This window comes from Mangifera indica, chromosome 9 (genome assembly GCF_011075055.1).
Source record: "Mangifera indica cultivar Alphonso chromosome 9, CATAS_Mindica_2.1, whole genome shotgun sequence".
Lineage (NCBI taxonomy): Eukaryota > Viridiplantae > Streptophyta > Magnoliopsida > Sapindales > Anacardiaceae > Mangifera > Mangifera indica.
In genome coordinates, this window is record NC_058145.1 from 11,421,383 (window position 1) to 11,526,385 (window position 105,003).

General features: G+C 32.7%; 11 protein-coding genes and 1 non-coding gene across 31 annotated transcripts; 10 read left to right on the top strand and 2 right to left on the bottom strand.

Annotated features, from left to right (window-relative positions):
* Positions 1-7,195: 7,195 nt before the first annotated feature.
* LOC123226152 (heat stress transcription factor B-4-like) lies at positions 7,196-8,496 on the top strand. Its single transcript, XM_044650653.1, has 2 exons — positions 7,196-7,603; positions 7,825-8,496. Exons 1-2 carry the CDS (start codon positions 7,361-7,363, stop codon positions 8,329-8,331), a joined length of 750 nt encoding a protein of 249 aa, XP_044506588.1. The 5' UTR covers positions 7,196-7,360; the 3' UTR covers positions 8,332-8,496.
* Positions 8,497-19,027: 10,531 nt separating this feature from the next.
* On the top strand, positions 19,028-22,958 carry LOC123225003 (F-box protein At2g26850-like). The gene is made up of 6 exons (XM_044648825.1): positions 19,028-19,637; positions 19,723-20,664; positions 20,830-20,909; positions 20,998-21,176; positions 21,574-21,648; positions 22,474-22,958. Exons 2-6 carry the CDS (start codon positions 20,116-20,118, stop codon positions 22,659-22,661), a joined length of 1,071 nt encoding a protein of 356 aa, XP_044504760.1. The 5' UTR covers positions 19,028-19,637; positions 19,723-20,115; the 3' UTR covers positions 22,662-22,958.
* Positions 22,959-30,769: 7,811 nt separating this feature from the next.
* Positions 30,770-35,405, bottom strand: LOC123226201 (Holliday junction resolvase MOC1, chloroplastic-like). 9 transcript variants are annotated; one of them, XR_006504298.1, is made up of 8 exons: positions 35,008-35,405; positions 34,204-34,309; positions 33,512-33,564; positions 33,061-33,192; positions 32,534-32,606; positions 31,695-31,759; positions 31,356-31,548; positions 30,770-31,274 (listed from the first exon to the last, which is right to left on the bottom strand). XR_006504298.1 is itself a non-coding variant. In XM_044650731.1 (7 exons), exons 1-6 carry the CDS (start codon positions 35,347-35,349, stop codon positions 31,734-31,736), a joined length of 732 nt encoding a protein of 243 aa, XP_044506666.1. In that variant the 5' UTR covers positions 35,350-35,405; the 3' UTR covers positions 30,770-31,274; positions 31,695-31,733. The 9 variants fall into 9 exon arrangements, 4 of the variants coding, with proteins under 4 accessions (XP_044506666.1, XP_044506665.1, XP_044506669.1 ...); XR_006504297.1 differs by having other exon boundaries at positions 31,356-31,575; XR_006504300.1 differs by having other exon boundaries at positions 31,695-31,884.
* A 6,924-nt stretch (positions 35,406-42,329) lies between these two features.
* LOC123225548 (protection of telomeres protein 1b) lies at positions 42,330-49,756 on the top strand. 5 transcript variants are annotated; one of them, XM_044649566.1, is made up of 12 exons: positions 42,408-42,538; positions 42,633-42,748; positions 43,562-43,698; positions 44,329-44,518; positions 44,999-45,063; positions 45,229-45,317; positions 46,030-46,311; positions 46,420-46,496; positions 46,652-46,713; positions 47,745-47,897; positions 48,136-48,390; positions 49,273-49,755. In XM_044649566.1, exons 3-11 carry the CDS (start codon positions 43,639-43,641, stop codon positions 48,349-48,351), a joined length of 1,194 nt encoding a protein of 397 aa, XP_044505501.1. In that variant the 5' UTR covers positions 42,408-42,538; positions 42,633-42,748; positions 43,562-43,638; the 3' UTR covers positions 48,352-48,390; positions 49,273-49,755. The 5 variants fall into 5 exon arrangements, with proteins under 5 accessions (XP_044505498.1, XP_044505500.1, XP_044505499.1 ...); XM_044649563.1 differs by lacking the exon at positions 42,633-42,748 and having other exon boundaries at positions 42,330-42,569; positions 49,273-49,756; XM_044649565.1 differs by lacking the exon at positions 42,633-42,748 and having other exon boundaries at positions 42,330-42,569; positions 49,325-49,755.
* On the top strand, positions 42,672-42,766 carry LOC123226620. Its single transcript, XR_006504369.1, has one exon. It is a non-coding gene; the product is annotated as a small nucleolar RNA snoR113 (small nucleolar RNA).
* A 181-nt stretch (positions 49,757-49,937) lies between the features above and the next one.
* On the top strand, positions 49,938-52,240 carry LOC123225550. Of its 6 annotated transcripts, none has more exons than XM_044649569.1 (5): positions 49,944-50,118; positions 50,317-50,346; positions 50,474-50,534; positions 50,934-50,974; positions 51,224-52,240. In XM_044649569.1, exons 1-5 carry the CDS (start codon positions 49,966-49,968, stop codon positions 51,341-51,343), a joined length of 405 nt encoding a protein of 134 aa, XP_044505504.1. In that variant the 5' UTR covers positions 49,944-49,965; the 3' UTR covers positions 51,344-52,240. The 6 variants fall into 6 exon arrangements, 2 of the variants coding, with proteins under 2 accessions (XP_044505504.1, XP_044505505.1); XM_044649570.1 differs by having other exon boundaries at positions 49,951-50,118; positions 51,266-52,154; XR_006504152.1 differs by lacking the exon at positions 50,934-50,974 and having other exon boundaries at positions 49,938-50,118; positions 50,434-50,642; positions 51,266-52,240.
* Positions 52,241-52,756: 516 nt separating this feature from the next.
* Positions 52,757-56,812, top strand: LOC123225551. Of its 3 annotated transcripts, none has more exons than XM_044649572.1 (7): positions 52,757-52,916; positions 53,116-53,166; positions 53,302-53,353; positions 53,880-53,920; positions 54,216-54,275; positions 54,372-54,453; positions 56,397-56,812. In XM_044649572.1, exons 1-6 carry the CDS (start codon positions 52,851-52,853, stop codon positions 54,438-54,440), a joined length of 339 nt encoding a protein of 112 aa, XP_044505507.1. In that variant the 5' UTR covers positions 52,757-52,850; the 3' UTR covers positions 54,441-54,453; positions 56,397-56,812. The 3 variants fall into 3 exon arrangements, with proteins under 3 accessions (XP_044505507.1, XP_044505508.1, XP_044505506.1); XM_044649573.1 differs by having other exon boundaries at positions 54,372-54,449; XM_044649571.1 differs by lacking the exon at positions 56,397-56,812 and having other exon boundaries at positions 52,758-52,916; positions 54,372-54,612.
* Positions 56,813-60,459: 3,647 nt separating this feature from the next.
* On the top strand, positions 60,460-68,154 carry LOC123225500 (telomere repeat-binding protein 5-like). Its single transcript, XM_044649470.1, has 12 exons — positions 60,460-60,754; positions 62,759-62,935; positions 63,139-64,004; positions 64,232-64,677; positions 64,811-65,020; positions 65,129-65,191; positions 65,296-65,375; positions 65,644-65,885; positions 66,226-66,543; positions 66,651-66,714; positions 67,315-67,481; positions 67,766-68,154. The coding sequence occupies exons 2-12, from the start codon at positions 62,855-62,857 to the stop codon at positions 67,779-67,781; spliced, it is 2,553 nt and encodes an 850-aa protein (XP_044505405.1). The 5' UTR covers positions 60,460-60,754; positions 62,759-62,854; the 3' UTR covers positions 67,782-68,154.
* Positions 68,155-70,422: 2,268 nt separating this feature from the next.
* On the top strand, positions 70,423-73,602 carry LOC123225931 (scarecrow-like protein 14). Its single transcript, XM_044650301.1, has one exon. The coding sequence runs from the start codon at positions 70,788-70,790 to the stop codon at positions 73,203-73,205; it is 2,418 nt and encodes an 805-aa protein (XP_044506236.1). The 5' UTR covers positions 70,423-70,787; the 3' UTR covers positions 73,206-73,602.
* Positions 73,603-90,511: 16,909 nt separating this feature from the next.
* LOC123224962 (scarecrow-like protein 30) lies at positions 90,512-93,018 on the top strand. The gene has a single exon (XM_044648768.1). The coding sequence runs from the start codon at positions 90,847-90,849 to the stop codon at positions 92,866-92,868; it is 2,022 nt and encodes a 673-aa protein (XP_044504703.1). The 5' UTR covers positions 90,512-90,846; the 3' UTR covers positions 92,869-93,018.
* Positions 93,019-94,007: 989 nt separating this feature from the next.
* On the top strand, positions 94,008-97,240 carry LOC123225507 (scarecrow-like protein 30). The gene is given in 2 exon segments (XM_044649481.1): positions 94,008-95,603; positions 95,606-97,240. Coding segments are annotated over 2 exon segments (2,112 nt in total). The 5' UTR covers positions 94,008-94,727; the 3' UTR covers positions 96,842-97,240.
* A 2,311-nt stretch (positions 97,241-99,551) lies between these two features.
* LOC123225508 lies at positions 99,552-102,227 on the bottom strand. Its single transcript, XM_044649482.1, has 5 exons — positions 102,026-102,227; positions 101,767-101,867; positions 100,965-101,046; positions 100,793-100,878; positions 99,552-100,005 (listed from the first exon to the last, which is right to left on the bottom strand). Exons 1-5 carry the CDS (start codon positions 102,065-102,067, stop codon positions 99,750-99,752), a joined length of 567 nt encoding a protein of 188 aa, XP_044505417.1. The 5' UTR covers positions 102,068-102,227; the 3' UTR covers positions 99,552-99,749.
* Between the last annotated feature and the right edge of the window lie 2,776 nt (positions 102,228-105,003).

A 105,003-nucleotide genomic window follows, 5' to 3' on the forward strand; every position in this document is an offset into this window, starting at 1 on the left:
TGAGAGACACTGATCTTTGTTAGAAGACATCAATCTTCATTCGGGAGATGCTCCGAAGACGTCGATCCACGCTTTAGAGAAGTGGAAACAAGACCAAATATAATTTGATCGTTTTGAGCAAATCTAAAATCGGTGTAGATATAGCCAATCATTAGTTCCCAATCGTGGGGTGAAGGGAATCTGATATATAAATTAGTTACTAAAAGAATTAAAAAAGCTTTTATTGTGTCACTTAAATTATATAGGAATTCTTGAACCCAAGAGTTAAGAATAGGTAGGGTTGGACTCGAGTCGAGCCAGCTCGGCTCGGTTCGAGCCCGAAACGAGCTGGGCTCTGCTCGAGCCCGAAACGAGCTGGGCTCTGCTCGAGCCCGAAACAAGCTGGGCTCTGCTCGGCTCGATCGAGCTCGAGCTGGCTCGGGTTGGCTCGGTAGATTTTTTTTAAAAATTTTTTATACAAAACGATGTCGTTTTGATCCATATATATATACAAAATGATGTCGTTTTGATATAAAAAACTAGCCGAACTGAAAACGAGTCGAACTCGAGCCGAGTCGAGTTCAGCTCGAACCAAACTCGAGCCAGCCATAAATAAACCGAGCCGAGCCGAGCCCGAGCTGGCTGCGAGCCGAGCTCGGCTCGGCTCGAATCCAACCCTAAGAATAGGGTCACGGCGTCATCGACCACCAAAAGAGAGGTTGACGACGATGTGAATCAACTAAAATTAGGTCAAATCTCTGGCTTGATTTTGACCAATTTTGATGTGTTTTTTGTACCAAAAAGCCACCAGGGAGGGAGGGGGTGCCGGTGGTGGGGTTGACAACACACTGGAGTGAATTGCCGAGAAGAACGATTGTCGAAAAAAGAGAATACATTTTGTGGGGGTATAACTGTAATGTTTTAAACTTTGAAGGGGTTGACTATTAACCTTAAAATATGGAAACTCTAAATGGTAGGGGAGAAAGTAACTTTTTAAAACTAAACTATAAAAAAATTATCAGTTTTTAAAACTAAATGGAAAAAAGGGATAATTTTTTTAAATAAAATTATTAAATGATATTTTTACCTTTTACACTAATAACAAAATTTAATAGAAGTTGGATGATGGATGAACATTTAAATTTTTGAAAAGTTATTAGTATCAATTTGATAATAGACTAAACCTTAGGTGGGAATAAGTCTTTTGCCCCAAACACAATTTCTTTCCTTTTTCACTAACAACAGCAAACAGGATTTAACCCCGCTGTGTCTTTGGTGTTTCTAGGGCTAACATGAACAAACATATGTACTGTATATTCATGTTCTATGTTAGATCAACGGTGCATAAATCTAGGACTGTATTTTTCATCTGTTCATAACATTAATTTTCCTTTGGCAAAAGAAATCAGTGTGAACTCAGATCTGCTTTCTGAAAGTGATCTTTCCATATGACTTTAAAGTACACAACATCATTGATTTTTATAATGCTCTGCAGATCATCATCAGTTTGGCCTGGCCAATATAATTGTCTTCTGTATATCATATTTTGTCTTCCAGATCTCAGCCAAAAGAAGGGTATCTTTTTCCACCTTTATCTTTTTCAAATTACATAAAAAAAATGCTTCATAAAATTAACCCTATTCCCATTTCCAACAACTCTTGGAATTCTCAAGCATCTTCCAACCCACTTTCAGAAGGCTTTAAAAAACCTGGTGGACCAAATCACTGATAAGGAACAATGGCTTTATGATTAGAATTTCAATCAATAGTATATCAACTTCTCCTTTAGTCAAGCTTTTTTCAACAGGGACAAATGATGAGATGCCATGGTGGTAAAGTCCAAGATGCAAATCCTTATCTTTTAAAAGATACATACAAATACAGTAGCATCCTTTAAATCCTTTGCATGTGAAAATTTAATCATTCCTCCAAGATTAGATATTATTTCTTTTGCTCTATTCATAGTATGTGTTACAACCACAACAACCAGCCATATTGACAATGCTGCTTAGAATGCAGAGGTTTTGAATTTGAAACAATTGAATAATAATAAGGAAGTTTCAAAGGCAAAGATGAACCACCTCTGGTAAGTTTACATTATGCATTATTTCAAGGCCAAATGACTGACTATTTCTTACCCAAACTTTTCTTAAACCATGATTTCCCACCCTTTAAGTTTTGAGTTATTCACCTACTTGTCGTCCACTTCCTTTAGTAAAAACTATTACGTGAAAGGTTAAAAAGGTCATTTTATCCCAAAACTTTTTAATTAAGTTCAAATCCCTAATTTAACACCTCAAAATTACCAATTTTACAAAACTGCATGCATGGAAATTCTCTATTTAGCTACACCGAAAAAGCGCAAATATTCTTTCTTAAGATACCAAACTCTGCTACCGTATGGGGCTTCACTTTGGCCGCCCCCACTAACACCATCCCCATCATGTCACAGCACCCTGTAGGCCGCTCTGATCGTAGTTTTTGACACTGATGTGCTACCGTCTCAAAAATCCCAGAAACACACCTTTGATAGTCTCAACATCTCGCCGTTCTTTGCTACCTAAAACTAAGCCTTCACCACCGACAGCCTAATACATCAAGAACCCCCTTAGTTACCACCATACCCCTTAACTTTTTCTCGGGCTTACTATACCTCCCAGTCTAACCCCACACCTTCATTGCCAAAACCAAAATGGTGAATCGATCTTGGATAATTGTTTGATTTTTCATTGGTCTAGAAGATAGTTGTTAAGATTTGTCCGGAATATGAGTAGATAGCTATAAGTGGATGGTTGCAAGTATGGAAGTGTGGTGTGACAGCTTGAGGGTTCTTAAGGTGGGGCGGTGGGAGAGGGAAAAGAAGATGCGGTGAGACCAAGCATCTTGGCTTGACGAGATCGAGAAATCCAACCAAGCTGTGGTCTGTCCGATGCTTGCAAGTGAAGACGACTTAAGAAGAAGTCAACGTCTTTGTTCAACAACAATTGGCAAAGCCTAGCCTGTTGCTGCTGGAAAACCCGCAACAATAAGCCTAAAGTAAAATTGAAAAAATAAAGATAATGAAAAAAAATATAATTAATATTTAATTTAATTTAGAGTCTTGTTGTAATTTTAATAAAAATAAAAACAAATTGATATTTGATATTTGTATTAAGTTTTTAAGGTGGTTCGTAATTTTATTTTAAAAAATTAATAATATACTATAAAATCAGATAATTTTCATTTATGGAGATAGGTAGATGATGAGTGTATAAATAAATGTTCAAATTTAAATATTGAAAAATCTGACATTTCATCAAGGGTCATTGAAAAATAGTCATTCGATCTTATTTTAAAGAATAAAATTATATGTAGAAATAAATTTTATTAATTTATATATATAAATTAATATGAAAATATATGATTAGATGATTTTGAAATAAGAGAAAAAGTAAACAAACATATCAACTAATTACATATTGTTACATCAGTTTATATAAATAAATTAATAAGATTTTTTTTATATATATAAGGTCAAATGACTATTTCCCACCCAAGGTTTAGTGAAATGATAATTCTCACCCGTTAACTTTTAAAAACTCAAATATCTACTCATCTGTTTAAATTCACTGATATGGTTAAAGATAAAATTGTTATTTAGCTAAAAATATTTAAAAAACTAAAAAATTATCATATTTTCCCCTTTGATTTAAAAATCTAATAATTCCCCTACTCAAATTTTGAAAAGTTGTGTTTTCCCCTCTAGGGTTTGATTTATCCCAATAACCACTTTTTGGCAACCATTCCAGGAAGGTTGTTGGTTAACCTTTCTACCACCTTCCTCTTTAGTGATTTTTTGACTTGAAAACCATTGAAAATGTAGTCAAAATGGTAGACAACATTGCATAAATCAATGTGATGTTGCACAGATTTCATTTGGCTACGTCGACGTCAACTGAATGATACACATGTCAGTGCATCATCTAGTTGATGCCAAAGTGGTTGAACAATGCACAAATTTTTGTGATGTTGTTCGACCATTTCATTGAATTTTTTATGGTTTTCACATCGAGAAACCACCAAGGAGAGAGGTGGTGGAAAGGTCAGCCGACAACTTTCCTGAAATGGTCATCGAAAAGTGGTTATTAGAAAAAATCAAACCTTATAAGGGAAAATATAACTTTTTAAACCTTGGATGAAGGAAAATTATTAGATTTTTAAATATATGAGAAAATATGATAATTTTTTAAAAATATTCTTATCTAAATAATAATTTTACCCTTTAACTTTAATTGTAACTTTTAATAGATAAATAAATATTTAAGTTTTTCAAAATTGACAAGTGAAAATTTGTCTTTTTCCATAACCTTGGGTGGGACATAGTCCTTTGGCCTATATATAATTTTATGGCCAAAAGACTTATTCCCATCCAAAGTATAGTGAATTCCCAAATTCCCACCCACCAATTTTGAAAAACTCAAACATCCACCTATAATCAAATTTCCGTTAAAAATTTTAATTAACGTTAAGGGTAGAATCATCATTTAGCAAAAAATTAAAGTTTTATCAGATTTTTCTCACCCATATTTAAAAAATTACATTTTCCCCCCAACCCAAGGTTTGAAAAGTGACAAAAACCCCTCTAGGGTTTGTTTCTCTTTCTCCAGTGCTGATTTCTCCTTCTACGACCATCGACCGTCCTCCATTTCCCTTTACCTCTCCTCCAGTCTCTCTGCTTAGCCTCTCAGGCTATCTTTGACTGAAGATGCTGACGAAAACGAAATTGTCTTTGTTAGGACGAAAACGCGTCGTCTTCATCTCTCAGATGAAGATGATACATCTTCATTTCAGATGAAGACGGATTGTCTTCTTCTGAGATGAAGGCGATTTTGTCTTTGTCTCTGGTCGAAGACGGTCGGAGAGGCTATAGAGAGAGACCGGAGGAGAGATAAGAGGGGAAGGGAGGACGGCCAACGGCCGAGGAAGGAGAAATCGACGCCGAAGGAAGAGGAACAAACCCTAGGGGGGTTTTGTCACTTTTCACACCTTGGGTTGGGGGGAAATGTAAGTTTTTAAATTGAGGGAGAAAATGTGATAAAACTTTAATTTTTTGCTAAATGATGATTCTACCCATAACGTTAATTGAATTTTTAAACAGAAATTTGATTGTGGATGAGTGCTTGGGTTTTTCAAAGTTGGTGGGGGAAATTTAGGAATTCACTATACCTTGCATGGGAATAAGTCTTTTGGCCTAATTTTATTCTGCTGCAAAAGATGGTCATTCTATTACCATGTGATCCTCTCGTTGGTCTTTACTTCAAAGAGAGATAGAAAAGAAAAGAGGGGAGATTTGTCTCATATAGGCACAAATCTAGATGCTTAACACGTGAATATGAACAACAAACATTCACCTGCTACAATATTCTAAAGTTTAAGCAGCTAGGTTTTTCTACTCTTACCATTCCAACACCCTTGCATGGTCCGTCCTCTAACCAGCTTCGATGCAACATGACTTATTAATACAATAGATCATATCAAATTTGGTCTGATATGATTATAGACATGTTTGTATGTGTTACATACAAAATTTAATCTTCTAACCATTTACTCGCATTATCTAAAGGCATTAAAAATAGATTAAACTTATTGTTTCGCATCAAAGATCAATTTCATATTTTTATAATTCAAAATTATCATATAGAGTTCAAAATTAGAGTCTTCTGTCAATCCTTATAATTTATAGGAAGTAAGAAAATAATGGTTTTGGACCTAATAAATAGTTTAAAAAAGATCAAACCCTAGATCTTATGAGAGCATGTAACATATGTCCTATTGCTCAACTAATTAAGACTTCGTGGGTCCATTTGCATGAGATTTTATACATGTGTTTAGACAAAATATTCGGATGAATTTATTAGGCCAAAAGTATAGTTTATGGGTAACTCACTAGCAAAATTTTAACATCTTAAACTTCTATTTGTTAACAATTAAAATTAAAAAAATTATTAATATTAAAAATATAATTATCGTTTAACCAGTAATATTATGAAGAATTATCTTATTTTTTATTTTAATTTTAAAACTAATAATTTCTCACAGTTTAATTTTAAAATTTTACTTTTCTCTTCAACAGTTTTTTTTCTTTCTTCTATCCATTTTCTTTCTTTATTGCGGACGACAAAGGCTGAATTAGCTAAACCTTGTCATTTAACCAGATTAATTAAGGAACAAAACTTGTTTTCAACAGTAATCAGTATTAACTAGTTAATTCATAGTATAGAGAAAATTTAGGCGTGAATTAAGTTAGCAGTAGGAAGTGGAAAGGAACATTCCGGGCCTTTTGTTCCTTAATTGATTGATTGTGAATTCCAATGCACCCCCGTGACTTACACAGAAACTGGACTGGACTGGCTAATGAAGTGGAAGGAATCATGAATTAATTAATATATTATCCTCCGTTAATCAGTGAATAATCATATTCTAATTTTCATAACAAATTAAGAACAGAATGCATTCATTTTATAATCTGCAGCTTCACTACTGTCAGAATCATGCACGCCCTTTCATATCCCATAGCATAAAAAAGAAAGCATATGTTTTTTTTTATTATATTCTTCTCTCTCACATATGCTAATAATACTAACCATTTATTCGTCATACAGAGCAACCCCATATGAGTATCTTATTCTGTTTAAAGTGTTCTCACTTCTCAGCCTTTGAAAATTTTGTTTTTTAGTATTAACAGGAGAAGCAGGCGCAGAGGTACCCTGAGTGCCCTCTGTAGACAGCTTCAAAATTTTTGAATTTGTAAATAAAATATAATAAATTAGGTGAAAAAGACTGAAATGAAATGACCCATGTAACCTTCATTCATAATTTTTTAGCCTTGAAAATGAGAAAGTCATTTTGTAATTCTCACAAACTTAATAAAAGTGGAAACATGCAACATGATACATATTTCCATGAATAAAAATGCAATTCTCATAAACATAATAAAAATGAAAACAATGACATTAATTTGATACCCTAAAATTGGACTTTCCAAGCTCAGCCCTTGAAGAGAAGCAACAGCTGCTTTCTCCAAAACTCTTTGGCACAAAAGATTGGAATTCCCTGATCAAGGAAATGAAAATCAATCTTATTACTATTAAAATAATAAATTATACTTATTAATTAATTAATTACTGACATGGTCATATGCTTATTAAAAAGTTAGAAAAAACAGTAGCCAGCTCCAGGAAAAAGAAAGGGCTTTTTATTTAATTTAGTGACATGGTCATATGTTTCTGTTTCATAAAGTTGGAAAATTATAATGAGATAGTGAGTGGAGAAGAGAAAGAAAGAGAGAGTTAAATATATTTCAATTCAGAAGAAGAAGAAGCATTTATCAGTTTATGAATTAATGGTGATTATGGGGTGTGAAGAAATGGTGTTCTCAGTGGAGTCTCAGAAGACAGTTCCAGCTCCATTTCTCACAAAAACATACCAACTTGTTGATGATCCACTCACCAACCACATTGTGTCTTGGGGTGAAGATGAATCTACTTTTATTGTGTGGAGACCTCCTGAGTTTGCCAGGGATCTTCTTCCCAACTACTTCAAACACAACAATTTCTCAAGCTTTGTCAGGCAGCTTAACACCTATGTAAGCAGTATTTCATCTCCCTTCTCCACCTTTTTTTTTTTTTTAATAACAGGAACCTTCTTAACTTGATTGAACAAGTAAACCCCAATCACTATACTAGATAATTCAATGTTTCACTAATCATGGGTTTATGCAGTTCGAATCCAGACAATCCCGTAGAGAATCTTGCAGCTCTACCATATCTTTCTTTATATTGATGGTTTAACAATATATGTTTTCAGGGATTTAAGAAGATAGTGGCAGATAGATGGGAGTTTGCAAATGAATATTTTAGAAAAGGAGCTCAGCATTTATTATCAGAGATCCACAGAAGAAAAAATTCCCAGAATCATACTCATCAACAGGTAAACTTCCAAGAGCAACCGGCTCATTTTCTTCAAGCGGATCAGGAAAATTTCTGTTGGGTAGACTCTCCACTGCCATCACCAAATAACTGTTATAAATCTCCGACTGATGTTCTAACGGCTCTCACTGAAGACAATCAACGGTTGCGCAGAAGGAACTACATGCTTTTATCTGAACTCACTCACATGAAGAATCTCTACAATGAAATTATCTTCTTCATTCAGAATCATGTAAAACCAGCTGCTCCGTTTGACCATGAGCATGGACCGACGGTTCACAGTTACTCAGAGTCCAGGCTGAGTGAACTGGTTAAGTCATCTTCAGTGGCTGTGACTGAGGAGCCTAATAGTAGCGTGAAGCTCTTTGGGGTTGCTCTCAGTTGAAAGAAGAGATTACACTCGGGAAAGGTAGATTAAGAAGAACTTGAATAGTTGGTTTAGTTTTTGTAGGACTTGAATATTGAAGTTGAATTATTATTATTGTTATTATTATTATTAAGAAGGTTTAAGCTTTCTGATGGAACGATAATTTAACATATTTTCTTCGAATCTCTCGTCTACCACTTGGTATTATTAAGCAAATCAATCACTCATTCCAATCTGGGATCTAGTCGATTTCTCATGTTAAATGCTAGTAGGATTGTGGTTGTTTTAGCAAGTTTATTTTGATAGACAAGCTTAGTAGATAATTTTAAGGACTAAACAAGGTTAAACTAGCTACTTAATAATAGGGCTGGATTACAAGCTTCTGATTGAGCCTATTCGAGTTCAACTTGGCTTGACAGAAATTGACCTCATTAAGTTTGGCTCCCTTTAAGATGACCCAGTTCAACTACTATGTCAAGCCAGGCTTGACTTGGTATTATGGTTGTAAAAAAAATGACTAAAATAATATCATTTTAATATAATTAGTTAAAACAACATCATTTTAATTTATTCGTATAAACTTTTTTCAAATTTATAAGTTTAATGAATCGAACATCTCTTAAGTTCGAATTGAAATATTTAATTTTTAAACTCAAACTTAAATTTAAATATATTTAAACTAAACTCGTTTGAACTAAGTTAGTTTTTAAATTAAAAAAAAAAAATTAGTGGGAATCTAACTTTTTTTAATAATCAGCATCAAATCTGAGATATGTCTTGAAAATTATATTTACAAATTTCAATGACAACTAACAATTACATGACACATCGATTCTATTTTTCTTTGCCATGATTTCACTATTAGTGAATAATTATAACTTTTTGGGGAGGGTATTATTATTATTATTATTATTATTATTATTATTATTATTATTTTTGAATCAAAATTAACACCCTGTTTTGTATCATTAGGGGAAATTGGTATACTTTTATTGCTTTTTTTCCCACAAAAAGTAGAGAAAGTGCCAAGGAAAAGGGATCAAAATAATGGATCATACAGGCAATAAAGACAGCAAAAGGATAAAAAGGGAGATTTTGAGTAAGATTGTATTGGGATTAATGTCATATAATGTGCTTCTTTGTCATGTCTTGATTTTGTTCCCCATCTTTTTCGTGTAGTGGTGTAGCCTTTCTTTCTTACGAATTAGGGTGATATTTTTTTTAGCGGAAATTCTATCTAAATCATATTATCATATTAAATTAAAATTAATCATATTAAATAGAATAAATCTTTTAATTTTATAATTATTAAATCTGATAAATTAAAATTTTTATCTTAATATATTATCAAATAAGACTTAAATTTATATTTTTTTTTATATAAAATCTTTTATTTTACTATTTAAACCATTCTTGGGAATGTTTTATTAGTTACCGAAATCTTGTTTGCTCCATTTATTATGTAATTGTAATATCCCAATAAAAAAATCTTTGTAAATTACATTTTTCATACCGGAATAAAATTACAAAACTTCAAGACAATGAAGTTATAGGATTTTTACTAATCTTGACTTGATATCGAACTTCGAGAACATCAAAATTGTGAGAGATTTAATTATAGTTTTAAGGGTCAAAAAAACATAATGAGGCTTCAAAAGTTAAAGATTTTGTCGGAAATTAAGGAAGAAAGATATCCAGTCAAAATAAGAAAAATATTTCGTCAATCTAAAATTATAGCAAACAAAATCTAACCTAACATTTAGATTCTAACCCTGTGTTTTTTTCTTTTCTTTTTCCTTAATTAGTTAGGTTTATCTTGTATAAATACAAAATATAGTATTCTCTTCTTTCAAATATTATCATGATATTAGATACCCGAGAAAAATTTTTTAGTTTATATTTGAGAATTTTTTTTATTCCTTTGTTTTGTGATTATCATTTATATGGTATGTTATAACAGACGTGAGTTTTTTTTTTTTCCTACTATTTTTTCAACGATAATATTATATGTATAAAATTTATACATAAATTGATGTGACAGTAACATGACTGATGTCACATGTTAAAACTATGAGATCAGTACAATTAAATGAAATGAAATAATTGATTTTTCCAATCTGATTCAACAACATATCTCTCTACCATATGCCATGTATCTAATGTGTGCGGTTGTTAAAGCTCGTAGTCAAGAACAAAGTGATAGAAGATTCAAGAAGGAATTAAAGAATAAGAACACATACAGAGAGAATTCCAAATAGAGAAGAACTTGCCACCAGGTCAGTTCATTTCGTAACACTATCACCACCTTCATCATCTTCTATTTGACTATAGATTAAGAAAGAGTTATTATAAAACCAATTTCATTTCATTTGAACCCAAAGGTGCCCTATTGAGAACAGAAATTTGAGTCTCTTTAATCTTTGTTTGGAATTACGACAATGAGACTGAATTGAACTAGTGGCGAGAAATTACAACGTGTTCTTCTCTGTTTGGAATTCTCTCTCTATGTGTTTTCCTTCTTCAATTCCTTCTTGAATCTTTTGTCAGTTTGTTCTTGATTGTGATCTTTAGCAACTGCATGCATCAGATAGATAACATGTGATAGAGAGATGCGTTGAGAAGATGTAATGGTGGCAAAGAGATAGCTGGAGAAGAGACGTTCTTTTGCGAAGGCGAGATATTGTGGGAATCAAATTGGAAAGATCAATTATTTCATTTCATTTAATAGTGTTAATGTGTCAATTTTTACACGTAGCATTTGTCACGTTACTACTATATCAGTTTGTATATAAACTCTGTGCATAAATTTTATGTATATAGTATTACTGTTTTTTCAATCATATTAATATTGCTCTATCCATTGTGGTTGATTCGGTACTATAAAAATGATAATCCGGATCTGTATGAGTCCAAATCTGTCAAATTCAATGGCAAAATTTTTGCTTTTTGGGAATTTCATACTCAAATTTGTGTTGAAGTAAAGGACTCTGCAATTCTTGTTGGGTCTCAAACTGAGAAGGTGATGCGGTGGCAAAGAGCCAATGGAAAACAAAGAATGCTCAAATCATTACTCGGATATCGAATTCAACTGAGCCTCATATCGTACCAAGTCTTAGGTCTTTCAAAATTGCAACAGCCATGTGGAATAATCTTAAAGGAATTTATTCTCTGGCGAACCAATCAAGAAAATTTGAACTTGAATATGAGATGGCAAACATCATCCAAGAGTATAAAGATAAGAGACCGTGGAAGAGTAATGCAATTTCTTATGAAGCTTTGACCTAAATTTGAGAATGCAAGGGCCACATTCTGACTATGGAAACCCAAAATCCAGTTCTGTTGATGTTGTCTTTATTGCTTCACGTGGAAACTTTAAGTCAAAACAAAAGCATGGAGGCAAAACACATATTCGATGTGGGCATTGCAATGAACTTGAACAATTGCAGTTGCATTGTTGGAAGGACAATATATGCAACTATTGCAAAAAGCCAAGCCATATTATTATATTCTAGATTGCAGAATGTTAAAAATATAAAAATTCATTGCTTGCCAATTAGCTGATCACAATTGTTGGGTGTAGGACCTTCAAACGGGGCAAGTGATCATACAAGGGTTATAAACATGAACATTTGTTTCAGCTTGATTTAGATCACAAAAAGGATTCTTCTTTGTGTCTGACAGACTCGCCATTTGCATCTGTGTCACATGCCAATAATACTTGGGATTTATGGCATCGTCATCTTGGCCACACGAATGCTTGTAGGTTAAAGTATATATTCCAGCATACTTTTCTTCTAGACAAGTTGAATGTTAAGACTGATAATTTAAAATTTGCCAAACTTCTGTTCTTGGCAAATTTGCTCAGTTGCCTTTTGTTTGTAGTACTACTGAAGTTGATGCACCTTTAATTTTTAATCTTATAGATTGTGATTTATGGGGCTTTTCACCAGTTTTATCTAGACTTGATTATGAATATTTTGCCCTATTTATTGATCAATTTACACGTTTTACTTGGGAGCTAATTTTGAAGTAGCAAACATAGGCAAAATTTTTATTACTATGATTAAGACATAGTCCGGAAAAATAATAATATTTTTCCATTCAGATTCTATAAGAGAATTTTGTGCATCACGTCTCGTAAAGTTTTTTTATGAAAAATGGATTTTGACTTGATATAACACTCTCCTCCTAACGTACTATTCTAAAGAAGAAAATGCAACTAAGCTTGATATGATTAACATACACTTGGTGAAAAATTCAAAATTCAATATCCAAAATTACTAAAATGGCCATGCATTAACTGGCAAATGTCAAAAACATACAAAAAAATGTCAAAATAACAAATATCAAACATAAATGTGTGTAGCAACAAACCAAACAACAAAACACATAAAAATCTATGAGTACATCACAAATTGGACATAAATATAAAAAGACAATCATGATCACACTTTGGGACTTCAAACTTGGATGACGTAGAAGTCACATGTCTTATCTAATTTGTCTTGAGAACACCTTCGATCCTGTTTAATCATCTCAAGAAGCATTTTTGGTTCCTATATTATGATGACTTTTTATATGTAATGCATATGAAAATTACGTGAAAGCATTTTAAAAACATTTTAGCTTTTTGAAAACTTTTTTCTAAAAACATTTTTCTTTGTGTCAATTGGTTTAGGTCAAAATAGAGATTTAACATTTTGATCATATGAGTTGCATACTATATAGTTCATTTTCCCTACATATTATTGGACTATAATGCCATGACTATGCCCTACTATAGGCGAGTTGTATAAAGAATCTCATAGACATCCCCTCTTAACAACTCTCATGAAAACATATATAAAACTCATGAGAAATCATGTTTTCATGGTTGGTCTATGTTGAAAACGTGTCCTTGAATGATTATTCATGCTTTTATCATGAACATCCACCAATCTCGTGTCTCGTTATGAGGGTATTATTATCTTTTTTAAGTATGAATGGTTGTATACTATTCTATACAGACATTTATTGTATCTAATCTTATGTGTCACAAATAACTCTACATGTCCCTCATACAATCATATGACATTTGTCAGTGAATCTATCTCAATCCACAAATGATTACATAGATCGTATGCATATTTAATTATTCAATGCATACGAAACCCTAATTTTAGGTCTATCGCGATTAATTTCTATTCTTGGAATGACATTTCCTGCACATTTGGAACGACAAATCATGAGTGTTTTCTCGTGACTTTCAAAAAAAAACAATCAACAACCTTTGTCTATGTTTTCTAACACGTTCAGATTATCAAATAATTCAAAAACTTACACTCCAATAGCATACCGATATTTGCTGTCATTTATCTGGCCACACGTATATACATTGCATGAGTTTCCTACTCTAACCAATTTTCAGCCATTAAATTATGTTAAAAGCATTTTATTTTGCCTAACACATTATTTGGATACAGATCAAGTCCTTCTGTACGTTCTGATTCAAGTATAAATACGCATACACCAATATATATTACCACCAAACTCGCATTAAATCTACCATGAATCTTATACCTGCAGATCATATTATGAAACTTAAATGATCATGCCCATATCATTCCTATACATAACGGATCACATTTCCAATTGATTCTATCACAAACATTAAAAAGTAAAAAAAAAAAAAAAACCACAAGAAGTTCGTCCTTCTTTCTTGGTTGCCCACAAGCCAAGTTCGATGTCGTAAACAACCTTGACATTGTGAGATTCTTCCCTCTGCAACCAAAAAGTGTCACAGTCAATAAACTGAATTAGGATTGCATTATATGAAAATGGCATATGGTGGCTAACGTGCCACTTTATAATTTTTCAAACCATAACAGTTGGAATGGGCTTTCACCCAAGTGAACGGTCGTAATACTAAGTGGTACATTATCCATTTAATCTATGTGGCATGACATGCATGGACGTGCACCACTCATGAATGACCATTCACAAGCTTAATATTTCATATTTAACCTTAGCCATTTTCAACTTACAAAGTTTCAAAATTAACCCAAGATAAACATTAATGGACAAAGGCTGTTACATAATCACCTCAAGTTTTCCCGAATACAGTGAATTTGAGATCTCTGAAAATGTGTCTTAATGTTTGGAAATAAAGATTGGACACTTTGTTGGGTCTAATTGAGAGATATCAAAAGTTTAGGGGCTAAAGATATAACCCAAAAATAGTGTGAATTAAAGGTATAAATGTCTCATATAAATTATGACTTAGTGACACTTTAGACCTAGTCGTTCCATTCAAGGGAGAGGCAAAATTTCTCTCTTAATATTTGATATGCCTACACACAATTCATTCAATAAAAAATCACCCATGCTAGCACATGTGAGATCATCTAAAGTCTTCCCATGTTTAGTGACATCATAAAGCTCTTATGTGGATTAGTAGGACCTCGTTAAAGTGACAAAGGAAGTGAAAAATGGATTTTGGACAAAATGTGTGTGGTTAAGCCTCCAAATGTAGATATATCTCTCAATCTATTGCAAATTGTGTATATAAGGATCCATTGATCCAAGGAACGTTTTTGGCGATCCCTTTAATTGTAAAATACCAATATTTTTAAAACCAAATCGATGATTAAATCGGTTGTCTCACTAGTTCATAGTTTGACCGGTTCAACCGAAGAATAATAAAAAAAATAATCAAATTATTCAAAAATAATTAGAATTTAAAAAAATTCAAAAGTCAAGTTTTTGACCTGTTCATTTGGTCAAACCCATTTTTTGACTAGGTTTAATCGAGTCAATAATAAAATCGATTTTTTATATTAATCAGACTAGACTTGGGATCGGTTCCTGGTTCAACCGGTTGAATCGGTCGATTCGGTTTGATTTTTAAATCATTGTAAAATATTGTATTATACTACAAGTTTTATGTTTTATTGATCACCAAACCCTTACAATAAGGGAACCATTTTCCCTCTCGAATATTCCAAAAACAAGTAGGATGTTTGTTCATAGACTTATCTCCTTTAGAAAATGAGTTAGATTTTGTGATTCCCTTTTGGCCACGGACGGTTGAGCGCTGTGCAATGTCAACTCCCTTCCACTTGTAAAGATAAGAAGACAATAAAATAAAATAGAAAATGAAGATGTCTCACAGCTAGATAACTCACCATCTCATGAGTCGGTGAACTCCTTGATTGACCATCAAAAGTAGACACTCATATTCAAAGACTGTTAAGAACTCAAAAAGATAAAAAAAAAATCAAGTGCTTCTAGGATGTGAGAAAACTAGAACATGATGTATGTTCTCTTTCTATAGCCAAATGAAGGTAGAATGGCAAGCAATCTTGATTGTCCAGGTCAACTCTAAGCCACATTTCAACCATCTCATGATGCAAAGTGAAGCAACTTAATCTATGCACAATACGAAGCGTACTGAATATTAATTGCACCAATTGAGACATAACCATCACAAGATATCATCTAAGATATTAAATCTCCACATGCCATCGATTTGTCCAAAAAGACAATGAGTTTCCAAAGAGTTTCCAAACTCTTTGATTGAACTCACTAAACGATATATAAATAAGGACTAGTGACTCAACATATAGGTGATGTCCATTTCCCAAGCAAAACAACTTTCTAGTCTGCATTCCATTTGTATACCACACCCAGTGGAAAAAAGGACTTTATACCATTGTAAGACACAATTGTTGTCTTATCTTCACATAGTATAATAAGAATTTATTTTTTTAATTTAAATTTGAATTATAACTTATAAAAGTTATAAGTCTTATTTTTTATCATATAAATATGAATGATCACTTAGAGGAAAGGAAGAGGAAAAGGGAAAGGGAAAATACCCCTGTGAAAGAGTATGTGCATAACATAAACAAATTGTAAATTGGATGTTCAACTTCATATAATTAGCATTTGATGACACTTTAGTATCAATTAAGCATTGTAGTATTAATTAAGCATTCCTTAGGTCATTCTCCAAAATTGAGTCCTATCAACATGTTATCTCTAACACTTTATTTACGCTCTATCATAACACTTTTTTAAAGTCATCAATTACATAATCACGGATGTAAGTTTTTTATCAGAGGACTAAACCATATTAAAAAATATTTTTATCCAATCCATTCAAATACACAATCATTCGCATTAAATAGTACTATATGCATAAACAATGTCCACAATTTTATATATAAATAATAATATGTTACAATATGATTGAATAATTTTAAATTAAAGCTAAAACAATACACAATCACATAATGACATATTATTGTTTGTGCATATAGTTTTGTTGATTCTCATTATAGCGGATAATAGGGTTGTTAAGCCGATTATAATCGCTTTTATCATAGTCTCTCTTGTGTAAAATTCAAAATTGTATACGTTAGTTAATGAGAAGTAGCACCACCAGCATTTTACACAATTTGCACTATTAGGACTCTTGGTTACACAGGCCATACTCATAAAATCCATTTATTAAGGTTACACAGGCAATGCAGGAATTTGACAAACCAACAACCTCTTTTGTCACAATAGCATAATACACTTGTAGCCAGTAAGACCTCACGAAAAATATTGACGAAACTCAAACAAAATTACAATTTTTTCATTCTATTTTTGAAAAAAAAAAACCTATAATTGAAAAGTTTTTGTCGTTACATCCATAATATCATTATTTTTAGTGTAGACATAAGTAAATTTTTAATTATATCTTAAGTAATAAAAGATAAAAATGAACCATTTAGTAACCTATTTTCCCATATTTTTGTTAAAAACTGACGGAGTTATCAAGTTCGATAGCAAAAATATAGTATATGTGACGATACTAAGTCAAAAATTAATTACCTACATAATTGAGAGTTGAAAGGGAGATGAACAAAAGATAAGGACAGACGGATTATTTGTTAAATTATTTCTACATGATTTGAAAATTTATAGAAGCGAGCAAATTGATAAAAACTTTGATGAGAAGGGACGACTAAAATGCTTAAACTTTAGGAGACAAGCATGGAAAGATTATATAACTTTGAGCAATCTTTTTTGAAAAAAAAAAAAAACAGTAACCAAAAGGAGTATGCCTTAAGTGTGCCTTTTTAATTCATCAATTTTGCGCCCATTTGCTCCATAACCTATGGGGATAGAATCGATTCGATATGCATCAGGGAGAGTGTCGAAGAAATAAAATAAAATAAAGAAGTGTAGTGAATGGTGAGTAATAGTTCTTGTTCTCAATTGGGCTATTTATTGAACAAAAGCATATCCACTAAATAGATAAGATTCCTACTTGATCTACGTTGAAACAACTCAATCACACACTCTAATAATGTAAGGTCCATAATTCATTAAAAGAACTCTATGCACTTCATAGGAAATCAATGGATTCTACACTATGAGAATACAAAAAAATTATGTTTACATATTTTTTATACATAATTTAGGTATACAGATTATGTGTCATTATATACTTGGATAATTTTGAATTAAAGATAAAGTAACATCTAATAATATGATAACACATTATCTATGTATTTAAATTATATATAAAAAATGTGTACACATAACATTACTTATATAGATAAACGTTTCAATGAGTCAAATTTAGCCATAAATGTTTAGATGATACCCATCTTATTATATATATAGTCTTTTGCATGGATTTAATTATACAATAAAATTATGTATGTTTTATTTGAGCACATAAATAAATACATACATGATGAGTTATCATGTGATTGAATAATTTTAAATTAAAGATAAAATAATATTTAATCATATAATGATACACATAAATATATACATATTTATATAATTAAAATTGGCACACATTCTTTTAATTATATAATACTTTGTTACATTTCTTCGACCTCACATGGTAATGTAGCCAAGTTGGCATCGTGGCCCTACCGACCAATAAAAATGTAGCTTTCAGGGTGTCAATTAACATGAAAGAGGCTAAAGCCAGGTGGGTCTAACCGTACCCTATCATAGTCCTTCAAGAAAGGTCTATTTATTTGATTTGTGTCATTTTCACACAAAAAGTAACTCAATTATTATTGTCATTATTTACCTAAAATATGAGGCTACCATGTTACAAAATTTCCAAGCCTTTAATCATGGAATATACCATTATTCAACATTTCCACAAGTTGCAAAATGTAATGCATGAATAATGAGTTGACCTTAACTTGATTGAATTGGTGAATTATAGATTAAGAGGTTTTGGTTTATGATTATTTATGAAAATATAAAGCTAATTTGAGTTTGTGGAAGTGAAATCTCTCTGTCATCATCATTTTAATTAATAATATGGTACCACAACTTTCTTGTATTTGAGACCCATCAATTTTGCTATTTATATTTTGTTATTGAGTTGAAATCCAAATCAAACCCAGAATTTTATAATGGTGTAGCCATGGATGCTAGCTAGTGAGGATGTGAAATGCATGGAGACATTAGAGGAATATAGTGAATTGTGTGGTTTTCATTTTAGTATCCAAAAAAATAGATTGACAAATCTATAAATGCTTTTCAAATTCCTCATTCAACCTTTACCACTCGTTTCTTTATTAAGTAATATTATGTTTACACATTTTTAATATACAATTTGATATATAGATGATATATCTTTATGTAATTGAGTATTGTTGCATATGATCTGTATAAGTAGATATACTCAAAAGTGTATCCTCTTAGTTTTATTGTAATTTCTTTAGTGTTAATTTGTCTCAAAAAGAAAATTAACTAGTTATCATCATTTGAGATGTGGTGATGAAGATTTTAGTGAACAGAGTTGTGAATTGACTCCACAACCTTCTGCTTCACCATAACCATCATCTTCACCATCTCTCTCCCTTTGTGTTTGTTGAGTTTGTGTTTGTGTCTTGGTGAGTGCATGAATTGGTGGTGTGGCTAATTGTGCTTCAATTTCAATCTCACCCACCCAGATCTGTGACTCTCATTTTATTGTATTGTTCAAAGCATTTCTGTTCCTTAAACCAAAATTCAAAGATTTTTGGAGATATGGGTCTTTGTATCTACCCTTATTTTTCATCCTTTTTATTTCCTTGGAATTTCAAAGGTGTCAGATTGACCTTATCAGATTCCATTCTGCCCCACTTCTTCATGCTCTTTTCATTTGATTCATTCAATTTTACTCATTTTCTCATCTCCACTTTCTGTGAATGACCATTTTTTCTCCTTTTTAATTATTACTAAAACAAGAACAGGGAGCTCTTTGAGTAATTTTGCGTCCTTTCATGTTGTAGATTTGGTTTTTGCCATCAAAACTTGCTGGTTGATTATTCATTAAGGTTTGTACATGTACGTACATACGCTAATTTGTATTATTTCCATATGCAATTCATTTTTTATTCTGATTTAGACTTCTGCAAGCAGGAGGTCCACTGCTGGGTTTGGTAGGCTTTCTTTGAACCTATAAAAACCTGTAACTTTAAAGGTGTTTATGTGAAGATCCCACTTTGGTTTTTTTTCTTTAAGAGTGGATTGAAATTGATTATTAACGGGAGGAGGAGAAAACATGAAAGTCCTTTAGTTTCCTGAGTTTTCTCTTTTTAACCATTGTCTTTTCCACTGTTGGTTTCAGTAATCTTTCGGCCTCATCATTTCTGCCAAACTTGAATTTGACAGGCTGAAAAAAAAATATACCACTTTTGTAATGATACATCGTCGTTACTTGTTTGTCTTTCATTCTTTGTTTAGATTCCTTTCCTCTGAAGCCGCTTCCACTATGGGCAACTGAGATGAGATTAATCTCTCTCTGGTTTTGGAATGACTTTGTCAATCTTTTCCATTTTAGCGTCCGTAAAGAGTACAATCATATACTCAACAGTTCCTTCTCTGAACAACATGGCACTCACCTCTAAACTTGATCATTTTGAGGATGAAAGTTGTGGGGGCATGTCTGTGTTAGACTTGCCTGAGTTGGTCTTGGAATGTATTCTTGAAAAGTTACCTCCTTCGGGGCTTTGTAGCATGGCTGGTGTTTGTAGTTCGTTGAGAGAGAGGTGCATGAGTGATCATCTTTGGGAGAAACATATGAAGCAGAAATGGGGTAGAATTATTGGCCCTGCTGCTTGTAGACTGTGGCAGTGCCATATGGCTGTGAGAAAAGATTCTCCCAATCTCAAACAGAGTAAACAAAAGCTTTGGATGAAGCTTTTTTCTATAGTTCAATCTTTATCGTTGTTTAGACCAAAGGTTGAAGATAGTTACAATCAGAAGAGCTCTAGTTCTTTGCAAGTTGATTCAATCATGTCCTGGTATCTTGCTCTTGACAGTGGTCGCTTCTGGTTCCCAGCTCAGGTCTATAACCGTGAGGTACATACATAGCAACACTAACAACCCTTTTATCTCTACATAATTATCATCTATTTTGAAGCTTCAATACTGAATTTTTACTTCGTTAAATTGCAAAGAAAAAAAGTAACTTGGTGGGTTTGTTCCTTCTTTTTTTAACAAATTATGTTTTGGGGTGTTTTGCAGAATGGTCATGTTGGGTTTATGTTGTCATGCTATGATGCCGAGCTTAGCTATGATCCGCAAACTGACTCCTTTCAAGCAAGGTAATTTTAGAAAAGAAGATTAAGAGCTATGAGAAAAGAAATTTCTTATTGTGGTGGGTTTGATTTTTAGAGTTGGTTTGTGCTGCAGGTATCCACCTCATGGAAGGAGGGTAATCTCAATAGAGCATGGTGTGCCATGGGAAAGGCTTCGAGCACCACCAATTGATGCCAGTCCTCACGATCTTCACATTTCTGATCGCTTGAATGAGTTACACCCAGGTGATCACATTGAGATTCAGTGGAGAAGAAACAAAGAGTTTCCTTACGGTATGTTTCATGTACTATTTTCTTCTGCTAGCTGTCTTTCATTTTAGCCTATCAATGTAAATCAATTTAAGTAGCTTAAATTGTTTGTTTTCAAAGACTTTTTGTCTAGTTTTCTTCTGGGGTTTTTTCTTAGAATGTGGATTGGTTTCAGGATGGTTGAAAACAAAGGAACTGTTGCGAAGAAATTATGCAGAAAAAAGACCTCATCTACTAGAAAACAATAGATGGCCAGCTCATAATAGTGAACTAAAATTCCATAGGACAAACTGCACATTAGACTATAAGAGTCATAGCAGCGGACAACTAATCTGTTTTTAATTAATCAATCTTTATTTATCTTTGAAATATGTTTGAAATTATTTACTGCTTTCTCAGATTTGTTATACATACATTGCAGGCTGGTGGTATGGTGTTGTGGATCACTTAGAATCGTGTGATGCAAGTGAAAACTTCTGCTGTTGTCATAATAGTGGTAAGTTGATTTCCCCTTTTCCCTTTTAATTTGCACTTTATGCTCCATGTGATTGCATAGATAATAAAGTAGAAGGAAACAGAACTTTGGGAATTTAACAACACATTGTGGTTGGAGATGTTGCTGTGTTATTGGCATTACTGCTGCATCTTCCCTTTCTTGGTGACCTTAGAAATTAACTAAACCGGTGTAAGGTGATATAATTTTCTTCCTTTTCTTTGTGTATGAATATTAAGAGAAAGCACCACATTCATTATATAGATGAGACCAAGTTTTGGGTAGGTCTTTTTCTTGAATCCTATTTTTCAGTGTGGACAATTGTTGTGCCTATTTGAATGGTCCCTAGGACAAATCATTGTCATTGTGTCATAATTTCCACCAAAATGTCTCAGTGGAATATTTATGGCCAACTGCACTGAAGAGCTCATTGTTTCCTCAATGTGCTGTTGGTTGTGAAGTGGTCATCTTTCAGCTATGCGAGGCAGCACTGGCTATTGCCATCTCCCAATGTTTCATTTATTTTATGTCTGCCTTTGTAAACAATTAGAACCCAGTTGTTTTCAAGGAAAGCAATTTCAGGATGATCCTGTAGTGAAACTTTTCTACAACTTACCTCATCATAGAAGAAAAAGCTAAGGATCTCTTTTCGTTGCTTGCAACTTGACAAAACAGGGAAAGTATATATCTATGTCAACGTATTGCTTTTTCTGTGATTTATAGTGACATCAGCTGTGAAACTAAAACGATGGAGGTTATAAGCATTATATCACAGTCGAATTTTTGTGATAACAGCATGAATTTCTGACATTGCATTGGTTGTAACAGACACTGTGGTGCTGGAATTCAATCAATACACCCCTGGCTCACGGTGGAGAAAAACAACAATAAATAGGAAAGACCACAGGGAGGAGGGAAATGAGGCAGATGGATTCTACGGGGGTATCAGAAAGCTTAAAAGCGAAGAAGAAATCTCAACGTGGAAGCGGTTTTGGCCAGTGGAAGCCTTGGAATAGGCTTTTTCTTTCTGTCAAAAAGAACACTACACTTTGCCACCATTTGATCCCAAAATCTATTTTTCCTTGTGATTAAGTGGATGTTGAATTCAAGCTTTTCAAAAGCATCTTTAAGTAGCTGAAGACAGGCTTCTGATTCTGTTGCATATAATGTGGAGGTCATGTTCTTCACCTTTTTCTTTAGAATTTTCTTTATAGGAGATGCTTAAGATTTAATCCATGCGAATTGCCTGCCATTGATGCAAACTTCGATGTACCGTATTTTACCCCAAAATAAATGAAAGGTTTAGTTGGTTATCTCTTGATTCTCTACATTGCTTCTTTTGGTATAGAATTTAAGAACTTTGAATTATATAAAGCACTAATAATCTCAGAAAATGTTTCTGAAAAGAGAAAGTTGTTATCTTCTGATATCTCTCTTTCTGCACATGTAGACACATGCAGCTATTGCTAAAAGTTCTGATGGCTGTTCTTAAGAATGCATCAAGACACTTTTGTTTTAATTTATTGAGCAAAAAGGCTTCATCATCTCTTAGAAGGATAGAATACCAAAATAAAATCAAGTATTTTCACTCTGCTAAGCAAACCCATGTGCTAGTTTTTGCAATTTCATTACACACGAAATCTTGTCATTAGAGCATCAAGAAATTATGCTTCTACTCACAGGTTTGGGATCATTAACTTAAGGGATGGAATGCATTGTTACTAGATCCATAGCAATTAGTTGTGTTAGTGAAAATTTCGTATTATGTGATATAAATCAAGTGAAAATATATTGTAATGGTAATTGATTACCTTTGGACACTTTGTGATCACAATTTTAATATATTACATTTTCAATAGAACTATATATATACATTTTTTGTACACAAATTGTGTACATATTTTTGGAACACAAATTGCCTACATATTTTTGGAACACAAACTGTGTACATAGATAATGTGTTGTTATCTAATTGAATGATTTTGAATTAAAGAAAAAATAACAGTTGATCACATGATGACACATCATCTATGAAACATCTCTAATCTAATAGTTAGACCCACTATCAAGATATTGTCTACTTTGAACATACAGTTTATCCTGATTTTAGTTTTGGGTTTTGCAACCCAAAATACATATTGACAGTTTAAGGAGTTCACAAGTTATTTAACCAGTTTAATCTTCTCATCCCCAAGAGATATAGAATGTACAGAGATACTCAATATCTCTCTCCTTTTTTTGGCAAAATGGGATTTGCCTAAGGATGTCATATTCACCCCTTTTACGGGATTTAGTGTCCTCGCTGAGGTTTACCATATCATTGCTCAAGAGGACATTGAGTCCTGTAAGAAGGGGTGATTATAAGACCCCTTGACAAATCTCATATCAACAAAATATAAGAGATATGCTAGGTATGAATATGTATCTCACATCACTTAAAGATGAAAAAATTTGACTGGTTAAATACCTTATAAGATCCTTAAGTTATAAAGACATGTTTTTTATTGCAAAGTTTAGAAGCAAAACTATGATGGACTATGTCCAAAGTAGACAATATCTTAACAGTTAATCAAACTATTTGGATTAGGGATGTTATAAATAGTATCAGAGTCGTTTTGTCTATTCTCTTGAACGATAGTAAGACAAATCTAAGTTAAGACATTAAGTCCCATGAGGCGGTGATTGTGAGAATTTTAGACAAATCTCACGTTAGTAAAGTACAGGAGAAATGTTGGGTATGAATGTACATCCCACATTGTTAAAAAATGAGAAGATTTGATTGTTAAATAGTCGATGAGCCCCTTAAACTATCAAGACATGTTTTAGCTTATAAAACTCAGAAGTAAAATTATGATGGACTATATATTCAATATCTTGATTGTAAGCTAGACTATTTGGATCAAGAATGTTATAACCTATATATTAAAATTATATACAAAAATATATATATATACATAGAATACTGGTCCTATTTTTATGACATAGGGCAAAAACTAGTTATGTACTACACCTAATGCATATTGTCCCTTTTTCGATTCTAGTACAAATGGACAGATGGACCATAGTCTTGTTTTACGAGTTTTATCAACAAAGGGTAATTGGTTCATTATATAAACAATTTTTCTTCTTCATCTTTATCCAACTTGAATAGTATTCTCTTCACAGTTTATTTAATATATCGGGTTCTTTATATTTCAACTTTATGAATCTGATAATTTCTTGAGTTTTTCTTAACAGAAAATGTCCCTATATATACAGCGAAGGAGAGATGAAAATCTAACGTCGAAGGAATTTTAACTTCACTCAAGAAGGGATTCGGCTTGTTGTTCAAGCCGATTTTAAACATCTTCATCTAAAGTAGACTTGACCACTGGCCGGTTTGACCTGTGAATCGGACCGAAACTGATCCGGATAAAACTGAAACCAGAAGAACCGAAACCAAAACTGGATTTTGACAGTTCAGTTCCGGTTTATATAATTTTAAACGTAAAACCGCTGGTTCACATTCGGTTTATGAACCGGCGGTTTACATTCTTTTAAACCGGTATTTTTTTATTTTTTTAAATTTAAAAAAAAAAAGAACTAACGATTCCCTACAACGGTTCACCTGCATATTTTGCAGGGGATCAAAATCTTTTGTATGGGAGGTCCCCTGCATATTTTCTAAATTTCGTTTCACCCCCCCTCCCCCCTTTTTAAAATTTTTTTTTTTAAATTTTTCCTATATATATCCATTCAATCTCTCAATTCTCTCAAACTAAATCCTTCAAACTCTATTATTTACTCTCATTCTCATCCTTTCAATTCTTAATACTCTCTCAATCTTTCAATTAAATTCTCTCAAATTTAATTAAATTCCTTTTTTATTTTTTATTAATTTCAATTTCAATTTTTATTATACAATTCATAATTAATTATAAAATTTATTCCTATAATTAATTTGATTTATTATTTTTTATTTATTCCTATAATTAATTTTATTTATTATTTTTTATTATCTTTCATAATTAATCATATAATTTATTTATATAATTAAATTTATTTATTATATAAAAGTGGATAGTTTAAGAGTCGAATTACGCCAACAAGATATAAAAGTGGACTTCAATAAAGAATCGCTTGATTTAACTACGAATAGTTCGATAACGAGAAATAATAGTCAAGATAACGGAGGTGAATGATAAGATAAGGGGGTATTGTCGGCTATTAATTCTTCTAAACACCAAGAAGATACGTAGGAAGCTTAATTGAAAATTTAAGTCCAAGCTTTTCTTTTAATTTTCAATTATTATAATTAAAAATTTAAAAATAAAATCAAGATCATATATTATAATTGACGGTTCGATATCGGTTTCGAATCGAAACCGTGGGTTCAAAATCGAGATCATGAACTAGAACCGTCGATTCTGAATCGGTTACAAACCGTTTTATTACAGTTTCGATTTAAAGTCCTTATTTTTTCGAACCGTAAACCGGTGGTTTCGGTACCGTGGTCAGGACTAATCTAAAGTGAAGAGCTACAAAAACGTGTGAGATACTCATGTCTCCTTTAATATTTATATAATGTCTATCAATTAAATTTAATTTTCCAGTTTTGCTTGATTTGCTGTTGGAATTGTAAGTCAACCCCTAAAATTTGCATACAAGAAAAGTACGGAACGTATATATACAGATATAATGTGACACATCGTCAATAATATGTTTCTAAAAATACAACAATATCATAATAATTTTAATATTTTTCTCGAATTTCTTATTGAAAATCAATATAACAATTCAAATGTAAAATATTTAATTAATTATTAAACCTAATATAATATAATATATAATCAAAATTTTTTATACAAAAGTAACGTATCAATTAGTTGAGAAAAATAAACAAATTAATTCACTTGAATTTCAAACTTCACATCAAAGTGAATCTTTATATAAAGCACAAGGAGGAAAACGTAAAATTAGGATTGAGAATTAAAAATAGAAAAAATAATTTTGTATTTTAAATTTAACCAAAAATTTAAAAAAATAGCAAATATAATATATAGCGTATAATTCATATTTAATACGAGAAGGGTATAAAATACGTATTTAATATATTTTAAATTTAAAAATCCTTTTGAACATATTTAATATACGAATAATACATAGATTACTAACTAGGGCGAAAAGTGCATTAATAATTAATTATGTACCGAATGTGTTAATCCGCATACGTTGTTCTAAAACCCATGCAAGGAAAAATCTTAGGCCTGTCTTGGATTGTTGAAATTTTGGTCACTTCAGATACCCTCTTCTCTTCATTGTACTGGGCTAATTTCATGGACTTAAAGCTGAGGTTCCTTGAGTAACTTCTCTCAGAAAATCTATCACTTTCATCTTTTTTCTGTTCCTCATTACAAGTTCTCCCAGTACTCCTGAGTAGAAATTTCTTAATTTTTTGCCTCTTTGATCTCCTTCTATTTCTCCCTTCAGCTTCTTTAAGGCACTCTCCGGTCTCACCGGACTCCGGCTCTTTTCTTAAACTGGGCTTTTCCGGCTTTTCATGGCCCATTTTTGCAATCCTCGCACGTCTAGCATACAATATTCCTTTGGGCTCAGAAAGCCTTATGGGAATTCTCTGTTCATGACGACCCATATTCCCTTTCTGATTAGGTTCCCACATTGAACATGGCCCAGAGGCACTGAGCTCCGTGTGCCAATCTAAATCTGATCTTGATTGCTTGATGCCTTGATGATTTTTTAAGCTAATTGAGCCATTACCATGCTCTTCTGGGCTCCTGGCTAGTAGTGGTGACATAGAGCGAGCACGTCTCTGAGTTTTTTCTTTTTGCTCTTCCTTGACAATCTCCAACGCCGCCATGAATGGATCAAAATCATCATTCCACAAGCTCCTACGTTGAAATGAAAATTTCAGCCTCCCACTAGGGGACCTAGGTGAAGTCAAAGTTGAGCTACATCCAACACTATTACAATATTGAAGGCATGGAGGAGGCTTAAGCGGCATGACTTTCCCATCACAAAAAAGTTCATCAGCAAATGCCATGGCAGTAAGTGATGACCCTGTGCACTTCTGCTGCTGTTTTTGCTTCTGTTGCACTTGCACGCATGGTATCTCAAAAGTCGGGCTCGTTTCGAATTTGTTGTCATAAACTGCAAGATTAAAACGACTTGTATCGAATTCGAAGTCGATGAAACCAGAACTTGCATCTTCATGGGATAGTGGTGTAGTTGGCTCGCTTTCAGCATCATAAAAAGATTTCGAAGGCTTTCTAATCGGGCTAGTTGGAACACTATAGAAGCTCAAACCGTCAGGGCTGGTGGGTGCACTCATATAGAAAGAATCTTGATCAGTTGTCATAGTTTCCATAATTTGATTGAAACTTTGGCACTAAAAATATGATTGTGGAGAGAGTTTTTCTTCTGAATAAAAGGACAGCATTTGTTATAATAATTTAAGAAGGGCACTAGGCAGGGCTTTCATATGATTCCAAGGCATCGTTCAAATTAATAAGATTTATTCTAGCATGCCAAGTCAATAATGCATTCATGTGAGGAGTGGGACAAATGGGTCTGTATTCTAAAATATAATAGGTGATTATAAACAACGTATTCCCACTTTTGAATAATACATATATGATATATTATCATATGAATAAATATTATTTTATTTTTAATTTAAAATCATCTAACAATTTGATAACACATATTAAATATGTAACAATTTATATATTAAAAATGAGTATACATAATTTTATTAAAATATAAAACGGAGATCAAATCAGGGTTTTTACACTGTGTTTTTGACAGATAAGGAATATGCTGCCCTTTTGTACACAGTCGACCTTGTAATCCAATTTAGGTAAGTGAAGAAAATGGTCACAAACAGAATCAAACATCCCAAATGCCGTTGACTTATAATTTAACTGTTATTTTTTTGGGGTAGAAGGGACAAGATTATATGAATCACCAAGTTAAAAAATTACTGACCCGTGACATGTCCTAGTTATCTAATTAAGCACCTAAAGATTCCCTGCTTTTTGGTTTTATGCATGAGAAAGTTATTTTACAAGAGCATCAAGAAGTCTAATGGGTCATTTAGGCGTTAATTTGATTAAAAATAGTAAAGATTTGCAATGATGAAATTAAAAAAATACAATAAAATTATATACATATAAATTTGTGCATCAATGAGTATAAATTATACATAAATAATAATATATTATCATATAATTAAATAATTTTAAATTAAAAATAAAATAAAATTTAATTATATAACGATATATATATCTGTAAATAATACTATTTTTGACATCGAAGAGCACGTCAAAAAACCATCAGAGAGAAAAACAACGTTAAAAAGGAGAGAGAGCAAGGGAGAAACTGTTTTTCTCTAGAAAATACTCCCTTAACTTTTGAAACCTTAGGGGGTGAAGAGGGGGATGTAAGTTTTAGGATTAAAAAAATTATTAATTTTTTAAATTAAAAAAAAGAATAAATTTTATTATTTTTAATATATTATTGATTAAATAATAATTTTATCTTTAAAATTTAATTAATTTAATTAATTTTAATTCTCAATAAATAAGAATTAAGTTTTTAATAATTAACAAATCTTAAGTTGGGAATGGGAATAACCCCTTTTGCCTTATAAATAAGCAAGTTCTATTTTGTTGGGTTTTTTAATCATTTTATTAAAGAGTCTTTAAAATGTGTGGCGGTTACAAATTACACATTAATTATGAAAGTTTATTAATGTATTTGTTTAATTAATGAATGTACCGAATTAAGAAACAAAAAATTAAAAATGGGTCCTCTCTTCTTAAAAATACACACGAAAAATCACATCCAATACAAGTTCTTGAAATTAAGAAATAAGGGGTTAGAGAAAAACCCATTTTTTCTACTACAACATCACCATCTGCCTATCCGAGCACCTTTTTCATAATGTGTTCATTAAAATATTTGATCCAGAAAAGTCTTTTATCGGCTTTAAAATATTAATAGATGGATTAAGAGTTTGATTTTAAAATATTATTACATAAAATTTAAATTTATATTCTTTTATATGTAAATTTTTTTATCACTCAAACTATTCATTGAGATACCATTATCCTAAGGGGGCGTTTGGTTCTTGGATTTTAAGATTACTTTGATAATATATCTTTTATTTTTTTGTTTGGTTTGTCAGTAATAAAATATTACAGTAATTTTCTATTACCAATGCTGACGTGGCAGATAATATAGATGGTAATCTGATTTTATTATAATTATATTATTATTTATTAATTTTTTGAAACAAAAATAAATTTATTTTTAATTAATATGATAAATAATATAAAAAATATTTAAAAATAATTATATTAAAGGGTATTTAAGTAAAATAATTTATTAGTAATCTTTTATTACCTTTAATCAAACACAATAATTATTTATACTTATCAAATTTTATCAAACATAATAATCATTTATACCCAGTAATCTTCTGAGTAATCTATCTTCTGAGTAATCTATCTTCAAGGTAATCTTTCTGTTTTGATAATAAAACATTACTCAAACCAAATAACCCCTAAGAGTCTTGCAATGTAATTGTTTCTTTTCTGAAAGAGTAATGTTATATATATTTATTTTTTAGTACACAATTAATGAATTTTTATATGATTTGATAAAATTTTATCTTTAATTTAAAATTATCAAATCATATAAAAATATATCATTATTTATATACATGATTTATTATTTAATGTTATTTTATCTTTAATTCATAATTACCTAATGATACATCAATTATGTATTTAATTATGCACTCAATAATGTATACATAGTTTTATTATTTTTGGAATTTCATTATATAGAATCTATCCACTTGTCTCAACATATTATTCAAAATGAATACATATATCACTATTCATAAGTGAAAACCCCTTAAAGCAAGTCACCACACCGTGACCTTTTTTCGATTTCTCAAAACTTCTGTAACTTCATCCCCACAAGGGCAGAGAACCCGTCACTTTCTCGACTATGTTAGCAGAGGCTCTAGGGAAGTCAGGAATGGGAGAACACTCATAGAGCTATTGCTAAAAACAAATTTCAAGTCTATTTTCATATAGGTCACCCAGTACTCCTAACCCAAATAAATACTCCAACTTCATTTCACAGATTGCCGCTAGTTCAACAATTCCTTGATGTTCTATCTAGACTACACCTAAGGTTTCTGAGCTACAATGAAAGTAGTGATATTTTAACATAACCACTCCACAATTACAATACTGAGCTACAATGAAATGTATCAGTGATATTTTGTCGTAACTACTTGACAACAATAAGACTCCAGTGCAGACGGGTCATAATAAATAGCAATCTTCAAGAATCTGATCTTGTTACTTCATCTCCAGTGCTACTTCTCATACAATAATTTGTCATTCACACCCTTACAGATGTTCAGAACCCGGAAGAACATCGATATCTCTGTATTGAAGAGGCTAATTTTCTGTTAGCAGATCATTCTTCACAAGGTACCACATCGTTTGAAAGGACAACTTTCTCTTTTAAACCAACCAATTCTTTGGAGAAGCACGATGAGTCTGGCTTCAGACCTTTTCCATATGCAGCAATCAGAAGAGCCTCCGCCCTTCCTGCAGTTTGATAAAGAACAATCTATCTTGAAATGAAAGTTTACAAAATAAAAAGAAGATGTGGGATGGCTGGCATAGTACATGAACATTTCAAGGGAAGTCTCCTAGCTTTTTTGGTGGTTAGTTGGATTGCGACATGCAGACTGCGATAATCCTGAAAATGATTATGGCAGCTTATTTTTGTTATCTCTTGCCTTAGCTGTGTTTTTTTTGGAGCCATCGAACATTTGAGATGAGTCAACCCATTATAAGCTCGTCCGAAACGGACTGATCCCTGCCCCAATTGTGTTGATTTACTTTTCTGTGTCCAATTTTTAAAGGATTGAGCAAAAGTACCACATTCAAGCCAAAAGATGTTTCATAATCCTCAGGAATGATACATGCAAAACCAGAGACACTATCATATATAAATGAACTCACCATGGCAATTCCAGAGGCTTGACACAAGAATTTTGCTCCTCATTTCATTTGATCTATATGAAAACCTAGCAAGACATAACAACCAACATAATTTTACCGGTCTAATTGAAAAAACTCAAAGGGGCTACTCAAGCAAGCACTGGCTCCTTGAAGATCTGAAGAGATTAGGAATTGGCCCCAATAGATAATCCTTGAAAAGGGGTAACTCATCATTAGAAATGTTTGTTCGCTACAAATCAGGCAGTCAGCATGAAGAATAAGTACAATATGACTCTAATACGATCAGATAATAATAATAATAAAATTATTATCATTATTATAATTAATTACGAATATATTTTATTAAGACAATATTTGAATTTAAAGATTAGGATATTGGAAGAATAAATAGGGATGGTTGGCATAGAGAGAGAAGAGAAAAATTGTCTTTGGCAAGATGCTACAACCTTTAGGAGGAGTTGATACATCTTGTTGCCAACATTAGCATTATTCACATCGGAATAATTGTTCTTTCGTTTAGAGGTTCCTAACAGACTCATGTAACTTCGCAAAGAAAAATCTTGAGTGGTAGAAAGTCAGGGTGAACATAAATCATTTGTACAGGAGTTTTAGCTCACAAAATGATCTACACAACTAGCTTTGTGCCGTCATTCCTCTGCCAGAATATAACTTCCCACAATCTCAGCACTTACATGATTCTACTAATAAAAATTTGATTGAAAAGGTAATGTTGAAAAAAAAAAGCTGATGATATGCAGCGGTTACCAAGTTCACACTCCAATAAATGGAAGAAAAAATTTATAAAAGCATATTATAGCCAAGGGGAAAAAATGACATACCATGATCCTTTTTCCGTCTCAGTTGGGAACTCAAAGATGGAAATAATGTGGATGCAAGCCTCCTACTATCATCCTGCCAAAAAATTTATCAACTATACAAATAAATGAGGGGTATAAGATCCAATCAATTAAAAAGATGAGTTCAATAAAAAGTGAGCAACAAAGGGTTTCCCACAAAAAGAGTGTTGCAATCAAATATGAATTTTGGTTGAGAAATGTTGTCTCTCATGAATTGATCCACAGTGCCACCTTGTCTTCTAGCTAGTATGGTCTCTTCTTAAGACAATTTTCTATGGCTCACATAAAGTATGCAGCTCTTAGCAGATAGAATCCTAGCGACTTTGCTATTTATCCTCCAACTCTCTGCAGCTTTCTTGACTATTATTTTTGGAAACCCTTCCTCATGGATTACACTTAATGACAAATAAGATTTGCATGTCAAATATTGGTTTTAGGGATAATAATAGTCTCCATTTTATGACTCAATATACTCATAAGAGAGCTCAAATGTGAAAATATATACAAACCTTTGCAGCGGTACTTCCTGACAGTTCAAACTCATTCTTCCACGTCGCAGATGTTACTGGAACTACAGAAAAGCCAGAGGCAACTAATATCCCAATCCATAATCCATATCCAAATCCTCCAGACCACCAACCCTTCAGTAAAGAAAAAGCCAACACTATCAACCCCCCCAAAAAAAAAAGCAAAAAATGGAATATTTGTTTACTTCTTTAGATTTCAGAAAAAAGATGCCATAAAACTAAACGAATGCAAAACCACATGACATCTATGATAAGCCTATAACTAAAGAATTGTGTTCATGTAGAAAGCATAACTTCTGTTAAAATGCTGGCCATCAATACAAGGCCAGATGTGAAAGATACAAGAAATAGGTACAACAACGTGATACCATCATCCAAGAAAGAAATTGAACTGTCCAAATGAAATCTCCTAAAAAGAGGAACTGCCACAAACCTGTTTCCCATCTTTTGGATAAGGGGTTGATTGCTCTATATATGCAGTTGTTCCTAAAATAAGAACAGCATAAATCATTACACATGTACAAAGCTCAAGAAAGAAAAAAAATTGCTTCACAAGGAGACATAATCTTCATAACAGCAAAAACATATATATACTGCAGATAAGATAAGAAAAGTCATTATCTAGAAAGTACATCAAAGTATAGTGAAATTCAACTTAAAAAAAGGGATTAAACAATCAATTATACAAAGAAAAAAGAAACGATGTACCAGTATCAATACATCTTAAGCATAATTAAAACATCTTGGAATTCCAAATGATAGATTAAGGCCAACTGAAACAGCAAAGCTAATTAAACAGAAATCTCCCAACAAGCTGAGTTTGAAACTAGAGCCCCCACCAAACAATGAAGTATGAAAGCTTACAAAGCCAATAAGGCATACCTAAAATAATTTAAGTACTGCTTTCAGTAATAAGTAAGGTCTAAAAAAATGTTGGCAAATACTGCATTGCACTTAAATCAATATCTTACATTATTAGGCAACCTTTCATGTTAACAATGGAAGAAAAGATTATATTATGTGGCCATTATTGCATACTCATCCCACCTTCAAAAACAAACACAAACACTACAAGGGAAGAGGATAGAGGGGAAGGGATTGTGGAGAAACATAGTGAAGTCATACCAACTGGAGCATCTAAGCTCCGAAGCAACAGAACAATGGCCTTGGCATCTAAACGTTTTCGAACTCTTCCACCAACCAAAATTGGCAAGTGAGGAGAATCAAATACCTGTAAGATATCAATGAAAACGTCATATCACCTGACAGCTCAAACCACGTCTCACAAAACAAAACCATGGCATGGTCAAGAATATAATGTCAAATCCATCAAAAACATCTTAAACATGACAAAAACAAATTCACATTTTCTACCACCAAAGAAGAAGGGACTGAAACACATAAAATACAGCTAGCAAAAAATAAAAGAAGAGGTAATAAAGACAGTTCGACAAAAAAAAAAAAAAAAACCTCAGGATCACGTCCCTGGCAAAGTAACAGGATCTTTCTGCTTCCTAAAGATTGTAAACTCGAGCTTCTCAAGCGTACTAAAAGAGATTTAGTAAAAAAAAATAAAGAAACCAAAAGAAAGAAAGAAATAAATGTGGAATCCAGATGTAGCTCGACTAAACACTAAATGCAGATTATCAAGCAACGATGAACTCCTTTATTTTCTTTCCCAGCCATGTAAAGGTCCCTACCATACTTTATTGGTAGACACCTGGACCATGCCTGGTTGCCACTTACAATAAACCACCACCAAATACTACTTGAGCATGTCAACGGCATTTAACATTAAACTGCAAACAACAGGTTTATTAATAACTCGCAACAACAAATATTTAAAAACATTTATGGTGAAAGTCAATAATAGAAATCATAATAACATTTATAACTCAACTAAAGGTTAAAAGAAATGCAGTAAATCACCTGAGCCGACGAACCGGTTTGGTTGGTTTTCAAGACGGCAATAGCACCGGAAAGATCCGGGTCGATACCCAGAACCCAGTTGGAATCATCAATGGTTTGGGTTTTGATTTCAAGAGGAGGGATAGTGAGAGAATCGAGCCAGTTTTGTTTAAATCGGGTGGCATCGGAGACCTTAGTAGCCCTAATCTCTGATGGTCCACTTGAACTTATACGTCTGTTTGTAAATGTAGAGAATGTTTTTGCAAAAATAGGTCTGAGTTTGGAGGAGAAGGTGAGGATGTAATGGAAACCATAATGGGTTTGTAGGTTGGGATGGATCTGGGAATGTAGCAGTGTACCCATTAACAGAGTGGGATTCAATTTCAGAGTAATCTGATTTTGAATACTCACTTTATTATCATCACAGTTCTTCTGAACTCAGATTGCGGATTAAAAGGCCTAAATTATTTTTTGGGCTTTGGCCCATTTTATCAATATAATTAGATAATGAAAACTAAAAAGGTTTTTTGGGTCATTGGGCGAAATCCATTAGCTATCCTAGAGTTCGAGGATGATTTGTCTTTCTTGAATTTGTGATTATACAAAGTAGAGATTGAAATCACAGCCTTTTTTTTGCCCAGCCTGTTTAGACCAGCACAGAAAACCTAGGGTAGTGTCAAGCCCACAAGTCCTATGTCACGGGGTTAAGATTAAATTCAAACTGAATTAACTCATATGTGAAAGTCTATTCAATTTGATTCAAATTTATTTAGTTCAAATTTAAAATAATTTTGAGTTAAGAGGTTTGACTCATTTTGAAACTGAACTAAACTTAAATTAGAGAGAGTTCGATTCAGTTGAACCTACAAATTGAGTAGATGGTTTAATTTAGTTTGAACTTAATTTATAATTTGATTTAAATTATCTTAAGTAATTATTAAATGATATTATTTTTGTCAAAGAGTTATGAATTTATGCTATATATCGAGCCATTGATTTAAACTATAAATTCGAGTTAAACTCAAATTGAATATTTTCATTCAAATCAAACTCAAATTATCTTTAATTTTGATTTGACGAACTTAAATAAACCATTTTTCATTTAACTCAAACTCAAGATAAAAGATATTCAGACTTAATTTGATTCATATCTAATAAAGTCCCCGAGCATAAGGTAAGACGTGGGGAGACCAAGCACAAATCGGTACTGTTGGATTATTTTTTAAATATTTTTTTGAATGGGTCAATCCATCTCATACAACCGGCTATTATAACCATCCAAAATAATAATAATTTTTTATATAATTAAAAATAAAAATTTTATTTTCTAAGCCAACTGATTAAGCGCATCCAGTGACGGATCTTAACATAGCCCATCACATGAGAACGGTGGGCCGCATCTGGAGCGGCCGGCCGGAGCACTGCCACCTCTAATACAAAGTGTTGAAGACAACATGATGTTTTGTTTTCCAATTTTGTCTCTTAGCGTTTCACTCCAGCAATCAAGTATTCCTCCTATCTTTTTGACTTGAGTTAACTAAAACTAATTCTAATATTACAATTATGATCAGCATAAACAAACAAGCTAGCTTCTTGCAGAAGACACAACTCCATGATGGAAATTTCAATCGGTATTATGAATTTGTATCAACCATTTTTAGTAAACTAATGGTCTGGTTCAGTGACTGTAAATAACCCAGATCTCCAAAAGGAACAGCGACGCTCTGCCTTTTCTTACTACTGGTCCGTTATTTATTGTCGACTCAGCAGCCACCTAACTCTATATGCCTTGTTGACTCTCTTCGTTTTCAGAGCTCAAATTTCAAGGCCAGCCCTCACCCTTCGAAAAAGTAAATGAAAAAGAAAACTAGACATGCTGTAAGCTAACGCTTACAGTAAAAAAAAAAAGGACATATATCAGTGATAGCTACAAAGGGAAAGCACACACAGACAGACATATAATACTTCTTCTCCCTTCCCCACTTCAGCTATAGCTTTCCCTTTCTAGTTTCCTTCATATTTTTGAATATCAGATTTAACCCAAAAAGTTGCTTCTTATTTCTTGCCCTTCTAGGGTTTTGAGTTACAAGAAAATAATTTCTTCCCATGCATGCATGATCTGAATCTAAGCACAGATGGGCATAAGAAAAGAGTACGTTTGCTTCTTTCTACTGCTTCTGGTGCTGTTACTCATAGGTAAAACTTCATCAGCTGCCAAGGTTTCTGATAATCGTGAATATGGGAGCTTCAACTCTTTGTCAACTTGTGATCCGTTGCGTGCAACTTGTTTGGAAAGTAGTGAGGGGTTTGGAAGAGAGGAAAATGAAGATGATGATCCAAGTTTAAGTGATGAGAAGAGAAGAATACACACTGGTCCAAATCCCTTACATAATAGATAAGTATTAACATAGCTTCAATCTTCATCAATTTTCTTCTATTCATATCAATATGGGAGCTTTCCCGGCGAAATTTATAGCCCAGTAAATTTCAAACCCCACGAAAGGCACAATGATTCAGGCATTATATGTTGAAGAGAAGCATGGTTCCCCTTCCAACCCCCCTCCCTTTTTTTGGCCTTTTTTATATGAAAGTTGATGGATAAAACTTTGCTTTGTAGTTTTAATTTTCTCCTGCAGGATGTAGATTTTTTATTTGATTTATTGATTAGGTGTTCATGCTAAGAATTAACAGTGCATAAAATCTGTAACATGGTAAGAATAATGAATAAAAGTTTTTTGAGTATCATGATTTTGCTTAAAAAAAAAGACAAGTGGATTTGTTAACTTTGATCAAGAGGTTCGGAGAAATAACAATTAAGTGGGGTTATGTGACGACTGTAATTAACTTGGTAGGCACATAGATATTTGTGTGTGTGCGCGTGTGTTCAATTCTTTGTAAATTTATAATATAATCACCATATGGCTACAAGAACCAATACAAAATCAAAAGAAACATTAATGTATGTACGACCTCAAATAGAGGTGTTCATTGGGTTAGACCAGCCCACGATCTGGTAGTATAACATACAGGGCTTGGCTCATGGGCTTAGATACAAGGCTTGTGGAGTGGTCTGTTACTATTTATATAATATTAAAAATTAATTAATTAATAATTATAATATTAAAAATTAATTTTTTATTAAAATTAAGCCACCGAGCCAATGGACACCTGTAACGCAAAGAGTTAACAAAATTGATAGAGTATTAAAATTTAATTTTTTTTATACTTTTAAAATTTTAATTTATCTAGTGTAGTGGTAATAGATTCGGTCAAGCAGAGTCTTCGGTTATAAAAAAATAATAATACTATATATATACACTTTTGAGTATACACATAATGCGTTCTTATATAATTGAGTGTTACTTTTCCTTTAATTCAAAATCATTTAATTACTTTTGAGTACACACATGATACACCCTCATGTGATTGAGTGTTACTTTTTTCTAAATTCAAAATCACTTAATCACTTGATAACACGTATCAAATATGTATCTTTTTATATATTTAAAATGAGTACTCATAATTCAACTAGAAAAAGAAGCAAACAAAAAACATGTGAAAATAAAACTTTCATCCGCATGTTACGCCTAATAATAACGGGAATAGCAAAGTTTTAGTAATGTGCTGTATCATATGAAAAGATTTAAAATGATGACACATATGTAGTATTCAAGTTGACATATATGTTAAATTAATAATAATGTATGCAATGTTAACTTGTCTATAATATGACAATACCGATATAAATTTAAAATCTCTGAATGCATGTACGCCCTTTCTTTTATGTCTTGAAGTAAGATTCAACAAGAAAATAAATAAAAATAGGTTAATTTTCTTAATATATGCATTATTCAAAAAAACAAACAAAAAATTTAAAAATTATACGTTAAAATACTCTAATTTAAAAAATAACAAATATCCCAATGAAAAATATCAGAAGCCCGAAATTGGAAAATATAAAACAACTCTCAAATTGAAAAATACTGAAATACCGAATAAAACAAGTGTGACGAAAAATAAACAAAAACTCCCACCGTGTTTGTCCCACATGGTGGATTACAAACATGAGTCACACAAACCAATTTCATATTATATACCTCTCTCACAACGTACTTAAAAATAGCCAAAACACCCCACCATATGGGTCACACGTGGTTACAAAATATCAAGAAAATTCTTATTTTCAACTCTAACCACCATGTGTAACTTGTGTGATGACTGTGAATCATGCGTGGTGATTGAATCATCCTAAATATATCATTTTCAAACCTAATTTTAACATCAATCAATTTTACACTTATTTTAACACACATTTATTAACAAATTTCATCTAAATTGCAAAGGATTCAAGCAATTTTTAAAATAATAATAATAAATCAACAACACCGAGCTCTAGAACACCTTAAATCTATACTAAAATGTTTAAACTTCTATGCTATAAGCTATTAAACATGATTAAAAAAAACTATTTACTAACTTTTTTGCCATTTTTTGTTGAAAATTGAACGAAATCACCGGATTTGTGATCAGTGAATAATGCCTGAGTGTTGAGTTTTGAGTATGCAGGGTGAGAATGTAAGTTTCAAAATTAGAAATGAATTCAAGACTTGTTTATATATAGGTATTTTCATTAAATTGTAAAGTATTAGCTTAATCTATTTAATACCCAAAACGTTGGTCTATTCTATTTAAATCTGTTTAATGTTTTTTTTTTACGCCAAAAAACTTATTCCCACACAAGGGTAGTCCATTGATAAAATCTCATTCATTAATTTTAAAAAATTCAATTACCCACCCGTTAATCATTATTGTTAGTGAAATCTGTTAGCAATAAGGGAAATGCCCTTGCTATGGTTTCTTTTTTTTTCCTCAGTATAGCTAGTCCCTTATATTTAAAAAAATTATAGTTACATCCCTACAATTGCATTCTCTCTTTCCAATAACTATTCTTCTTGGTGATTAACTTTTACGTTATAATCTCCATCTTGTCAATGCCTTCTCCCTTTTCAGTGATATTGTCAACATCTCTCTTTTTTTTTTTTTAATTTGTGGTTGCGTGGGAGATCCTTTGCTCTTGCTCATTTTTCGACACCATCAACCCTTTCCTTTAGTGGTTGATCAAAATTTGATTTTTATTAGATATTGTCATTAAGACTTGTCAATCGTTCTTTTCTGTGGGTTAAATTAAGAGAGTTATGGGTAGGCTAATGATCTTATGTGGGCTTTATCATTGCTTAAGGATCCACTCTGAGAATCGATGCATTGATTAGAAAATTCAGTTTTTACCCATGACTCTAATGAATAGACATTTTGAAAGCTTTAACTATGAGATCTTTGTTTTGTAACTAACACTTTAAAGGTGGGAGGAGGATTTTGGAGGGGAGGAGGAGAAAAACCTTCATCTGTGAGATAGGAGGATCAGGTTATAGAGATACACGAAGGTTATTGGTCTTATTTTGTTAGTTTCATTGGTGAAGCACCTAGTATCTTGTTTAGAAAATCTTTTTGTGAAGAATTTCACTAAAAGTGATTGGATTCTAAGAAAATTTAGCTAAGTTTTAGATTTAAGACTTCAATTTCTTATGTTACGTGTCTATTTTGACTTCGATATTACAAAAATGTTGCCCTCGGACCAAATAGTCTGATGTGGTAGTCATCATTACACCAAGTGTATAAATGCAACATTAAAATGATGTTTTCCCAAGTTTAAAAAATACCCAAAATATGTTATCCTGAATATTTTCCTCTACATAATAAATAGTTTTGCTTGGATGTTTGGAATTGTGTCCTTGTGCCCTCAAATAGTCAATTGGACTTGAAATTGGTAGGCCTCACAAAATTTGTACACGTTTTTGCACTAATTGACACAAGATTTCTCTACAACAAAAAAAAACAATAAAAACCATTTTTATGTTAGTAAACAAAGCTAACAACTACTAATATTAGACCAAGTATAAATAAAAAAATAGGCCTTTTAATGAAAAAAATTGTCACTATTTCATTAACTTTAACGCAAAACCTAACGGAAACATAAATTTTTGTCACTATATTAGAATTTCTATTAATTCTAACACCTAACGTTAACTATATAGTATCATTTAACGAATTTGTAAATAACACCATGAATATTGTTGTGAATAGTAACTTTTGTTAATTAATGTTAATTTCGTCATCAGATGATAGATTGGGTTCCAGACACACTTTTATATAGCCTACCAATTTTATAACTAAATAGTGGTAGGTTAGGCCCTAGGCACTACCGACCTACCACTGGTCATGCCTGGGACTTAACATACCATTTTTACAACTAAGTAGTAGTAAATCGGGTTCTAGACACGTTTTGCCTACACCACCACTGATAGCATCGACCAAAAAACTCAAATTTCATCATTTTCAACCAACATCATTGAAATATACTACCTAAAATCTTTGTTTTTTCCGAATGCATAGTAACTATTTCTTACTAAAAAAAAACATAATTTTACTTAGCATATTTCAAATCTTAAAGCCTAAGTTGACAAAAAACTCCAACTTCTTCATTTTCTAGTGGCAAAAATTAGTTAACAAACTTAAATCAGGACCCAAACAAATGAACACACATTTTGCCTTAACTAAGAACAATTTTGAAACCGAAACACATGATTATGAAGTTGGAAATTGTAAACCCTAACAAAATCTAAAACAAACCCAAAAACTAAGAGAAAACAATACAACCACTAGTTGTGAAACCATTTTCAAGATGATTATGAGTAAAAATTGAATGAGATCGATGAATTGTAGTCAAAATAATTGAAATTAGGAGGAGAGAAAATTTTTGAGTAGGTGTGCAAGTTGTGAATGGTAGAAAAAGGGGTCTAGATACTATATATAATTTAGGGTATATTTAGTACTTTAGGTTTGCAAAAAATGCCTTAATAATTTATTTTTTATTATTTATATTATTTTTTTGTTTTATCAATAATAAAAAATTACGGTAATATTTTATTATTAATGTTAATATAACAAGTAATATATGTGATAATATGATTACCACCTTCATTTTAGATATTAAAAAATTACTAAAATAATTTTAATTTTATTATAATTATATTCTTATTTATTAATTTTTTAAGATAAAAATAATTATATTTTTATTAATATAACAAATAATATAAAAAAACATTTTAAAATAATTATATAAAAAATATTTAAATAAAATAATTTATTAATATTTTTTTATTATTCATAATTAAATATTATAATTATTTATTTTTATCAAATTTTATTAAATATAAAAATAATTTATATCCACAGTCAATTTTTTAAGATACTCCTTTAAATTTGGATACCCAAACCAAAATTTTTAATTCAAGTTATTCTTTCCCGGTACATTTATCATTCAAAATTTCGAATCCTGTTCATCCTTCCCCAAAACCTCTCCCCAAACCCTAGTTTTTCGTAGACGTAGTAACAGCGAGAGATGGACGATAAAGACGACTATAGGTATCTCAAGCTAAACGATGCCGTTTTTTGTATACACCAGAAAGTTAGCTTAATTGGCGTTATTCTGGAGGTTGGTTGCTATATGGAAAACCGAGGCTCTGGTAATCACTAATAACCTCTTAAAATTCTTCTAGTTATTCTTATTTTTTTTAATCCTTTTGTAGTTAACAATGAGTGTTTGGAAACTGATTGCTTATTATGGCTGGCGGTGATGACAAAAAGGCCGGACTTACGGCTGCCACTAATTGTTTGGCTGTAGAATGATGAATGCTTTTGTAAGGTGTAAATGCTGAGCCAGTTGATTCGATGTTACTTTATTCCTAATTCAAAATTGTCTAATTAATAATCATTGTTAGTGCATGTAGTTTTATTGTTGATTTATTTATGTTTTACACAGTTCACAAAGTTTTTAGTTCAAAAGAATAATTTGTTTTATTAGCTCTCCTGTCTTTAAATTAAAATTTAGCTGTTGAGAAGATAATGGATATATATTTAGTGATATTGGATTGGTATTCTTTGCTGGGGTGATGTCGGCTTTTCTTGAATTTGTTGAGTATTCATGATTTTTATTGTGTTATGAGAAAAAGAAAGGATATAAAAGCTACAAATATAACAACAATTGATGGGTAAGATCTTTTTCTCCCTAGAAATGAGCATTATGTCTGAGAAGAAGATATATTTTATTTAATAAGGATGTATGTTGATAGGCACCATGCTGAAGTTCTCACATGAAATGCATTTTATCTTATGTCAAAAGTGGTTTTTTTTTTTTAATAATTTTACATGCTGGAAGTTTAGTTGGGTCAATTTTGAGTTTTTATGATAAGCGAATATATCATTTGTTAAGAGAATTGCAAAATGTCCACAAGATTATATTCTATCTTTGATACCCGAGACAAACAACTTTTGTCGACAGTTCTACTCGTAAAATGTTTCATTAATAAAAACTTCACTTGCTAAGCTGTGTTTGAACTAATCTTACTGAACAAACTTATTATGCTTTAACTAAGTACTAGCTGCTATACTGCCAAGTTTGAAACTTTGGATAAATGTCATCTTAGTTTTTCACCAAGTGTATATGTATCATTTGCAGATAGCTTTTCTGCACTAACAATAATTGACGAATCATATAGTCAAGCTGGAATTCCAGTTAATTTTTCCGCTGACAGTATGGAAAAGCTACCTCGTATTGCTTCTATTGGGGACATTATTCTGCTTTCTCATGTCATGGTATAAACTTACACTGACTTACTTTCTATTACAATATAATTTTCATTGTGCTTTTCTAGGTTATGTCTTCTTTTAATGTTAGTAATCAGATGCATTTTTGTGACATGTCCTTGACATATTTTGAGTTTCTAGAGAACAAACAATACTTTCATGAAGTTCTTAGAACTTTTGTTGGTGAAAGATGAATAAAGAGAAGGTGACAAGGCAATAAAGCAATAGGAAAGTCCAGAGACTGAAAACTAACTTTAAATTGCTATTTATACCTGCCGTAAAACTTGCAGGGGAAGATGGTTTATGAAGATTATTCCCGAACTTTAGATTAAAACTGGTGTTAAATACTAGTTCATATGCTACATTGAAGACAGAGTGGATAATTTTAGGCTGGAAAGCTTTAAGGATTTTATGGGTTATGACATTCGCAAGATTCTGTTGTTCTTTGGGTAGTTCAATAGGATCGTTGTGAACATTGATAGTTAACTTCAACTTGCATTTTGCAGTATATTGCGCTTAGATTAAATATCATATTGGTTTGTGTGGTCACTCTCAATTCATACAGATTTTTTTTTTTATTTTTCTTGAAAAAATAAATTTTGGCTAGAATGCTTTAAATGGGCAGATATAATTCTGCAGATGAAAATTGATGATGGACAAGCATATGCTCTGTTCAACAAGAAGTTTTCTTCCTTTGCTTTGTATGAAAGGAAGGATGGTGAAGATATCCTCCCTTACCAAGCTTCTGTGAGATTTCATCGAAGAGAGCCCGATAAGAAGCTTATAATAGGCTTGAGAAAATGGTTTCACAGTTTTCAACTCAAGGAAGGTTTGCACAGTTATAAATTAATGGCAATGAATTCATTTTTAATCATATTGATATTTCCACCTGCAAGCCATAATGTTAAAGGCTATAATATGAAGATGCTAACGATAGTAAAGCTCTCAGTTGATTTGAATTAGAGAACTTATATGTGATTTTAGTTGAGGAATTCAGAATTGCACCTTGGTTGCCTTTTCAATTTAATTCTGTAAAAATAATGTTTTCCATGTAGTTAATTTTGCTTCATAAAATAAAAGAATCAGTACTTGCATTATTTATTGACTTAAAAAGTTCACGTGTATCTCTACCTCATACAACCAATGGCTATGGTGATTCATAATATTAACTAGAATTAGCACTTGCATTATTGATGTCTGATACTCATTTTCTAATGCCCTTGTTTACTTGGCATAGTGTCCTGTTGCTAAGTTTCAAATCATGCTTTGTAATTCTGATAACATGTTTCAAACTTTGTGTGCTTGATAGATTTTATAAATTTCACGTTGTTAAAAGAAATCAAGGAAGGTCAGAGCATTAATTTGGTTTGCAAGGTGGTTCAATTTATTTTTTTGTCCTTATGTCCAGTTAATCGTTTGTCAAGAATTTATCTTGATTTATTTGATTGGAAAACTTTCATGCTAAGCCTATTATATTTCATTTTTGTCTAATGCAAACTACTGATCAATTTTCTTCCAATTTCTTTTTGCTACACTAAGATACTCCATGTATGCGAAATACTGAATAGTGAATGGATGGCCTTTGTTTGGGATGGAACTGATACTCGACCAGCTTTTATTCATTCAAAGTGAGTTGTTATAGATTATTTTTCCAGTATTAATTGTCACTAATTTACCATCTTTTTAATGTACATGTGTAAAACTCAGATACTCTATTTTCTGGATAAACTTAAAGTTCAGTGCTTATTGAAAGAAGTTAAAAGGATAATATGAGGTAAAAAGGGGATTTAGGGTAGGGAAAAGTGCAATAGGAAGAAGAGAGAGATCAAACCTGAGTTGGTTTTCAGAAAAGAGAGGGATTGGAAAGAGGAGAGTGACTATTCTTGTAATTTAATTTCACCCAAATATTCACTTTTCTTACAATCCTTAGTTTTGGTTTATGCTGTTTTAATTTTGAACCCTTAAAAATGACCTCATCTTAGTGCCCTGTTAAGAAAACCTAAAATTAGGTTCACAAGTTACATTTTTTTAAAATCCACTCCTGAAAATATGTGAAATCCAATTGTGATTTGACTTGCATTGCATAAGTATGTAGCATAAGTATTATTTATTCTTTTTTTTTTCAATATTTTGGTGAATAGTTATCTTATTTGTAAAAGTGATACATTAATCCTTGTTCTTTCAAAATAAGTTGACTTCATCTGTGAAGTCTTTAAAAGGGTACTTCTTGACTACAAATGTAAGTTAGAATGGTAGTTGCTTTATAATTAATTTGCATATTTGTTATTAAATTGAAGATTTTCTGAAAGTTTATGTTATGTTGTTAAATATGAACCTTAGGCTAAAAAATGAAAGGGAGGACGAGCTTCCATTAAATTTGGAGCCCTTTCGTCTATCAAAAGATATATTGTGTTCATTTCCTGCTGTTGGAAGTATCCTGAGATTGATCATAGACAGAGACATTGAAAAGCATATCCTTCACTTCCTGAACGCTGGCAAATGGGTGAAAATGTTAAATGTACATGTCAAAGTGAATGCAGGATTATGGTGTGGTTTGTTGACACATTTCACAAGGCTACGGTATTTGCCAGATGAGGACTTCCTCATATTGGAGCGACAAAGGTTTATTGTTAGTTCACTCTTTGTTTCATAATGCACTTATTACTGATATGTATAAGTTTGATATATTAATTATTGTTTTACGGTTAGTATCATGATTATGTAACTCAGGTCTTTTGGTAACCGAATGTCAATGAAATATCCCCGGTTGCCATATTGGTGCTTTCCCTGGACTTCAGGAGTTACAGGTTTTAGATTTTTGGCTTATTAATGATTACATTCTCTCTCTATTTGAATTTCTTGGTTGTTTGTTGTCTGATTTGGTCTCATGGACACTAATATCTGTTCCCGAAACCTCTGTTATCATGTTGATGTTCAACCATGTCTTTCTTTGTTTTAACAGAGCTTGACTGCAATAATCGCGTGCCATTTGCTACATTGATGGATGTTCTCACATATTCAAAGGTATCCTATCTTATATAAAGGTTTTTTCCCCTCTTAATGTTTCCGAAATATTTTTCTTTATCTTTCTATTAATCTCCATGATTGACATAGAAGGTGTTTTCTTATCTTTGTTATATTGAACTTTGCTATGAAAGACATGTTCTTTGACAACCAAAATTTGAAGACAAACATGGTTATGCTATGTCTAAATGTTCTCTTTCCTAAACTACTTCTTTAGTCCTTTGGCTGTCAATTGACTTGTCTTCTACTGAGTATCTCTATGTTCTTATGTTTTTCTCAATGGTGGTTTCACAATTAGCTTTCATATTAGCTCAGTTAGCTCACCTTGCTAGTGCATTGTCAGCAAATCTTCATCTAAATTGTGAACTGTCATGGAAACATTTGATGATATTAATGCATTCCCACAAGTTAAAGCAATAAAATATTTTGCAAAGGTATGTACCTGGTGTGTTACCAACAGACATCCAGAATTTGCATTTCCCACTTTTTTGGAATTATGGTATTCAGCTGTTTGGGAAGTTTAAGGATGAGAAATTTGAGTTAGCAAAGTTGGGAGCAGCAGGGAGCCCCTTTTAATGTCAAAATAGTGTTATATGTACAAATAATGTGCACAAATAATGATATGTCACTATATGATTGGATAATTTTAAATTAAAGATAAAATAATATCTAATTACATGATGACATATCATTGTTTGTGTACAAAGTTGTACACATTGTTTGTGTACATAGTTTTATTATTTAATGTCCAATGTGAAATGATTTCCAAGAGGGCATAGAAGTCATTTCATGTTTGGTAAAAGACAAATAGTGTAGAAGGTAGAAAGGAAGAGAAAAAAAAGTCAAAGTTTGTGTCAAGAAATATTCAATTTAATGGAAAATCTCCGTCCCAAACAGAAGCATAAATCTTTTTTTCAAGGAGGCAGCAAGTTTTAGTTATAACAGATTTAAGCTATTCTTGTTCATTTCATCTGCATGGATTTTTGATGGCCCATGCATACAGCCTAATCGCACTTAATGCATGACAACAGGTGGCTGCTAAATACAGGTGTGTGGTTCGAGTTGTTGCTGCATTTCCCTGTCGGGCTGAGGATCTTCTCTGTAATTCTGGGAGGTACGGGCTGAGGCTTACCCTAGAGGATCCAACTGCACGAATCCATGCTTTTGTTTATGCCGAAGATGGGGTGAGCACATCTTTACCTCTTAAGTTCATATACATTCATAGTTTTTCCTTTATACTAGTTTCATCTTTGCTGAAGGGCTGTTCTCATAGCAACTCTCAGGTTCCTCTATCATGTTTCAAACCTACCTTATTGAATGACATCTATTAATTGAAATTCTTAGGATCTTTGCTTTGGAACCTCATATTTCACTGTCTTGTTCTGCTTTTCCATTAATTTTATAATTTTTAATCCTTAACAGGTGAAATTATTTGACGGTTATCCCCCCATCGATGCAGTGCAACAAAAGCTGAACAAACTGCTTGGAGTGGTAGTGACCAATGAGGGGATGGAAGATAAAAATGCTCCCAGAAATCCGCCATGGGTACAGTTTTGTCTGATGTCTTATTACCTGGATAAAAATGACCAATGGGGAAGCAGAAACTACAGAATCAGTATGACCAAAATTGTGGGTTAAGCTTTGATCACATCATTATTAGTGCTAGCGTTGGAAAAGGTATCATTTCACAACAAATTAATCTGTATAAAATCAATAGCTTTCTCTCTATAAATATACATCTTTTCACACTTGTTCTTATTCTTATTTTAGCTGCATGGTGACTTTGATATCAAATGATGATAATCTTGATAGAATTACAACCGAAAGCTAAATGTTGAGATTGAAAAGTCTAAAACATATAAATTTTACATTAGAAGTTCATTATTTATGATATATGATCTAAGTCCTATATATTGCATTTGGATCATAACACTATATTGCCATTGAAAAGAATGGTTATGACATTCCAGTTGAAGAAATTGTGGGATTAAGTTTCTTTAAGGTTTATTCTGCCAATGATTAAATGTTTCCGTCCTTGTCATTGTTGTATCATTTTACATGTGCTCTTTGCATTTTTGCAAGAATTTTGATTGGATCATGTTTATTCATATCTGAAAACTATCTGAATTCTTTGTTTTGTAGATTTCTTTTCAACAATTGGGCACATGATTATTTTTCCTACCTTGAGGAATTTATAAGATTTTTTTGACAATATTTATTGGATAATATATGTTGATAGTATAGTTTTTCCATGAAAATCTATACATATTTTAGTTTAAAAAAAAAATTTAATTTAAAATTATTCAATCATATAAAATATGTCAATTTATTTGTATCAGTTAGTTTATAACTATTTATGTATACGATATGAATAATTTTAGAAAGGCCAAAAATTTACATTTGATATAGCATAATTAACAAGAATAACCAGTCACAAGAAGTATCTTTGACAAGAGAAATTTGTCTATAATGTCAGATATTATATGTTTCAAATTTTCCCTGCTAAAAGAACTCTTCTTATTCCTCTTGCATAAGTCTCTCTTCTATGGTGCAATGTAGGAAGTTGCATTTCTGCCTAAAAAGCTATAAAAGGGAGTTTCTTTCTGTACAGTATGTGAAAGTTTCCATGGTTGGGAGGAAGGTCCAAAACCTTAACAGTTTTGAAATACTACCTCTGTCGTCGATTAATGGATTGTTGTTGGAGCTGCATGCTCATGGAGCTGGTTTGGCAACGCTACCATACCAGCAGCCTCAATTGCATTCCTACGTTGCCTATCGCGAAGATACAGGGCAGTAAGAAGGCAGAGGAAGAGGAAGAGAGCTTAGTATGGTTGCATTTCCCTCTTCAAAGATGACATTATCCACCCATCCCTATATTTTTGGATAGACTTCAGGCAATGAATCGATCAGGAAAACTTATTTAAGACAGCATATCTTCAATATATACTTTTATCAGATGATTGAATTATAATTAGAGTACTTTTTTTGAAAATAAAATATTTTTGTGTGATTCAATAACAATCATTAATTTTTATAAGAACAATAAGAGAGAGTAAAAGAGAAATCAAGTATAATGGTTAATATTACCAACCCTCAAAACTATATAGTAAGTTTAATTTAAAGTTTAGAGCTTAGAAAAAATATTTTTTAAAGAATTTTAAATCTCAGAAGACTTGGTAAAAATAATTATAATTTACATTGAAGTGATTAAATATTTCTAATTTTAATTAAAATTGTATTTTTGGTAAGTTGATGCTTGTTGCCCTAAATAGTGTGGGCCAAGGCCCAAGGTTGGAGATGATTACATTATTAATGTTTTATCCACGTGGCAGCAGAGCAGGGCAGCTATGGATGAAACTGAATTTCGAAGCCTTCTGGACTGTTGTTCGATCTCGCGATTATCAAGTAAATCAATCTATAAAATTTCTATTTATTATGATCAACAACTATTTATTCCCTTTTTTTCGCATAAAGTTTATCCTTTCCTTGCTTCCGCACTCGTCTGATCCTTCAGTAAATTGTGAAATTTTTGCTTTTGGGATTTTTTTCCTTTGCTGCTGCTTGTGTTTGTCGAGCTTTTGAAATTGCCTTCTTTAATTTCAGGCAGAGTTGGATTCTTCAAGCCAGGATGAGGTTTAATTGCTGAAACTGCTCCATATTGCTTTTATTATTATTATTATTATTATTATTATTTTGTTACAAGTAATTTCTTTTCTTCAGTGTACTATCCTGCTGAGTGTAGATTTTGAAATTTGGACAGAGACTAAATGAGTGGCAAGATGCTTCGAATGAAGAAGATAAAATGCAGATGGAGAGTCCAGATGTGTTGCTTCAACCTAATTATTTGAAGACATTATACTTCTGTAGATTCTCTGCCCAATCACCTGTTAGCGTGGCACCAAAATCCACCAACTTCTTTTATTAATGAGGTTACCCTCACAATGAATTTTGGAAGTCTTCACTTTATGGATATGTCACAGAAAAAATATGGTTTATGTTGTTTTTATGATATAATATGGAATATTGAAAATAAAGCCACCCCAGCTTGCCTGCTCTAGTTATTTGATTGCTTCATGTTCTTAAAAAAAAAAAAAAAATTAATTTTCACTTCAAAACTAATGGAAGTTAATAGAATATATATCTTTTAAGATGCCTTAGTGTTATGCTAATAATTGGTGAGACTATCAGATTGATTTTGCCCAAATGGATTTGTTGTGCAGATGCATTTGGGCAGAAGCTGAAACTGGCAGCTGGGAGGGAGGTATACCTTGCTAGTCATAACATCTTATTAAGTGCATTCCAATTACTTTTTTGATGTTTTATAACAATATAGCAGATTGAAGGCATTTTGGTTGATCATTACAGTTTTCCATCGTGGACTAAGACAATGTTTGCCTATTATTTCCATTCCCTGAATCTGAGATTACAGTTGAATGAGTGGTGGAAATGAGTTATTCATTTTTTTTACAATGGTTATAAATTTATAAGTGCATCTTCTTCTGTGGTACAGGCTTCTTTTAAGTTTGTAAGTGCATTTTCTTTTGTGATACAGACCCAGCTGCCTCCGGTGTATAGATTGCTGAGTGTGCATCAGCCTGCTAGATTTTCCGGCACAAGTGGCAGACAGTGACTCAATGCTGTAGAAACTATCATGTCCCTATTCACAATGATGGATGCTGAGAAGGTTAAGTGTGCTAGCTACCTTCTCAAGAGAGATGCCAGAGTGTGGTGGAGGACGACCACAGAGAGAGAAGATGGGGCTGGTGTGAGCTGGATGATTTCAAATGACTATTTGATGCAGAGTCTAAGATTGCAGATATGACATATATGAAAGTTTGTGAGTTTATTGATCTGCAACAGGGCTCTAGCACTGTATATGAGTATGCAACCAAACTAAAAGCTCTGGCAAGATACACTCGGTGCATGGCTAGTACAACGCAAGGAAAAATGAAGAAATTCATCCTTGGGTTGAATCCAAAGATAGCTAGAGATGTGATGAGAGGGGCACAATCTCCTCAGACATATAGTGAGGCATTAAACAGAGCTTTCAAATCGGAGGTGTGAACAGGATCAAACATGAGGTTAAGTGCAACAGTTACACCAGAAGGTTCCAGGCAAAGCTCTGAGCAGATGACAGAGAGAGCTGACAAGGGGAAGAGGAGATTCCAGTGTAAGAATATGAAGAATTGGAAGAGTAACAAGAAGCATAAGAAAGTTGATATACCCACTTGTCAGTCAGAAACATGAGAAGCAACACCAAGGAGAATGCCTGATAAGAGTATGTTTTAAGTATAGACAACCAGATCACATTGCCAGAAATTGCCCAGCAACCGACCAAAGCAGAGTAGACAATTTGTAAATCAATAACATGAAAAATCTGTAATGTATACTTTTTTTTTCACACAATCGAATTATAATCATAGAGTAATTCTTTGAAAATAAACTATTTTTGTTTAACCGATAACAATCATATAAGAGAGAAATCAAATATGGTGGTGAATTCTACCCACCAACCCTCATAACTATATCCCAACTTTAGTTCAAGTTTAGAGCTTAGAAATATATCGTTTAGAGCCTAGAAAATTATATTTTAAGGATTTTTAATCTCGTAAGATTTGATTAAAAAATAATTATAATTTACCTTGAACTTGTTAAAATATTATTAATTTTAATTAATTAGTTCAAATGTTATTAATTTTAATTAATTGTATTTTTTGTATGAGTTGTGTTACATGTACAAATAGCAATATATTATAATGTAATTGGATAGTTGAAAACTAAAGTTAAAATAATATCTAACACATGGTGATATATAGTTATTTGTATATAAAAGTTATGTATATAGTATTATTGTTTTGTTATATATATGTTTAGAATAGTGTTATGTGCACAATTTTTGTACATAATTTTGTATATAAATAATAACATGTTATCATATGATTGAATAATTAAAAATAAAAGATAAACCAACGCTTAATTATATATAATATATCATTATTTAGGTATAAAAATCGTATTTATAATCTTATGGATATGTTTATAATTCTAGACAGTATGGGCCAGGGCCAAGGCCCAAGGTTGGAGATAATTAATATTATTCAAGGTTTTTTTCCATGTGAGGGCAGGGCAGGGCAGTCATGGATGAAACGGAATTTCGACGCCTTCTGGATCTTTTCCCGGTTGTTCGGTCTCGCGATTATCAAGTAAATCAAACTATAAATTTCTGTTTATTTTGATCAATGAACTCTTCTTCTCCGTCATTTTTGCAAGAAGTTCATCCTTTTCATGCTTCTGCACCCATTTGATCCTTTAGTAAATTGAGCAAATTTTGCTTTTGCAATTTTTTTTCTTTGCTGCTGCTTGTGTTTGTCCAGATTTTGAAATACACTTCTTTGATTTCAGGCAGAGTTGGATTCTTCAAGAAATTTAACTTCACGTTCGGCCGAGGATGAGGTTCTATTGCTAAAACTGCTCCATAGTGCTTTTATTAATATTACTTTTTTGTTACTAGGAATTTCTTTTCTGCAGCATACTATCCTACTGAATGTATATTTTGTTGGGGCTTAAGTTATTTTGAAATTTGGACAGAGTTGGCAAGATGCTTCGAATGAAGAAGATAAAATGCAGCTGGAGAGTCAAGGTATGTTGGTTCAACCGAACTATTTCACGAGATAAATTTCCTGCATTTAGCTAGAGATTATAATGATTTTTAGACTTTCTTTTCATGCGGATGGCATATCATTCTGACAGTTTCTATTTGTTCTGATGAAGACTTTACACTTTTGTAGATTCTCTGCTCAATCAACTGTTAGTGTGCCACCAAAATTCACCTACTTATTTTATTAATAAGGCTACCCTCACAATGAATTTTAGAAGTCTTCACTTTATGGATGTGTTACAGAAAAATATGGTTTATGTTGTTTTTATGACATAATATGGAATATTTAAAATAAAGCCACCCCAATCTCCCTACTCTAGTTATTTTATTGCTTCATGTTCTTTTTTTAAAAAAAAAAAAAGTTAATTTTCACTTCAAAACTAATGGATGCTAACAGAATAGATGGACACAGGATTGATTTAATTCCATCTTTTAAGATGCCTTAGTGTTATGCTAATAAGTGGTGATAATATCAGATTGATTTTGTTCAAATGGATTTGTTCTGCAGATGCATTTTGGCAGAAGCTGAAACTGGCAGCTGGGAGGAAGGTATACGTGCTTGTTATAACATCTTAAGTGCATTTTAAGACATTTTGATGTTTTATGACAATATAGCAGATGGAAAGAATTTTAGTGCATCATTACAATTTGCCATCATAGACTAGGAAGTGTTTACCTACTATTTCCATTCCCTGAATCTGAGATTAGGATTGGATGAGTGGTGGAAGTGAATTATTCATATTTTTTACAATGATTATAAGTGCATCTTCTTCTATGATATAGAAATGGTGTAGTTAATTTATTACTTATGGTGAAACCTGATTGTTATTGATGTGTTCTATAGGTAAGTGCAGCTGATGCAGAAAAGTTTTGCCAGGCTTTTCAACAATTTCACAAGAAACTTGTATGTGTAATTTATTAGAGAATTCTTGCTTCATACAATAGCCTTCCATAGTGTTACTAAAGCAATACAATTCCTAATTTTTCCAACTGTTTCCAGGTCTATGAAGGACTAAATTTGGATGTGGCTAGGAGCTACATCAACTCATCAAATAGTTTGGAGGAATAACTTTTTCCTGTAGGTGTGGATTTTTTCAGACAGGGTTGCTGAATATTTTTGTTTTTTTAGTTATTCAATTGATATATTAATACATTGATATGCCTTTTGTCTTTTCTCCTTTCTGATTTTTAGTTGCTTAAGAATAATTATTTCATATCTATCTCCATAGGCAGGACTTCTCCATGTGCTCCCCTTATGTTATTCTTGTAGTTATTGAGTTGGTTTTAAATCTTATGCTTGAGATGAAATAACATTATAATCTTGTGAACTTCTACCAAAATCTACATAGGTTAAAAAATTTAGATGTTTACCTCTTAAGTGTAGTTGTATTATCATCTTTATATATATAGTTAGGTTTCCTTACGACGACTTCTTACATTAAATTTGATTGAAACTTAAATATAATAGGCAAATTGCAGAAATCCTTGGTCTTTGTATTTGAATTTCTTTTAGTGGGACAGGGTTAAATGCATACAGATAAGAAAACAAAGAGTCAAGAGCGCTCCATAATCTAGTGTGGCTGAAAGATAATCAAAGCTCTTAGAAACCTGCTCTAGCATGTTGTTCTCTCAAGAACATCAAAAACATCATTCTCAAGCTAAAACAAGTTTGAAATGCATCGTAGAGCACTAATTTTTAGTCACAAGAATGCCAGAGGCTTGATAACAATGGCAGTCTTGTATTAGCTCTGAACAAACATTAGTCGTAAAATGTACCCAGCATATCTTCATCTCTGTATAGGTGGTACCTGAACAGTAACCTAAACGTGACAATTTCGACCGAGCATTCACGATTCCTGATAATGCTGAAAATAGATGAAATATAGCGTAGAAGTGTGTCACGTTTTCTACATCAGCTTCTCTCTTTTCATGTGTAACAGTAAAGTTCCTCAAATGGTGTATGAGTTTGTCTTCCATTCAACTCTTTTAAGCTTAGGGGAATACCTCAGTCAAAATCTTACGTATGCATCCTGATCAATTAGCTGAAAAAGAAGAGGTTTCTCTCTCACACTCACTCACATGCACTAACATTTTGTCCAAATGGATAAACATGACAAGGGTCACTATTGACTTTGGCTTATACATTGGTCAAAAGATGCTACATTTTTCTTTAGCATAGGAGATTTGTTAGAGAAACATAACAATGAGCTTTCGATTTAGTTATACTTATTCAGTTATAAGAGTGTAACTGCTATCCAATCTTATATGTCTTTCTATTAGCCTTCTTTTTGTTATCACTACTTTTTCAATTGTTTTTTCATCACTGTGAGCTGAGGTGACACTATTCTCTTTAAAGACTGCCTTTTGATCGCTGACAATGGAAGAAGTCAGGGACACCATGAAACTTTCTGTTTAATTTTCCCCTTCTAATATGTGATCTGGAGAAAAGAAAGATATGTACCTTCTCCAACTAGATGGTTTGACTTAACCGAGGAATTTACACCATGGGGTGACTTGGAAATATACCAAATCAATAGAAAATATTCTGAACATCGGGCTGTAGAGAGTTGTGGTAGTCTTGATGAGATTGATGTTAAATCAATTAAAGTTAACCCACGGCAGTGTGATAATTTGCCTGCAGAATGGGGTATTCATGTTTGATAAAATATCAATGTTTTCATAGATGTTTGTTGGATTCTGCAGTTAGTGGATAAAACTCTTTGGTGTCATTTGGCAGCAATAGGTTGGTTGTTTGCGTCTGTGCATTGTATCCATTTCTTAAATATATCCTACCTACTATTTCATAAATCTTTCTCTTGTTTCTTTACTCCATTAGCTATCACTGGTGGTGAAAAAATAGTGTGGAGCAAAGAGTAGACGACTTAGAATATTGCCATTTACATTTTGCATCCAAGTTTTTGCACCCAAAGTTTGTTGTTCACTGTAAAAAACATCAACTTTATTTATCAAGCTTACAATTTTAGGGAGGTTGCCAACTACTAAATTGGCCAATCTTTATCCGCAGGTGGCAGAGGGTCTCTTAAAGAAGATAATAGAAGATTCTCCAAGTTATTTATTTGCATATATCTGTTTCGGCTGTGTCAATCCACCCAAAATACTGCACTCTATATTACGTGTATGAGATGACCGTTTACTAGGACCCTGCCAACTCCAAAATAGAAGAAACAACGTATAGAAAATGCTATCGAAAAGTTTCAGTTCAAAAGCAACTGCACTATCATGCAGCCAAGTCACATATCTACATGCAGATGCATCAAAAGAATGGCTTGGGCAAAATTAGATGCCACTACATAGCAACAAAATCGGCTGCATCAGACTTATATCAATGGCACATATCCTCAAACTGATCTGTATACATAGAGCTAAGCTCGAAACAAGTTTGAAACCCAAAATTTATTAATGAATCGAGCTTGAACAAAATCCTAAAGTTCAAATGGATAAACCCAAAATTTTACTTGAGTTAAATTATTATATTATATCGAAATCAATCACATTGATTATAATAAACTTTGAATTTAATAATTAGTCTTATAATTATTGAGTCAAGTTAAAAGTGTTTTTTATATATCATTTGATGAAGTCTTGCTTTTTTTTAATTCCAATGACCTCCTGAGGCCCAAGTTGGCAAAGTTGACCGGTGGTCATTTTTTAGACAATTGCAAAAATGGGTAGCATTCTTTGTTTTCAAAACATTAATGAGCAAGTCAGCAAGGCTAGCAGATTCAGTTCACGAAATCCGTACTCTTTGAATCAAAAGAAAAATATTTTGTTGAAATTAATTAGAAGTTTCAGATGTGAGGCAGCTCATTCCCACACACCATCTCCCATTTGTTGCTTCCACGTCAAGATATCTCACAGTTCCGTAAACTTCAAAGTTCAAACTCAAAAATAACTGCTCATAACATAAAAGTCTACTAATAACAAAGTGCCATGTGGTGGGTGAGCCCAGTTAGACCAGTCCAGTCAGCATCAGGAAATTAGCTTACTAATAAGACAAGCGTATGACTGTGAAATAGCCATCCCTTTGAACTGCAAAATTCATCTCAACAAGGCTGGCAGAGACGTCTTGATATAGAATCGAAATGCAGGCCTTTCCAGCCTTTGTGGGGACAAGAGAAACTTTCTTTGTTTTTTCTTTTTTGCCTTAAACAAATAATGCAACGTTCCTTCTCTCTTTGCAGGAACAGCTGTTAATTGCTTCCAAGGCAAAGAACATCTGAGTTGTGCTTGTTTGCTCCATAAAATAAAAATGGAAAATGTTGACAGATAATGAGAGAGAGAGAGAGAGAGAGAGAGGTAGAAGATGAGACTAACAAGTTACATATTTGTTGACATGGTCAGATGAGATGAGCTGTTGTTAAAATCTGATGTGCCTACTTTTGGAAAGTTCATGCATGTTGTTGAATTGCTAACAAAATTCCCCATCTAAATTAACATCACATATTCGGCTCAGCTCAATTCTACTGAAAATGGGATTGGGAATCAATTAGTTCAACCACAATGGAACAATAACAATGTTAGTTCACTTTCTGTTGGTGCATAGGTAGTTAGGTACAATACACAAGGGTAACACAATTTGAGTATACAGAAGATGTTTTTAATTCAAAATCATCCAATCATATGATGACACATCATTTATGTACTTAAATTACGTATCAAAAGTGTATACACATAATTTTATTGAATACATAAGTTATTCCATTTTCATACAGTATAATTGATCTTCTGTGATTAATAATATAAAAATCATCTTCGATGTGGATAGATTAAATGATAAAAGAGTGTGATTCCAAACATAAACCTTACAACAAATTTATAATTAAATTATTGACTTATCTAATATAATGATTATATGAATTAGTCAGAATAATTCAATCAAAATAAAATTTCTTCGTTAAAAAATATATATATATATATTAATAATATACGAACTCCCACCACTTGATCACGTTAGAATATTTTTATTTATGCCTTGAGGTGTTAGCTTTAGACAAGACCTTGCTTTCTTTTATATATTCCTTTCACAATTTATACATACAAAGAATGAACACAGAGTAATCTGATTAGATTGAATTACTTTTTATGATTATTGAGATTCGATATAATTTGTATAATTATTATATTTTAAAATTATTATATTAAAATACAATTTCAACCATTCAAACTTATGTAAAATAATATGGAGCTCCCAAATAAAATCTTTACATATATATATATATATATATATATATATATATATATATATAAGATTTCGAAAAATAATCATTAAATAAAAAATAAACCTCCGAAAAAGGGAAAATATATTAGAATTTACAACACTAGCATGAGAAGACAAAATATAAACGATTTTATTTGATAAATTGTATGATTTCATTGTTATTCAAATTTATCTATGTGAAGTGGATTACTTTTTATCTAAATTTTAATATAAAAATAAATATTTATTTATATTACTTTAAAAATTTAAATACTTATTTATTGATTAACTATTATTATAATTTTCTGTTATGGTTAATAATAAAATTATTATTTTATTAATATATTAAAAAATATATAATTTTATATATATATTTTTTTTAATTTTAAAAATTCGTATTTTACTTTAGTCTCAACTATAAAAAATAATTTTTTCTTTCTTAAATTCTTAGGATTTTTTTCTCTCTTTGGTAATAACAACAATGGTCGTTATTATTTTCATATTTAACCTGACTGTTTTCCTTGTTCATAGATTTTGAAGATAAAAAATTTTGTCTCTATCAATAAAAGTTTGACGAATCATCTCATTTCTTCATGATAAAGAGACAAAAAGAAGAAGTTCTTAATTCAAAAATTACGGGCTCACCCCTCTCTCTCAATTCAAAAATTTTTAAATCCACCAACCCACAAAATGTCAAAAAGCCACCAATAGCATTCCCTCCTTTTCCCACGTCATTTATAGTAATCCTACATGGCAAAAAGAAAATATTAAAACAAAATATGTCCACAAAATTTTGCGACACGGGTAAAAAATTGGTGACATACTTATCGGGATAACCACAAAACTTTAAATGACTATAATACCCTCCCCGACTTGAGTTTAAGACAAAAGATCTTACGGATCCAAGAATCTCAGCCATTTGATTATTGGAAGAAAAACATATTTAAATATTCTTGCAAGATGCGCTTGACACGTGACGGTTGTTAAGTTGTGTACGGTAACTTACTAAATTACACGTGGTCTAAATCGTAAAGGTTCAATCTTGTTTGAACCAGTAAAAATGAAGAATCTGTCAAATTTGGATTAAATAAATTATGTAATAATTACTATCATCGAATGCCCCAAATTTGGCCTTGCTTTATTCGTCCGAATACTTCCCTCCATTTCCCTTCTTAATAAATTTTGATTTATTATTTATCGAATTTGAATTTTACTTAATTTAAATATAAACTCATTTTAGTAAAGTTAATTTTAAGTTTGAGCTTAACTTTGGTTTAAAATTTAATATATATTAATAAAAATAATATTATTTTATTATTTATTAATTAAAATAATATAATTTTAATATATATTAATTAAAATAATACTATTTTAATTAATTTGTATATAATTTTTCAAACTCTTAAATTTTACAAACCAAATATTTTGAAAACTTTAGTTTAAGTTTGAATTCGAATAAATTTAGTTTGATTCTTACGGTATTTTAATATGAGATTGGATATCTTTCAATATTTTTTAATCATAAAAGCTTACGTGTTAATTATTCAAAAAAAAATTATACAAATAAAATTCAATTAGACATCCCTACATCCTACCAAAAACCACGGTAGAAAATAAAAATAATTACAAAATTTCGGTGTCTTAGTGACCCAACGTTTTTCTCGATCAAGCAAATTAGATACAGCCACATGATCTACTGTTTGGACCACGTGGCAGAATCATTGCTGATGCAGAACATCACTGGGTCACCAAATTAGGGAGAACCGGTCTTTTGGCTGGTTGAAGTACCGGCTACAGAAGGTAAATTTATGGGGGTTTACAGGTAGGTTCGGTGGCAAGCGGTCAATGGTATAAGAGCTGGGGTTTAAGCAGAGACTTGGATGGGTTTCAGGGGGTTTTGGCTATCAGAAAGAGAGAGGAAAGAGCTAATTTGATCAGGGTAAAATTAAACGGCTAGAATTTAAACCCAAAAGGATATGTTTGTTTCTTGGGAAAATATGGGATAGAGAATGAGAGAAAATTTAGTGTGATTTTGAAAATTAGAAAAAAAAAAGGGACAAGATAATTATTTTCTTACAATTATCCCTCCGATCTTCTCATTTCTGCTAATTTTGCTTTCTCTTCGGATAAAAGTTCTGTCTTCAACGATAATTCACTTTCAAGAGGTGAGAGTGTGAAATTGTTGTGTTTTGTTTGCTAAATTCCCCCAAATATTTCATTTTTCTTTTTCTCAAAAATGAGGTTCCTTTCAACTTGAAAGGTCTGGTTGGGCGGCCAGAAAGCACGGTAAATTTTGGTTTTGAAAGAAAATTGGACCGAAAAGGGTGATTTGATTCCAAGGTTTTGATTTTTTGCTCTTCCTATTTGTGCAAGGAAATGGGTCCACTATTTGCAACTTTTGGTTTGGATATATAAATTTTTTAATTTTAAAGAATTGATCAATTTTGTTGATATACTTTGATTTGCCTGGTTTGATGATGGGTTCGATCTGTGATTTGGTGGATAATTCGGACATTTGTAAAATAATCAATTATCAATATATGACCTTTCTTCTCAAATGATCACTTTTTGTTTTTTAATGTATTTTTTTTTCTGTTTTCTAAGATCGATCTTTGTTGAGGGTTTAAGATCTTTTAATTTAATCTAAGTATTTTTTTGAAATTTTCTATAATTTTACTCATACATGTCTGAGTAATTTCATAATATTTGTGCTTGGATTCTCCATTTTCAGGGTTTTGGTGTGGTTTAAGTCAATTTTTATTTCTAAAACATTTTTAATGGTTTTATGCACCTGATTGGGTGAGGCTGATCTGAAAATTAAGCCATCGGCTATCTATTTTGCAAAATCATACATGATTTAACTCAAATTTTTGTTTCGGTAGATGGCCTTATCGATTTTTTACTTGGGATTGGTATGATTCTTGTTCTTAACATCGGATCATGTGGATCTGACGTTAAAAACAATAATTGGGTTTCATGTGGAATTTGCACGTTGAATTTACAACATTTTTAAGTCTAATTGGATAATTTTGTGTGACTAGTAATTCCGCTAAAGTTTTCTAGTCTGTGTAGGGGGATTTGTGTTGGTATTTTTTGATTTCCATGGAATTGAAGATATATAATTGATATGATTCTCGAATATAGTTACCATTTCTTGGTTGTGATTCTGATTATTTTATGCCTTTTCATTGTTTCCAGTTATTTATTGGGAATTTATGAGATTGAAAGATTTGTCTCTTGATGATTATGGTGTATGGGTTCTATTTTGCCATTTGAAAATTGGTTTGCCTGGTTTGATGATGGGTTTGATCTGTGATTTGGTGGATAATTTGGACATTTGAAAATATTCAGTTATCGATATATGACCTTTCTTCTCAAATGATCAATTTTAAAAAAAATTTTTTTTTTTCTGTTTTCCAAGATTGATCTTTGTTGAGGGTTTAGGATTTTTAATTAAATCGAAGTTTTTTTTTCTTTCAAATTTTCCATAATTTAACTCCTGCATGTCTGAGTAATTTCATAAATTTTGTGGTTGGATTCTCCATTTTCAGGGTTTTAGTGTGGTTTAAGTCAATTTTTATTTCTCAAACTTTTTTAATAGTTTTATGCACCTGATTGGGTGAGGCTGATGTCTGAAAATTAAGCCATTGGCCATCTATTTTGCAAAGTCATACATAATTTAACTCAAATTTTTGTTTCGGTAGTTGGCCCTATTTATTTTTTACTTGGGATTGGTATGATTCTTGTTCTTAACATTAGATCATGTGGATCTGATGTTAAAAACAAGAATGGGGTTTCATATGGAATATGCAATATTAAAGTTAAAACAATTTAAAGTCTAATTGAAGACATAGACTGATATGATTCTCAAATATGGTTACTATTTCTTGGCTGTGATTATGATTGTTTTATACCTTTTCATTGTTTCTGGTTATTTATTGGGTATTTATGAGATTGAAAGATTTGTCTATTGATGATTATGGTGTGTGGGTTCTATTTTGCCATTTGAAATTTTGCTGGTGCTGCTTGATTTTATAAGTTGCTATTACAGTCTGGTTGACCCAACTTTTATTCACATGTTAAAGAGGGAATTTTGTTTGGTAGTTTAAATATGTTAGTACTTATAAAGTTTAAGGCATCAAATTCATTGCATAAGCTCATTTTTTCAGGGTTCTTATGAGACTTAAAAGGAGCACAGTTATTTTTTTAAAAAATGGATTGAGAATGGTTTGTTGATGTGTTGTTCTTGGTGTGATCTCTGAGATATGGTGTTGCAGAAGAGGTTAGATTACGGATTTAATGGCTATCAGGTGCCCTATACACCTAGAGCTACCAGATCGGCAAGGGTAATTTATTGATTTATAATTTTGTGGCCCATTATATATATATAGATACATATATACATATATACATACATATATATGTGTGTGTGTGTGTGTGTATGTATGTATGTATGTCTGTGTATATGTATATATATATGCATGTATGTTTATCTGTTCTTTGTCCAGAATATTGATCTTTGAAAATCACTTTTTGTTGGTTATTTTAGAGGAGGAGTTCTTTCAAGAAGCGAGGTGAAGACAATCAAATGTGTGCATTTGACTTACTGGCCACCATAGCTGGAAAATTATTGCTTGATAAGCAAACTCCTACTTCTAGTATTGTATCAACTAACGAAAATCAGTCTGCTGTTGTAAAAGATTCTGAAAAAAAAGAAATGCAGGATGAAAATAAACAATTGAGAGTAGAAACATCTGATCAAGGAAGCTGGGATAGAGGACTCTCTTTCGCTGAGCTTTTGTCACTAGCTAAAGATAAGAAATATGCTCTTAAGGAATCCACACGTAACCAGGAAGATGCCCCTTTGGGATTTGCCTCTGCAGTTGCAACTTCTGATTGCTCTGGGGGTTTTGGTGATCAGAAGTTGGTGGATGGCAAAGCCAAGAGTGAAATGGGAATCTTAGCTAGCAGAGTAGAAACATCTGATCAAGGAAGCTGGATTAGCGAACTCTCTTTCTCTGAGCTTTTGTCACTAGCTAAAGATAAGAAATATACTCTTAAGGAATCCACATGTAACCAGGAAGATGCCCCTTTGGGATTTGTCTCTGCAGTTGCAACTTCTGATTGCTCTGGGGGTTTTGGTGATCAGAAGTTGGTGGATGGCAAAGCCAAGAGTGAAATGGGAATCTTAGCTAGCAGAGTAGAAACATCTGATCAAGGAAGCTGGATTAGCGAACTCTCTTTCTCTGAGCTTTTGTCACTAGCTAAAGATAAGAAATATACTCTTAAGGAATCCACATGTAACCAGGAAGATGCCCCTTTGGGATTTGCCTCTGCAGTTGCAACTTCTGATTGCTCTGGGGGTTTTGGTGATCAGAAGTTGGTGGATGGCAAAGCCAAGAGTGAAATGGGAATCTTAGCTAGCAGAGTAGAAACATCTGATCAAGGAAGCTGGATTAGCGAACTCTCTTTCGCTGAGCTTTTGTCACTAGCTCAACATCAGAAATATACTCTTAAGGAATCCACATGTAACCAGGAAGATGCCTCTTTGGGATTTGCCCTGCAGTTGCAACTTCTGATAGCTCTGGGGGTTTTGGTGATCAGAAGTTGGTGGATGGCAAAGCCAAGAGTGAAATGGGAATCTTAGCTAGCAGAGTAGAGGTAGGCCCCTCTGGGTACAGGGAGTATGGGGTTTGTAAAATAGAGGATGAAAATAAAAAAATTATAAAAGATGAGTTACATAAAACTGAGAAGGTGCAATTTGGTACTAGGGCCAAAGGATGCAGATTAGATAATCCAGTGGTTTGGGATGAGAAACCTCCTGTATTAGTTAGTTCAGACAGTAGTACCAAGTTGCCTTTTTGTAGGGACCAAAGTCCCCATAGTTCTTTTCCTGCAAACCGGGATTATGTAAATGTAGTTAGTAGAGATGATGACGAAAATTCTTCTGGGTGTACTCACCCAAACACCATAAAAAAATCCTTTAGGCCTGTGCCACGTATTGGAGACAGGAGAATAAGGAAAATATTGGCTTCTAAATATTGGAAAGTTGGCCCAAAATTGAAGGATGTAACACATTCTAATGCCAGTGAGTGTCAGCTTTATGATATTAAGTGGTGCTTCATACTTTATTTACAACTTATTATGAGTTCATTGCAGCCTATTACATTGTTGTTAAATTCAATGACTTGTATAATAAAGGGGTATTTTGATGCTTTCAGATGGTGAACTGAGGACCGTTTACCGAAATAGGAATATCAGTTATGGAAGCGTAAGATCTGAAAAGAATTATCCTATTAAAAAGAGGAGGATTTTTAACTATAGCTCAGTATCAAATTTTAATGGAGGAATTAGTGGTGAGGACATTTGTGTTTCGCCTAAGAGGGTCATCAATGGAGATGTTTCTGGTTTGTGTTCAAAGATTCATGAAGGTATTTTCACTCGTGTTGTTTTTTTTTTTTTTTTTTTTGGTTCTTTTGTGTATTTGGTTTGGGGCCCATTGCTGTCTTAGTTTGATAATAAGTCATACATTGTTTTAGCCGCTGGAGCATCATCTTCAGCAGCAGGTCTGCATACAACCTTCCAATCTAGGGATTCTTATGGTATGAGAGCCTTTGATGGAATGACTAATTTATACTCCTTTGACTTGATTGGTGTCTGACAATCAAAGAGATTCTCATGTGAAGGTGTCTTTCTTTTTACTCAGTGAAGCTTAGGATCAAGTCTTTCAGGGTGCCAGAGCTTTTTATTGAAATGCCGGAAACTGCAACGGTTGGTTCATTGAAGGTATATGGTTTTAGATTATATCATTGTGGCCTGTGAATAATCATATATGTATCCTGTAATTGATGTACTTTATGAACTTTTGTATATATATACATATATGTATGCATGCATGCTTGCTTTGATTTTTCTATGTATGTATGTATATTTATGCTTGCTTTGATTTTTCTCTCTCTCTATATATGTATATGTATGTATATTTTGATGTGATTGGTGTGCCTCATCCATTGTTCACTCTTGTTTCTGATGATTTGCAATTTTTTTTTTTCAGAGGAGGGTTATGGAGGCGGTGAATGCCATACTTGGAGGTGGATTGCATGTTGGTGTACTTCTTCAGGGGAAGAAGGTTAGAGATGACAGCAAAACACTACTTCAGACTGGAATATCTCATGATAATCAACTTAATGCCTTGGGTTTTAGCCTGGAGCCCAACACTTCAAAGAAACCCCGACCTCTCTGCCCTGGAGATTCTCCATTTCTGCTTCCTTGCAATGCACCTCAGCCTCTTACCAGGTAATGGGAGAGTTTACCTTTTTATAACTTCATTTCATTATCAGAGTTTGTTATATAAATTTTCAGATAAATTGATTTCTTTGTGGTGATTCTTTTCTGTTATCGAAATGAAATGAGGAACAAATTAATTTAAATCAACAAATCATTAACTTTTATCTTCTAGAAAGTGTAATTTCTGCCTCCATATCATAATGATGCTCTGTAATTTTACATGGTACAAGGTACTCTACTGCAATATTTTGTGACAACAATACTTGATTTTATGCATTAACATTCCGAATTTGTTTGTCCTTTCTATTAGTAGGTGGGTACAATGTGACTGAGAATTTTTTTATATCAGGTATACATCCACTCCTAGTATCATTCATCAGGGCACTTGCGAAGTTGCACCTGAACTGCATGTGACTAGCATGGGCAACTTCATTGAAAGTGATCATGATTCAGCAACCTTTCCTACGGACATGTCCATTGACAAAAGCACAAAGGATTCTAAAGCACTGGTTACTGTTCCCGCAATGAGTGTGGAAGCTCTAGCCGTTGTTCCAGTGCACCAGAAATCTAAGCATTCTGAGATTGTACAACGCCGAATTCGCCGACCTTTCTCTGTTGCTGAAGTTGAAGCACTTGTTCAAGCAGTTGAGACACTTGGAACTGGAAGGTATTATAGCTTTTATACAATTGAAAAACTACGTGCTGGTGATGAAGTCTGAATTTGATAAGCGATGCTATCACATATGGGCTTATAAAGTCTGTATACATCTGCAGGTGGCGGGATGTTAAACTGCAAGCTTTTGACGATGCCAAACATAGAACATATGTGGATTTAAAGGTGAGTAGAGTATTTACCACTTTCCCCACACAAATTTGAAGTCTTTTTTTCTTCTTTTGGCTAACATTTGAGCTTTAGAAAGTTACCCCTTCCACTGTTCATATCTGTCTCGTCAGTTATTATTTTTAATGAAATATATTTGTAACTTCCATGAGGTTGTTTGATTACCGCCCGAGTCCCGACCATTGTATTCTGTAGCTCTTCTTAAAATTCAACAAAGTTTACTCAATGGCATGGAAAGTTAGGCCAGTAGCAGAGAGAGATAGGTCAACTAATTTATTGAAGCAAATAGTTACTTGTAAAAGAGGTAAGTGATTAGCTTTTTATTAATATCTGTTTATAACAACCGACCCACAAGGAATCTCAATCTCAGGAATTCCCATCAACACGTTTACTTTTTACTCAGCATCCTTCTCTTTTTATTAAATAATTTTGTCACCCAATTTTTCTCTGCTTGTTTTTGATGCCTGATTATTATATAATAGTAATATAACATCAGTTATGTGAGCCTTTTTTTTTTTTTTTTTTTTCTGCAGTGTTGTTAGTTTTGGTTAAAAAGTTTGGTGTAACTTGATTGGTTGTCGTTGTGGTTCTGTTCAGGACAAATGGAAAACGCTAGTACACACGGCAAAAATATCCCCTCAACAAAGGAGGGGAGAGCCTGTCCCTCAGGAACTTTTGGATAGGGTTCTAACTGCTCATGCTTATTGGTCTCAGCAACAGGCCAAACAACAACTCGAGCCACAGCCCGAGACTTGCCTTCTCCTGTGAGTCTTTTTTGTGGGTTTAGACAAGGATGGTCTAATTGGATTCTGTGTATTATTGTTTTGATTTATGTAAAAAGTCATGAAAAGGAATACAAGTATGAAGATATCTATGTTATATTCTCTCTCTGGGATTCTTTTCCTTCTTGGAGGGGCCTGGCGTCTGTAAATGACTGACAGAATAAGAGCTTGGTAACAGAAGGAATTCATTTGCGGACATGAATTGATCTGTTTAGCACTTAGCTTTATTTTTCAAAATTCTTACTGTTGCTTTTTCCTAATGGCAGGAAGATTGATATATGATATAACTCGGCCTTCATCTATAGGCACTCACATCTGTACTGCTTTTTAAGAATACCCATTAGAGTACCTAAATGTTGATGCATGTTCACTTGAGGAGGGAGGCACGTGGCTGCATGTGTTTAGAAAAGAAGAGAGTTATTTTTTTGATTTAAGAAATAGAGGGACCGTGGGAGTATTTTTATATAGAATTTAGAATTAAGAAACTTTATGGATTGATTCTGTTCCTGTTGAAATGATTTGTTTGGCGGTGGCACCACAAAAAGGGATAAGCCAATAGTGACAAAATTCTTAGTTGATTAAAGTTTCAATCTGTATCATGCTGACAAAAAGAAACATTTTAGTGGATAAGGAAATGAACGAATCTTGCTCACAATAGGGCCAAAAGACTTGAATCCCGTTCAAGGTTTGGTGTATTTTTAAACTTAAATCATTTGTCAAAGTTTAAAAATTTTAAATGTAAGTATTTTTGTTAAAATTTTTTGTTTTAATTAATGATAAAATCATAGTTATTAGTATTTTATGATATACGATATGTTTTTTATGATATGATACAGTAAATTTATAATATGATATGATACATATTATCGATACGGATTTATATATTTTATAAAAAAAAATGATAATATAGTAGGAGTATATGTGAAAATTTTTAATGTGTTTGTAATAATTTTCAAAATAATGACATGTTAATTATATATTTTTGTTATTTTATTTCTTAAAAAATGTATCATTCGATACAATAAGATACTCGATATATGATATATAAATTTAGGTTTTCAATTTATAATTAAACTATTATGGGTAAAACCGTTATTTATAAAAAAATATTAAAAAAACTAAACTATGATCTCATTTTCACATTTAGTTTTAAAAAACTAACAAGTTTTTCTTACCTGAAGTTTGAAAATTTAACATTTCCCCCTTATGGTTCTCTCTTTTCTCTGATCGCCTCCATTTCAATTGATAGCCAACTCTTCTCACTCATTTTCTCGTTTTGGCCCTTCCCATCCATCTCTTCTTCTCGGCCGTCTCCCAACAACGTTAATTTATTATCCAAGAGGTGAACGATTCGTTTGAAGATAAATCATTCATCTGGACAATAAAAGATTCGTCTAGATGAATTGTATTTGTTTAGACAACAATAAATCATCCAATAGTATTTTAGGTAATCTACTTTCAAGAATAATTATTTTATCACACATAGTAATAATATATATATCCAATAATATTTTAAATAATTTATTTTTAAGGTAATTTTTTTATTTTTATAATAAAATATTAGTAAAACCAAACACATTGTAATAGTAATAAAAAATTTCTTTTATTATTAATAAATTAAAATTAAATAATATAAATAACAAAATATAAATTCCTGTAATAATTTTCATATGGTTTAACCAACCACCCTCCTAAGGTACCCAACTTGACCCAAAAATATCACTGTATATTGGTCCCATGCTAAGGTTGACAATACATGTAAATATCTATATAAAAAGACTCTACATTTTATTTTTAATATGAAGGAAAAGACTTGCTTCTCCAGCTTCTGTATATATATATATATATTTAGTTTTTTATAAATAAAATCTCTTGACCCCCCATCATTTTGATCTTAATCACATATATATATATATATATATATATTTAAACATGAATATAGATAGTATTATTCATATATTAAATTAAAATTATTTACAATTTTTTAGTAAACTAAAAATAATTTATTTTATTACTAAAATTACAAGATTATACATAGGATTGTCGATTTTTAACACGTTTCGTTAATCAGACATTCCACTACATGACAAAAATTGAGTTAAAGTTGAGTGTTTTTTATACGAAATTTATTTTGGATCAATTTAATATGAGTTAAAACTAAATTAGGTAATGTTAGAGTTGACATGAAAATAATCTGAATTAACTCGAACTAACACAAATGTTTGCGTTTAGTATAATTTGTTAGTATAAATTATAGAAATATTGAAAGACAATATTTACCGCAGTTGAAATCTTTACTATATATCTAAATTGTATATAAAAGATGTATACATATAATATCGCTCATTTTTAGTCTACTTATAAATGAGACAAAATATTAATTTAGTGAAAAAATTAACACGTCAAAACACTTAGGAGAATTAAAATAATAGATAATTTATAGTGAATTTGAGCTGTATCAGATTAACTAAATATTAAAAGATTGGGTTAAGAGTAAAAATTTTAATATGATTTTCAATTCAAATCAAGGTAAAATTAAATATATTTATTCGAAACCTAACCTCATATTGATATGATACGAACACGTTTTGATAATACAAACTATTACGACCACCCAAACATAAAAGAATAAAAATAAATTAATATTATATTTTAATAAAATAAAATATATAAATAATTACTCTCTTTGACTTAAAAAATATAATTAAAGTATCATTTATATTATAAATAATATTATATATTTTTATTTTAAATATATAAATTATAAATATTTATATAAATTATTATATAATTAAATATTATTCTACTTTAATTAAACATCATTATCAAGTCACGGTGACATGCGACGGCGAGAGCACTTTAATGGTAAGGGTTGAAATGCATAGATACAATTTGCAGAGACAGAAAGCGAAACGCAGCCAATCATCAAACGGCGCTGTTGATAAACCGAACTGTTCTTACCTGTAGCCTGTTGATAGTGTCTTGGATATTTCTAGAGGCAAACACCCACTACAGTCTCTGTTGTTTTTTCCTTATTTGTAAGACCGCAGTTCTATTTCCTTTCTTTATTTCTGTGATATGCTTCTGCAGCGTTCTCTGCTTCAGTTGCTTGTAGTTTCTTGGTAAGACCTATCTTAATATCTTTCCAACTTTTAGTTTTTCTTCTCTTGCTTTTGTTTTACTTCCATCTGCCTCTGCTTAGCTTAGCTCTGTTTCTTTGATTGTGTCTGTACTTTGAACTTGATTTAGAGTTTGGATTTGTAATTGTTTACTCTTTGATTTTTGTTCATGGATCAAAATTCCCCTGAATTCCCTGATATTATTAATGATTTTCAATTCAATGATGCTTCCCCTGTATCTAATTCAATCCAATATCAAAATACTGAAAAAGCATCCAAGTTCACCATTCCTTCACCAGATCTCCAGTTTTTGGATATCCCTTTTGGTCCCCTTGATCCTGATCCGCCATTGTCAACCTCCAGCCTTGAAATAGCGTCTCTTGTTGATTCTAGTAGTTTGAGTCCTGATGGGAACTCCTTTGTTCCCTCAACCGGCTGGAGTCCTGAGGGGCAGGCTTCCTCTCCCTCGGATGATAGTGAGTCTTCAGACCCGGTTCTCAAATATATAAGCCAGATGCTTATGGAAGAAAACATGGAAGATAAGCCATCTATGTTTTATAACACTTTTGATCTACAAGCTACTGAGCAATCATTGTATGATGTACTTGGTCAACAGCAGCCACACTATCCTTCATCCTCTAATCAACCTCAACCTCTACTCCAATTGTCTGTTAACCTCGATATCGATAGTTTAGCAAGCAACAGTAATTTTTCTAATAGTAGCAATGATGTTAACAGTAATACTGGTGCCTTTACTAGCAGTAGTAGTGGTGCTAATGTTTCTGTTGATACTCTTTTGGTTGGTGATATTGGAGAGTATAATCCTCCTCTGTCAAAAGCCGCACCTTCTGGTGGTTACCATTTCCAGTCTTATTCGGGGCAGCCCAGTTTGCAGTTTTCAAGTTCGCAGTTTTCAGTCAATCCACCACACAGCATGACTAATTTTGGCCATGGGTTGAGGACTTCTGTGAATGAGCTACTTGCTCATAATATGTTTAGTGACAAAGAGTCTATACTGCAGTTTCAAAGGGGGATGGAGGAAGCTAGTAAATTCCTTCCAACTGGTAATCAGCTTATCATTGATTTAGAAAGCTACGGTTTCTCTAAGGAGCAAAAGCAAGAGACTGCCGAGGTGTTAGTCAATGAGGACAAAGATGAGAGGGAAAACTTGCCTGCAGGATCAAGGGGGAGAAAAAATCATGAGCGTGAGGATGTGGGCTTAGAAGAAGAGAGGAGAAATAAACTCTCGTCTGTTTATGTGGAAGAGGCTGAATTAGCAGAGATGTTCGACAAGGTGTTACTGTGTGAGCCTACAGAGTGCACCAATGAGGGTCTGGTTCAAGCTTTGCATACTGGATCAAGCAACAGCTTGCAGCAAAATGGACAATCCAATGGATCTAATGGCTCGAAATCTCGTTCTAGGAAGGAAAAGAAGAAGGATACAGCAGATTTGAGGACTCTATCGATTCTCTGCGCTCAAGCTGTTGCCACAAGTGATTTCAGAACTGCTAATGAGCTACTGAAGCAGATTAGGCAGCACTCTTCACCAGCAGGCGATGGGTCTCAGAGGCTAGCCCATTACTTTGCAAACGGCCTTGAAGCACGTTTGGCAGGCAGTGGAATGGGAAATAAAAATTTCTATAATTCCTTCGCTCCAAGGAAAACAGCTGCCGCTGTATTAAAAGCTTATAAAGTTTATCTTAATGCCTGCCCATTTAAGAAGTTTGCCATTTACTTTGCAAACCAAATGATTATGAATGTAGCCAAGAAAGCAACAACTCTTCACATTGTAGATTTTGGTATTGTGTATGGTTTTCAATGGCCAATACTCATTCAAAATCTTCCGCAGATATTCAATGGCCAGCCTTTTAAGCTCCGCATAACTGGGATAGAGCTTCCCCAACCTGGTTTCAAACCAGCAGAAAGAATTGAGGAGACAGGTCGTCGCTTGGCAAAGTATTGTGAGCGCTTTAAAGTTCCATTTGAGTACAATGGCATTGCGTCACAGAACTGGGAAACTATCAAATTTGAGGATCTCAAGATTAATGCCAACGAGGTGGTTGCTGTGAATTGTCTGTACCGGTTTGAGTACCTGCTTGATGAAACTGTTGAAGAAAACTGTCCAAGAGATGCTGTGTTGAACTTAATCAGGAAGATAAATCCAGCCATTTTTGTGAATTCTCTCACTAATGGGTCATATAATGCTCCCTTCTTCGCCACACGATTTCGGGAAGCAATCTTGCATTTCTCCTCGTTGTTTGATATGTTTGATTCAACTATGGCCCGTGAAAGTCAAGAGAGATTGTTATTAGAGGAAGAGTTTTATTCAAGAGATGCAATAAATGTCATAGCTTGTGAAGGTTTGGAGAGGATTGATAGGCCTGAGTCATACAAGCAGTGGCATACAAGAACCATGAGGGCTGGTTTTAAGCCATCGCCAGTGGACCAGCAGCTGATGGAGAAACTTAGTATTAAGTTGAAGCGCTTGTACCACAAAGACTTTGTAATTGATGAAGATGGCAACTGGATGCTGCAGGGATGGAAAGGAAGGATTATCTATGCTTCCTCCAGCTGGGTACCTGCATAGAAGTACTGATCAGCACAAACTTTAGAAGGAAACATTGAGAGCTATGGGATTCTTCCAGGAGCAGAAAGGCAAAGTTAACTTTGAAAATAAATGAAGGCATTGTTCCTAACAAGTTTCAGTTTGCTTTCCCTCACTTTAAGTGCAGATACCCATTAGTAATTCTAGCGTTGCTATTGTGGTAAATTTTGTATGGAAAACAAGAAAGAAGCTAACTTTATCCATTTCATGTTTTCAGAAAACTTAAAAGCTTCCTTCTTGCAGAAGTACTCGTATGTTAATGTTATGTATAAGAGTTGGGAGGTTTTCCAATTCTTAAGTTGAGCAGGCTGTTGCCTTCCTTGTCAAAACTCAATATTATGTGTAATGAATATATGCCCTTCTTCTTGATTTCCTGCCATGGTGCTGCTGGTAACCAGGAGAGTCTTGATCCTAGCTTCTTGTCTGTATTTATTTCCTATGTTGTTTTTGGCTGTGCCCGCAGCATTAATAAAAGTGAATTAGTTGTATAGGGGTTAGCAAAATTGATAAAATATTAAAATTTTTAAAATAAAATTTTGAGTTTTAAGTCTCTGTCATGCTTATAAAATTTCGATTTACCTAGTACAGTAGTTACAGAATTGATCATTGTATCTTGAATTTATCTGTTCAATAAATATAAATAGGGTCCTTGATTATTTAAAAAAAAAAGTGAATTTGTCCAAACAAAATTAAAAAAAAGCCAAAAGTTTTATTCCCACCAAAAGTTTAGTCTATTGCCAAAATGACATTTGTTAACTTTTGAAAAACTAAATATCTATCGCTCATCAAACTTCTGTTAAAATTTGTCATTAGTTATCGAGGTAAAAATGTTATTTAATTAATAATATTAAAAAAACTAAAATTTTATCATATTTTTTTATCTTAATTTTAAAAACTAACAATTCACTTCGGTTTAAGTTTGAAAAATTATCTTTTTCCATTATAATTTCATTCTTTTTCCTTTCTTTTCTAGTGACCATTCTCTGGCTAATCTCTTATACCTTCATCTTTGCTTGTGCTCCCTCCTGCCTCTGGACAAGACGAATTGAAGATGGTGGCCACAAACGTGGGATGAAGCAGCCACAAATATTGCAATCCGTCCCTGCATTCGATTTGTCTAGATTCATCTTCAATTCATCTAGACGAACTTAACAAAGCGGCTACGAAGTGCCCTTTCAATTTATCTAGATCCATTGTGCTTGAAGACGAATCATTTTTATTGATGAAGAGATTAAAATGAATCGTCTTTATCGAAGAAGAGATAAAAACAATTTGTTTTCATCTCTTTGTCAATGAAGACGATTTGTTTTTGTTTTTTGTTGACAAAAGCAATTTGTTTTCAGTTTCTTCTTTGAAAGTCGATGAAGAAAGAGTAAGTCAATGAAGAAGATGAGTGAGAAGACAAAGTAGATTAGAATTAAAACGATTTTTTTTAGTTTCTTCTTTGAACATTGATTGAGAAAAGTGAGTTGATGAAAGAGATGAGTGGGAAGATGAAGTCTGTCAGAACGAAAATGATCATTGGAGAAGGTGAAAATAAAAACCTTAGAGAGAAAAATATAACTTTTCAAACTTACATTAAGAAAAATTGTTAGTTTTTAAAACTAACATAAAAAATAAGATAAAATTTTAACTTTTTTAATATTATTAATTAACTAATATTTCTATTCTTATAATTAATAATAAATTTTAATCAAAATTAAATAATAAATAAGTATTTAAAATAAATTTAAAAATTTTAAAACTAAGAAAAGCCACATTGATAATAAACTATACTTTGGAGGTGATAATAATAATAATAAAAGCGTAATAAAAAAATGCTTTTATCCAAATTTAATATATTTGTAAATGTTCCATGAGCAACGTCACTCGTGATTTCGTTCGTCAAATTGAAGTTCAAACACGTGCAAGACGTATGGGCCCTCATTGACCAACTAGCCTTTAAAGGAAAAGAAAACAACAATATAAAACATAATCATAATTTTGGACCATTTTTCTTGTTTGGCAGGCAGCTGTCAATAAAACTTTCACATGTAAAATGTGGTCGGCAGTACATCATAACACAAGGGTCCAGTCCTTCTTTGCTTGAATTATGAGCTTCTTGAGGATGGCAACAGACTATTTTTCATTCAGTTTTAGTTTAATTTAAAAAATAATTTTTCTTTTTATAATTGAGGTTCTCGTTAAAAACTTAAATTTAAGTTTTTATTTTAAAAATTTTAAAACTATATTAATTTTATTATTTTTTAAGATAAAAAACTTAAATATTTACTTTTTCCTAAACTGCCTTTAAATATAAGAGTAAAATTTTTATTTAATAATAATATTAAAAATATAAAATTTTATTTTATTTCCTCCTTAAGTTTTCAAAATTAATATTTTACCCCTATATTTAAATTTTAAAAAGTGGTTTTTTTTTCTTCTAAATCTCTAAGTTTTTTTCTTTACCTTTTCTTTCAGCCATCAATGATTGATGCAACGTGCTGTTGGACGATAAAACGTTATTCAAATCTAAACGATAGTCGTTGTCCATAAGTCATCCTTTGGATGACTTTGTCTTATTCATATGTCGTTGGGTCATCATTCATTAGAGAAAATGATCGAATTTCAGGTTTGATATCCTATGAGAGAAAAGTTAATTTTTTAAAATTTAATTTAAGAAAAAATTATTAGTTTTCTAAATTAAGAAAAAAATAATTTTAATTATTTTAATATTACTAATAAAATGATGATATTATCCTTTAATTCTAACAAAAATTTATAAATATATTGTAACAAATTAAAATTTAAATGAATATTTAGATATTTTACCTACCCATTTCACCCAAACTTGGGTGGAAACCAGTCCTCTGGCCTTTTAATATTAGCTCTTTCTGTTTTCATGGTGCTTGTATCTGAGACATGGCAGCCCTTACGTAAAGGAAAATGTCTCCAGTGTAATATATTTCCCCTTGACTCTAAACTTTCTTCAATCTCTTAATCTCAAACTTTTTTGATCAAATTTTAATTATGTCTAACTTAGTTTCTATTTTATTTTCACAATTTTGTCTTTTTTTTTTTCCTTTTGAATACATTGATAATGAAGAAACTCAATATATTTGAAATGAAAAAAGATGATCAAACAATTAAAATGAATCCATTTTTTTGGCTCAATGGGAAAGAAATGGCTCAGTATAAACATTGTAAGAGAGATTTTATAAGAACAAGTAAAAGTAAAATCAAATATCTCATTTCACATATCATTTCAAATATGCTTTGATTTGAAAAATCCAAATGAATAACAGATAAAACAAAAGATAATTAATATCATTTCAAACACGAGTCAGGCTGAAAAAGAAGGTCTGGATCAGCCTAATACAAGCCCATTGCCATGTCTACGAACCAGTATAACCTAATGGTTGAGGTTGAGGATAACATTTGCATTAAACGTACATACAAGTAAATAATATTCTAAAGATGAAATGATAATTTGAAATCAATATGGTAACTTGGAGTACAAACTTACACTTCTTGTATAATCAATTCCTGGTTTTTGTTGACCTTTCATCTTCTTGAAAGTTTCAATATGTGCCATTAGAGAGACATGGCATAGTGGGTTTCAACTCTGCAACATTATTTTAATGCCATAAACGTCTCGTTCAAATTTTATGATTAAGCAAGAATCCAACACTATTTATCTTTGTGGTTGTTGAGCACATTAAGGTTAATATTATATAATTAGCAGAGTGCAGAAGAAACGCCCAGCGAAACTACGAGGAAACAGCACAAAGTTATTTGGGACAAACAGTCAACCTGAGTGAGAATAACATCTTGAATATTTAAAAAGGGGAACCCCACTATATTGTAGTTTAAGATAGTGCCAGTGAAAGATCCATTTCAAATAGAGATGAAATGAATCTGGTCATTTATTCAAACCCTCATTTGATTTTAATTTGTATTGGAAAGATTGGACTAATCCACATATATTATATATATACAAAAATGTCTAATCCTTTGTAGCTAATCTTTCTCCATCTACATCGCATAAATAAAATTATGTATACATATATTTGATATATAATTTGACTATATAAATGATATATCATTATGTTATTTGATACTTTTAAATTAGAAATAAAATATCACTTACCCATATAATAATACATTATCTGTATATCTAAATTATGTATCGAAAATACGCATATATAATATTGCTCTAAACATCATCCTTGTGGTTATTTTCCTTGTTTGGAGGCTTGCTTTATTTATTTGGACGTGGTCTCACCAACCCACATCAGAAGATAGTTTAATGAAAATTCTTTATTCTTATTATTTTTTTCATTATTCATTTATAACTTTATAGAAGGAATTGGACTATAGTATTTATTTAGTTTTTAACTTTTGAACTAGTATCACCTAGAGTTCCACATTCTTGTGCGACAAGATGTTTAACAAAGAAGCAACCCACAATTATTATATAATGATTCAAAGTGTACCTAAAATTCTTTCTCTCTAGAAACAATGAAATAGTGATACCTAACCATTTTAATTATTCTTATAATCTCCTTGATATGTCTTTCATTTTTCTTGTTTTTACGGGATCGCATTATACTTCTATTCTCTATTATTATAGGATGACATAATTATTTCTCATTTTAATGGGATAACACTATTATCACACTTCTTTAGATATTTAGGTTCACTATACTATGATCTAGGTTTTTTGTACTATGATATAAGGGTATACAATTGTGTAATTATAGAATAATTATTTCTTTTTATCCTATAGAAAACAAGATTGTATGGAGGCAAAGAGACAACAATTTATAATCACTTACTATTATTATGTCACATTTTCATCAGATACTTAATAACATAGAAGTGGACGTAGGCTTCTAAGTAGTGTAGTGAACCATTTTAAAAATATTATTGTTTCATTTATTTGTCCTTGATTACTTTTGTATCTCACTGCTAATTTTAAATACTTTTCATTGGTAGAATTTTAACCATTAACATTTGGCACTAAGAAAAGGTCACTCAAAAAACCTTTCCTACTTTCATTGGCAAAAAACTATTTATTTTAGTGAATTTCTAACAAAATATTCTTCCTATGGATCTTGTGAAAGAAGATAAAAAAAATGTCTTAACTATTTAGGTTACTGAAGACAATTAGAGTCTCTCTCTTGCAGAACCATTCGACCTTATTATTGACAACCAACTTGCCTCAACAGTTGGAGCATAACTAGTAGCACATGGTGCAGAGGCATGATTGAATGATGCAATGGGAGGCCTAAATAATGCCATTAATGCCTTGATCCAATAAATGGACAACATTGCCCTAATAGCTTTTTTTGGGACTCTAGTCCCTCCTAAATGGCAAGTCAATACTAGAACGTAAGCTTCTCACACAATTTCTTTTTATTTCTACCAGCAGAGACAAAAATGAGGTGTTGCCTAACAAAGGACCCAAGATTTATTTTTGATGTACATGCAATAACTTATGCTATAAAGACATAAACTCTTAATGTGAAGAGTAATTTACATTGAGTTGATCAATGTGTCAACATACATTGTGTAGGTCATTACTCATACCATGTTGGTGTTAATTATCGATGTGTAGAACATAACACATACTGAGTAGAACAAGACGTCAACATGTATTGCACAGATAATAACTGATACCATAAAGGTGTTGACCTTGGCTTGTAGAACATGACTCTCATCGAATAGGTCAAGGCATCACCATGCATTGTGTAGATTATAACTCACCTTATAAAGGTATCGGCTTTTAACACGTAGAACCTAATTCAAGTTAAGAAGCTCAAGATGTCAATATGCAAGGTGCATATAATAGGTCATGTCATAAGGATATCGTTTATTCACTACCTTTACAAGATGACACAATGAGCATCTTTGATATGTTGGCCAATCTTGGATGCCATGCCTAAACGTCCAACATGCGTGACCATTTGAATGTTCAACGCATGTAACCTATAAGACATTTAGAGATGAGGGCTCAAACAAGCTTTGACATCTTAGTTGCCAAATAGGATGAACCAGATGTCAGATTGGAGAATTTTTTTTCTCTATAATAGTACACCATACACCTCTACCTAATGACTTCAAGATGCCTTCCATAGTCACATGTGATAAAATAGGTGTCCCACAAGACCACTTTGATTCCTTCAATGAAGTAATGAAGCTCATTTATGTCTCTAACTAGCCAAATACCACTATCTAGTACTTATTCTCATTAGAGGAGCAAAAAGGTGGTTTAATAAGCTACGTATTGGTTTCATAACCTCTTGGAAGAAGTTATCAACAAAATTCTATAAACAATTAAGGAAACTAAGAGATTCTTTAAGCTAATCAACTGCCTAAGAAATGTGTGGCAAGATAAGGATGAAACCTTGAAGTCCTTTCTAGAGCACTTCAATGTTGAGTTCTCTTAGGTAGCTTATGATCTAAAAGAATCAATCTATTTAAGCATTGGTTATAGGATGAAGAATACATATCTCTAGCTTGCTTAAACAAAATGTTCAAATAACATTTGTGAGTAAAATTGTTCACAATTGTACAAATGGATGTTGGCTTGAAGGCATCGACTAATACCTCTTCAAAGAACAAGAACAATTAAGATGAGAAAATAATTGACAATGGAGATGCATAGAAAACCCTTAAGAATTAATCAGTAGAAAGAACAACCTATAAAGAATCCAACTTCGCTAATCCATTATAGTGACTACTCTCCTTTGTCACTTCAATCAATGATACATTTATGATATGTGAAAACAATTCTTTGTCACTTCAATCAACCACATCTTTATGATATGTGAAGACGTGGATATATTTAAGTGGTTTGGAGACCTAAAGGGAGATTGCACCAAGTGAGATCCCAAATTTTTTTTTTTAATTACCATAACAATGTTCAACATGACACAAACCAATGTCAAATAGGGATAGGAATAATAGGAAAAGAGATCTCAATCTCTGTCCCTGCCTCTATAGGGGATGTCAATCCTCATTCCCAGTCTGTTCCCATTAAGGGGATGAAAATAATTCTTTGTTCCTTTTTGGCAAAAAAAAATCTCTTGTCCGTCTCCACAGAAAAAATCCCCTCTCTATACTTGTAAGAAAAAAATCTCTTCTTTATACTTTCTAAACATAATATAAATATATTAAACAATAAAATTAAGTAAAATTAAAATCAAACCACTGTTTCAAATGTCATAAATATAATATATTAACCACTTTAATATACACAACAAAGACCTAAATAAATTTAAAAAATATAAATAATTTAAAACTATAAAGATATGTTAGCATTTTAAATAAATATATTAATATAAAAGGACGGAGACTCGGATGTGGGCGAGAATGGAACACATGTATCCATGTCCTCGATTGCTGAGATTTTTTTCATTTCTATCTCCGTCCCTTTCCTTGTTTCTATCAGGGAATCCTTTCCTTATTAGAGATAAGGGGGGTCGAGACCCCTAAAGTCGGACTGAAATTATCATCTCTATTATCAAACTTTAAAAGACATGGTTAAAAACCTCATTGAAAAGGATATCTAAAAGAGTTTGTAAATAAGCCACACTCTACCAGACAACAAAATTATTATATTAAACATTAGGAAGAACCTCAAAAAGAGGTTAATGTAATATATTAACCAAGGCAAGTTGTTGCAATAGCAAATAACTTCAACTCCTTTGGTGCCTCCTTATTCTTCTTTTTGTCCATGCTAGGATAAGGGGGAAATTTTCCCTCCCTTGTCATGGACTTAGTGTAGATTATTTGACATATGTGAGTTTTTTCCATTAGGGTGAGACCTAACTGGAATCCTTTTCGTTCCTGTACTTTTCTTTAACTTAAAAATGCAAGAACTAGACAACCTCATTTTTACATGAAAAACCACAATTAGTAACTTTATATAAAAGAATCTCACCATGAATAATTGAAACTTAGAATCCACATGAAGTGGTGGGTTGTTATTGTTGTCTTATTGACACACAAGAAGTAGCATGGCCAAAGGGATTAGGTCATGTAGTTGAAGCTTGGCAATCAAAAGCAATTCCATGGTGTCTCAAGCACTATTAGGCAACTTGTAGAACTTTTGTGCTCGTTTCTTTTAAGTTGTAGCCAAGTTTGGTTTATGATAGTTAACTATAAAACAAAGTGAACTAATTAGTCAACTACTCAAATAAAAGACACAAAGAGTAGATGAAAGTTAAACCTAACAATTGCAATTGCTTGAAATACTAAATTTTCCATTTCGCAAATAATGGGAGAAGAAGAAAATTTTTTTGAGCTAATCATCCACATTATCCTTTATATGGGTGTATCTACTTAGACATTAAGTGGAAACCCTCCCTTGTGGTACGCTTCTTTAATGTGTTGATATAGGCGAACTTTTTCATGGTGAGTTCACCTAGCCCTTACTCTTTTTAGACCATGTACATATCGAGGATGCAATGATACGTATTCAATGACAATTAGAATGAGGTGACTTTGAATTACTTGAGCACTTCCTATACAAGATGGTGTAAGGGAAGCACCACCTCATACTAGTTGATGGCTTTTAATATTACATCCCAAGCAAGATTTTCAAGAGTTGTAACAAAGAAACAACTACTTGCGCAACCAACAAGTAACAACCCAAAGTATGGGTATAATTTCTTTAATCCAAAAACAATGGGAAGAGTGGCCTTTGCAGTTTCAATTATTTTTACAATTTCCTTAATATATCATTCCTATTTATTGTTATCGTTGGATATTAGATTACATTTTTATCCTCAATCATCACAAGATAACATAATTATTTCTTATTTTAATGGAAAATCATAATTGTCAAACTTTTTTAGATATCTAAATTTATTGTGATAAGATTTAAGAGTATTCGATTATGTAATTACATAATAGTCATTTCCTTTTATTCTACAAATAAAAGTTTGTACAGAGACAAAAACACAAACAATTTGTAATATCTTACTGTCATTAATCTAGTTTCTATAAAAATATTTAATAATATAACTGTAAATATAGGTTTTTGAGTAACAAACTAGACCACTTTGAAACTTTATTGTTTTCATTGTTTGTTTCTGATTACTTGCGAAAATCACGCCACTGATCTTGCGTATTTTTCATGGGTAGAATTTTAACCTTTAACACACATACAAATGGTCAAACAAAAGGTTTTCCAAACACAGAGTAAATGACAAGAAAGCAAGGTTTGGTAACGAAGAAGTGGTCAAATGATTATTTTGTGAACATACGCTATTATAACACGTGTGTATATATATATTATATTATCCCTTGATCTATTAATTGACGTAAAGTTATGTCTGACCATTATAAAAAAAAGTTTCTATAGGAGAAAATCTGTAAATCAAGTTAATTAGGTGCCTTGAAGTGGAAGCAAGAGGTTTCCTAAAAGATGAGTTTCTTTTGATGAAGGTAGTTTGGGTTGCATTATGTAAACTCTTGTTAGAATGTAATATATGGTTTATAAATGTAAATATTTCCACCCCACCTATCAATTGATATTTATGAGATGACTGGTTTTTAAGGATGAAGTTTTGGTTTGAATCAAGAGACATGAATATAAGGTTTTTGACTTTTTTCCAAGGATTATCATTGGTTTTATGAGAACGATAATATTCATTTGCAGATGATGATGTTGGTGATCTTGCATGATGTTTGGTTAAAATTTGTTGCAGCATTCATTTAATGGATCAAGGGGAAGGAAAATTGATGATCAGCGAGGATAGTGATGAGCTTGAAGAAGGAAGAAGCAACAAGCATTCAGCTCTTTCTCTAACGGACAATTAAAAGGCTCTAATGGTAGGGCAACACGTACAAAGAAAAAGGTCTATAGAAGGGAGGCAGTAGATTTGTAGTGATGGACCTCCCGTGGTTCGCATCACTGGCATTGAGCTTCCCCAACCAGGTCTCCGGCCAGAAGAAAGAGTTGAAGAGACAGGGCATCGCTTAAAAAGTTATTGTGAAAGATTTAAGGTCCCATTTGAGTTCCATGTTATAGCACAGAAATGGGAAACCATCAAATTAGAGATCTTAAGATTGACAGAGATAAGGTAACAGTGGTTAACTGTTTGTATCGAAATAAAACCACCCAGATGACACAGTGATAGATAGCTGTCCGAGGGAAACCATCAAGGGCTATTGAGTTGACAACATTTGTTAGAAATAGCTGGATTGATAAGAAGCAACACCTGTAATTAACTATACAGAGCCCAGCACATGGCTCAATTATAGCAAAAATATCTAGTTTTGGTGTAAAATGGTTAACGTAAAATACATATACTAAGTTTAATAGATCCAAACCTTATAAGCTAATTCCCACACTCATTTAACAACCTGGGCCGTGACAGTGTAGTAAATCCACATGTTCTGTTGCTTCTAGTGCAGGACCCAAACCGGGCTGGCTCGGGTTCAATAACCGGCTTAATTTTGTTTGAATTCATTTATTTCAAATATAATTTGAGTTTGAGTTAAGAGATTTGATTCGTTTTAAAACAGAGTCAAACTCGAGCTAGAGAGAATTCGGTTCGGTTTGACTCGTGAACTGAATAGATAACTCAATTTGATTCGAATTTGACTCGTGACTAGATTCAAATTATGTTAAATAATTATTAAATAATATCATTTTGTTAATAAGTCATGAATTCAACCTAAGAATCTAAGTCACATATCTGAGTCATAAATTTGAACTATAAATTTAAGTCAAACTTGAATTGAACATTTTTATTCAAACGGAACTTAAACCATCTATAATGTTGACTCAATAAATTCAAATCAAATTATTTTTTATTCAAATTAAACTCAAGTTAAGGTATATTCAAACCTAATTCGATTCGTATCCACCTCTATCTACTTCCTTTTATATTTTTCGGTCCTAAGTGATTTTACTCTTGATGCAAAAATTTTTACTAACAAAAAGTAGGCTGAGTTGTCGGTGCAAAACAGTGGAAGCAATAAGAATAAGCACAGTAATGGTATGCAATTGTTAGCTTTGCCATTCAGAAACCTACGGTTCATCTTATGTTATTATTACTTTGGAGAAAAGATAGCAGAAAAACACTATGAATGTCTAAATTGTTGTGTGTCTCCTTTGCCTCTGTATAATATTTAATTTAGGGAAATTATAAAAAATGGCCAAAATACCCTCCCACTAAGCAAAAATGCCTAAAGTCACTATTTTCAAGCAAAAAAGCCCAAATTCACTATTCCTAAGCAAAAATGCCCATGACTTTTTCTAAAATACCAAAATTACCCTTCCCTTCATTTATATAAACCTCTTTACTCACTAGAAGGGTTAAATGAAATTTTATTAAAATTAGGGAGTATTATGATATTAAACATTATAAGAGCATTATAAATTTCTCAATGAAATTTTAGGAATAGATAATTGAGGGGTCAAACGAAATGTTATTAAAATTTGGGGGGCATTTTGATATATCAACTCTTATTTTTCAGATTTCAGAAGAATTTTTCGATTATTGTCATTCTAGGGTTTTTCAACTTTTAGAATTTGAATTTCAGTTCCGTTTTTTTGAATTTCACCGTTTTACGAGATATCGACTCGTATTTTTCAGATTTCTGAAGAATTTTTCGATTGTTGCCATTCTAGGGTATTTCAACTTTTAGAATTCGAATTTTAGTTCCGTTTTTTGAATTTCACCGTTTTACGATATATTGACTCGTATATTTCAGATTTCTGAAGATTTTTTTGATTATTGCCATTCTAGGGTATTTCAACTTTTAGAATTTGAATTTCAGTTTTTTTTTTTAAATTTCACCGTTTTACGATATATCGACTCGTATTTTTTGGATTTTCAAAGAATTTTTCGATTATTACCATTTTAGGGTATTTCAACTTTTAGAATTCGAATTTTACCGTTTTACGATACATCACTCAAATCACATATAGAATGAAATCAAATACATATCTATATATAATGACAGGTAAAGTACATCGTACACATACGTACATACAATAAATATATACATATGAAGATATGAAAAACGATAAACAAACAACGAGGTAACTAAATATACATTCGTGAGTTACTCGATACAGTGAAAATACAATTGCGACGCTAAACGTCGACGCATAGAGGTAGACGACTCTCGGGGATTCGCAGCTCGTCGTCAACCCGTTTTCTTTTGCGAGAATTATCCTACACAAATTTTAAAAATTCGTTAGACATTCAAAAAAACAAATATGTAAACAAATGTATTTGTAAAAAAAAAAACATAAAAAGAAGAAAAATACGAAATAATAAAAAAGAAAATGACAAAACTTAACAAATAAGATTGTTCGAATTTAGATGTTGAAATACCTTAAAATGTCAATAATAAAAAAATTGATCGAAATCTAGAAAATACGAGTCGATATAACCAAAAACGGTGAAATACAAAAAAACTGCAATGGAATGTGATTTCTATAAGTTAAAATACCATAAAATGTTAACAATAAAAAAATTGACCGAAAATAAGAAAATATGAGTTGATATATCCTGAAATGATGAAAATCGAAAAAACGAAACTGACATTTGAATTCTAAAAGTTGAAATACCTTAGAATGACAACAATCGAAAAATTCTTTGAAAATCTGAAAAATACGAGTCGATATATCGTAAAACGTTGAAATTCAAAAAAACGAAACTAAAATTCGAATTCTAAAAGTTGAAAAACCCTAAAATAACAACAATCAAAAAATTCTTTGAAAATCTGAAAAATATGAGTTGATATATCGTAAAATGGTGAAATTCAAAAAAACGAAACTGAAATTCGAATTCTAAAAGTTGAAAAATCCTAGAATGACAACAATCGAAAAATTCTTCAGAAATCTGAAAAATACAAGTTGATATATCGTAAAACGGTGAAATTCGAAAAAATAAAATTGAAATTCGAATTCTAAAAGTTGAAAAACCCTAGAATGGCAACAATCGAAAAATTTTCAGAAATCTGAAAAATACGAGTCGATGTATCGTAAAATGATAAAATTAAAAAAAAAGGAACTGAAATTTGAATTCTAAAAGTTGAAAAACCCTAAAATAGCAACAATTGAAAAATTCTTCGAAAATATGAAAAACACGAGTCGATTTATCGTAAAACGGTGAAAATCGAAAAAACGAAACTGAAATTCGAATTCTAAAAGTTGAAATACCCTAGAATGACAACAATCAAAAAATTCTTTGAAAATCTGAAAAATATGAGTCGATGTATCGTAAAACGATGAAATTCAAAAAAACAAAATGAAATTTGAATTCTAAAAGTTGGAAAACCCTAAAATGACAACAATCGAAAATTTTTTCTAAAATCTGAAAAATACGAGTCGATATATCGTAAAAAGATAAAATTCAAAAAAACGGAATTGAAATTCGAATTCTAAAAGTTGAAAAACCCTAAAATGGCAACAATTGAAAAATTCTTCAGAAATATGAAAAATACGAGTCGATCTATCGTAAAACTGTGAAATTCGAAAAAACGGAACTGAAATTCAAAAACACGAATCAATATATCTTATAAACGAAAAAATCGAAATATTGAGTTGAAATTACGTCATTACATCGTAAATTGTGCCAAAAAGCTCCAAAATTCGAAAAATCGAATCTCAAATTTGAAAGTTACATATGGAAAAACCCTAAAATAGAAAAAACGGATATAAAATTCGAAAACTACGCGATTAGAAACCCTAGATAACAAAATTCTCAATTTACCCCCTCATGAAATTTTTTTTTTAAAACAGGTCAACTGTTATATGACAAATTTCAGAAAAAACCTGTTGTGTTCTAAGGAATCTCCCCCGACTCCCCAATATTTTAAGAAAGATATTTTACCCCCTAACCCACGGTCAATGTCTGCTGACCGTGGGAGAAATCGTTTGACCGTGGGAAATACTGTTCCCACGGTCGGAATGCCGATCCTTCGACAACCATTTTCGGGCAAAATTTGGTTGTTTTGACCTCCGATTTTTTCATAAATCAAATCTACACGTTGTATAACATAAAACCCCTCAATCAATTCAACAAAAACAATCAAAAATCAAAACATTTTAAGCATTGTTCAAATTGAAATCCTAAAATTTTAAACCTAAAAATCTCAATAATATGAGCAATAACTTGATTCAAACAAGATTACGGGAGATATACTAACCTTCTTTATCATTTGCGGTTGCTGGAAAGCAAGAAAATTGACGAAAATCTGGTCGACCGTGGGATGACCGTGGGAAAGTGGGAAAATTTGAAATTTCTTTGAATTTGCACAGTGAAATGACCATGGGAAATAAAGAAGTTTGCTATGTTTATATATGGGGGCAGTTTCGTCATTTCACAAAACCTTGGTATTTTTGCTTAAACCTGGATATTTTGGACAATTTTCTTAGACCCCCTAAATTTTGTCTACTTTTGATAATTTCCCTTTATTTTACAAGACAAGAAACTGTATTACATGTAAGGACACATTTAGATGAAGTAAACCCTAACACAATAATTCTAGAGTCCTAATCCAGTTCTATTTGTATAAAAAAATGGATAGTTACAAGATCCTGATTTGGTGAAAAATGATTAATATCAAGACAAATAATTGACATGGGGTGTAACAGATGAGTTGACATATTGAAGGGATTGTGAGAATGATTGAAACTAAACTGCCAAGTCCTCATCTTCTTGGATAGAAGATCTTTTACCCGCAAATAGGGTTGCTTTATATATAGGTAACATGCGTGTTTAATCATTGATCGTATAACTGATCACTTATTTGATATCGGCTCTCTAAGTTTTGACCAAAGGACGAGCTTTTCTATGCATTTTGATTTCTCAGGGTATCACATGATGATATCTAATAATATAACATGATCCGTAGTCTGCCTGTATGAACAAGAGAAAAAATCTAATACATAGAACAATTATACCCAGAAGAGCAATGGTATAAGACAATATCTACGAAGACCTTATAATTTGCATTACAAGATTATTAAAATTAACATTACACGACCATGATCAGTATGACAATATCTTTATCACGATTCTGTAACATGTGAGGGAAGGAAAAAAAAAAAGGGAAATATGGAGTAGGCAGTAGGCAGGAGGTCACTAACACAAAGTAGTGGATGAGGTGTATAGTCTGCAAGCAGGTGCAGCGACAATCAGTTAAACTTCTCTATCTGCTTGAAAAGATAAACAACAGAACAAAGTAAGTTAATGATGCATGCGTTCTCATTATATATTAATTTAAAGGTGTAAGATAGTGCAAGGAAAAGTTCAGTTTGGAGTACAATGCAATGAATCTGTACATGATGACAACAGCAATCACCAAGGCTTTTCAATTTTTTATTACCATGATAGCAATGGGGTGGGGGCGGCGCGCTGCATTAGTGTAACCGGGAAAATCTACTTTCAGATTCAAAAGCAGAATCCTTTGGGATCATATTCTTGCTTGGCGGCTTTAAACAACTTTATTTTCATTTACTTTCGATTGATACAATCCAGTTTTCAGTTTGGTTGTGGGGTCTTCGTTCTGAGTACCTAATTATAATCACAATGGACCACATTAAAATGTTCACAAGGTGATATGTGGTTAAACCGAGCGCTTTGAAGTCAACCTTCAAAGTATAATTTTACACAACGAATAGCAGACAACTGCTAGTTATATCTTCAACCTTAAGTCCATTATGGATTCAAGAGTCAGATACCATGACAATCACCTAAGATCATACTATACCAAATTTGGAATTCATAAAAAGAGGATTATCTTGGTAGCAATGTAAACTGCTATATAAATATAAATGCCGTTAATATAAACTTTATCTATTTAAATTCAAAATAATAGGTCAAGACTTTAGGAATAATGAGGTCAAATGTGTTTTTTCTTCTAAAAATGAGTAGAATTTACTATTGGGTTACCCTTACAAGGATGACACGGTCTAAGGAAATATCAAACTTCTGAGAAGATACCCAGAAATCATATTAAGTAATTTCTTCAACCTCGATCTTACTTGAAACTCAATGGGGGCAATCAACTCTCTTTTGTTGTTTATTGAGAAGAGGCTAAACTAAGAACTGAAATGAGAATCAACATAGAAGCCCATATCAGGATTGTGAAAGTTTACACAAGAATGATGACATGCTCATGTAAAGAAAACCATTATGATGAATGACCCCACCGCCACTCTACGGGAGGTGCATAATAATACTACATACAATGACATACAAACATTACTGATTTACCAAAAGACAGAAATTATATGAAGATCAATTTGTACATCCTCTTCCTCCATAAAAGCTTTAGACTCCAAACTTTTCTCCTCCATCAGACTCAAAGAAAAACAATCAAAAATAACTTTTGAAGCCTTCAAATGCAAAACTCATGGAAACTTGCACTCTAGATGACTCCTTTTATAATGGAAGAACGTCCATCATGAACGTTGAAATGACTCTTGAACACATGTTGGCTATTTTGTGATGTAAGCATTGCATGTCCAATTATATTTTACAAAGATAGTAAAACAATAAGATTGATACACCACTTAAAAACAAACGAGATCATAATTTTACTAACTTATATTATTTAAAAAGATATGATGAGATCTACATATGATTGAAGACTCTCCAAGTTTTTAAAGTCTCCCTCGTACTCCAATAATTATGAGACAATTAATATTCGGTCAAATTGAACACTCTGAATCAACCTTTAAAGTATAATCAGACATAACAAATGATGAACAATAACTAATTAAATTTCCCATCCAAAGCTCACAATAGATTCAAAACTAAGAAACTACAAGCAGCAACTAACAACTAGATGATACCAAATCTATAATTTATTTTTAAAAAAAAATCTCTTGAGCTTGTCAAGAGAGGGGCCAACTAGATCATACAATACAACATGTTTATCATGGTCATCTAACAATAAGGCAGGTTAGAGCTTTTCTTGCAGTCAATTGCAGACGTTGCAGGATTATTCAAATATAAGAGGAGAACACTAACGGAATTTAAAGCCTTGCCCAGTTCTAATGGAATCCAAGTGATAAAAGGAGATGGGTACTAACATTACTAGCATATTTGTGATGACGCTCTCATCTATCATCTCATGTATAAAGTCAAAGTCAAGACTGCAACAGTTAAAGTACCATTAGCATTAGTTGGAAGGAAAACCAAATATTTATCCTTGTTAATCATATACATTCATTAATAGTATTATTAATATTAATATTAATTATGATCTAGTCAACAATGGCTTTTACATCATGGGAAAAATCAATATTCAAAGTCAAATATCTTCAGTTTTTCAATGATCTTAAATGGATGAATAATTGAATTACCACAATTATTTCTCTTTTAAACCGCCATACTTTTCATTTATCAGGATTCAGGAGCATATCTCTATTCTAATTCTAATTGCCATGTCTACATGCTTGCTTGTGAATTCTCTCTTATCTTCAATCCGGTGCTAAGCTTTCGTTGAGGTACTCATCTTTATCTGTTTTTCTTCCTTCTAGCTTGTTTTCCAGTGTTTTCAATAGAACTTTGTACAAATGTTTGGCCTTCCTTCTGTTTAGCTTTGATTCTTTTACATCCTAATCTGGAATCAACAGTGATTCAATTCGGTTGCTTAGTGTATGGACACACTTCTTGAAGGATATTATAGCCCAATGAATCATTGGCAATTTGATCATGGCTTAGTTGATGAATCTAAACTTAACCATGGCCTCAAAGATCCTGTTGATCCATGGTTCCTTCCAACCAATACAAATCCTCTTAGTGATTTTTCTCCATCTTCTAGTATGAACAAACATGGAGATCCTGCAGACATCGGTGAGCCCTTTCTGGCAACTCTCAGGTATATAAATTATATACTTATGGAAGAAGACCTGGGGGACAAGACATGCATGTTACAGGATTCTTTGGCTCTTCAAGCTGCTGAAAAATCCCTCTATGATGCCCTTGGCCAGAAATACCCCCCTTCATCAAATCATTATCCTTCATGTTTCAACTCAGAGACCCCGGATAATTATTGCAATTCTAGTAGCAGTGCTGATAGCAGTAACAGCAGTACTACTGCTAACAACTTGGTTCATCCCAACTGTATAAGTAATCAATCATCTTTTATAGACTCTCCCGAAAATACCTTTCTGGTACCAGATTTATATAGTGAGCTGCAACATTTTGGACTTTCCAGTGGAGGCAAAGTTAGTAATTCCCGTCCTAATGATGATACTGTTTTCTCAAACACTGGCTTATTATATTCTAGAGAAGAACTAGAGGATTCTAATTACTTCGTAGAAGAGAGAAGAAACAAGCATTTTGCTTATTCTCTTTCTGAACATGAGCCACTGGAAGTGTTTGATGAAGTATTGATATGTAAATGTGAGAATAAGTCGGAGCCATGTTTAATTCACGGATTGTTGAAAGATGGATCAAGTGAAAAGGTGCAGCAGATTGGCCAAGCGAAAGGGTCTAATAGTGGAACAACAGGCAAGAAGAAGAAAGGAAAAAAGAGAGAAGTGGTGGATTTGAGCACTCTTTTAACCACGTGTGCACAAGCTGTGGCTAGCTATGATCAAAGGACTGCAACTGAGCTCCTGAAGCAGATTAGGCAGAATTCTTCACCTTTTGGCGATGCAACTCAAAGATTGGCCTATTACTTCGCTAATGGTCTTGAAGCACGCCTGGCTGGCACCCAGACACCAATCTCTATACATCTAAATAGTAGGGCATCGGCTGCTGATATAATACAAGCTTACAAGGTATATGTTACAGCATGCCCCTTCAATACGATTTCATTTTCAGTGGCAAACCGGACGATTTGCAAACTTGCAGAAAAAGCACCAAGGCTTCACATTATTGATTTTGGCATTGGCTATGGTTTTCAGTGGCCTTGCCTTATTCAGCGTTCTTCGAAAAGGCCAGGTGGACCTCCCAAGATCCGTATTACAGGAATTGATTTTCCTCAACCAGGTTTCCGGCCAGCAGAAAGAGTTGAAGAGACAGGGCGCAGATTAGAAGCTTATTGTAAGAGGTTTAATGTCCCATTTGAATACAATGCCATAGCAGAGAAATGGCAGAATATTCAATTAGAGGATCTCAAGATTGACAGAGAAGAGATAACAGTTGTTAATTCTCTGTTCCGGATGAAACATCTACCAGATGACACAGTGGTTATTGACAGCCCCAGAGATGCTGTTTTAGAATTGATAAAGAAAATTAATCCAGAGATTTTCATCCATGGAGTTGTTAATGGCACCCATAATGCACCATTCTTTCTTGCACGCTTCCGAGAGGCACTATTCCATTTTTCTACATTCTTTGATATGTTTGAGGCTAATGTGCCTCGCGAAGATCAGGGGAGGCTGCTGTTCGAGAGAGAAATATTTGGAAAAGATTCAATGAATGTTATTGCCTGTGAAGATATAGAGAGGGTTGAAAGGCCAGAGACGTATAAGCACTGGCAATCGAGGAATCTGAGAATTGGGTTCGAGCAGCTGCCACTAGATAAAGATATATTAAAGAGAGTGAAGAGTTTGTTAAAGTTGAATTATCACAAGGACTTTGTCATCGATGAAGACGGCCAGTGGATGCTGCAGGGATGGAAGGGTAGAGTAACCCATGCTCTTTCTGTATGGAAATCTGTCCAGGATTGATGAAGACTTCTCAAGGCTTGTGCATCGTTAGATCCTGTGAACTATATTTCTTTAATTTTTCTGCTGATGTAAGGAAAAAGATGTTTTAACATCAAGTTATCATTGTTGTTGTGATGATGAATAAAATCAGGCCTCTTCTGAAACAAGTAACATCAAGTTTCGAGAATCTGTCCAGCAAAACAAAAACAAAAAGGTGTAAATTATTAATGGGTTTTTTTATATATTAGTTTAAAGGTCTAAGATAGTGCTAGAAGTTCATTTTCTGGTGCAATGAATCTGATACATAATCACAAGCTGCCATCACTGTGGCTTCTCAACTTTTCATTAATCAAGCTTTCCCTGATCACAGGTTCCCTCTGACTGCTGTTACAACATGGGTTAAACTACTCAGTCAAAAGCATAATCTTTTGCACTTTCTTCGTTGAAAGCTGCGAATAAACATCATATTCATTTAATACAATACAATTTATTGTTCAATTGCAGAAATTATGGAGCTTTTACTTTAATAAAATTAAAATATGAGATGAAGGAGGGTCTAATGTTCAACTTTAAACCATCACTCCTTTAGAGGTGGTTTCACTGGTTGAATTTGAGTCCTGTATATATTATAATAAGATAAAACTCTTAAATTACTCTATACAATAATAATAATAATAAATTATTATAATATTTTATTATTAATAAATTAAAAAAAAATAAAAATAGATTATTAAGATAATTTTAAAACCCTGTAATCAAACGCCGCTTATACTTATGGCCTCGGTTGAACGCGGTCCCAGTTACCCATAAAAAAAACCTTCACTATTTACAATCTGAGCCTGGTGAAAGTGTCCCGGGAGGAGAAAGATGAAGTTGAAAAGATTTTATCTACAATCACAGCAAATCACCGTGCTGTGAAATTAGTGGTGAAGATTTGTACAAGTTAACGCGGATTCAGATTTTCACAAGGTGACGACCATTTGAGGGTCCATTCAAGAGACAGACGTAGGGAAGAGATTAGCAGTCTTACAGTGGGAACAATAACAGTCAAAAGAGCAGTCATTGGAGCCTGCAATTTAAATATAGCTCGCAACCCAACAAAAATTTCTAGATTCGCACTTTTCTAGTCGTACCAGGAAGGTGAGACAAACAGGCAAATTTATGCCGCCAAGAGTTGGAAGCATCCAAGCAAGAGGCATAGGTTCGAAAGAGGAGAAGCAAGCAAAATAATATGTTTTCTCATTTTTTTGAAGAAACTTCAAGGTTACTTCCACATGATTAGTTGAATCCTACAGCTTATGAGTCTTCATCAGGGGCAAACACAGCCCACTACGCGTCGTGGTGCAAGAAATTGGGCTCACAGCTGGCCCTGGCCTACAGGTAGTCAATTGCTTCAACATAAAGACAAGTTGTTCGTCAGATTGTTTCATAGTAAAATCTGATAAATAGTATTAGTGATTACTGGTAAATATATGGCCATGGCGGCAATTTTGTCTCATTTAATCGAGCCTTTTATTGCTACGATATCCCATCTCACCGGGTGGTTTTCATATCCTCTTATCTAGACCAGAACCCAAAGCTAAGGTTTTAAAGGTGCTCTCCCTCCTTCAATTGCTCCACTTCTTATTTTTTATGATATGAATCTCTCCTATTCTGTTTTCTTACAGTGCTATGTCAGCTGATTTCCCGGTTGTTTAGATTTTTTTTATTCTTGGCAAGTAGAAAATATATTTGTCTGTTCAATCGGGACATGTGCAAAGATTTACTTTCCTTTTGTGAATCTTTGATTCTTTTAATTAAGCAATTTGACAGAACCATAAGCTCATAATTTTCATCTTCTTTCTTCAAAACCCTCTCTTGATATCCACAATCGATTCTTTATGAATGCGCTACTGGTAGGATTTTCTAGTTACATGAATCATCTGCACTTTGACCCTGGCTTAGTTTCAGTCTATTCAAATCAGAATCACGGCCTTATGGATCCATCTTTCCTTCCAACTAATCCCTCCCTCCCTGGTGATAACATTTCATCTTCTAGTACGGGCTCAAATGGAGATTCTCCAGACACCAGTGAGCTGTCTCAAACAACTCTCAAGTATATAAGCGAGCTGCTTATGGAAGAAGATCTGGGGGATAAGATGTGCATGTTGCAGGACTGTTTGGCCCTCCAAGCTGCTGAAAAATCCTTCTACGATGTTCTTGGCCAGAAATACCCCCCTTCACCAAAGCAATTCTCTGTAAATTTCAATCAAAAGTCACACAGTCCAGATGATTATTGCACCACTAGTAGCAGTGCTGATAGCAGTAATGACAGTTTTACTGCCAACAACTTGGTTCAACCCAAGTGGATAAGTGATAAGTCCTCTCTTACACAGACTTCTCTTATTGACTCTACCCAAAGTACCTTTCTTTTACCAAGTTCATATAGTGAGATACAGCCTGTTGGTCTCTTCAATGAATTAAGGGAAGTTAGTAATTTCCTTTCTAATGATGATGCTATCTCTTCAGAGAGTAGCCTATCAAAGTCCAGAGAAGATGTGGTAACCAGCGTAGCAACGGATAGGAAACACAGTTCACAAAAAGAATCAAGGGGAAGAAAAGGTTATGATCTGGAGGATGTTAATTGTCTTGAAGAAGGGTGGAGAAACAAGCATATAGCGCTTTCAGTTTCTGATTATGAGCCATCGGAGGAGTTCGATGAAGTGTTGCTATGTCAATGTGAAAATAGTGGTTTTGCATCATGTTTGATTCATGGATTGGGAAAACTGGAATAGGTGAAAAGATGCAGCAGACTGGGCAGTCACAAGGGTCTAATTGTGGAACAGCACGTACAAAGAAAAAAGGAAAAAAGAAGGAAGTGGTAGATTTATGGACTTTATTAACTCTTTCTGCACAAGCTGTGGCTAGCTATGACCAAACTTCTGCAACTGACCTCTTAATGCAGATTAGGCAGCACTCTTCTTCTTTTGGTGATGGAACTCAAAGATTGGCCTACTACTTTGCTAATGGTCTTGAAGCCCGTCTGGCTGGCACCCAGAAACCGATTTCTACACATCTCCATAGTAGGGCGTCGGCTGCTGATGTTTTACAAGCTTACAGGGCATATATTTCATCATGCCCCTTCAGTAGGATGTCCTATTACATGGCAAACAGAACAATATTAAAAGTATCTGAAAAGGCAACAAGGATTCACATAATTGATTTTGGCATTGGCTATGGTTTTCAGTGGCCTTGCCTTCTTCAGCATCTTTCAAAAAGGACAGGTGGTCCTCCCAAGATCCGTATGACAGGCGTTGAATTACCTCAGCCAGGGTTTCGACCTGCAGAAAGGGTTGAAGAGACTGGGCGACGACTAAAATCCTATTGTGAGAGGTTTAATGTCCCATTTGAGTACACATCTATAGCTGAGAAGTGGCAGAATATCCAGTTGGAGGATCTCAAGATTGACAGAGAAGAGATGACGATTGTTAATTCTATGTACAGGATGAAACACTTGCCTGATGACACAGTGGTCATTAGTAGCCCAAGAGATGCTGTTTTAGAATTGATCAAGAAAATTGATCCTGACATATTCATCCAAGGAGTTGTTAATGGTACCCATAGTGCACCTTTCTTTCTCCCACGTTTCCGTGAGGCACTATTCCATTTTTCTGCATTGTTTGATTTGTTTGAGGCTACTTTACCTCGAGAAGATCAAGGAAGGATGCTATTTGAGAGAGAAATATATGGGAAAGATTCTATGAATGTTATTGCATGTGAGGGTTTGGAGAGGGTTGATAGGCCAGAAACCTATAAGCAATGGCAGGCTAGGAATCTGAGAATTGGATTCAGGCAACTTGAGCTGGATAAATATTTGATGAACAAAGCAAAGTCTTTGGTGAAATCGAACTTTCATCCAGATTTTGTTATTGATGAAGTCAGCAATTGGATGCTGCAGGGATGGAAGGGGAGATTAATGTATGCTCTTTCTTTCTGGAAACCTGTCCACCCTTGATTAAGACCACACCCATGAATTCCTAAAGCTGTTGGTGGTGGCTCATGAGATGCTGTGAAGTATATTTCTTTTTGTTTACTAGCCTTGTGACTTACTAGTGTTTCCTATGTAAGAGAAAATTGAATGCTATATAGTCAGGTTTCTATGCTGTTGTGATGATTGAAGTACATAAAATTCTGGCACTAGTATGCTTAGCTCATAATTGTACTGAGTCATAAAGCAGATGAATGGAAAACCAAGTCTGGGGAGAATTTCAGATAGGAGTGTAGTGAATTGAAAAAGCTTCTAAAGAAAATTACACTAGTGTATAGATGGACTAAAGTCTGTTTGCTTATTGACATGTAAATAATGGAAAATTTTACTAGAATAATCAACAAAACTGCTCTCTTGTTTATGAAATTTTTTTATAATTGTTGATTGTCCTGCTTTTCATCTGGTCTTGCCACTTCTATTTCATAATTTCATTCTTTTCTGTGTTCTCTTGGTATTCTTTAATTATATTCAGTTCTGTTAGTGGCTCTCAGATCATCAATGTTTTAGTTTTTAACACTTCTGCCGTAAATTTCTGTTCAACAACCAAATAGAGGAATTCACTTGTATCCAGTTCTTTTGGTATTGGTGTTTGTGAATAGCTTTACATGGTTCTATGTATGGATTTCAATTTGAGAATGGTTCAATTTCATCAGTCTCTCAAATTCTGAATCATAATGGTGATTCCACATATCCTCACCCACCCTTTTCTCCCACTAGTTCAATAGGAAGCTCCATTTTCAGACCCTAAACCCAACACAGACTCTCTTAAAGATCCTTCTATGATGTCCTTGACCAATGATACCCTGTCCCTCCCAATTTCGACCAAAACATCTACAGTTGAGACGATTATTTCATTGCTGGATGCAGTAAATATAGCAGTAATAGACACGTGATCAATCCCTACTTCAAAGTTTTCTTATTAGCTCTGCGTTTGCTAGCTCCTTGGTACCACATTTGTATAGTCAGACACAACCTTTTGAATGGTTCCAGGGAGGAATAGGAGAAGCTTGTAAGAGATTTCTTAAAGGTGGTGTAAATGTTGCTGCCTAAAGCAACTAATCAAAGCCTTCGAAGCCAGAAGTAGTGGCAGTAACGGTGGCAGAGAAGACTATAAGTTATTCTCCTCCAGATGGGTTAGGAGCTCGGAAAAATTATCAGCGTCATGATAGTGATTTTCTGAAATATGGGAGGAGCAAGAAGCGTCCAGCGTTTTCTCTTGCAGACCCGGAAGAAACAGAGATGTACGAGGAAAAATTACTCTGCAAGGCTGAGAATATCCATTTAGAATTGTTTTCTTGTCATGGGCCACTCCTCAATAGATCTAAGGAGCCGTTGCAACATAACAGACCGGGAGGAATGCAACACGCCAAAAAGAAAAGGGGGAATAGAAGAGAAGTGGTGGATTTGTCTAATCTCCGGACTCAGTGTGCAGAAGCTGTAATTAGCTATGAACAAAAGACTGCAGATGAACTAACGAAACAAATCAAACAGCAATCTTCTGCATTTGGAGATGGAACTCAGTGAATGGCACATTATTTTGTTAATGGTTTTGAGGCACGCCTCGATTACACAGAAACTCCAGCCTATACCCCAATTGTAAGTTACAGTATCTAAAACTGGTATCCTAAAAGCTTACAGGTTATTTACTTCCTTTCAAACAAAACCATTATGAAACTGTCAGAGAAAGCAACAGGGTTCCAGGTTATTCATTTCGGCATCCTTTATGGTTTCCAATGGCGGCCTGGTGGACCTTCCAAGCTTCATATAACAGGAATTGAATTTTCTCAACCGGTATTTCGACCCACAGAGTTTAACAGATGCGGCAACCCTTGAAAAGATACTGTGAGAGTACAGGGATGAGATAGCTGTTGTTAACCGTTTGTACCGGATGACAAAGTGAACGTCATCAACAACCCAAGGGACATTGGTTTAAGACTAATCAGGAGAATTAATCCAGATATCTTCATCCAATGGGGCGGTTAACGGTACTTACAGTGCACCATGCTTTATCACAAGATTCCGAGAGGCTTTATTTCAATTCTCAGCATTGTTTGATAGGCTTGAGGCCACTATACCTGGAGAGATGGAACAGAGGGTTGAAAGGCCGATTGGAAATTTCAGGGCTGGGTTCAGGCAACTCCTGTTGAATAAGGAAATTTTGAGGGAAAGGAAGTTATAATTCACAATTTGTTACTGATGAGGATGGTGAGTGGATTCTTCAAGGCTGGAAACGGAGAGTGAGTCATGCTCTCTGGTGCTTCCTCCAATCCATATTATCATAATCTTTACTCTGTTTCAACTGCTGTTTTGTTGGGCTTAGAAGACTTTTGCTTAATAGTTTTTGGCATTAATATACCTTAAGATATGTTGGGGACTGTTTCTTCATTTTATTCTGTTTTAAAAGAAACCGTAGTCCTTTCAATTTCAACCAAACAGGTGCATCAAGTAAAAAAGTGTTTTTGGCAACAATCAAACTGTGGTTATAAGCAATGAATACAATTTTGTGTATAAACGATGATATCACTATGTGATTAGATTATTTGTTTACAAATGATGATATGTCACCATATAATATCACAATATCCAACCATATAATGACATGTTATCATTTGTACACAAATTTGTGTTTATTGTTTATATACAGGTTATTCTTTTCGCAATTCTAATAGTTCTGAAATCAAGCAGAACAAGATTTTTTTTTTTTATTTGGGTTTTTTTTCAGTACATATGGGAAATAAGAGTATGCAAGGGGTCAAATAAAATCAAATGCCAAATGAACAAAAAGGGAAATTCTAAGATCACAAAAAGCTTACAGTTTCAAATACTAAGACCTGAAATAAATAAAAGGAAATTAAATAAAAAATGCCAGTAAAACCTACTGATTATGCTCACTTTTTTTCCCTGGGAACTTTGGCGGTCTAAGAACACTCCAATCAACTTTTGGTTGCTTGTACGAGCTTTTATGGTTACTTGGTGATGATTGAATCCCAGCTTCAACAGATTTTGGTGATTTATTTGAATATTGCTTTTCAGACTCTACTTCAGACTGTTTTCTTTTAGGGTTCATATTTCCCTCACCAGGCAGTCTAACTTTCGAACACTCCGCTCCATCTTGTGAAGACCCATTTTCTCTATACCACAGAAAAGAAAGAAAATAACAATCTGTCAATGCAGGTAACAATTAAAAAATATCATCTGTATGTAAGCATACAAATTGTAATTCCAAATTTTCTATCCACCAATTCACCCATATCTGCACATCTTTCTACTATTTCTCCATAAATAATACTTATGAAGTAAGGGATTTATTGGTCATCCAAAATCAAAATAAGTTCTTCAAATATGCTTTGATCAGACATGCTTCACATGGATAGTGACAAATAAAAACCCCCATTCCTCTAACAAATTTATAGAGAATTGTGGGGAAAAAAAAAGTATATGGAAGCACAACCACATAACCAATTTCTCTCAAAATATGGAAGCATTTATTACAAATTTCTACAATTTCTTTGTTACCACACAAAAACCATTAACTCTTTTCAGAAGGAACCATCATCATACACAGGCAGTCTAATAAAGAAAAAGTCTGTCAATCAATGAACAAAGGCAAATGCTCATATTGTACTCATTTATTTCCTTTATTTTTTTGTGAATTAAGCCTTATGCCCGCAACCTGAAGCAACGGATTAGTCTAGTGACTTCAGGAACAGCCATAAATTTTAGAAATGGCAAACTTAAAAAATAAGGGAAATTCAGGATTTAACTCAATGCATTTGAGCACAGAACTCCAACTCTCTGTATAATTTAGCATTAAATACAGTAAACATTCCAATAATTTTCAAACAAGTCACTCAAATGCAGTGGACAGTATATCCGGGTGATTGAGTCAGAGATAATCAAAATTTAAAATAAACTGACCTTTCTGAATTTTTAACAGATTGATTGCCAGAACATGAAGCAGATGCTTCTGGTTGCTGAAGAATGTTTGCAGCTTCATTCAGTTTCTACCAAGACAAGGCTGAGAAATGAGGGAAAGCAGTCGATTGCCAAATGGAAAATTTTTTAGGTCAAAATTGACCAGTATACTCACATCAATAGAAGGATTGAAACTTTGAAATGACATTCGGCCTACAACTGCTCCTGGATGGGGATCCCCCTCCATTATAACCAGACTGCATGCAGACAATGATACATTACAAACCATCACACAGAAGAAAAAAGATAGGTATAAAATCCTGTCATAACATGAAAATCATTACTGAAAAATTAACTAAAACTGCAGCTCTGATAGATGGTTACTGTTATTGTACCATGGTGGACATCTACAAATCTGTTTCTAGAGTTGAAGTTGTTTAAATACATCTTTAAAGGAAGATGCTATTCTGTTCCCGATACAATTCAAATGTAAAACCCCAATGCCTATTCATTAAAGTCTCAACAGATTTCACTTGCGCTAATGACAAATGTTTAAAGTAACCACATTGTGAACTCAACAAGATCACCGCAACATTTTGATTCCACATGTGTTCTGCATATTTGACAATAGCTTCCGGCTAAAAATATGCATACTCAGAAAAGCAAAGGCCTTTGCACTGATATATTCAGTATCCCTTATTTCAGAAACAAAAGTTCTAGACTTTTCACATCAAGGACCTTCATTTAAGGTATATGAACATATAAAATATAATCTCTAGTAACCTAAACTAAACCTCAGCTGAGGCATTATGGTCTGTAATTTGAGTTATAAATCCAACTCTTTCAATAAATTTACATCATTAAATAAGCAGAATAATGTCAGACTGAAATTAAAAGTTCAAAAGCATTAAAAAAAAGTCATTGGACTTGAAACAAGAGTTCAAACCAAAGCAGAAAAGCCGAAAAAGTAATAATACCATTTTCTTTTAACAGCTCCAGGAAATATAAAGTTTTCATCAGGCTTGACCTCTTCCTCTTTCTTAATTTTCTCCTCTCTAGGAGCCGCCCTTTGCATAAACTATTTCAATTATCAAAAATCAAAAAGTCCCATATCAGCTCACTATTCCTAATAACTAATCGAGATGAATTTAACGCAAAAACTAACGGAATCAAGAAACGCATTTAAGTAAAAGCAAAAGCCAGTTCAAATCTTCAAAGGTTGCAGTTATGTATTACCTTCAAGTTCTTTAAAGTGCTGGAAAGCTCCCGCCGTGCCATGTTGAGCTTATGAATTTTGGTAAGAAGGCCTCAAATCAAGAAATCGTAAACCTATTTAGCTGTGAAACTTCGTGTGCTGTAGCTCCAGTCCTCCCCCCGACAACAAGGGAAACCCAGGGCTACGCAAGTAGCCAGAATTAAGAGCTCTTCCTCTGATGGGCCTGCTCTCTATTATGACATGAATTTGTATATTGATGAATGGGCCTTATAACTTATATATATGTATGGGTTTTGATACTAATTGTCGGAAAATTAAATTATCTAATACAATCAAACAATTATCTATTCTATGGATTTTTACTCAAATCCATCCATCCATATACAAATGGTCATATAATATCATAATATGAACTGTAAGGATTCAAACAAACTTTTATTGAGTCATTTGATGCAGAAATCGTCTTGATCGATTATCGATTTGGAGAACTAGTTTTCCTTTTCAATAACACTAAAAAGCATAATGATTTTTTTGGATGGAGTTATTATCACCAGTTTTGGAAAGGAAAATTAGCCGTTAACTTATAATAAGTTTACTATGTTTTCCCATTAAAAGCCTAATAATCCTTATAACCCAAATTAATTAACCATATGTGACGTGTATTAGGGTTTTTCAATATGATCGCATTATATATGTGAAAAATTCTATTTGGACTATATATTTACTCGATTTTTGTGTAGCCGGCATAAATATTCCAACAACAAAATCCATGAGAGTTGGGTAAGGTCACATTCTATAGTTTGGAACAAATATAAGGCCATATTTAGCCAAGCTCAACCTAATTTGAGCTTCTGAATCTTGAAATGCTTGTTACTATTATTTAGACTAAATGACTATATTTCATCTAATTTGGAAAGTTCATTTTTCATTTATCCGACAATTCTCTTAGTGAAATTTGTTAGATTTTATAATAAATTTAATAGAAAAATGAAAATGCCCTTTAATAATTGAATTAGGAGTTTCACTTTTGTATTATTATTTATATACTTTTTTTTTTTTTTAATATTTACTCAAAAAACCTCTTGCACCCTCACCTCTTCAAGTTCAACTTTCTCACAAAATTATCATATCGATTGGACTCACGAATTGTAACACTTCTCTTCTCAAAACTCTAAAATTCCAATAATACATTCCCTCGTCCAATCCCAAGATTTAGCAACATAATTAAAAAAAATTAAATGTGTCTGATTTTCGATATGAAATGCGAAACATTTATTTAGACTTCATCGAAACTATCATTGGCAATTGATTCTTTGAATTCCACAATAAACTTCATAAAATTAGGTCAAATTTTAGAACTGATTTCTAACATAAATAATACACAACATTGTGTAGAAGAGTAGAGATTCATTGTACCAAAGGATACCAAACACTCAACAAAAAAACTATATAGAACTATCATAACGAAGATGATTGACAATTGAATGAGATTGAATGACTATTACTTCAACGTGTCAAACAATTTTTTCATGTAAAACATCTTTCCTACACTTCCATGTATGCAATAATTTACGTTAAGAGAAGTGGATGATATGTAGGAAAATTGAATTTCCAAATTTAAATGGTGAAAATTTTTATTTTACCAAAGTTTGGGTGAGAAATTGTAATTTGGCCTATTATTTATTAATCTTTCTATCACCATAATCTAATGTTTAATGACACATAAAATAAAAAGATAAATAAATAATTGTAAATAAACTATAAAATTTGATTTATCTGATATAGTAGTTGTGAGTTTGATTATAGTGCTCTGGATTTATCCATTTAACCAATACGAATAAAGTCCCAATTATTAAAAAAAAAAAACTTAATGTTGAAATCAATAACATGTTGATTTCAATCTAATAGACTCATAATGTATAGTTCCATGTTTCAAGGTAAAAAATTAATCAGTATTAAAGTTTCAACTAATGATACTAAAGATGATAGATGATTACATATGAGTATGATAGGTATAGCACTAACTTGGTAAAGGATAATGATCTTCTCCGATAATAAAAAAAACTCTGAACAGGCGGCGGAGGGATTATTAATATGTTAATCTCCACTAAACTAATACTAATCCACTTTAAGCACTTTGTAACCTTTGTTAAAATTGTCACCCACATATCATAATTGAGATTCCCTCACATTACGCCGAATAAAAAATCCCAATCCTATATCATTTCTTTACACGTCACGTTGTGCTGCCAAGTAACCGCTAATTACAACCATAATTATAAAGAACCATGTAAACTAATCTTAATTAATCCCACTTGCCCATTTTTAAAGAATTAACTGAGCTTTTCACTTTTTCTCGAAGCTGAATTGATGCCTTTCCCATCTTTCATCAGTGCAGTATGATGCAATTTTCAAAATCGAAGTACTAGATACGGTAAATGTAATGTCAAATTACTAATACAAATTGTGGTTATGATAGGGAGAATATGGAATGCTAGTGCACCAAATTAAAATTTTACTAGGAACCCAGGAGACTTGTGCAACAGTTGAAGCCAGAAAGTAGACTACTGCAAATTCTAGTGGAAAATGTGGATCGAGAATTAATAAACTTGTGGCTGTATTCTTCAAGATTAGGGTTAATGTTTCTTAACACTTACAATGGACAAAAATTAAGCCTATAGATATATGTGTTTAATATATAAGAGTAAAATTATATGTATATACTTTTGAGTACATAAATGAGTATATAGATAATGTGTCATTATGTGATTGAGTATTAATTTATCTTTAATTTTAAATCGCTTAATCATATAATAATACATTATTGATAAACTCAATTGTGTTCATATGATAATACATTATTTATATACCCAATTATATTACTAAAAGTGTATATATATAGTTTTATTGATAAGTTATAGGTGTTAAAGGTATTTGAGGAACTGATTGTGTTCCCTGAAGAATCAAGTTCTTCTACAGAATAAGGATTAAGAAACAA

What these genes read in the sequence shown, in the direction of transcription:
- LOC123225003 (XM_044648825.1), top strand. Translation starts at nt 20,116, where the DNA reads ATGACTTTGTCAATCTTTTCCATTTTAGCGTCCGTAAAGAGTACAATC. An exon ending in ACTGACTCCTTTCAAGCAAG is followed by an intron (nt 20,910 to 20,997) that starts GTAATTTTAGAA and finishes TTTGTGCTGCAG; the next exon opens with GTATCCACCTCATGGAAGGA. An exon ending in CTGCTGTTGTCATAATAGTG is followed by an intron (nt 21,649 to 22,473) that starts GTAAGTTGATTT and finishes TGGTTGTAACAG; the next exon opens with ACACTGTGGTGCTGGAATTC.
- LOC123226201 (XM_044650730.1), bottom strand. Translation starts at nt 35,349, where the DNA reads ATGGGTACACTGCTACATTCCCAGATCCATCCCAACCTACAAACCCAT. An exon ending in AAACCGGTTCGTCGGCTCAG is followed by an intron (nt 34,310 to 35,007) that starts GTGATTTACTGC and finishes GATATCTTACAG; the next exon opens with GTATTTGATTCTCCTCACTT. An exon ending in ATCCAAAAGATGGGAAACAG is followed by an intron (nt 33,193 to 33,511) that starts GTTTGTGGCAGT and finishes TCTTTACTGAAG; the next exon opens with GGTTGGTGGTCTGGAGGATT.
- LOC123225550 (XM_044649569.1), top strand. Translation starts at nt 49,966, where the DNA reads ATGCTTGTTGCCCTAAATAGTGTGGGCCAAGGCCCAAGGTTGGAGATG. An exon ending in ATTCTTCAAGCCAGGATGAG is followed by an intron (nt 50,347 to 50,473) that starts GTTTAATTGCTG and finishes AAATTTGGACAG; the next exon opens with AGACTAAATGAGTGGCAAGA. An exon ending in AACTGGCAGCTGGGAGGGAG is followed by an intron (nt 50,975 to 51,223) that starts GTATACCTTGCT and finishes TCTGTGGTACAG; the next exon opens with GCTTCTTTTAAGTTTGTAAG.
- LOC123225931 (XM_044650301.1), top strand. Translation starts at nt 70,788, where the DNA reads ATGGATCAAAATTCCCCTGAATTCCCTGATATTATTAATGATTTTCAA.
- LOC123226152 (XM_044650653.1), top strand. Translation starts at nt 7,361, where the DNA reads ATGGTGATTATGGGGTGTGAAGAAATGGTGTTCTCAGTGGAGTCTCAG. An exon ending in TCAGGCAGCTTAACACCTAT is followed by an intron (nt 7,604 to 7,824) that starts GTAAGCAGTATT and finishes ATATGTTTTCAG; the next exon opens with GGATTTAAGAAGATAGTGGC.
- LOC123224962 (XM_044648768.1), top strand. Translation starts at nt 90,847, where the DNA reads ATGGACACACTTCTTGAAGGATATTATAGCCCAATGAATCATTGGCAA.
- LOC123225500 (XM_044649470.1), top strand. Translation starts at nt 62,855, where the DNA reads ATGGTGTTGCAGAAGAGGTTAGATTACGGATTTAATGGCTATCAGGTG. An exon ending in GAGCTACCAGATCGGCAAGG is followed by an intron (nt 62,936 to 63,138) that starts GTAATTTATTGA and finishes TGGTTATTTTAG; the next exon opens with AGGAGGAGTTCTTTCAAGAA. An exon ending in GCCAAGAGTGAAATGGGAAT is followed by an intron (nt 64,005 to 64,231) that starts CTTAGCTAGCAG and finishes TGAAATGGGAAT; the next exon opens with CTTAGCTAGCAGAGTAGAGG.
- LOC123225508 (XM_044649482.1), bottom strand. Translation starts at nt 102,067, where the DNA reads ATGGCACGGCGGGAGCTTTCCAGCACTTTAAAGAACTTGAAG. An exon ending in GCACTTTAAAGAACTTGAAG is followed by an intron (nt 101,868 to 102,025) that starts GTAATACATAAC and finishes TAATTGAAATAG; the next exon opens with TTTATGCAAAGGGCGGCTCC. An exon ending in GGAGCTGTTAAAAGAAAATG is followed by an intron (nt 101,047 to 101,766) that starts GTATTATTACTT and finishes GTCTGCATGCAG; the next exon opens with TCTGGTTATAATGGAGGGGG.
- LOC123225548 (XM_044649563.1), top strand. Translation starts at nt 42,446, where the DNA reads ATGGACGATAAAGACGACTATAGGTATCTCAAGCTAAACGATGCCGTT. An exon ending in CCAGCTTTTATTCATTCAAA is followed by an intron (nt 45,318 to 46,029) that starts GTGAGTTGTTAT and finishes TATGAACCTTAG; the next exon opens with GCTAAAAAATGAAAGGGAGG. An exon ending in TTGTTTATGCCGAAGATGGG is followed by an intron (nt 47,898 to 48,135) that starts GTGAGCACATCT and finishes AATCCTTAACAG; the next exon opens with GTGAAATTATTTGACGGTTA.
- LOC123225551 (XM_044649572.1), top strand. Translation starts at nt 52,851, where the DNA reads ATGGATGAAACGGAATTTCGACGCCTTCTGGATCTTTTCCCGGTTGTT. An exon ending in CACGTTCGGCCGAGGATGAG is followed by an intron (nt 53,167 to 53,301) that starts GTTCTATTGCTA and finishes AAATTTGGACAG; the next exon opens with AGTTGGCAAGATGCTTCGAA. An exon ending in AATGCAGCTGGAGAGTCAAG is followed by an intron (nt 53,354 to 53,879) that starts GTATGTTGGTTC and finishes TTTGTTCTGCAG; the next exon opens with ATGCATTTTGGCAGAAGCTG.